The sequence below is a fragment of the Mycena indigotica genome, assembly GCF_014461135.1.
Source record: "Mycena indigotica strain 171206Taipei chromosome Unknown Mind.scaff0013, whole genome shotgun sequence".
Classification (NCBI taxonomy): Eukaryota; Fungi; Basidiomycota; class Agaricomycetes; order Agaricales; family Mycenaceae; genus Mycena; species Mycena indigotica.
The window spans coordinates 1,749,003-1,891,128 of NW_023503012.1; the positions used below are offsets into that span (position 1 = coordinate 1,749,003).

General features: G+C 50.4%; 12 protein-coding genes across 12 annotated transcripts; 7 read left to right on the forward strand and 5 right to left on the reverse strand.

The window, feature by feature from the left end:
- Positions 1-20,736: 20,736 nt before the first annotated feature.
- On the forward strand, positions 20,737-24,124 carry MIND_01280200 (Zn(2)-C6 fungal-type domain-containing protein; the record flags this gene model as incomplete). Its single annotated transcript, XM_037369273.1, has 15 exons — positions 20,737-20,805; positions 20,853-20,875; positions 20,932-20,975; positions 21,028-21,060; positions 21,118-21,473; positions 21,524-22,237; positions 22,286-22,295; positions 22,345-22,397; positions 22,446-22,593; positions 22,644-22,806; positions 22,867-22,943; positions 22,987-23,202; positions 23,249-23,262; positions 23,313-23,486; positions 23,537-24,124. 15 exons carry the CDS (start codon positions 20,737-20,739, stop codon positions 24,122-24,124), a joined length of 2,682 nt encoding a protein of 893 aa, XP_037214479.1.
- Positions 24,125-38,042: 13,918 nt separating this feature from the next.
- Positions 38,043-39,737, reverse strand: MIND_01280300 (uncharacterized protein; the record flags this gene model as incomplete). Its single annotated transcript, XM_037369274.1, has 2 exons — positions 39,398-39,737; positions 38,043-39,352 (listed from the first exon to the last, which is right to left on the reverse strand). Exons 1-2 carry the CDS (start codon positions 39,672-39,674, stop codon positions 38,043-38,045), a joined length of 1,587 nt encoding a protein of 528 aa, XP_037214480.1. The 5' UTR covers positions 39,675-39,737.
- A 4,070-nt stretch (positions 39,738-43,807) lies between these two features.
- Positions 43,808-48,456, forward strand: MIND_01280400 (uncharacterized protein; the record flags this gene model as incomplete). Its single annotated transcript, XM_037369275.1, has 22 exons — positions 43,808-44,043; positions 44,098-44,268; positions 44,390-44,768; positions 44,823-44,979; positions 45,026-45,343; positions 45,393-45,589; positions 45,640-45,687; positions 45,737-45,757; positions 45,803-45,933; positions 45,983-46,277; positions 46,328-46,443; positions 46,497-46,644; positions 46,698-46,737; positions 46,786-46,887; positions 46,946-47,066; positions 47,117-47,168; positions 47,213-47,509; positions 47,564-47,812; positions 47,862-48,023; positions 48,069-48,110; positions 48,166-48,291; positions 48,337-48,456. 22 exons carry the CDS (start codon positions 43,808-43,810, stop codon positions 48,454-48,456), a joined length of 3,528 nt encoding a protein of 1,175 aa, XP_037214481.1.
- Positions 48,457-58,246: 9,790 nt separating this feature from the next.
- MIND_01280500 (putative epoxide hydrolase) lies at positions 58,247-59,600 on the forward strand (the record flags this gene model as incomplete). Its single annotated transcript, XM_037369276.1, has 4 exons — positions 58,247-58,278; positions 58,318-58,365; positions 58,956-59,212; positions 59,260-59,600. The coding sequence occupies 4 exons, from the start codon at positions 58,247-58,249 to the stop codon at positions 59,598-59,600; spliced, it is 678 nt and encodes a 225-aa protein (XP_037214482.1).
- A 1,052-nt stretch (positions 59,601-60,652) lies between these two features.
- Positions 60,653-61,515, reverse strand: MIND_01280600 (uncharacterized protein; the record flags this gene model as incomplete). The annotated part of the gene is made up of 6 exons (XM_037369277.1): positions 60,653-61,141; positions 61,190-61,198; positions 61,245-61,274; positions 61,320-61,340; positions 61,386-61,436; positions 61,486-61,515. The coding sequence occupies 6 exons, from the start codon at positions 61,513-61,515 to the stop codon at positions 60,653-60,655; spliced, it is 630 nt and encodes a 209-aa protein (XP_037214483.1).
- Positions 61,516-72,135: 10,620 nt separating this feature from the next.
- On the forward strand, positions 72,136-74,082 carry MIND_01280700 (Carboxylic ester hydrolase; the record flags this gene model as incomplete). Its single annotated transcript, XM_037369278.1, has 6 exons — positions 72,136-72,446; positions 72,490-72,660; positions 72,708-72,822; positions 72,869-73,075; positions 73,134-73,787; positions 73,840-74,082. The coding sequence occupies 6 exons, from the start codon at positions 72,136-72,138 to the stop codon at positions 74,080-74,082; spliced, it is 1,701 nt and encodes a 566-aa protein (XP_037214484.1).
- A 2,649-nt stretch (positions 74,083-76,731) lies between these two features.
- On the reverse strand, positions 76,732-78,767 carry MIND_01280800 (uncharacterized protein; the record flags this gene model as incomplete). Its single annotated transcript, XM_037369279.1, has 11 exons — positions 76,732-76,770; positions 76,815-76,877; positions 76,929-77,089; positions 77,135-77,319; positions 77,366-77,562; positions 77,607-77,720; positions 77,767-77,901; positions 77,947-78,033; positions 78,085-78,255; positions 78,304-78,658; positions 78,712-78,767. 11 exons carry the CDS (start codon positions 78,765-78,767, stop codon positions 76,732-76,734), a joined length of 1,563 nt encoding a protein of 520 aa, XP_037214485.1.
- Positions 78,768-84,580: 5,813 nt separating this feature from the next.
- On the forward strand, positions 84,581-86,109 carry MIND_01280900 (uncharacterized protein; the record flags this gene model as incomplete). The annotated part of the gene is made up of 5 exons (XM_037369280.1): positions 84,581-84,945; positions 84,994-85,016; positions 85,061-85,185; positions 85,230-85,332; positions 85,388-86,109. 5 exons carry the CDS (start codon positions 84,581-84,583, stop codon positions 86,107-86,109), a joined length of 1,338 nt encoding a protein of 445 aa, XP_037214486.1.
- Positions 86,110-86,440: 331 nt separating this feature from the next.
- Positions 86,441-87,960, reverse strand: MIND_01281000 (uncharacterized protein; the record flags this gene model as incomplete). Its single annotated transcript, XM_037369281.1, has 2 exons — positions 86,441-86,494; positions 86,542-87,960. The coding sequence occupies 2 exons, from the start codon at positions 87,958-87,960 to the stop codon at positions 86,441-86,443; spliced, it is 1,473 nt and encodes a 490-aa protein (XP_037214487.1).
- Positions 87,961-98,340: 10,380 nt separating this feature from the next.
- MIND_01281100 (Serine/threonine-protein phosphatase) lies at positions 98,341-100,897 on the reverse strand (the record flags this gene model as incomplete). The annotated part of the gene is made up of 8 exons (XM_037369282.1): positions 98,341-98,806; positions 98,860-98,979; positions 99,030-99,213; positions 99,260-99,480; positions 99,528-100,018; positions 100,067-100,165; positions 100,211-100,236; positions 100,285-100,897. The coding sequence occupies 8 exons, from the start codon at positions 100,895-100,897 to the stop codon at positions 98,341-98,343; spliced, it is 2,220 nt and encodes a 739-aa protein (XP_037214488.1).
- A 21,082-nt stretch (positions 100,898-121,979) lies between these two features.
- On the forward strand, positions 121,980-123,899 carry MIND_01281200 (uncharacterized protein; the record flags this gene model as incomplete). Its single annotated transcript, XM_037369283.1, has 5 exons — positions 121,980-122,338; positions 122,385-122,435; positions 122,481-122,544; positions 122,595-122,902; positions 122,951-123,899. The coding sequence occupies 5 exons, from the start codon at positions 121,980-121,982 to the stop codon at positions 123,897-123,899; spliced, it is 1,731 nt and encodes a 576-aa protein (XP_037214489.1).
- Positions 123,900-130,582: 6,683 nt separating this feature from the next.
- On the forward strand, positions 130,583-132,473 carry MIND_01281300 (uncharacterized protein; the record flags this gene model as incomplete). The annotated part of the gene is made up of 6 exons (XM_037369284.1): positions 130,583-130,941; positions 130,987-131,037; positions 131,083-131,146; positions 131,197-131,504; positions 131,553-131,709; positions 131,757-132,473. The coding sequence occupies 6 exons, from the start codon at positions 130,583-130,585 to the stop codon at positions 132,471-132,473; spliced, it is 1,656 nt and encodes a 551-aa protein (XP_037214490.1).
- Between the last annotated feature and the right edge of the window lie 9,653 nt (positions 132,474-142,126).

The window sequence follows — 142,126 nt, forward strand, 5'->3', positions numbered from 1 at the left end:
CCGGCGACATCTCACCAGAATGAGCAGGCTTTTCTGGTAGAGTGAATTCGATGGGGGCAATTGTTTTGGAAGGAGGCTTCGATGGGGAGGTTTCAAGAATCGCTGAGGAGACGTCAGATGCGTCGTGGCGCACAAGCCAAGTATTACAGACACAGGTTTGCGAGGAGTTGAGGGCGCTGAGTTATGAACGTCTTTGGCGTCCATGGCAGAGAGGCGGGGGAGAAGGGCAAGAAGCAGGGTGCCGAATAGTAAGAGCTCGACCGCTCCGTGGTTTTAGAGCAGTCATGCTCAATAGCTGAAGGGAATCTTGAGGCCGTGGACCATAGTGCGAAAGCTGAGAAGAAGAAGCGCGTGGAAGAAGCGTGTGACCGTCGTGACCGTCACGCGCTTCTTGAGCTTATTTTCAAGAGTCATGGCTCGGGGACTTTTTTTCTCCTACTCGTTTCTCTTTCCTTCTACTTCCACCTGCCTCTCTTTCCTCCCTCTTTTCTCGTCCGCTCCCATGTCCCTCGAAGTCGCCACTGGTTCCGGCACGTCGTCATCCAACACTTACGACTATGCCTCCGGGACGGGCTCATCGTCCTCGGAGTCGTTGATGGAGCCCAGAATTGCTCGAGTGCGTTTCTGCCAGCGACGCAGGCACTTTATGACTCATCACAACTAACAGCCATATCATTCTGCCCAGCCGTCCCCAATCACGGTGAAGATAGCGGTTTATCCTTGGATGGCGGGCATCTATGGCGTGTACGACTTTGACCTCGACCGTTACTCGCCGACCCTGCACGCATCGGCCTTGGACCTGGACTACTTCGAAATCAATCCGGTTCCTTGCTCCCAATGCCCCAAAATGGTGGACACTCATCCCTCTCTCCCGGACCACTGTTTCACCATCCTTCTGGACTGTCCTCACTCCCCGATGGACCGTATTCGCCCCGAAAATAAAGCAATCCAGCACATCTTCGACCGTATTTGCTGCCCGTTGCCTGTCTGCCGCGGCATGGTGGTTGTCATCAAGCACCCTCGCTCGCAAAACAGCGGCATCTTGAACGCGGACTTGCCAGTGACGAATATGACGAAGGAGGACCTCCCAGCGGTCCAGGATATTCTTGTGCGGTGAGTTCTGGTGTATTTCGTTGAATTCTCTATCTAAATAGTTTCCCAAGACAATTGTCTGCCATGAGTAAGACAACGAAGGGTCGTCCTTACTTCATGTCGACCGAGGAGGCTCAGAAGCTTTGGCACGCGTCGCCCAACCCATCCATGATTGGGTCGCTCTCCTGGTCTCAAAATGCTCCTGCAAGCACGTCGACGGCTGCACCCACACGCCCCGCCCCCGCCCTGGCCAGTGCCCAGGCCACCACCAGTGCCGGCACCCGTGCATAGAGCGAACAAAAGTGTTCCCGTCTGGTTTGCTTGTTTCGTTTGCTTGTTTGTCTACTGCTATTAGTACCGCTTGTTGTGCTTGTCTTGTATCGTCTGTGTGCCCAAGGACTCTCAAAACATCTGTGTAGCGTACCTGTCTTGTATCTGCCTGTAACTACTTGAATCTAACCCGTAAAAAAAAGAATTTTCACTTAACTTCTGAGAATCATTGACGCTGACGTCATCTGATGAAATCTAATGCCGCTCATCCACCATCGACTAAGTATTAGCCTGTTTGGCCTTCCCTTTGCTTCTCCTTAACCCCCTCATCTGCGCACTCATGATGAATGGCCAACGTCCCGTCTATCTACTCTGCCAACCGCCATTCTATCCCGACCCCGGTCGTGCTTATCGAATCGAGGATCCTTTTAGCAATGGCGTGTTGGCTGTGGTGACCAAAGGATGTAAACCTGGCATTTATACAAGCCCGTACGGTCATTTTGAAATCTACTCGTCATGTCAAGAGCTTACCCCCTCTTTAGCGACTCTGCACGCGCTGCGAATGGACATGATGGCTAGACCTGGCACCTTTGCTGGACTTGGGCAGAAGCTTTGCAGCTGTGGGCCTCTGTGTGCGCCTATGAGCACGAAGAGCATGCGATAACAGACCCGGCGGTTATGTTTGCTGTTGGGCAAACTCCTCAGCCTCCTCCTGTCAACAGTCCATGGCCATCCCCCAGTGCTTCTCCCACTTGCGAGAAGTCATCTGTCCTGTTTTCGCCTAACCCATTTCCGGTTTCTGACGGCGAGCTCGTGGAGCAATTGAAGCGAGTTGCTGCTGCCCAGTCTGCCAACGCGTCTACCAGTAGCGCGAGCGCTGACTTGAGCGCTGACAATTCGCTGGAAAACACTGACAGCTCTTTCGACTCGAATATCACGGACAGCTCTTTCGCCTCTTTGGGCTTCGCCAGCTCTGTCGCGTCGTCATCACCAAGAGCCTCACGACCTCTATCTCCCGCTCCAGCCTCCTCGCCAGAACCCTCTGAAACCATTCCCTTGCTCATTCCACGACATCGTCTCGGCCAGGGCGATCACAAACCTCGGTTCTGGACTATCGAGCACAAGGGCTTGATGCTCCCATCGTGGTACGTCTGCTATTTCTTTACCTTGCACAGTGGATCTAAGTTAAGTCAATAGGGACCACTTAGCGACTTATGTTCAAGCACCGCACGAGTGGGGGCGCTATGCGCGTGCGCATGGCTCAGACAACCAGAGGCGCATTGCTGCATGGGCGTATAGTTTGCCTTTCACTCCTGCAGCCCCTGGTGAATTCGGGCATGTGGCCGACGAAGAACTCAAGCCTGATCGGGTTCCGGACCAAATTATCGAGTTTTTTGCGTAGAAGCGGTGTCCAAATGCAGAGAAAAGATTTGGAGTAGATTTCTTGACTAAATGTGATACAGGTTTTGGTCTAGTACTTGGCAGAACGTGAAGCTAAGCTCTCATTGCTATTCGGATGACACGAGGGCGTATCGAAGCAGTGTCGAAGCAGTGGGTGAAGCATAGTTCCGACCAGTCCGGCGCCACATGCTAAAAGCTTTCGCTTGTAAATTCGTCAAGTTTGGATTGGTGAGGGGGGGCGATGGGCAAGGACTTACTTGGGCAACTCTGGACAATCCACCAAGGGAGAAAACGAGGACGAGGTATGAGGAGAGGACGATGCATCGTGGCAGAAGCGAAGTAGCGAAGTAGCGGATAGATAGGCTTGTAGGGAGGTAGAGGGCCGCTTCCTGTTTCTGGTTTGCGGGTCGAAGTCTTGCTCTCTGTCCACCATACATCCCCCCACCCCGACTTGTTTTGCTCCGCTTCAGAACAATGTCTGGCTCGAAATCCAGCAAAGGCAAGAAAGCACAACGTCCCAGCACAGGCGACCCCGTCAAGAGAGGAAATCAAGGCCACTTCCATGGAAAGCGCCGCGAATATCTCGAGGGCTACATTGAAGAATACATGAACCGCAACAAGGGAGGACACAAACATCGCCGTGGCACGGGCAAGTCCATCTGGGACGTCGTCATGCCCGGCTTTTGGAAAATATCGCCTTGGAGGGCGAGTATGGATACCGAGCTGCCCGAGGACCCTGACGAGCTCGCCGCGTTGGCCAGACCACCCGAGAACGACGAAGAGATAGAGCAGAAGCGCAAAATCGTCGAGGATATGGAGAAGGTGCATCGCTTTCATTGACCTTTCGTTGGCACTGACAAACACATCACCTAGCGCATCAAGAGATGGTTTTGCGCGCCAGCCCACTGTGAAGAAAGCCAAGAATCCTTGGCAGTCGATGCTGAAGCAGCTGCGAAACGTGGGCCCAACACCTCGAAGACCAAACGACGCCCAGTTTTATATGGGTCACGAGGACTTCAAAGGCAAGGTGCAAGATGCGTTTGTCGCCGCAGGCCACGATAAGGCTGAGAAGAAGGCCCACCTCCAGCTTTGAGGCAAGGTTGCTGCTCTGTTGTTGGCCGAGGAGAGCAAGGAGGTACAGGAGAAAATCACAAAAGAGGCAGATGAGGCCCACGAGATGGCGTTGGCTCAGCACGACGACGCGAGAGAAGGCTTCGCACCGGATTCCCCAGAGGACATGGCCGAGTAAGTGTCGCTGACGAGTGTAACCGTTTTGCTGACAACGAAGCCAGGGCCAGACGACGGCTGCCGCAGGTGGTGCAGCCTCTTCTCGACTTAATCTCGCAATATACAAATTGCGAAGTTGCTTTTGCTTTTCGGCACGGTGGAAGAGTTGAATGGAGGGATGAACGTGCTGGTAGAAAGGTAAAATCAAGCCTTGCATTGCATTGATTGACGAATTGAAAAGTTTGCAATCTCGGGACGGTGACGAAGACGGCAGAGATTTTGCGCAGCTCCAACCGGCTGGTTATGCAGAGTGCATCCGCTTGTTCTCCCGGTTTGTGGCAAAAAAATGTGAGTACCAATTCACTCTCTTTGATGAGAGTATCTTTGAACGCGTTTGTCAGGGGAAACCCTGATGCCGTCACTTGATCCCATCAAGCGCCGCGTCTCCGCTCGCGTCTCCGCGTCTCCGCTCGTGTCTCCGCGTCTCCGCACCCTGACGCTCTCCCTCCACTGCCCGCACCACATCCCACATCCAGTGATCCCCAGTCTCTCGACTTCCCTGGCCACCCCTTTCCGGGAGTCTCTCCGCCGGCGGAGTCACCATCAGGGATCACTAATGCCATCGGAGACCTCTCCGGATGTGGACGCACCACTTCCCTCCGAGACCTTGAGCCTATGGCCTTCTAGCCTCTCTGGGCTGTCACTTATCAAGGTCTCCCTACGATCTCTACCTGCTGGACCTCTTGGGTGTCCCCAACCCATGTCAGCGTTCGGGCTTATGTTCGGATGGCTGAGCCTTGCCATGGCTCCGCTCTCCACTCCGCCACCACGGCCCCCGTCATCGGGCCTTCCCCTGGGTGAGGCCTACTGCCGTTAAGGCTCGTGCCTACTGCAGCGCCCCAGGCTGCACGCCCTCACACCTCCACCTCTCTGGAGACGTCCGGGGACGTCTCCGAGTGACCCCCTGTCGCTACCCTCCAGTGGTCATGGCTGGCCGCCATTCCCATTGGTCCTCTTCCCCCGGCCCTTGGGCTAGACCAGACTCCTTCCCTTTCCGCTCCACGCCTTCCCTCTCCGTTTCCGGCCGTCACGTCACGGTCACACACCCGGAGTCGATTCCGATTCCGATTCCGATTCCGGTTGTCATGGTCACGGTCACAAGCGGAGACGCCCAGAGGCAGCCTGGACCTCCCGAAGCCCTTCTTAGGCCTTCTAGGGATGCCTGGGCCCCTCCCTTGGCATCACGGTCCCAAACCTGCCTCTCCGGAGCTTCAAGGGCTACTCGACACTCACCTAGGGTCCATTAGCGATGCCTGACTTCTCCCATCCGTCATCCGTCGCTATGCAGTCACTCTATCATTACTCCGGTCACTGGTATATAGTAGTGCACCTGGGCAGAGGGCTCCTTGGCTTGTTCTCTAAGGATTCCCCCTCTGCTCAGGTGAGTCTGTAGCGTCCCTTCCTGTTGTAGTAGTTCACTAAGGATTCCCCCTCTGCTCAGGACTCTGATTTCGAGCCTCGCGAGGTTGCCCTTACAGCGTTGTTGCTAGACATTGGTCCTCTACCTCCAACTACAACCGCAGCAACTCCAACTGCCGTTGTCACTGCCACAACCCTAGCGGGGCCTGTGGTCGAGCAGCCTGTGGTCGAGCAGCCTGTGATCGAGCAGCCCGTGATCGAGCAGCCCATTGCGTCCACTGCTGCTGTTATCCAGCCTGTTGTTGAAGAACCTGCTATCGAGCGACCTGTGGCTGAGGAAGAGCCTGACATGGAGAAGCCCAATGAGCCCGACCCTTTGCATCGCTTCATCAATCCACCCGGGCCACTCTTGCGCGAATATCTGCTATCGCTTCCAGAGGAGGAACGAGAGATACAAATCGGCTTGAAGTGGTTCAACTCGGTGTATGAAAACGAGAGGGAGGACAATATTTTGCGAAACCAAGCTCTGATGAGACAACTGGGGCTGGGTCCGACATGGGCGGGCGCAGATAAAGGACCAGCAATGAGTAAAGGGAAGCGTAAGCGCCAAGACGAGGCAACAGGCCGAGAATCGAAGAAGAAACGGGGCGATGACTCCTCTGCCGAGTCTGACAGTGAGTCCGACGACGACTCTGGGACTGGAACTCCTATTGCTCGTGCGACGCCCCCGAGAACACGTTCCAGCGGAAAGCAGAAGCCGACCGGCGATGGGGAATGGGCCGTTTCCGCAAAGCGAGACCATTTAACCCTCTCATTTGATGACGAAGAATGGGTGTCGTTGGTGGAGAAATGGATTGAGTGGGAAAGGGAATGTGGCTTCGTAATTTCAGTGAGCTATTATCCGCATCAAATATAAGAAGCTGACCTTTTGGTAGACAGACTCACACCGGGCTGCGAAAGTATCGCGGATGTGTCGTGGGTGTTGACTGAGATGACCAGGTCAGTGATACGCGATGAGTTTGGATGTGGTCTCACCGTATATTGGACAGATGGAAGCATACGCAGCGCTCATTGCCTCCCGCCAACGATGAGCCCAATACAGCAGAGCACGCTGCCGCAAACGCTGTGGCAGAGCCAGAGATCAACCAAACTGCTGTGGCGAAGGCGCCGCCAACTGCGAAAGGGCGAAAACGGAGGTAGAGTAGTGTAGTCGTTGTCGGAATATATTGTTGTTGTCGTGAGAGAAGGAAGTGTTTAGATAAGCTTCCAGTCCGGCGCCGTGTTCGAGCCGTGATTGATGTCAGGGACCCTGCCGAGAACCATCATTCTTGATGGTCTTAGGCACCGGAGGCATCAAAATTGATCCCGGAGACCACCTGGCCACCTGCCGGGTAGGGCCCAAATGTTGTGCATAACACTTCTGGGCAACAGCCCAAGTGTTTTGCAGGAGGTGAACCAGCTGTGCGAAGGTACAGCTTGTGCATTCGGAGTCTCCGAAGGACTTCGCGGACGATCTCGCGGTGCTTACGGAGGTCCGAATGTGCGATAAGGATATTGTCGAGGTAGATCATAATGTCTCCTGAAAGAATGAGATCCTGGAAAATGTCATTCATCATCGTCTGGAAAGTCGCGGGGGAGTTTGTCAGGCCAAAATACATCACCAAAGGTTCGAACAACCCTCGGTTAGTCCGAAAGGCCGCCTTCCACTCGTCCCCTTCTTTAATCCGGACGTTATTGAAGCCCCAGCGAACATCGAGTTTAGTGAAATAACGGGCACCCTTGGGCCTGTTGATAAGGTCATTAATCAATGGGAGGGGGTACCGGTTCTTAATTGTCATTGCGTTGAGGGCGCGGTAGTCCTGGACAAACCCGAAGCCCTCCGTCCTTTTTCTTGACGAAGAAGACGGGGGAAGCCATCGGAGATTTCAAAGGGCGGATATGGCCGGTAGCAAGTCCTTCCTCGATGAACTCGTCAAGTTCACGCTGTTCGAGGGGGGAGATCGGATACACCTTGCAATTAGCGGGCTTCACGTCGGGAACAAGTTTGATAGCGTGGTCCCAAGCCCTCCGCTCTGGTAACGTGTCGAAGGACTCCTTGTCAAAGACATCTTGGAACTCCTTGGCCCAGCCCGGAATTTCCGCAGGCGGAGGGGCTGAGTTACGGGCGAAGGCCTCTGCAAGGCGTTGGGACACGGTGCTCCCAGCGCAAATCTCCTCGATTGGGCAAAAGGAGGTGTAGAAGATGCGGTCGCCGTCTTCAAGATGCTCGTCATCGTCTTCAAGATGCTCATCGTCGTCGGAATCTGGTGAGGGACTCGGAGGGTCCGAAGTAGCTCCGAGTTCGTCGTCAGCATCGTCTGGGCCAGCAATATCGATAGCGCAAATGGTGGGGAAGGCACCCGCAATCAAGCGCGATTTAAGGAGTCGGAGGCACCAAATCTCAGCGCGCTCGGTCCGTTCCTCGTCGCGGCAGGTGGAGCAACTTCGGGGGCAGCGGCTCATTTTCACCTCCTTCGTTTCCCAGTTGATCTCGGGATTATGCTTTTTGAGCCAGGAGTACCCGAGTATCAAGTCCTGTTTCCCAAGGTGGGTTACAGCCAGCTGAACGCGTTCGGAGTGTCCGTTGTACCGTAGAACGAGGTCCGCGATTTGGCGAATAGACCCAGCAGCATTGGGGGTGCCGTTGACATTGTAGACCGGTATGGGTACTGAGAGATTTCGGACTGGCACGTTATTTCGGTTGACATATTCTGTGTCGATAAAGTCCGAAGTGGCTCCGCAGTCGACCAGACCTGAAAGGGAGAGCTTGAGCGCGTTCGCAGTGGACTCAAGTTCAAGAGGAAGGTGGAGCGAGTTAACCCCAGGAGCGGCGGAGATGGTATAGCTGCCAGGTAGCTTTTTCTCCCAAGCAAGTCGGCGAATCCAAACGGGGGCTTCGGAGGGGGCAGAGGGTGCGTCTTTCGTTTCAGGCTCGTTGTAGGGCAAGGGAGTTGATTCATCATACAAACAAGTGAAACGATTTATGGACGCGAACGAGGGCACACCAGTCACTTGTCGCAGGGGACAAAATCCTCTGCCAGAGCCTCCAAATGCGCTGTGGTAGTGTCTCGTGGCCACCACATCGCCACCACGGTCACATGTATTTCACGTGTCGCGCTTATTGGGCGATAACAGCCACTCCCACATTTGCTTCGCCACTCTATATCTCTTCCTCCATCTTTCCACTTCCCTCCACCTTTTTCCTTATATCATCATATCCGACTTCAGTCTCGTGGGGTAGCCGTGGGATCGGCCAGACCAAGATGCAACGGACTTGGCCTGGTCAGCCATAGTCCGCGCTGACGGGGACAGCAAGCAGCTTGCAACGTCACGTCTGGAGCATTCTGCTTAAACTCTGCGGGACTGGATGAAGATCATCTTCACATGGACAATCTAGTTACATTTCATATCTGTCTGTACCCCTTCCGATCGCTGGATACATCTCAGCATGGATAGGAGAATGATTATCTTTTCTCACCTCTTCCCCTCATCTCGAAAAACTGAGCGAGCGCGAGCGAAAGCGCAATATCGAGCCTGAGTTGGGTTATATTCACCCCAAGCTAAGTACAAAACCCTACCACCTGAACCACCTCTCTACTCCTCCAGCAGCGCCGCTCATGGTACGACCTCGGCCTCTCCGTAGTCACCGCTTGGACTACACCGCCCTTCTTCAGCGCCTCCGCTAAGGCTGCAGTATCGGACAACCGCGCAAGCAGCTCTCCCAGCATCTCGTCGCCAAGTTGCTGGATTACCTCGTCAAGGGTGTCCGCATGGCGAACATCGGCGGGGAGCGGACAATCCCGAGCCAAGTGATTGGGGTCGCCGCATCTGAAGCAGGCTCGACGAGGGGCGCCCCGAGCCCTAGTACGATCCAACTCTATAGGGACGGGAGCCGGAGGTACCGAGACGGGGGCGTGGGCCGCGGGTAGCGCAGGTGCGGCCACCGGGCGGATAGGGAACGGAGTTGCCGAACGGGCGATAGGGAATGCGGCACGCGGAGCCCCCGAAGGCGTCTGCGGGGTTGTCCCTTTGATGAGCTTTGCCCGCACCAAGGCTTCGTATTGGCGGAAAGCCCGAGTGCGCCAGCCCAGATAGTCGCGGAGGTCTGGGGTGTCATTCGAGGACGTGATGCCGTTGTTGATCAGGGGGGTCAAGTCCATGGCAGTACTTAGTCACCTTAACCAACGCGTCTTCGAATCCGGCAAGGTCCATTAGGTCCTCCAAGTCGTCGGTGTATCCGTAGACGTCCCGCGTTCCCATATGATAACCTGCGCTTTCCACCTTGGCGAGCGTGAGATCTTGCTCGTTCTCCTCAACGAACCGAAGACGAAACTCGGAGAGGAATAGGTTCCACCGAGGGAAAGGGAAAGGGGTTTTGCTTCCATGACGCTCTGCCCACTGCTGGGCAGGTCCCTCCGCCATATAGGACATGGCGTAGCGGACGGCCTTTTCTTTGCTCGGCTCTCCGTTGACCACGAAGGCCTCCGGGGCAAGCCGGGCCTAAGTCTTGACCGCGTACAGGAAGGCGCGGCCGCGTTTGCGATCTCCGTTAAACGCAAACGGGGGGTTTGGCCGTAAGACCAGTTTTGAGGCGACAGTAATGTCACCAAATAACGCATCCGCGTTAGGGGCATTCGGAGATGCCGAAGGCAGTTCAGGAGCTGCCGAAGGTGGTGCGGCAGCGGAAGCCTGGGAAGCAAGGTGGGTGAGGATATTGGTGAGGTTGTCTAGTTTCGCCTCAAGTGCGTCCATGCGCGCGTCAGCGTCCGGAGCAGCTCCGGTAGACATAGCGGGCGTAAGGATGACAAGAGCAGAGGAGGAGGGGTCAAGTGGCAGGGGCGGTGACGGGGGTACGGACTCGTACTCTGAGCCTAAATCAGCGCCAAACCTGGCAATCTTGACTGGTTAATCCCGTAGAGAGTTTCTTCTGCTGTAAGGGCAACCCTGGAGACTCCGATGAAAGCCTAGCAGGGGAGGATTCAAAGCATGAATAAAAGCTACGGAAATACACGGAGGGACCAACCTAGCAGGGGAGGATCCAAAGAGAAGAAACTCTAAGGGTCCGCCTGCTAGGGCGCCAACTATATACTGGTCGTCCGTAACTGCCGACGTAGAGCGCAGAAGGCCTGAGCGGCGTCGCAGGCTCTGTCCCAAGGTGATCATTGGGAGGGTCTTGACGGATCGGTGATTGTGCGGGCAAAGGAGGCCGTGGACAATGGTCGGGGTGGGTCGGAGCGTCCGAGGGGGCGCCGGTCGGATGCACCTCGGATGTGTTCGGAGGGTCCAAAGGAGGCCGAAGCGGGGGTTACCCTGACATTATTCTGCAAATCTTGCATGATGTATCTGTTCTTATTCTTCTTTATTTGTGTCTTTTTGTGATGTAATGCAGCACATGCTAGAAGCTTGAACAGATACAAGTATACAATTTTCTATAATATCATCTCAGTCTATATACACAATTATTTCTATTTTATTTCAAAGACATTTATGAACCAAAAGATATCATATATGTCCCTGGTGGGATTTGAACCATAGATCTGATGGTATCAAGCTATCACTGTTGAGCACAGCAATGCCAAATTGGGACGGCTGGAAAAAACTCGCTTAGCACTACCTTCCAGCACAGCTTACTACTAAATATGGAAGCTTACTAACAACAGCTGATCTTCACATTCCTCTAAGGGAGACTAACCTAAAGGTTCATCAATAATAATAATAATAATAAGACACCATAATGAAATAATAACCAGCATAATATAATATGGTAGGATAAGAAAATAAATTTCAAGCTGCCATATTATTTGATGAGGTATCCATGTTGTTTATTATATAACTGAAAAAACTTCTCAGAAAAGTTTTCTAAAATCAAAGTTACATTTTGCAGCCCTTTCCTACATACCAAAGAGACAGATAGTTGATTGAAATGCCACCACTACACCAGACTTTCTGCCCAACAATGGGTCCTATGGGATTTTGAATTACTCACACCTGTTTCAAAACAGTTTTGAAACAGGTGGCCCGTTTTAGGTAATTCCCTCAGCCTGCACACCGCCGCCGGCCACCATGATCAAGAACCGAGCAATTACAGACAGTAGGTGTCAAAGCCGCATCTAAGGGGCTGGGCCCTACTGAGCCATGTAATTGGCCTGGATCCTTGGTTGCTGGGCCGGCCAAGCCGGGCTGCGGGTTACCGGCGCCCGTGACAGTCATGTGTCGGGCATTTTGGGCCTGTTTCAAAACCACTGTCAACCCCAGCGGAATTCAAAACTCACATGTTTTGAAACCATTTTCGAAACAGCTTCAACTTACAGCACCCTAGCATTGGGCCCCAAAGTGGGATTTATTAGACAGTTTGTGAGGTGCCACCGGGAGCCACCCAGTGGCCGAAATGGATTGTGATCACCGGTGGCTCCAGTGGCTCCACGGTGATGTCATATAGCTCAGAATAAGGCCAAATTGTTTCAAATCATTGTGATTCTGCCATGATGTCATAGAGCCCCACTTCGGACACGGGAATCACACCATATTTAGATACAAATGCATCAAAATTTAAATTTCCCCTGGTTTTGATCCAAAACTGGCATGAATTAGTTGGTAAGGAGCCACCGGAGCCACTGGTGATCACAATGTAATTCGGCCACCGGGTGGCTCCTGGTGGGACGTCGCAAACTCTCTAATGAATGGGCAGTTTACTTTTGATATCTATTTTACATTAAATTTGGCTTATATCATGATGTTTCTCGTTGGTAGATGCATATGGGGCTGCCATGAAGATTGATACAAGACATGGCAAAATTTGAGAACAAACTGCTCAGTTTTGTCTGGTGCAAAGAAGCATTTATAAATAGGTTTAAACATTTATTACTGTAGTCTGTTTGTATTCGTGGTTCTATTCTATTGTCGGGGGAAGCCCCCTTTTGGCCCCTTGGAGATGTGTCCGCTTCCAACTCTGACGCCGGCCCAGCCCTTCATCTTGCCCGCACAATCACCGATCCGTCAACGGCCTCCCGACGGTTGCCCTGGGACCTTGCCTGCGACGCTTTCGACTCGATTCCGTTCCGGTCTATGCGTCGGGACGCCGCATTCAAAGGGGGGGTGATGTCAGGGGAACCCCCCTTTCGGCCCCTCGGAGACGCGTCTGACTCCGGTCCGATTCCGGTTCCGTCTCCGGTCCGGCCCTCCATCTCGCCCGCACAATCACCGATCCGTCAACGGCCTCCCGACGGTTGCCCTGGGACCTTGCCTGCGACGCTGCCCAAGCCTTCTGTGCCCGACAGCGGCAGCTACGGACAAGCAGTATATAGTCAGCTCCCTAGCAGGCGGACCCTTAGAGTTTCGTCTCTTTGGATCCTCCCCTGCTAGGACCTTGATCTCAGGCCTCCGGGGTTGCCCTTACATCTATCTGAACTGAAATAAAATAGTTGGAGCCCCGCCAACAGGTTGGCAACAACTCTTTTGTTGATATGAACATTGTGCTTCAGTAAGGCTCCAACCAAATACAATACAATACTCAATATATTGAGTTATAACCCAATACAATCCATATATATATACAGGGTGGCAAAATTTTTATAGTATAGAGTATATACTGTATAGATACTCTATACTATAGAGTTTTCTCAGAGGCCTATATAGGCAGTATCTGTAGGTTATACAAGGTGTTATCAAGTCAACTTCTTTCAGATAAAGTATTTTCTGAGTCCTTTTGGGGACTATATCTGATATCTGACTAAAAGTTCAGATACTACTTTAACCACAGCTTCCAACTGACCCACAACTGACCCACAAACTGACTCATCTAAACAACCTCATTATTATCTTAAATCTTCAGTTACATTTCTGTCAATAGAAATTTGTAGTACAGCTCAAGTACAATATCTCATATATCAATCATAAGTCTAGGTTAAACTTGAAAATTCCCATATAAGGAAATTTTATCACAATCAAAAGACTGTAAGTATTATGATAAGAAGACAGTTTTATAGTTAACTATCAACACAACATTTATCTTATTACCCAGTTTCCTCTTGATCTGATATCTGTGCTGTTTTACTATTATATTTGACTATTAAACGCCTTGGTTAACCTCAATGTCATCTTTTTGCAGCTCTAAGACTTTCAGGACCTGTAACTAAGATGTTATTACAGTCCCTAGCATATGGCAGAACTATACCAGATAGTTAATAACTATCATGATTATGATATATAAAATAATATTTTAAAATAATATATTATCTACTATATACTCAATATATAGGGTTATAACTCAATACTATCCATATCCTAATACAATACAGCCTTGGAGTGTATATGGATAGTAATTAGTTGGAGCCTTATGCTTCAGCAAGAGCAACATAAACTCTAAGGCTGCACTTCTATCCTGATCCCATCCAGAATTAAACTCATCTCTCATTAAATGATTAAATCCCATACATTCAGTAATAAACGCCCAATCATACGTACGCCGGCGGCGGGACCCCCTCCCGCTCGAGCCGCTCGCCCTCGAGACGCGCAGGCAGCGCATGCATCTCCGCCGCGATGTGCGATATGTCCTCCGCCCCTGCGCCCGTGCGCGTGCTCCAGCCGCGCTGCATCCCCGCTGACGACAACGACGCCGGCGAGAGCGGGCCGGGGCTCGCCACACCTAGGCGCTCCTCGTGCTGGCGCAGCCGGCGCTTCTCCTCCGCGCCCGACAGCGACGCCCACCCCGCGCCGCCTCCGGGCCGCTTGTATTGTGCCTCGATGTGGCGCTGCTCCGCGAGGATGCGCACCACGACTGGGACGGCGTGTAGGCGAGCGTTGCGCCCCCGTTGCCCTGGCATCGATCGAAACTGTAGTAGACTATTAGTATCACCAGTACCAACTTGAATACTACTTAGTACTACTACTGTACTATTTCATTCAATTCTGCGGGCCTGTGACCTGTGACACATGTGGCAGAAATGTGCAATTCAGCCAAGGGCTGAATTTGGTGTGACCTCCTGCTATATATGGAAGTTCTGCGCGCCAATAGGCGCGGAACTTTTTGGAAATTACCATTTTGGGACGGTTTGGGACCAAAGAAATTCACTGTGACCTGTGACAGGCAGAAAATTTTCGGCCAAAAAAGTCAATGTGACCGTGACAGGACTAATTGATTGGAATAGTACAGTCACACCGGATTTGGTAAAATATCCCTTGAAGTAGAAACTGTGCTAGATTCTGGTAGAATCTAGAACCAAATCAACCTATGGAGATTTGCCCAAAATATACATTTTTGAAACTGAGAATGATTTTAGTCAAATATATACTAGTTTTAGGCAGTCTGAGATGAAAACTATCTATGGGACTGAAACTATGCCTGAAATGGTTGATATCTGTGCACATATATTTGGTCATGATATCACCACATCAAATGTGGCGAAACTGACAGTGAAACAAAGGATTTCACTGACAGTTTCAGCACAGATGATACAAAGGAAATCAGCAGTGGAGAAATGCACATAGATTCTCTTTGTTTCTATTTACATTTCTCCACTGCTGAAACTGTAGATTTACAGTACAATGAAATCATTGTTGAAATCTCAAATTTATTCATGCCAGAAATTGTGATTAAAACTGTCAGTATATACATTGGAGAAATTGTAAGAGATATTGTATGTATATCAGTGACTTGAGGGTCAACCCTCAAGTTAACCCTCAAGTCAACCCCAAGGGTCTGATCTCCGGGTAGACCCTACAAGTTCAGTCTCCAGCTACATATTTAAATACATAATTAGCATGAATGGGATAACAACTTTGTAATGACTTTACACAAACTTTCTAATAAATGTTACCAGATTGTAGGGACCCTTAATACATGTTACTATTCAGTTTAGACCTATGCTTCAAGGTCAATGGTTGAGTCAGAAAATGCAAATTACTGACCCAACCCTGAGTTTTCAAAACAGTGGTAGGGTCATATCTTAATGAGTTCTTATCCGTTCCTAACATGTTATATATGAGCAGGAAGGTGTTCAATTGGCCTATAAACTGGTATTCAACATAAAGTTCATTGTATACAAAACCACAGACTTTATTACAAAATACATTTTGACTATTAGATTGTTAACCCAATTACTTGATGGTTTCTAGGCTGTTCATCAAAAGTTGGATATGGTCAGAAAGGTATTTCCAAATTCTACAAACTTGATTTCAACCCTGATATGGTTGATTACAAAACCACAGACTTTCACTACAAGTCAAGGTTTATTGAATTGACTTCAAAATCCAAAGTCAACCAAATGACTCCATATTGCACATAGTAGTAGAGCTTCATTGATTGAGTAAGTGTTCAGTTCAAACCTATTCAAAATTTATGATAGTTGACTCACAAAAGGTGAAATACTCCCAAAATATTGGCTTTGTTAGTTTAGGGCTAGCCTGGCTCAAATAGTATTAACACTATATTGTTGTGAATTTCCCCTTCCTGTTCACTGCTTACCACTTGTATGATAGAGCACAGGTACAGGTCTGGGTCTGTTTAACTTGACTCAGACCCTGACCCTGACCCTGACCCTGACCCTGACCCTGACCCTGACCCTGACTGTCAGGGTTCAGGTTGGGCTGTGCCAGGCTTCTCTTGAGAAACATGTACCCAGAACAGAACAGATGAATTGTCGGGCCATAAGTATGGCGGGCGGGTTCAAGTCGAACCAAAAGGGCCCATTAAAGTCAGTGTTGGGTCTGACACATCTTTCTTGGTCACGTGCTTTCTATGTGTGCATTCCCCCCTATTAGGGTGTCTGTTCCTGTCATTACATACTGTGTGTTGCGGGCCTTTGGTGGCCTGATACCAGTGCTGGAGAGGACAGGCCTTACACTTTGAACTTAAATGCGCATTCGTAGGGTTGAGCACAGGTCCGGGTCTCAGAAGGCTGACCCTGACCCTGACCCTGACTAACCCTGACTCTTCTGGATACGAGTCCAACCGGGTCTGGGTTGACCCACGGGTTGCAGACAGGGAAGCAGAAGATGTATTTGGAACAATAATTTCAACATAATATACAATTTACTATATGATATTGGCTCAGATATAGTATATGTAGCCTATTCCTCAAGAATTTAAGGATATTGAATACAATCTACTCATATGTCACATGTCACTTGAGTGACTTGAGTGACATCTGATTTTTTTTGTCTCTTAAAAAGTCGTAAAACATATTTAGATAGGAAATTATTAAATCACAAAAACTTATTGGACCCTCCAGGTTGATTCAGAAAGGGTCCGGGTTTGGCCGGATTCAAGAATTGGTGTATCTTGATCCTGACAGACCCTATCTTGAAACCCCTGCGAGTTGACCCTGACCTCTGCTCTACCCTACACGGTATTTGGTTCGGTCCAGTTCAGCTTCAAACTGGAAGGCCAAACCGGATACCGCCATCGCTACATCCTGATCCTCTTCATTGTCCACATTTTACTCTCCTGGAAAGCAAGAGTGGAGGGTTGAAGTGATAGAGGGTTTCATGTTAGAATGTACAAACGAACTGAGAGAGAGGTATATACCTCATTCATTATATGCATATCTATATGTGCAAGATGAGGGTAGAGTACAAGTCAGGTAGGGTTTGTCAGGTTCAGGGTCAGGGTACACCAACCCTGACCCTGACCCTGACCCAGAGACCCAGACCTGGTTGGACCTATACACAGAAGGGGCAGGGTTTGTTAAGGTCAGGGTCTGCCTTTCTCTCAAGACCCAGACTCGGCAGCCCTAGTGCCAACAGTAATGTTATTAAAGCTATCATAATCAATATGAAACAGAGGGTAGATGGTGGGAAAGCAAAGGATACATCAGGCTTTAGATCAATCAGGCCATGCAAGTTTTTTCTATGAAACATGGACCTGGAACAGAACAGATGCTGAGTCAAGTTGAGTTGTTAGAGCCTAGTGAGTCATTGATGCCTTCTTGTATAGAGAGAAATCAAGTCAACCTTCCCTAATGGAGTCAGGTTTAAGTAGGATCAGGGTCAGGGTCAGGGCAGTCTTGACTTTCCTTATTTCTGCTGTTACCCAAAAAAGGTAATGTGGAGCTGAGTGGAGCACCACTGGCAAATGACTCAATGAGCATATGCCTGTAACCCTTGTGTAACACCTCTCTACCAAACATCAATGATAGCCACTCTTGCCACCAGCTCAGCCCTAGGGTCCGTCTGGACCTGCGGGTCAAATCTGGGGTTGAACAGCCAGGTTCAGAAGTTGGTGGGGTAGAGCATGGGTCAGGGTCTCAGGGTCAGAGTCAGGGTTAGTATACCCTGACCCTGACTCTGATTATAACAAACCCTACCTGACTTATACTCTACCCTCATCTTGTACATATAGATATGCATATGATGAATGAGGTTAGTATATACCTCTCTCAGTTCCTTTGTGCATTCTAACATGAAACCCTGCCACTTCAACCCCCCACTCATGCTTTCTAGAAAAAAGTAAAATGTGGACAATGAAGAGGACCAGGATGGAACACAAGAAGGCTCATAAATACTAATTGTAGTATATAATAATGATTGTTTGAGCTTTTTGAATTGTATCAAATATGACATGAGGGTTAACCTAGATCAAGTCAACCTTACCCAGTAGGGTCAGGGTTAGGTAGGATCAGTGTCACAGATAAGACCTGGCCTATCCTCTCTGGCACTGGTATCAGGCCACCAAGGGCCCATAACACACAGGATGTGATGACAGGAACAGACACCACAGTAGAGGGAAATGTATATATGGGAAGCACATGACCAGGAAAGATGTGTTGGGCCTGCGCTGAGCCCAACTTGCAGCATGAAGGAACAGGAAGGAGTGCTAGGATGTTAGGAGTAGTGCCTGGCCTGCAAGGGATGTGCAATCATCTTCTCTGCAGCCAGAGACAGGGATATAGGAAGGAGCAGGGGAGGCCAAGGGTGTCTGATCACCCCTCAGCAGGGCATATATAAGGTATAATAGTATACACTGTACTTTATCGCTTAGATCACCTATTATACTACCTCACCCTATGCAAGGAGACATCACTGAGTCAACACCGACTCATTGGGCCTTGTCAACCTGACCTGACCCTTGACACTAACACCCACTTTAACGGGCCCTTTTGGTTCGACTTGAACCCGCCCGCCATACTTATGGCCCGACAATTCATCTGTTCTGTTCTGGGTACATGTTTCTCAAGAGAAGCCTGGCACAGCCCAACCTGAACCCTGACAGTCAGGGTCAGGGTCAGGGTCAGGGTCAGGGTCAGGGTCAGGGTCAGGGTCTGAGTCAAGTTAAACAGACCCAGACCTGTACCTGTGCTCTATCATACAAGTGGTAAGCAGTGAACAGGAAGGGGAAATTCACAACAATATAGTGTTAATACTATTTGAGCCAGGCTAGCCCTAAACTAACAAAGCCAATATTTTGGGAGTATTTCACCTTTTGTGAGTCAACTATCATAAATTTTGAATAGGTTTGAACTGAACACTTACTCAATCAATGAAGCTCTACTACTATGTGCAATATGGAGTCATTTGGTTGACTTTGGATTTTGAAGTCAATTCAATAAACCTTGACTTGTAGTGAAAGTCTGTGGTTTTGTAATCAACCATATCAGGGTTGAAATCAAGTTTGTAGAATTTGGAAATACCTTTCTGACCATATCCAACTTTTGATGAACAGCCTAGAAACCATCAAGTAATTGGGTTAACAATCTAATAGTCAAAATGTATTTTGTAATAAAGTCTGTGGTTTTGTATACAATGAACTTTATGTTGAATACCAGTTTATAGGCCAATTGAACACCTTCCTGCTCATATATAACATGTTAGGAACGGATAAGAACTCATTAAGATATGACCCTACCACTGTTTTGAAAACTCAGGGTTGGGTCAGTAATTTGCATTTTCTGACTCAACCATTGACCTTGAAGCATAGGTCTAAACTGAATAGTAACATGTATTAAGGGTCCCTACAATCTGGTAACATTTATTAGAAAGTTTGTGTAAAGTCATTACAAAGTTGTTATCCCATTCATGCTAATTATGTATTTAAATATGTAGCTGGAGACTGAACTTGTAGGGTCTACCCGGAGATCAGACCCTTGGGGTTGACTTGAGGGTTAACTTGAGGGTTGACCCTCAAGTCACTGATATACATACAATATCTCTTACAATTTCTCCAATGTATATACTGACAGTTTTAATCACAATTTCTGGCATGAATAAATTTGAGATTTCAACAATGATTTCATTGTACTGTAAATCTACAGTTTCAGCAGTGGAGAAATGTAAATAGAAACAAAGAGAATCTATGTGCATTTCTCCACTGCTGATTTCCTTTGTATCATCTGTGCTGAAACTGTCAGTGAAATCCTTTGTTTCACTGTCAGTTTTCGCCACATTTGATGTGCGTGATATCATGACCAAATATATGTGCACAGATATCAACCATTTCAGGCATAGTTTCAGTCCCATAGATAGTTTTCATCTCAGACTGCCTAAAACTAGTATATATTTGACTAAAATCATTCTCAGTTTCAAAAATGTATATTTTGGGCAAATCTCCATAGGTTGATTTGGTTCTAGATTCTACCAGAATCTAGCACAGTTTCTACTTCAAGGGATATTTTACCAAATCCGGTGTGAGTAGTCGTTTCAAGTTACCGGCTTCTTATCTGTGATTCTGTTAGCCGCACAGCCTGGAGTGAGTATCATTGGCGGGGAAGATACTTGAATGTGTCGTAGCTGGCTGGCAGTGGCTGCTACAGCCTGAGTAGCTCTCCGAGTCCGGACCAAAGACGTGGCCCATGGCCCGTGGGCCGTGGCGCAATCGTGCAAGCTGCCTCGGAGAATATGGAGGCTGGGAGAGCGATGGTCTAAGGTCCATCTTCAATGGCCGAACACAGGAAGCCCTTGAAGAGAGTGCAAAGAGAGTGAAAAAGAGAAGCGGTGTCCCGTGTCACGCGTGACGGCCCGCACGTGCGAGATCGGCACCACGTCAGCGCCGGCGCGCTTTCTCTCTCGACACCCACGCCGCTGCCACGCGAAGCCCTCCAGGTTTGGCTATCGGTTCCGCTCCCGCACTTGCATGCTGCTGATGAATCAATGTTGCAATAGGACTGCCGTCCAGACGCCGACCGGGGGCCAAACAAGCTGCGGTAGTGTGGGATAACAATCTTTGCGTCGTGGAGCTCATTGCAGCTGGTGTAGCTGAGAGGCCACGCTCATAACACCTGTGAACAGTGCAAAACACTATCCGCTATCACCAAACTCCAGTTGCTGAGTCAAGCACCCGCATACTAGTAAACAACGATGACGTCGCTTCAAATGCAAATGCTTTCGAGCGCCGAGGTGATAGAGATGAAGCGTGCGAGGGGGCTGGTGAGCTCGCTGCTATTGCTTATCTTCTGCCACTAACGCTTTTTTAGATGTCCTGCGCTGAATGCCAACGGTATTCACTCCGTCTGATTAAGGCAGCCTGAGGGTTAACTTAGTTTTTCTACGTAGGCGAAGACTTCGGTGCGACCGGAAGATCCCTTGTTCCTCCTGCGGTGAGTGTCTTTTACTACTTGTTCAGTCATCTAAACTGACCACTCACTGTAGTGAGGCGAGGGAAAGCGGATATTTGTCCGTCGGGTAATTTCCCCCACTTGCTCCCTTCTTCGGGCATTTTGTATTCTGAAATCTCCGCAGGAGAGTCGCAAACGACACCTCGCGGGCGACGCCAAACACGGGACAAGCCGTCAACACATCTGACCCTTGTTCTGCGCACCATGAGCGACCGCATTTCCCAGCTCGAACGCGCCATTGCAGTCGCGCATAACGATTCCTCAACAGATGGGGAATTACACCCGCTTTTACGGGATCCGGAGCTTTTGAAAATCAAACAGTTTGATGCGGAGGACGACGGGAGCGAGAGCTCGCGTGAACGACCAGACAAAGAAACGGAGAAAGAGGATTTACAGCTGGGAGAGTCATTTGGCGCGCTAGCGATAAGCTCAGGTGGAAAGGGCGAGCCGAGGTACTACGGGCCGACTGGTGGGGTTTCCGTGCGTCTTCTCACCCTCCACTTGCGTTGGGACTCAAATTAAATTAACAGGCCTTCTTATCTTCTCAATCCTCGTCGGATCATCACCCATCCTTCAACCCTTTCGACACGATGACTTTCGGATTCCCCTTCCTCCGTATCCAGAGATATAGCCACACGTATCTCACGCCAGCCTGGGACCGTGTTTATGCGCTGGACGCCCTTATACTTCAGTACCTTCCCGACCGCACGCGGGCCGCTTCCGTGCTGGATGTGTACGAGCGAATTCTCTCCTGGCATTGCGCCGCTATCTCGCCGCAGGATGCCCACACCCTAATGGACACAGTCTACTGTTATCGCGACTATCTTCAAGGGGCAGGCAGGGTCAGCACGTCGAATGGAAAGCTAGCCAGAGTCGACGGTCGATCCTTGGGGATACTTTTCTTCGTCCTTGCGCTGGCTTCCTTAGCGGACATAGATGGACTCCCCGCGTATAGCGCCGAGGCGGATACCCTCTTCGACGCTGGCCGCGCCGCGCTGGTTATCGAATTCTCGCAGTCTTCCGCGTTGGGCGGACGGAAAACTGGGCCTGGAACCCATGCGGATGTGCTGTTTGACCCCGACTTTGCCGAGCTGGCGGGTAACGATCCTGAGAGAGTAGAGCGAGGCATCAAGACGGTGCAAGCCTTCGCTTTGATGGGGATATATCATGCAACTGGTGGGAGACAGTACAGCGACAATGCGAGTTGGGTCATGGTTAGTTTTGCTGTGGCATCCGCGAAGAAGGTAAACCGCTGTTATTATATTCTTGTTGTCGCTTTAACAGTTTCACAGTTGCGATTGCGTAAAAAATCATGATAAGCACTGAATCACTGCTGACCATCTTTGTTTAGACCGCGAAAGTACCTATACCAACCTTGAACACGACGTGGCGCAGACCCGTAAAGTACGTGTCCCTTGCTTATACAGTCTATCAGCAGTTGACCATAAACAGACGATATTCTGGGAGCTTTTCACCTTCGAAACGTACCAATCACTTGCTTCATCGCGCCCTTTGTCCATTTCGCCCGACGAGATTACATGCTCTTATCCTGAAGACCTGCAGATCACCAAAGGCAGCGACGGCCGGACCGTTCCCGGCTGTATGTCCTTCACTTTCCTTGGGCTCATTTTGCTCAGCATCGAACAACAGGGCTGCGCTTGAAATACCGCTTCACACACGAAGTTTCGGCGACGATCGCGCACAGCTACTCATGTGTCCAGAATCGGTCGTACGAAGATGTCATGGGCATGGACAAGAGGCTGCGCAAGTTTATCGAAACCAGCAGAGCGGACTGCGAGCATTATCAGTCAAAGTGGGTATTATGTCATTAATATTTCTTCCGCACCCGCTAAGGCCATGTTTTGTTTTATAGCTTGCGGTTCGACAAGGACCCGACGACGTACCGGGCGTACATCGAGTCGCGTATACTGCCGCGATTCTACGGGAACAGTGCGTCGTTTCAGCGGATCTGCCCATCTAACAATCGCCTTAGTCATGCAATCCATCCACCGTCACGCATTCGTCCAGGCGCTCTCCCGGCCGCCGTCACAGAACTCAAGCACGGGACCACACGACCCGCTGTCGACGCCCTACGCCGCGTCTTACCTGGCGGCCTATCGCGGGGCGTCGCTCGTCATCAAGCACGACGTGCGTTCTTTTGAGCTCTACGGAGAGCAATTCAATCGGTGGTGGGTTGTGTGGAAAAGCTGTACGTTGGATATTCCCTGTGGTGCTCCAGCTGAAAATCTCTACAGTGATCAACGCGGCTGTAAGTCGCTGTAATCCATGCGTTCTATGTTGACTCACAAGGTCTTGCAGTTTACAGTGGGCTCGCTTGTGGCCAAGTGTCCTACCTCGCCCATTGCCCCGCTGGCCTTGCGGGAGTTGTACGCCGCGACGCATATTGTGGAGCGCGGGGCCGCGCATACGAAAGAGCTGAGTATCAGTATGGGTGGAGGGCCAGAGGGGATGGGGGCCGCCGCGGGTAGTTTGGTGCGTTTACACACCAATGGGTGCGATTGCCAATTAACGATGGTTTTCAGGGCATTCTTCGCCGCCTGCGGAATACCGCAACGTTCATATTCTGCTCTGTCCATGCGCCATCGGTGTCCAACCCGCGAAGCCGAGTCAATCTTCACCTGCCGGAAATCCAGATGCAGCTGTCGGGCAACGAGCTGCTCGCGGACGAGGCGGACTTCCTGGCGTTGTCGGGGCTGGGGCCCATCGTGGGGGCCGACGAGCGGGCCAGCGCGGCAACGGAGATCTCGGAGGCGGTGAATACGCCTGGCAAGCAGCGGCAAGCACAGCAACCATTGGCTGCGCCGCAGGAAGTTTACGACTACTATGTTCCCTCGCATGCCCATGCTCAGGAGTCCCCTGACGGGTCGTGGGAGACGACGGAGATCGGGCTGGCGATGGATCACGAGCCATGGAATGCGTTGGACGTGATGATGCAGGAGTACCACCCACGCGCCGTCTATCCGCAAGTGTATGGCGATGAATTGGCGATGTACTCCGGGCCGGGGTACACCTGGGCGCAGGGCAGTCACTGGCCGGAGCCGAAGCAGCTGGAAGACGCAGGGAATTTCGGCCCCGCAGGCCGGTGGGTGCAGTTCGTGGAGGGATTATGAAAAATAGCAAGTTGCTGTGGCGGATGCAGATGATACAGGAATCACAGCTTATAGAAGGCGTAATGCCGCGGCTTGAATACGTATACCTGCTGGATGAGAGTGCACTTTTGGGCGTGCCCGATGGGCGTGGGCCTGCGCCAACAGGCGTGGATGGGCGTGGGCGTGGGTTTTGGCGGGCGATCAAAGCCCACGCCCGTCCATCAGGCGTGCCACGCCCATCGGTCGGCTTGGCACGCCCGTTTGTCCTGCTTGGCACGCCCGACAAACAGGCGTGGGCTTCCATACGACTAACCTTCTGAGCGTTGTCCGAAGGTGGCAGAGTTATATGTCTGCTTTTCCTACGTGCCTCGGTGGCCGCCAATCCGTCCCATGACTCCCATCCGTAGGCCAACCGACGGTAGGCGCACGGTGCCGCCGCGCATCGGCTGGCCGCTCCTTGGTAAGCGCTCACTGGCGGCACCGACTGGGCCCAGCGCTGGCAAGTAGATTGAGGAGCACTTGTAACTCTACCACTCCCGCCGATCCCGACGCGGACGCGAAGGCGAAGACGCCAAGCCAATGTCCGCCTCCGGCCCTCCGAATCGCCTCGGTCGGCCCGGTCCGAAGCCCTTGGCGATAGTCGGTGTCCTCGCCTACAATCCAACACCTTGCGACATAAGCAGCTGCGCACAGTCTGTGCACGGCCCAAGTGGTCGATGGGGGAGTGGTTTGCCAAGTATCTGGGTGCTCTGTACCTGCTTGGCACCGTGGTTGACGGTGATCAACACATGTTGATGCGTTCTGGTGGGGTGTTGCGGATAAGCGACCGCTACATGACGGTCATAGAGCCGTCACTTCACGCAGCGTAGAGCAGGAGGTAGCCTCCGCACAGTGTCCCACGCCCGCCCACGCCATCACGGGCGTGCACGCCCGTTGGCGCAGGCCCACGCCGTTTGGCCACGCCCATATGCGAAGTCTCCTGCTGGATCACCGAGGAGGGAAACGGCCACTTTCTTTTTTATTGAGATCACCAGTTATGATTAGCCGTCTCTCCGCGCTCCCGAGCATCCGTGATCGACAGAGGTCGCATTTGGCGCATCAGGGATGTGATGCGTGTGCGACTTGCGGAAGGCGCGTAGTCACCGGCGGTTTTACAGTCGGCGCGACGTGGCATTTTGAAGACTTGCGGTACCGGTATAGGGTCAAGACACAGCCGCGTTTCAAAAATGTTGAGCGCAGAAACGTTAGTGGGAAGAGACAAAGGTTTTTTAACAAATGTTTTCATCATACAAACTGGACTAAAAAGGTCAAGTTTTCAGCAGAGAAAAATTTATTGGACAATCCAAAATTTACAAATTGGTATTTCAGTGCTACAAATGGTAAGTATTACTATAAATGTTCTTTAGTTATAAAGTCATCTAAAAACATTGGGCTTTTCTACTAGGTTTGAGACCAAGAGAAAATGTATTGTAAAATGTAAACTATTGGAACAAATGTTTTCAAGTGGAAAAAGTTGAGTTTATTAACTGTTTTTTTAGGCCTGAGAGACATAATAAAACACTTTGAATAGTAGAATGAGTTTTCTGATACGGAAAATATTAGACTATTTAATAAATTTTTTGACCTGGAAAATTTCAAATATTCCAATACATTTTTTGACCAACATTAAATAAATTCACTTGTTGCTTAAGTTTTCGCCCGAATTCACCTGGATAAGGCGATTTCTCGTCGACTCTGCTGGCTAACGAGAAACCCCCAACTCCCAACTTCAGTCCCGTGGTCAACGCCAATGCCCGCCTATGTGTGACAAACGCTAGCCAGATTCCGGGTCAGCAGTCACAGCAGGCGGCCCCAAATGGCCAGTGTCCGGCCTGCACCCGGACGGGACGGGCAGCGCGATGACACATGTAACGCACCAGCTGCAGGCGGAGAAGTGGGCTTGTTATTTCCCCACTGTGCCTGCAGGGAAATGATCACCAACCATGAGCGACGGACGATAAATCGTCGGGTAGGGCGAAATCGTTGGGCAGAGCGAAATCGCCGAGTAGGGCAAAATCGCCGGGTGGTCGGGCGAAATCGCCGATTGATCGTCCAGTCATGTGATGATGCCAAATCTCCCCCAGTCAAGCGCTAGCTACCTCCAGTGTGAGCTGCGCGCACAGACTTGCTTTGGCATGGCTTTCGGTGCCTCTGAGACCCCCAACAGCCAATGTGCGGGGGGGGGATGCCTTCGGGAACTGTGAAGTCGGACCCCCACGCTCCTGCACCTAGGCGCAATCTGGACGCCTCGTAATCAGCAGCCAATCGTGGCCGCGCAGAGGGCGCTTCTGACGCTGGCCATGGTCGCGTTGTCGGGGGCGGGGCTGTGCACAGAGCAGGTGACCAAGCCAAGGGGAGACCGCGCATGCACGTGCTTCGGCCCTGGCTGGGTCCGATAGTCACTGCGGGAGTTTGGGAATAAACAGTGCCCGTTTCAATCGATTATACACCTAAAATCAATGTACCAACAAAATACATTTCTTTATACCTCTATTTGCCACCCAAAAAAAATTGTTCCAAATTTGCCTGCTTATATGAAAAAGAGATGCTATAAACAGACTCAGTTTTGTCAACTGGTTTGAGGGCAGATCAAACAGCCTTTTCTAGACCAACTTTTGTATCAAAACAAGGACCAAAAATATTCATGTATATTCACTTATATGATATATATCAGGGCCCTGGACCATATTTTTTGGTCCCCATTTTGATGCAAAAGCTGGTCTAGAAAAGGGTGTTTGATCTGCCCCCAAAGTGGGTGACAAAACTGAGTCCATTTATAGCATCTATTTCTTATATAAGCAGGCAAATTTGAAACGATCTTTTTGGGGTGCAAATAGAGGCATAAAAAATTTCTTTTTTTGGTGCATGGATTTTAAGTGTATAATTGATCGAAAGGGGCGCCATTTATTCCCGAACTCCTGCAGTGAGTAGCGCCGCGAAGTGTGTGCAGACGCCAGGGGCCGCGAAAACCTCAGTGGTGAGTGTTGAGGGCAGTTGGTAAATGTTGCCGTTGGCGGATTGGGTGAAACAGTCGATCCGCTTCAATCAGCCCTTTTGCCGGCATGATTTCGCCCGGCCGGCGATTTTGCTCTCTATTGTCCAGACCACCCGGTGATTTCCCCGTAGTCAGTGCTGGAGACGGGGAGGCTTACGCGCACACGGCGATGGTATTAAAAAAAAAAAAAAAAAAAAAAAAAGGTTGGTAGAACATACTTACACCGCCAATGATTCTCCAGCTCTGACATAGCTGGGAAATCCACGGCAGACACGTGTGACAGCCAGCTGGCTCCAGGATTGACACCATCTGTCATCCATGTTTGGACGCAAATGGGTCCATGCTGGGTCCAGACTGTCTGGAAACCAGCTGGAGACCCAGGTAACTGCCTTGTAGCTTAGCTGCTGCAACCCTCAAGCTCTCAAGGCTGATTTGCTTGCAATTGTCAGTGCACACTACTGCCCATTCAAAATTTGACTCCACGCAAAAATGTGTATTCAATTCAAAAACAACAGTATGCTAGTCAGATACCCCATGTACTGGGTATCCTCCTTCTTGTGCCGCCCCCCGCTGAATACATCACAGCTTCGTCAATGGCATTGTCGGCACTGGTCGGGTGCAGGCCTCCGCATCGCCAATCAGCCGCTCCACCACCTCCCACTCCTCCAGGTCATGGTCCAGAGCATCCGGCGCAGGCACCTGTCCCGCCCGGACGGCCCAACAGTGGCATGGTCGTGCACGCCCCGGCCCGCTAGGAAGACAGCCATGTCCCGACAGCGATGCCAGAAGCCCTGTGTGGCGGGGGCGGGCGTGTCGGGGGAGGAATGGCTGGTCGCTAGTCAGCTCAAGTGAGAAGCAGGAGGGGGGAAGGGGACGCACGGGAATGTGATTGTTAGACAAGAGACACCGGTGACCGTCAGCCATGCCATGACCGCGCTGTTCCCGCGGTGTCACCTGTGGGCGAGTAGTGTGAGGTAGCAGCCGCGGCGGGGGGACTGTATTAGCAGTGGCGAGGTAAAGAGAATTGAAGCACATACAAGGGATGTCTCGTGCCACGGTTAACCTTGTACTTGGCCAACAGTCTGCGGGTACCCTTTGTCTTGCGTGCGAGGCAGACGGCACTTGTGACGACTAGTCAGTGGCTATGGGTACTATGATAGGCGTTGTAATGAAAAATGGCACTTGTAATGAAAAATCCGCGATAAAATTCGCATTTCTCAACGGATAAGAGTCAGAAGTGGAGGATTCTGTTCCAACCACTCTCGCGCATCGTATTCTACAAAAAAAATATTTAATTTTGGTTCAGAACTCGTTGAGCTCTGGTATCTGCTCCATCACACCAGCTGTCCAACGTGGAAACACGACTATCGTGGGCCAGATTCTCCACAGAATCGGCCCGGCTCTAGCATGTGCATATATTGCATGTATTCAAGAGGGTCTGCGAAAATTCTGGGTCAAATATGGGCAGTGTATAATGTACTAGTATCATCTTCATTGCTTGATGACCAGAATACAAGACTAGCTTCAGAGATACTACTAATTTCCATCAGCACTGCTCTTGGAGGGCTGCCAAACAGCTACTAGCGGTTCGTAGCCCTGACATTTCAGGACAGCCATATGACCATGGTTGGGAGGGATGCACGCGAGGAGGGGAGGAGTGTGGATTCGCATGGGAGTGGAACTGGGGCGGCGGGGCCCCGCGGGGGAGAACGGGCGGCTGGGCGGCGATAGCGGGCGGCGGTATCCGCCATATGCCGCGCATGCAGCGTGGATGGGGCAGGGCGCAGTATGGAGGGTAGCGTGTTGTCATACGCGAAGTCTCTTCAGCTATGTGAATCACACGAAATTGACCGTATGTGGCACACCTGGATACCGTGTCCCACAGCCGACATTATACGCCTTCATGATCTCGTGGAACACCGGCGTCGCCTTGTGGTCAGGCATGTCGGCGTGGTGCCACTTGCTCAGCTACATCTCCGCGGATAAGCCACGCGCAAGGCCGACACAGTGGAGAATTATATTATGTTTGATTAATTATTGAATATATTCAGAATATTATGAATATATTATGCCCTTGGTGGATCACTTGAATATGATTATGTTTGAATATATTATAGTATATTATGACTATACTATATTATAGTCACAGAATATTCAACTATAGTAAGATGGATGATCACAGCTATTTTCTCAGTGCATGTAGTCAGTCATAGTACTAGTCTTAGTCTGAGTTAGCCCTACTTCTGATAAATGTCACATATTATCTATTATATATGGTGATTCATACATTACTCCTAATAGGAACAAGGGTCAGGAGTGATCACTTTGGGTTGACCCTATTAAATGTAGTATAGGACTCCTGATCTCAAGTGTCTACTGGTCAACCTAATACTAGTGGCAATGCCCTGATTGTATTTTGAGAGTCCTATGTACTTATCTAAGGCTGGGATTAGAGAGGCCCAAAAGGAAGTTGCCCTGACAATCCAGCATCTTATGTATTAATTTTTTTTCTAGCAGAATATATGTATACTAGATTATAGTTGAATATATTCATAACATATTCATATTTTGCAGCTGAATATTATTATACTATACTACAAATATATTATTGTGTTGGAGCTCTGAATATGATATGATTATAATATATTATGCCCATAAAAAATCCGGCCAACATCATTCCCAGTGCCCCTGTGATTGACGATTCAAAGGTCTACCAACCATAGTTTGCATGTATATTGCCAAAAATTAGAGCCATCAAAAATTTCCTCTTTGGGACTCTAAGCCCTTAAACCCGGCTAAGCCTTCTAAGCCCTAAGCCTTAGCCTAAGCTCTCAGCCCTTAGACCCTGGGGAGGTCGGTTTTTAAGCCCTTAGGGCCAACACTGCCTGTGAATCCCCAGCCTGCCGCGCACCCCCTGAAGCCCAGCCCAGTCTTCCCAGCACCAATCCACGCTGACAGTTAGAGCCCATGCTCCGGGATAACACCCCGTGCCCCTACAACTTTGCCCAGCACCCAGTCCTGACCCCCAGTCGTTGCCCGTGCAGGGGACGCCACCCTTCTGAACGGGCAACCTCTTGGTATGGGGAAAACAGACCAGCTGATAGCCAGGAAACCCAGCTAGACTGAGTAGGCCCACATCAAGCTGGAGCTGACCCGGATCCGTACCCACACGGCTCAACTAATATCTATCCTTATAGTTCTCCTCTGATAAATAGTTAGGTTGTGAGAAGCTTTCCCCTGCCTTTCACAGGGTAATTAATGCTCAGAGTACTGCAAAAAGACTGTGATCTTGCTGGTGGGGAGCTTGGAGAAGCTGGGGAATCCCTGGGAGCCATGATTGGCAGAATCTAGCATGTATTTGGCCTATAATCTGAAGATCCTTCTACTAGAGGTTTCTGTGTTGGTTGTAGGGTAGAGTAATATAGTAATGTTGTTAAAATGCATTGAATTGACAAGTACAATACATCACTTTCCACACTAAATCTTCAGAATACCATAACAGCTCTGGAATCCAAAGCATGAAAGCCATCGGACATAAAGCCCAACATCAATTGATTGATTCTTTTGGCCGAGGCACCTTATGACATATTTTCACGAGACTGACATGAGGCACAGGGCTGGTGCATGGTCAGCACTACAGCGGTGGTAACCCGGTTACCACCACAGACCATGCCCCCATCTTTTTTAGCCTTTCCCCTACTCAGTATTTTCCCCATACTTAAGGAATTTTCCACACGTCAGGTCTGGGGCCTTATAGCTACCACACTGCCCACCCTGACAAGGCTTTTCAACCTTTTAAACCTTTTTTTGATCTCTCATTTCCCTATGTAAAACCTGCCTTTTGGCAGGGGCATAAATTAGAGGCATTTTTTAAAAACATTAACACTGGTAATGAGAAGGCTTTTTTAAAAAAAACCCCGTGTACCGGTGTGCCCCCAGTGTAACCTCCTAGCACTCCTCCCCAGTCCCCTGGTGTCGAGTTGGGCTCAGCAACAGCTCGAGGCGTCGTTCTTGGTCACGTGCTTCCCATGTGTGTGTTCCTCCTACTGGGGCGCCTGTTCCCCGTCGTCACGTGCCGCGTATTGCGGGCCTGGGATGGCCCGACACCAGTGCTGGAGAGGACGGGCCGGGTCTTATCTGTGACACCATGTACGTAGACTGATATTTATAAACGAACATTTTATAATATTTTTGACTGATATTCTCCTGATGTCACCCAGGATTGGGGGTGTAGAAGTTTCATTTGGACAAAATATCCATTCAGGTTTGTGGCATGTGCAATGGAAAGCCCCTTCGAAGCGGATGTTCTGTATGGAAAACTTACAAGGAAACCTTAGGCATCAGAGCTGTGAAACCAGTGATTTCTTTTCTTAAAAAGTCAGTCAGGAAACCAAGAGTCGTGTAACTCTAACTTTCCGCGTGTGGAAACCATTTCTCTTCAGCCAAAAAAGATCCATCCGAGACTGATATTTTTAACCTAAGTAACCTTTGGGAACTGCCAGTGAATTCACAGTCCACTCCGGAGTGACCCACCTCAGTCCTCATTGTCCACATTCCAGAATCAAAATCATCTCTTATTAAATCTAGTACGAGTAACTACTGCTCAATCATACGCCGGCGGCGGGACACCCTCGCGCTCGAGCCGCTCGCCCTCGAGACGCGCGACCTGCGCGCGCAGCGCGTGCATCTCCGCCGCGATGTGCGAGATGTCCTCCGCCCCCGCGCCGCTCCCGCCCGTGCCCCCGCCCGTGCGCGTGCTCCAGCTGCGCTGCATCCCTGCTGACGACGACGCCGGGGACGCCGGGGACAGCGGGCCGGGGTTCGCCACGCCCAGGCGCTCCTCGTGCTCGCGCAGCCGGCGCTTTTCCTCCGCGCCCGACAGTGACGCCCAACCCGCGCCGCCCCCGGGCCGGGCATACTCCGCCTCGATGCGGCGCTGCTCCGCGAGGATGCGCGCGCGCTCGTCGTACGCGGAGCGCGAGGAATGGGACGACTGGGACGGCGTGTACGCGAGCGTCGCGGCCCCGCGCGGGTCGTACGGCGTCGGCGTCGGCGGGGCGTATGCGTATGTGTCGGATGGGGAGACGGTGGAGTACGCGGAGGGCGAGGTGAGCGGCGGGGACACGGGTGTGGGCGCGGGTGGGTATGTCATCGGCTGTGGTTGCGCGGGTGGGGAGAGGTACAGGTTGGGCATCGGGGAGTCGTACGCCTGCGGCTGTAAGTGTGGTGGGTGTTGATACAGGTTATGCTGCTGAAGTGGCAACGGCGGCGGCTCGGTATACCCGTACGCCGCATGTCCATGCGCGGACACGGAGTGCTGCGAGCCCACCAGCGCGGCGTCGCTTGCATACGCCCCATAGCCCAAGCTCTGGCTCATCGCCGGGTACGGCCCGACCCCGCCGGGCACCACCGCCGCAGCCGGCCTGCGCGCGTTCCGGCGCCGCAGACAGATGCACGCCGCGACCCCCGCGCCGAGGAGGCACAGCACGGCCACCGCCGCGCCGGCGATCAGCGGGACGCGGCTGCGCTTCCGCTCTGCGACCGCGCTCGCCAGCGGGGTCTCCCCGGGCCGCGACTTCGCCGCGGCGCTGCCGGACGGGGCGGCAGACGACGGCGAGGGCAGCGCTTTGATCGGGGCGATGCTTGTTTCTGGCGTGGGGTTGTTTGACCTGTAGTTAATTCGGTCAACTTGAGGACTCTATGAACACCGACGAACGCACCGGAAGACGACGTAGTCGAGGTACACCGCCCCGTCCGTCGCCTCGAAGACCAGCGTGTGCGCCTTCAGGGTGAGGTTGCTGTTCGTGTACCCCTCCTGGGCGTACTCCGCGTCCGTGTTCTGGTCGAACGACCCGACCTGGCTCACCTGTGCGCCGTCGAGGTACACGTTGTACGCGATCCCGTACGCGCCGTCGCTCGCGTTCTGCGGTTTGGCCAAAAAGACATAGATCTCCGTGCCTGCCAGAAAATTACCTTCGTAGATCAGCGGCGGCAAGATGGAACAACACACCGGTGAATATGACGCTCATGTTCACGCTGTGCCCCGGCGCGGCGGTCGCGTTGAGCACGGCGACCGTGCCGTTGTACAGCTCGCTGACGTTGAAGCCGGCGAGGGCCCCGCGGACGAGCGCCGGCGGCGTCGCGGGCGTGTAGACCAGCGCCGGGGAGAAGTCGTCGAGCGTGCGGTTCGCCTGGGCGTGGGCGCACGGGAGGGCCCGGGCGGCGAGGAAGAGGGCAAAGGCTTTGCAGCTGCGTCTGCGGCTGCGCTTCGAGTTGGGGGGCGGCATGCGCGCCAGAAGGAGTGCGTGGTAGAGGAGGAGAAGAAGACGAGAGTGAGACAGGGATTGGACGAGAAGCAAGAGCCAGCTGCCAGTGGGCCTGTGCCCGCCCATCTGTCATCGCCCTGTCCGTCTGTTCCCTGTCCGCCACGACGTGCAGAGGTCGGGCGTGTAGACCAGCGCCGGGGTCTCTCTCTTTTCCCCGCTCGCCCGCTGATGTAATATCACATGAATATATTGCTATACCCCCACACGTCGCCCGTCCCAACGCTAAGTCGCGCTCCGCTCGCCAAGTCTCGCGTCCAGGTCATAGTTAAATACTCATTTTTTGTGGCTGTGTCTTAATCAAAAAAAGTTTTTCACTAGCAACCGCGAAGCGGGAAGAAAAAAATATTGACCCGGACGCGTGGGATGCGGGGAAATCTGTCCGTGGTGTACATGTGCCCAGCATGACCGTGTAGATGGCACATGATACAGACTTCTCCCGGACGCGTGGAATTCGGGGAAATCTGCCCGTGCTCTGCGTGACCGCGTAGTGATGCACATGATTCTGTCGCCTGCGGCGTGCTGACAGTTCACCTCACGGATCTGCAGGGCAACACACATGGGCAAGGCTTGTACGCGTCCCACGGCGAAATCTGCCCGTGCCGTGCGTGACCGCGGAGTGATGGTCATGATGACTGGGCCTTGGACGTTGCCCCACCTGCCCTGAGCCTGATATTTGGCCTTAGCTCTCAAGCCCTCAAGGCTTTTAGGCTCACATATGGGATGCTGGCCATCCCTTTTCTCTCTCACTCGCTGGCTCTCTGATATTCATCATATCATCAATCCAGATCACGGATCTGCATGCAGGTATGGCAACACATCACCATATGGGCAAGGCTTGTGCGCGCGTCCCGGAATCATGGGTAGTGTGATGATGATCATTGTTCCGGCCTTGTATGGGCATTCTTACTTGTCGTCAAGTAATTGTGGTACCTGATACTAAGTACAAAGGCTATTGAAACAAAATAGACATTAAGATGATATTCTGGCAAATTACCATATATTTGCATATTGAATTAATGTCAATGACAATGACACATGAAAACCAGATGATGGCAAGAATATATATTAAATAGGTAGCATTTTCTGATCAGTACTTGTCAAACATTTATCCTGTCATGTCCTGGGCCAAACCAAAATGGGTCGAAATAGCTATTGGCTTTAAATTTCTACCAGATAGAGTACACTAAAAATGATATTTTTGCAATATAGGGTATATATTGAGCTCCGTTGCCATGGTGATACTGTCAAACAATTGCCTTATGCCAACATGTTCTAGGCCAAATCTTGCTCAAAAAAGGGGTGGAAATAGCTATTGACTTCAAATTTCTCCCAGAAAGAGTATACTAAAAATGATATTTAGCTACATGGGCATTGCAAAATCTATATCCTGGTATGTCAACTACTAAAGCTGAATAAGAGTAATGGAAATTTGAATTTGGGGCACAGGAGTGTAGGCATGACAACACTGATCATCAGCCCGCTTATGTACAAAGATCGGCAACAGCTATAAAACTATAGAAAATTCTAAGGTTTTGACAATGTTGGTATGACAGCAGAGCAAGGCAAAAATGACGGTACATATTGGTATATTGAAAATATAACCTTGATGTTTCTTCCAGAAAGTCTGTGCTAAAAATGATATTTTTGCCTGTATGGCATATTAAGATGAATCAGTGCCCTATACTAGGCTAGTAGTATAAGAAGTTTCTTCTAGAAAATATAGACTAAAAATCATATTCTACTGAGTTATGGTATATAGGCATATGTTTTAGAATCAATTTATGCCTATCATAGTGATCTGATTGACAGTGATTATGGGCTTGGAGAAAGAAGCCCATCAACAAGCAAAATGAATAAAATTAACAATCCCAATTTAATCACTACTTTGCTTATGTAATCACCAGTGACATCTCAAGGCAAACTCTAGCCAATTCTAAGATTTGTGCTTACTGGGAGAATCATTGATGAAGGTCTTCAATAGGTGTCAAATCTAAACATATGTGATAGCTGGTATTATCTAGTGTCTGCTTACATAATCAAATGTCTGGGTCTGGTTCTTATTAATAAATGTAATCACATCTTCCAGAAAGTGTCTGCTAAAAATGGCTTTTCACACGAATCAGTTAAAAGTGACTCTGGTTATACAACTGATATGATTGAAAATCATCAAGGCACTATCAGGCCGGATAGCAGGTCACGTGACGTGACTATCTGTGTGCGTTGTAATCAACCATCAAACTCATGTCCATTGAAATAGAGTGCAATAAAAATAGTATAAAAATTAATTCTAGGAATTGAATTAACACAACTGGTACAAGATAAGAAGTTGTGCCTGTTGGATATTCGTGAAAATGTAAAACACATCAAAGGTTAGCAATACTCTGATGTGAGACTGCTTATGTAATCATCAGGCTTGCTGCTAAGCAACTCCTTATTGAGCTACAATCTAAGTCTGTATATCGCTGGATTGTACAGTTATATTTCTGTACTTGATATGATAAAATCGTTATGTTGGCTGTCTTCTTACGTAATTGATGCTCATTATACATACCAAGTTTGGCTTGTTAATGATAAGTAGTACCTTCCTGATGAAACAACAATGATGGTCTATGTGTCGCATGCGGATGATTACATAATCAACAGTCAAGACATATTTGTATTCGGGCTTTGGGCCAGACCATGGTCCCGGCCCAGAGTCCCCACATCATTGTTTGATTCAAGTTGCTTTTGATACCAGGATGGCCGGATAGCGGGTCACGTGACCTCGCTGTCTCTGCCTTGATTTCACTCGATGAAGAACAACGGAAGTGCGCATGACCGCGGAGTGCAGTTTAGCATGTGAAAGTTTGGTGTTTGCGCAAATGATGGCGGGACCCGGTGATCGGGTCCATGGATAGGTGTTCTTATAGGCAACATGATACACCAGAAGAATATCTCTCTCTCTACTAGGAGGTTGCATATAGCTCTGGGCAGACTTTACTGGGACTGTGTCCCTTGTGCTGCTAGCTTTACTTGCCTTATTTCTCGGTGGCCTCCCCTTGAGACCTCTTCCTTTTACAGCTGACATTGGTGCAGATGCCGAGTGCGACATGTGCGACAGGTGCAGCATGTGATTGATGATGATGCGCGTAGGCGGTGGCCTGGACGCGCTGATGTGTGCTTCATCGGAATCATCGCTGACGGCGGTTGCATATTACTGAGCCAAGCCAAGTGGTTACCGCATCGGGTAGCAATGGGGCCGGGGTGGCACATGCTGTAGAAGGCAACCGGCGTGATGAGGCCGCGTAACTGTGCGCGGATGGTGAGTTTAGCGGGCCTCGATAGGGAAAATCACCGTCGGCTAGGTGAGGCACATGTTATCCCTCCCGGCAACCTTAGCATCGTCACCTTCCTCCAGCTGTTCTTCCCTCCCTCCCTCTTGCCTCTGCTCCTCTTCCATTCTGGCCCGCCGCTTTCGTTTTAATTCCCCGCATGCTTTTTGTCTCTTTACCCTCGCTCCCTCGGCCGTTTCGTCCACCGCGCGCATCCCACGCGGATGCTCACGCGCAGCCCTCCCGAGCGGAGACCCATCCTCCGCGTGGCGCGTGTCAGGTGCGCCATGTGATCGCGTGGCCGTTGCCATGCATGCCGGCCCAACGTTCCCGGCGCGTGGGAGCGCGACCGGGCTTCGCTTGGCGGGCGGGTACTTAAACCCGCTGCCGGCTCCCACCACCTTCGTCTTCCTCTCCCTCCCTCCTTCCATCTGCCGACGACTCCAACGCGTGTGCGGTCGTCGCTGGCGAGGTGCGCTGCGCAATCGTGCTGCTTGTTCGCTGACTAACATGTTGTTTCTGCAGCTGCGCCAATTTCCCTGTGTTGTGCAGGTGTGTTGTCTGCAGTGTCTGTGTTGTCGAGCTAACGTGTTTCGGCAGCGCCGCCCGTTGGCGGCTCTCGCGGCCATGATAAAGCAGGTGCGTCGTGCTGCCAACGCGCTCGCCGGATTGGCTGACCCGCCAGCAGCCTGTCCGTCCGTCCGCCCTGCCTGGCCCGCGGATATCGGCGCCGACAGCCCGTGGCACGTGCTGCTGCCGAGCCGCATAACGTACGTCACAGCGGCAGGTGCGTCGTGCTTCCTTTGGCCCTCGCGTCCTGCTGCACTTCTGCACCGACACACCCCTTCCCTCCCGGTTCGGCTCGAGACTGCCCCGGGCCTAGGCCGGTGCCGTACTACTCGCGTGTGGCGGAGGGCTGGGCTGGCACAGTGCGGGGGGTCGCCGCTGGGGAGAGAGATGGGCTGGCGCGGGCGCGTTTGCTACCACCCTCGACAGCCTCCAGGTGCGTCCGTCTTGCCTGCGTGCGTGCGTGCTGCCGTGCTGACTGTTGTGTGTGCAGAGCATCGCGTTGGGGGGAGATGGAGACGGAGCAGAAGGGGGCACTGGCTGGGTCAGGCGGTGGGGACGGCAGCGCTTGTCGACAGACACAATGGTGTAAGTAACGTATTTGAATGCGATTTGCTGACCTAGTGCTATGGGAAGCTCATTCGTAAGGCAGTAAAATTTGCAATTAACTAAGTATGTAAGGTATCCATCGCACCGCTCAATCATACGCCGGCGGCGGGACGCCCCTCGCGCTCCAGCCGCTCGCCCTCGAGACGCGCGACCTGCGCGCGCAGCGCGTGCATCTCCGCCGCGATGTGCGAGATGTCCTCCGCTCCCGCGCCGCTCCCGCTCGTGCCCGTGCGAGTGCTCCAGCTGCGCTGCATCCCCGCTGACGACGACGCCGGGGACGCCGGCGAGAGCGGTCCGGGGTTCGCCACGCCCAGGCGCTCCTCGTGCTCGCGCAGCCGGCGCTTCTCCTCCGCGCCCGACAGTGACGCCCACCCGGGCCGCTCGTACTCCGCCTCGATGCGGCGCTGCTCCGCGAGGATGCGCGCGCGCTCGTCGTACGCGGAGCGCGAGGAATGGGACGACTGCGAGGGCGTGTAGGCGAGCGTTGCGGCCCCGCGCGGGTCGTACGCTGTCGGCGTGGGCGGGGCGTATGCGTATGTGTCGGATGGGGAGACGGGGGAGTACGCGGAGGGCGAGGTGAGCGGTGGGGACACGGGTGAGGGCGCGGGTGGGTATGTCATCGGCTGTGGTTGCGCGGGTGGGGAGAGGTACAGGTTGGGCATCGGGGAGTCGTACGCCTGCGGCTGTAAGTGTGGTGGGTGTTGATACAGGTTATGCTGCTGACTTGGCAGCGGCGGCGGCGCATCGGTATACCCGTACGGCGCATGTCCATGCGCGGACACGGAGTGCTGCGAGCCCACGAGCGCGGCGTCGCTCGCATATACCTGCCCGCCGGCATAGCTCAAGCTCTGGCTCATCGCCGGGTACGGCCCGGGCCCGCCGGGCAACACCGCCGCCGCCGGCCTGCGCGCGTTCCGGCGCCGCAGACAGATGCACGCCGCGACACCCGCGCCGAGGAGGCACAGCACGGCCGCCGCCGCGCCGGCGATCAGCGGGACGCGGCTGCGCTTCCGCTCTGCGACCGCGCTCGCCAGCGGGGTCTCCCCGGGCCGCGACTTCGTGCCCGTCGCCGCGGCGCTGCCGGACGGGGCGGCAGACGACGGCGAGGGCAGTGCTTTGATCGGGGCAATACTGGTTTCGGGCGTGGGGTTGTTCGAGCGGAAGACGACGTAGTCGAGGTACACCGCCCCGTCCGTCGCCTCGAAGACCAGCGTGTGCGCCTTCAGCGTGAGGTTCAAGTTGCTGTTCGTGTACCCCTCCTGGGCGTACTCCGCGTCCGTGTCCTGGTCGAACGACCCGACCTGGTCCACCTGCGCGCCGTCGAGGTACACGTTGTACGCGATCCCGTACGCGCCGGCGCTCGCGTTCTGCGGTTTGGCCAAAAAGACATAGATCTCCGTGCCTGGCCCGCATCAGCTCATCGCATCCAAAGGACGAGATAACACACCGGTGAACTTGACGCTCATGTTCACGCTGTGCCCCGGCGCGGCGGTCGCGTTGAGCACGGCGACCGTGCCGTTGTACAGCTCGCTGACGTTGAAGCCGGCGAGGGCCCCGCGGACGAGCGCCGGCGGCGTCGCGGGCGTGTAGACCAGCGCCGGGGAGAAGTCGTCGAGCGTGCGGTTCGCCTGGGCGTGGGCGCACGGGAGGGCCCGGGCGGCGAGGAAGAGGGCAAAGGCTTTGCAGCTGCGTCTGCGGCTGCGCTTCGAGTTGGGGGGCGGCATGCGCGCCAGAAGGAGTGTGTGGTAGAGGAGGAGAAGAAGACGAGAGTGAGACAGGGAGTGGACGAGAAGCAAGCGCCAGCTGGGCCTGTGCCCGCCCATCTGTCATCGCCCTGTCGGTCTGTTCCCTGTCCGCCACGACGTGCTGACTGCTGACCGCTGACTGCTGACGGCAAAAGGAGGCCCGTCGCTGTCGACCTGGCCATGGCAGCGAGTTATTTTGCCAGGCTCTCAGTCCGCTCATGGAAGCCAAACCTGTTGCAGCTCAGCTTCAGAATCAGCAGTCAACCGCACCAAGTCCCACGCCTCACCCACTCTGTATCTGTCCGACGGTCGACATCCTGACTCAGAGCTGTGCGACTGTCGTGGTCGTCGTCAAGGAGGGAAGACCCGTCTGACGTACATACGTGGCTTGAGTGACACCGGTTCGAACCCCACCGGCGGCATTTCTTTATCGTCAATAAACCTTCTTTTTGCTCTTGTCCTACACATCACTCGTGGATTTTTTTTTTGTCATCGGGCCCTCTAAGACCGTCATAATGTATTTTTCTTAAGGTTGTGGCAGCCTCCAACCAGTCACTGCTCCGTCGTAAATCTGCGATATCCTAGAGCAAGTGTCATTTTGATTGAATATACCTGATTTGGTGTAATTTGATGATATGTGACAATGTGACGCCAGAGTTTTTCGATTTACGACTGCGAGCGCCTGGCACCAAATGGTGTTGGTCATGTTTGGCACCACCACTGATGGCCCATCACTCACCACTTGGCGCGTCCTTGCCATGTCTTTGCTCACTGTACGAGCTCCGACCCATCTCCTCATCATGCATCCTGGTCATACACAAGTATGACCCCCAACACAGACTGCCATGTAAGTTTTTTTTCTAGTGAAGAAAAAAAAAATAATGGAATCACAACACAACCCAAAAAAACAGTTACTTTTTTCTCCACTTTCAGCCCCAAAAATCATCTTTCTCATCTCATGAAAGGCCATCTACAGCCTTTCTGCGTACTTTAACATTGTCTATTTCAGAGATAGGGCAGACTGCTCTAGGAGGTTAATCCTGTCTAGACTGAATGGCCAGTGATATTTGACCCTCCAGTTCTGGCCTCATGTACATTGTAAAGACAACCCTTGTCCCAACTCTAAAAGATACCTAGGCTCTGCCTCTAGTGGTCTGGCTCTGCTCCTGCCCTGCCAACTCTATTAGGCACAGGCTGCACAGCATCCCCCTGGGACCTAGTGTGTGGTATGGCACAGGCATACTGCTCAGCGCAACAATTGCTCTTAGCATATAAAGTATATAGTTGGCTAACTGGCCATTGGGGTTTCTTCTCTTTTGATTCTCCCCTGCTTGAACCCTTATTTCAGGCTGTTATAATTCTGCTTATATAGCGAACTCCGGGCGGTTCAACCAGCCCGGTGCTGACTGAGCCAAGTCAGAACATGGTAGAATTCTGTAGAGTTCTGTAGAATTCTGTAGAATTCATGAGACTATTCTTCAGTAGTATAAGTATTATAGTTAGGTCTGCAATACAGCAGTGGGTTTTACATCCTCTCACTTTCATTTCTTCCACCCAGGCTTCTAGGGTTGCCCTTATAAATGATGTTAGAGGAACCTCATCTATTGCCTATTGTCAGACTGCGGGTCGGGCCGTGCAAGAACCTCTCCTAAGAACGTGCGCCCGGAACAGAACAGACGAATCGTCGGGCCCGCAAGTATGGCAAGTGGGGTAGATCGAAACCGAAAGGGGCCCGTTGACTCGGTCCCTTGTCGCTGTCAGTGGTCGAAGGTTCGAATCGGGTTGTGTCAGGCCCGATGAGTTGGTGATTCCTCCTTGCACGGAGAGAAGTAGTTCTTAAGACGATCTAAGCGATAGAGTACATGGTACACCATTGCGTGTTTATATCTGTGGGCCCGCAAAGGGGTGATCAGACACCTGGGCCTCCCCTGCTCCTCCTCGCTCCCGTTCCTGGCCGCAGAGGGGACGATCGTACATCCCTTGCGGGCCAGGCGCTACTCCTAACCTCCTAGCACTCCTCCCCAGTCCCCTGGTGTTGAGTTGGGCTCGGCAATGGCTCGACGCGTCGTTCTCAGTCACATGCTTCCCACGTGTGCGTTCCTCCTACTGGGGCGCATGTTCCCCGTCGTCACGTGCTGCGTGTTACGGGCCCGCGGTGGCCCAACACCAGCGCCAGAGAGGACAGGCCGGGTCTTATCCGTGACACCTATTATGGATCGGACCTGGCTTGTCCTCTCACTGCTTGTGCTGGGCCACAGAGGGCCTAGGACATGCAGCATGTTCTGCCTGAGATGCCTGTCAATTCATGGTGTTGACCTGGCAATGTAACACTGTGTAGCAACAGAAATTTGCAAGGTTCATATAACAAGTGAATAATTCATAGATGAAGGAAGAAATAAGTATAAGTTTTTCAAGTTCCCAAAACAGTTTTTCAACTTTTTTGACCAAGTTGCCTATATTGTAGGCTTCTCATTAGTACATAGGGTATGAATAGGTTTAATAATATGCTTGAAGTCTATATACTAATAAGATAGTGGGTAGAGAATAAATAATCAAAGCCTTGAGGCACTTGGCCCAAGTTTGCATGAGGGTTTCTCATAAAAATACAAAATAGTACAATATTGGCACAAAGTCAACTTTTCAAGAGAGGAAATTACTGTTTGCACACACACTGCTGGAGGTGCGTAACAAATGGTACGCCGCCATCAATGCAAGGCTTGATATTAACCGAGTCATGGCTGCTCGCCCCATTGGGGGCAAACTACAGGCAATCAGCCCTGAGATCATGCTCGAGACCTGGACCGGAGTTGTCGAGGATCATGAGGGAGCGCAGGCTGTCGGGAAGTGGCTACGAGGAACCAGGGTTTTAGTGGGTCCTGCCTGCGAGACGCGCCCATGCAGCCGTAACCATTAACTCCATGGTGGATCCCCACACTGTTGTTTGGACTTCATGTAGTTGTACATTTCCCTGGTTGGTGGATCCCCTTCTCCCAGCCATGGGCCCCCTGTGGGCCCAGCCTTTACTTAAGCTCTGTATGATAACCTATGTTCTCTGTCTTAGCTTTTATGTACTGCCAAAAAAAGAAAAAAAAAGAGAAAAAAAAATTACTGTTTGTAGAGAGTGTGTTTTGACAAATAAAACAATCAATGGTTATTTCAAGTTATTAAATTTCCTCTGACGAAAACAAGTTGTTTTTGTAAGAGAAAAGGTCATAAGAAAACAAGAAATTTTGCGATCAACTTGCATAAAGGAAATTACTAGTTTTTGGCATTAAAAAACAAAGCCAAACATATGATGTTGTGTCAGGTTTTTACACAAAGAAAGTTATCCATTCATTAAAAAATGTTTTTACATTCTAAACAAAGAATTCCTTTGAGCCTAAGCAAAACCCACCAATACCCCTCTGTCCAAAAACTTTAAAGAGAGATATGGATCATTGACTGGCAAAAACAACTGTAAGCTTTCATGAATACAAAAGCCCTTTTTCAACCACCTCTGAGCCCCCCTATCTGTGATAAGGATTATGACACATTTTTTTCGCAAAAAAGCAAAACTAGTTCTTTTCAAAGTAACTTTTGCAGCCTGGATTCATATCAAATTCTAGTGCATACTGCAACTGAAGGTGTGATACAGTACTGTACCTAGTATCTCAGTCACTTCAAATTTCACACTCACAATATATTATATGATTTTTTCTTTGTATATCACAGAGGTTTTTAAGAATTTTAGGTCCTAAAGCACTAATTTTGGCAATTTTCTGGCTACTTCAGCGCCAAGAACTTCCAAATAACGGAGTTATATGAAGTCATATTTTTTGTATGCAATGTTACACCAAGAATATGATTCAGAATCAGTAAGTAAAATAGCCAATTGTGGGCCTCAGCTTCAAACCAGTCCCAAAGAGCCCCAGCCATGAACAACACCAAAGCACCCCAAAACAATGTTAAAGATCCCCACCTGATTATGTATCCTCTCTACCAGCCAGGTTGGATTGTCAATAATGATTATTGATGCGTCACAGTCACATCCCGTCTTGTCGCGTCCGATCACATCGATGTGACTGTGACCGTAACGATGACTCACGTTGCCCTTCTTTTTTTTTCCCCGGCATATGTATGAGCTTCCCACTATCCCAGGCCGGACCGCCGCCGCTCGAAAGGGCGAGAACGCGACTCAATCTTCTTGTGGCATTCGACTGGTATTGATCATCGCCAATGGGCGCTGTTTCTGCCAGCGCGAGCGCTGGGCCACCAAAGAATGTGATGGATACCTGCGCTCATGTGGAATTCTGCACGCGCTGGATGGAATGAGAGAGCTGGAGGGGGAGGGAAATACCGTGTATGCGGCGTATGTCTAGGTGAGACTCGTCTTCCCATGTGCGCTCATGAATGACGTTCCCAGTCTCCCGCCGGGGTATGGTGTATTTCAGGAGTGGCGATTGATTAACCATAACAAATGCGGCATCAGGCTTGGCCCGACAGACGGTATGGATCTTGGGCAGGTCGCATTCGACCCGACCGCGCGAACCGGGCCTTGCATTCGACCGCCTGTCTTCGAGCTTGCCGCTGCTCGGTACGTGCTGGTCGCCCTCTGGCTACCGCATCCTACGGCTCTACGATCCAAGTGCAGCATAACTCTCGGACCGCCGGTACTGGGCGCTGGAAGGATGATCGCATCCTCTCAATTGGATCAGCGTGCTGGGAAGGCGTCAATCTGCTGTCTGTCTGTGCGAAGCTGTAGGCTGTAATCCCGATGCGCCGGCTCCGCGTGCAACAAATGTCGCTCTAACTTCGAGCCGACGTTCTCCACAATTCCCTCTCCTTCCCCCACCACCACGCTCTATGTCGGTCATCTTCCCCGGCGGCAGGCGCGGCCGCACCAGCGGCCCACACGCCACAGATGCAGACACATCTTTTGTTGACCTCGATATGCCCCCGCCGGAGAAAGAGAAGGAAAAGCGACATCACTCACCGTTTTCCTATCTCAGGATACGGAAACGCTCATCGGAGAAAGGCGATCTCAAGAGGCAACCCTCGCGAGAGACTATCGGCTCCCCGCGGAGAGACACATCGGTGCGTAACCCAGTACTCTATGCGAATGAGTTCACCAACTACGACGTTCTTTAGCTTCCTCCTGTTCCACCACTCCCCACTCATACCCGCAACTTGTCTGAACCTCCTTCTCCTTCTGCATCCCGGCCCTTCCCCTTCCCCCAACCATATCGCGCGCCGCCTGTGCGTGCCAACTCAGGTTCCGACTCGTCCTTGTCCTCGTTTCCATATCGTCAGTTTTCCATTCGTTGAACGTCTTAATTTCTTACTCTGTCCAGCACCGACCCCACCTTCCAACATTCATGCTCTCCCCCGCGTCGTGTCACCCGCATCCTCCAGAGAAGACCTAACACATGCGAGGCTGGCAACGGCGAACGCCATTCTGCCTTCCCCGGGACCCGCACTTGCAGCTGCTGCGGTTCTAACCGCTGCTCAACAGTCTGGAAGCGTGTTCCCCTCATTTTCGAGAGAAGCACTGGGATCCGTCGACGGTTTGCCCGCACAGATCGCCGCCCATAGTACAGGCCAAGCGCGTGGACTCCGTGGAATCATGCAGACTGCTGCAATGGACAAGGCCAAGGTCGCTGCTACTGTCGGTATGTTAGCCAGCTCCGTCGTTCCAATACGCGCTAAACTTTGTTCGAGGTCCTATGATAACTAATGGGATGCAAAACCTGACAAAAGCACAAACGATTGTGGACGAGCTGATCGCCAGCGAAGCATGGAGCGTTGTCAAAGAGAGCGCTGCGGCAGTACTGGAACCTGCGAAGGATGTCGTTGTCATCCTTGACTCGGTGGTGAAATACATCCCGGCGATCATGGTCGCGGAATCGATATTTTCGGTGAGCTTTAATGGAGTAGTCAGCCGAGATGGAGCTAACCTGCGAGTTAGGTTGTTATCAAACACGAGCTGGAACGAAATGAAAATGACAAGAACATCGTGAGTTGCCTTTCGTATTAGCTATTATGCATCTGAACGAGTGTTACAGCTGGTTGTTTATCATACAATGGTGGGTACAAGAAAGTCAGTTGTTCCGACCTTGACACCTTCATAGTCGGTCTTTTGGTTCACCATGTGCGACCTTCAAGCGATCTTCCGTGCCGACCACGACCATATCAAGGATGGCCTTGATAACTTCTTCCAGGCCGTGGCGAAAACGATAGAGGATTTTGGGAACTTTCGAGAGTTTGTGTCTTAAATCTTCCAGTTACCATGTTTTTGAAGCGCTCCACAGTGTGTATTATCGACACGGCCACTTTACACACACGCTTAGGTCTTCGGAATATCGCAAAAAGCTGACAGGCTTTACAACCGCGTTCGCTACCCACAAATCCGACCTACATTTCCTCTTGTCGGAGAGCTCTGCGCTGGAAATACACGAGACGCTCGGGAGCGTTGGCGGGATGGCAGCGCAGTTGGATCTGGTGACGAAGCAGCTTGCGACTGTCACCGGCATGCTTAGCAGGCAGACGCCGTTCGAGATGAAGATCGGGGAGGCGGTGCGGGTTGGAGGCGAGAGGGCTCTCGAGGTGAGTATTGCGTCCAGACCGTTTGCATTTTGATTTTAAATACGGACCAGGACTCTTCATTTCTCAACCAATTGGCGCGAGACCACTTTGGTGCCCAGGAAGACCTGGACCCTCAAATCCAAACACATCTAAGGGTGAGCCTTGATGAGGCGTTGTCGTCGAACATGTGGGTTGTGTGCTTTGCTTATATTCGCGGCTGATCAGAGACAAACTGGATAGGCCGGGGTTCTCGCTGAAGGTCGAGGCAGCGCAGAAAGAGATGGCCGATGCCCTCGAGCGCTCCAAGGACGCGATACTGCATCAACTTAACTCGGGGGCATACCAGCTGATCAAGGACGATGATATTCGGAGTGTTTGGCAAGCCATGGTCAGTCATACTTCTTCGGAGTAAATCAAGAGCAATCGGTTGACGGTTAGCAGAACTGGAAGATCAGCTGCAAATCCCGACACTTTGTCGATGGTAAGAGCTAAAACACACCGAATCCATTGACACTGAGATGGGGTTCAGCGGTGCACAGTCATTTCGTCCAGCGATTCAGCGATCATGAACGTAACTCGGGCGACAGGCATGGCGAAGAATGGACGTTATATGTCCTGAGTCAGGTCATTTGTACGTAGTCCATGATACTCGCCGGCAATGTCTTGCTGATTGAACTGCGACCGATTAGACTATCCCAGTATCGCTGATGCCATCGACGACGATGGCAGCGGGTACATCTCCGTCCATGAAGTCAATCATTTTTTCAAGTCTCGGCCAAAAGAATGGTCTGCGCCGCAATGGCTTGCATAGTGCGTCTTGCTGTGAATTCAACAGAGCTTCTACTGACGAACATGCATAGCTGGGCAGCGGGATGGAAACATAATTCCTTGGCTTACAAAGAGCGCTGTCAGGTAAATAGCTATCTGCTCTCTGCCAAGTTCTAATAACAAACAAGAGCATATTTTCGGCAATCGAATCGGCCGCGCGGAAGGTTCATCCCGATAATAGGCCTGGCGTCAAAGCCTATATCAAAACGAGCGGAATATCGGAGCTCTATCTCGTTGTTAACTCCGTTGCTCCGGACATGCTGGCGCGCCGGGCTCATCATAGTCCGGTGCAACTCGATGCACTTCGTGCGGATATGATGAAGAAAGAGTCCGAAGCCATAAGCACGAGGATGGAGAGGATTCAATATCAACTTGAGAGTCCTGAGACGGTTTTGGCCGTTTTGGGGACATACAGGCTTGAAGGGGTGAGCTGTTTGCATTCGGTCGTGGTCCAACTTGAACTGATTCCAATTCTCCAGTTCATACTTTGTGTCCTCGAGCTCATCCTCGAGCGCCATTTGGCAATTCTGGAAGTCGCAAACTCTCTTGTCGTCCACGAACAAGAGCTGAGCAGCATGACCAACAGTATGAAAAACCTCGCCGCCGCGTTCGGCATGCGATACCGCACGCTGACCGAGAGCTGGAGACAGCAGCGGCTCGACACGGATTTTCTCGTCCAGAGCTTTGCTGGTGGGATATTTCGAGAGTGGCACCAAGTCTTTGCTGATGTGAGATTCCCGCTGAAAACCACGCGTCGGCGCGCTGACCTCGATCAAGCAGCAGCACGACGTCCATGAGAGCTCATATTCACCGACATACCAGCGACCGGTATCGCCGAGGATGCCGAGAACTCCACAAGAGATATTGATTTACCCGTTGCCGCCCCAACCGACATCGCCCGGCCTGTTGAGCCCCACAAGCCCACCGTCTGGCATTGCGGTACATTCCTTCGTTCTCTATTTCCGCATATTCGAATAAGTGCAGGCACCATATCCGAATAGTGGTGGCCATCCAACTCGCAGTCTGGTAAGCCGGCCACCGAAGCATAGTGAAGTTTTGCGTGCTGATTTGTGTATCATAGCATCCGGGGAGAAATCCCCATCGCGGGTCGAGCTACTTCTACCACTTCGATTTCGAACGGCGTCCGTCTGAGCGGCCTACGTCGTTAATCGAGCCAGCGAGTATTTCAGAGGTCTATCGTACGAAGGTGAAGTTGAATGTTCCTTGTGTTGTGAGGCTAACTGGTCGGTAGACCTCCAAGAAGCCAAAGTTGGAGGATCGTATTACAACGCTGGAGGGCGAGTTATCGGAGATCAAGGGGATGTTAGCGCAGTTGATCCAAGTTAGTTTGTCAACGGCCAGAGGAGGGTAGGATGAAGAATTTCAAACATTGGTCGGGTCATTAGTATTGTACTTGGTATACTCTATTAAAGCTACAACGGTATTTAATGTTAGCATTTGGGATGTTCTATCTCTGGATACATGGATATTGCAAGCATATTGACAATTTCACATACAAATTTGAAAGATTTTGGCTCAGGCTGTGGTCCGTAGAAGTGATTCCTAGATGGATGGTGCATAATCGCCGACTGATTCCTCGCCACTCCCTCTTGGGCCTTGGCAGATCTCCGGTGCCGACGGTGTAGATCCGCATATATCAAAGTATATTTAGCCTTCCGTTGGGTTTCCGTTACTTTCCAACTCATACGCAAATCAACACCCTTAGGGCTGCTGAAAGCGACCATACATGTACAATGTATGATTTAAGCTTAACTAATCTGTGCAAGGATATTGTTCGATTGACAGCCTCACAAATTGAAACAAACTTCATGCAGCAGTCAAGCAGCGCTGCAGAAACTTGTTTACTTAGGGTTTTGACTCCAGCAGACTGAGGTGGTAATATTAATCATTGGATAAGCTTGCCAGTGGGGTTTTGATTCTTCTCGTACCAATCAAGATTTTGCATTCTCGCTCCACACGCGCCAAAAAAAATCAAGGCACCGGCAACACGTTTAAGCCTTAACTTACCGATCACGTGCCCGTTGCCATTCGCGACCCGCTGATTTGACAGCTCGCCGTTCGGCTTGGACTGCGATCAGTGACACGTCACCGCCCGTCATCCTTGTTCTCGTCAACCATCAGCCACCTTCGATCCAGCCAGTGCGGAGTTGCTCTCTTTGCGCCGCCGGGAGGTGTTAGCAGTGGACGATACTACGAAGGGACACGCAACGCCATCAGTTTTTTCGAGGCTGTCACGGCAGTTACGACTCGGAAGGTCGACGTGGAAGGTGCTTTATTTCGCTGCTCGTTATTAACAGCGCTTAATTGTGTAGGATTGACAAGCCTTGGCATATTCGCTCCCAGAGGAAAGCTTCTCGCGTCCCTGATTACCGCCCACTCCATATTATCAACGCCATTCGCACTCACGCCTTCACGGCCGGTTTAGATTCCACCGACCAGAGCTGCCCCACGCATGCTCCATTGAAACACTAGGCTGTGAGGTGGCGATACCTGATGGTTCTCAAATCGAAGCTCGATATAGAGTAGCTTTCAAGAAGCATCGTATAAAAGGACACAGAGAGGAAGCGGAAGACCTCCAGCGCCGTTCAGTCACCGCTCTTGTCGCTGTCACTCAATACTCCTCAATATGCCGCCGAAACGACAAACGAAACTCGCTCGCGCTCCGATAGCCTGCGTACATTGTCGACGGAGGCATGTAAGGGTGCGTTTGCGTGCAATCGAGTCTTGCTGGCACTGAAATTGTCGCTTAGTGCCATGTTATAGTTCACGACGAATGGGTGTCTTGTCAACGCTGCACCCGCAAGAAGCTTTTCTGTGAATACATCGACGTCGACCAGCAGGAGGCAAGGGATGCTGCGAAGGTAGCCTTAAGTTGGCCAGTCGTCTCAGAATCAGCTGCGAGCGAGCCGGGCAGCCTCTCCCCTTCTCCACTTCGACTTCCTCTTTCCTTACCTGCAAGTCCGACGGGGAGATCTACCTGGGATGAGCCTTTGTCTCACGAGCGAGGCCGCGGCCCACATGCCATTGGCCATGACGTTGCTTTTAACCATCACGACGTACGCGTTATAGCTTTGCTTGATCCATTGCCGATCTAATTAAGCACTAGGTGCCGCGGCCTTTGGTCTCCGCACCTTCATATGACTACAACTATTATGACCTGGGACCGTCGTTTGACGTGATGCAGATCCCGCCAGGAGCTTCGTTTGTTTCGCAGCCTCGGTACTCTCCAGATATAATGCCTATGTTACCCCCCTTACAGTATGTCCTCCTGTCTATTTGGCGTCGTGTCTGACCTGGCTTCAGTTCTAACATACCATTCCATTCCTATACACCCTTCATTAGCGGTCTTTTACGCAGGAACTCGTGGCCCCACCAAGTTTTCCCCGCAGTCGGGCAGGCACATGACGGTTTGCATAATTGGGCAGACGAATATTCATTCCCTCCCTAGCATTTTGGACAACTCTTACGGCTATACTTGATTGTTGCCACTGGTTGTTACTCAACGGACTTGATACACTTGGGATATATGTTGTCCGAGTTGTCTTATAATGAACTATTATCAGTATATTCATTTGTATCAGGGTTGAAGTTAGTCAATTAATCCTGTCCTGCTAATAGACTTCAAATCAAATTTAAGTTGTGTGCACTGGGAAGATTGATTTAATATTTATTCACGGCAGGAGTTGCGCTAAAATTTGGTGTCCGTGTTTGGAGAGTTGTTCCGAATCGAACATGATTTAGAGATCCCCCCCCCTATGAAAGTTAAAGAATAAATGGAAGAATAAATTCCGAATTTATCTGTAGATTTTTGGTATGATAAAACCACTATATGAATGGTACTTTTTGACACATGGAAAATTCAGGGATAAAGCTAGCCTTTTTCCAGCACAAACACCCAGGTAAAACTTATAGATAAATGTTACATTCGTAATTTAACATGGCATTTCTATAAAGAAAAGGACTAGAGATAAATCCTGGATAAATCTGGAAGAAAAATATTGGTTTTTTCTGACAGATAAAGCCATAAATAACTTTGTGTTTGTCAAATACAAACGAAGCTGACCTAGCAGGGGAGGATCCAAAGAGAAGAAACTTAAGGGTCCGCCTGCTAGGTAGCTGACTATATACTGCTTGTCCGTAGCTGCCACTGTCGGGCACAGAAGGCTTGGGCGGCGTCGCAGGCGAGGTCCCAGGGCGACCATCAGGAGGGCGTTGACGGATCAGTGATTGTGCGGACGAGATGGAGGGCCGGACCGGAGTCGGAACCGGAATCGGACCAGAGTCGGACGCGTCTCCGAGGGGCCGAAAAGGGGGTTCCCCTGACACCAAGCACCCAAAGTGGGTCACATAGTTTATCACCTACCTCTCCAACCACCCCGATTTCCGAATCGAACTTCTTGGTGATTCAACCAAGAAGGCAAAGCAAGAGGGCCACGGGAGGATGCAGGCAAAGGAGGGAAAGGATGTCATGTTTGCGAAGTGAACCAAGGATATCTTCACCTCGGAGGATATGGACATGAAGTGGCAGTGGAAGTATGTAGTAGATCCAACTCCGTTAAGTCAGTTGACCATCCAGATGTGGAACCAGTATGTTTCCTCATTTTTGGTGTCCTGTGCTTATATTATGCTGCCAGCATCAAGAAGAGCTACTACAAGCAGCAGTGTTGTTTATAAGACCCAAAATAAGGGTCACTTTTGAATTAAAGGGTCTTAGATACTTATTTACCCTTATTTAGGGTGTGATTCTAAGGGTTTTTTTAAGGGTTATTTCCCCCAAAAAAGAAATTTATTTTCAACCATTTATCCATGAGAATCGTCACAAGAACCCTCAAGTGTACCAGCAGCTGGCCATGCTTGGCCTGCAGAAGCTCCCTTCCTCTGTTAGTGCAGCTGACAACAGTTGATGTCTGCCGCTATCATGCAGGTCACACTGGGTCACATGGGTAGATAAGGGTAGATAAGGCCTTAGATTAGTTCCCAGCCCAATCTAAGGCCTTAACTTAGAATGAAAATAACCCTGAATTTCAAGCTAACCCTTATCATTAGATACAACACTGACAAGCAGAAGAAGAAGACAATTATAGTCACTGGTGGAGGAATTAAGGAAGGCAAGGAGTACAACAATACTATTTAGCAGAAGAAGAAGACAATTACAGTCACTGGTAGAGGCATTAAGGAAGGCAAGGAGTACAACAATGCTATTGGTATAGTCCCCTTACCATCACACAACTTGTTTCTTACCCAAGCTAGAGAAAATCAAGGCGGAATTCCCCTGGTGGGATGAGCTCCACCCTCTTATCAGCGGCATCCCCAATGTTGACCCGATTGGTGTGTCCAACTCAACACACAGTGTCGACCATAGTAGTACGGCAGTAACTCTCCTTGCAGCTGCCAAGAGTAGTGAAGCGGTATCTAAGCCTGAAGACAAGGACAATAATGAGCTTACAACCAGCGACATTGACACTGGTTATGCCCGCAACTCCACCAACCCTATAGATGTTGCTTTGGACAATAAGGTTCCATCTATCAAGGGGTTGGTCTGAACAAGGCCTAAAACGGAGAGCAAAATCAAGGAGGGGAAGAAATTGAGCAAGGAGGATGAGAAGAAGCTGGGGAAGGAGGCAAAGAAGGAGAAGGTCAAGAGCAGGAAGGGCAAGGGGAAGGATGGGAAGGGGAAGTCAGTGAAGGATGAAGATGATGTAGGCACACAAAAACACCATCATGGATTTGACCTTGCTGCAGTCAACAGGAGAAAAACTCAGAAAATGAGAATATGCGGCTGAAGGTGCAGATGGGGCAGAACCACATGCTTTCACAGATGGTTGGCCAATTCACCTCTGGCCCCAGCATATCTGGTAGTGGATTCCAGATCCCACCTCCAGCATCAAATGACGGCACTGTATCGCAGTGGAACTTTGATATGTCAGGCATGTATGGTAGTGATAAGTAGAAACACTTTGAATTAGTGTATTCTAAGTCACTGAGCAGCTCTAACAACACCACTATCAACCAGAGCATCCTTCACCTTCCTCTGCTTGCACTGCCCCACAGACTCCTATGCAGATTTCTGACCATTCACCACTTCCAGCACATCTGAGTCCAAGTCTGAGTCTGAAGAAAGCCCCACCACATGGAGCTCTGCATTGAACTCGTTGTCGTCGTCAGCTTGTTTGATTTCATGGATGAGGGTATGGATGACAATACATGGGGGGACCTATACAAGAGCATGGTGGTGGTCTTGCTTGTTCTTAATTTGTTGTGGGAGCCCACGTAAGGACTGGAAGCAGCCCTTGAGAAATCCAACGGCGTGTTCTGAGCGTATCTGAACCTAACAGCAGTCAGTGCAGTCACCATTGTGAAACAGCACACACACACACCTGTAAGGGCAACCCCGGAGGCCTGAGATCAAGGTCCTAGCAGGGGAGGATCCAAAGGCGTGAACATTGGTAAGCGAATACAAATGAAGCTGACCTAGCAGGGGAGGATCCAAAGAGAAGAAACTCTAAGGGTCCGCCTGCTAGGTAGCTGACTATATACTGCTTGTCCGTAGCTGCCGCTGTCGGGCACAGAAGGCTTGGGCGGCGTCGCAGGCGAGGTCCCAGGGCGACCGTCGGGAGGGCGTTGACGGATCGGTGATTGTGCGGGCGAGATGGAGGGCCGGACCGGAGTCGGAACCGGAGTCGGACCGGAATCGGGCGCGTCTCCGGGCCGAAAGGGAGGTTCCCCTGACAACACCGTTGAGATGTAGTAGTTGTAAATTCGATTGGTGTGGATTGTGTTGGCAGGTTTTGTATATACAGTCTTAGCAACGGATGCGTGACACACCCTAATATCAGCTGACAATTTTGTGGCAATGATTTGCAACAAATAAATGTACCAATACACTTAATGTTTACAAAACACAGTCAGGAATGGAGTAGTCATAATGTAGACAATATTTGACTTGGATACCATGATATGAAACTTGATTTCTTGTAAATTAGATACAACTATCAGTTAAAGGAGCAAAAAAGGCCATTATTTGGAAATATTATTTCCTATATATAGATCCTGCTTAGGCCATCATTTTTTGGCTGAAACCCCAGTGTGCATGCTCTATGAATAATTCTCTGTGCCTCAGCACTACCCCCGCTTACTCAATTGCACATGCAGGTGCCTTTCACTACAGCCAATACCTCCCCAAACCAACACCAAGGCCTAGACCATCAACAACCAGGTCAAACTGGCAACCATGTCGTAGTAGTTAGTGTACTTGTTGCAGTATGTTCACAAATAGAACACAGTTTGTTTGTGTTTAGGGTAGCCCAGAAATAAGACCCATCAGTCCCGTGATATACACTATCAATAGCCCGTTCCAGACTCCAAACCCTCGGCCTGATAATCATTCCAACCATCATGTAAGTACTTTTCTCTGCCGATGCCCCCAATTGCTCCTCGCCGAGGTTCCCCGAGCGACTGCGGCAGCTTACACTTGGTTCGGCTTGAGCCTTGACCCTTAAACCTATGCTATTAAACTGTCCATAGGAGCTCTGAAGTCTGGATTGAATCCCCATTTCAAAACACTGTTTTGAATCTTTCAGGCAAAAACACCTGTTTTAAAACAGCAAGGGTGTGTAAGGGCAACCCTGGAGACTCCGACGAAAGCCTAGCAGGGGAGGATTCAAAGCATGAATAAAAGCTACGGAAATACACGGGGGGGACCGACCTAGCAGGGGAGGATCCAAAGAGAAGAAACTCTAAGGGTCCGCCTGCTAGGGCGCCAACTATATACTGGTCGTCCGTAACTGCCCGACGTAGAGCGCAGAAGGCCTGAGCGGTGTCGCAGGCTCTGTCCCAAGGTGATCGTTGGGAGGGTCTTGACGGATCGGTGATTGTGCGGGCGAAGGAGGCCGTGGAGGATAGTCGGGGTGGGTCGGAGCGTCCGAGGGGGCGCCGGTCGGATGCGCCTCGGATGCGTTCGGAGGGTCCGAAGGAGGCCGAAGCGGGGGTTCCCTGACAGGGTGTGGGAAAACTCAGTGTGCAGACTTTCAAAAGGGGAAAATATGTCAGGATAATATGAGTGAAAACTTACTCAATATGCAAATTTAAATATTTAGAGGTACTAATAAGGGTTATACAATATCAGTAATTGGTGATACCAGGGACTTTGGCATTAAAAACTCATCTGAGAGCTCAAAATTGCCTTTTTAGGCAATTTAATATATCACTGTTTTGAAGCTGGTTTTTTAAATGCCCCAGGTATCGAAAACAGGATGTAAATGTCTCAGTATTTTAATTCTGCACCCTAGTACGACCCACACTAATGCTGAATACAGTTCATGCATGATCTCAGAAAGGGCAAGACAAAATATGATTAAGAGCTGTTTAACATGATGACCCTCATCCTATGTGCAGGTTAACCTCCTCTCCTAGAGAACAGACCAGGTTTTCTCCACCGCGCATCGGCCTGTTTTCATAAATGCAGAAACAAAAAAAAAAGAACCTTCGTCATGTGCACTGATGTGATCACGGGTGACGCTTCCGATGACACGTGTCAGATGCTTCTTCTTTTTTCACTCGCCGGGAAGGTATGTTGAATCAGGCGGGTCAGGCGCTCTTCACCGGTGACGCGACTGACGCCATCATGCACGATGGGCTCCACCGCTCCCGAAAACAAAATAAAGTAGCGAGGTCGAAAGTTGGGTGAGTATATTAAGTAGGCCTCCTCTGTGCTCCACCGCCTCTAACTCATACACAAGGCACACTTACCCATGTCCCAAGAGAAACCTTTCCAAATCGCGGTACCGGACACGCATATCGAAGAGCTCCGACAGAAGCTCGCACTTGCGCGCTTTCCGGACGAGTTGGAGGAGTCTGGGCGAGAGTACGGGACCCCACTGGCCGACGTGCGCCGCCTGGTGGAGCGCTGGCGGGGTGGCTATGACTGGCGGGTGCATAGGACCCGGGAAGCTCCACCCAAGGGTGATTCAAAAATTTGGGTTTTTGAGGCCCAAAAATCGCGATTTCCTTGTCCAAAAAATGGGTTTTTGAGACAAAAATTCTGAAAACCCTCTTCAAAATATGGGTTTTTCAGGCCTTGGGGAGGTTCGCAGGAAAGTTTTAGACTGGCCTGTGCACCACCGAGTACCAGATGCCTTTTGAGAGGAAAATCACCCCAAAGAGTGTTAGTTCAAAGGTAAAAGCGGCGCAAGACACTTTTTGACACCTGCAAAAATTACCATTTTTAGCAAGTGTCACACAGTGACATGTCACGATCCTTCTTCAAAAATGGGTTTTTGGGGCTCAAAAAAATGGGTTTTTGAGGCCAAAATCTGGAAATTTTTTGAATCACCCTTTGGTAGAGCTTCCCGGGTCCTGGGTGCATGAACGCGCCATTAACGAGGCTCTGCCCATGTTCACGCGGGATATCGATGTAGACGAGTTCGGGCCCCTCAATATCCATTATGTGCACCAGAAGAGCACCGTGGTGGATGCCATTCCGTTGTTGTTTGTCCATGGATGTGCGTGGCGACATTTTTGCTTATTTGCCGTTGCTGACGCTTCGTCGTAGGGCCGGGAAACTTTCTCGAGGTTTGGAAAATCTTGCCGCTGATAAGCCGCATTTTGGAACACACATAGAAAACCACCGTTTTTGTTCGTTTCATGGGTACAGCGCACGTCTAGGAACTGGCATGAGTCCCGAATGGCCAGTTAGGGAGATATCTGCGAGGAGGCGTTTCGATTGGACCGTTGTTGATAGCAACTGGCCGTCCAGAACGACTCTTACAACAACCAAAAACAACAGCAGAGCCCAACCATCATAGAGGATCCATCCAATCCTTTATATATATACCAAAAGGGAGTGTAAACCAAAAGGCATATTCGGTCTGGCACGCGCTGGGACTCGAACTCAGAACGCTCCGACGAAGGTTCAACCAGGCTTCGAACGGATCAGTCCCTGACAGTATTGGAACGCGGTTTCGGAACTTACGCAAGGACAAGGACATGTGGAGGTGCGGTTAAACGGGAAGCATGACTCAGTGGAAACGAGGGCTTGGCTGCAAATCGCGGCGACCTTAACCCGCAACCGTCCAACCGAACAACTCGACAATAGATTGTGATTATCTCGTTAAGAGATTTGCCTAACGGTGTCTGGCGGTTAACCTCAAGTCATGGATATCGATGGAAAGCTAGGGAGTGGAGCAACATGACGATAACAACAACGGTTAGCGGACCGTTCACAAAAACGCATAGACGGTCGCAATAAAGGAGGATTTACAACGGTCATTGACACCAAACACGCGCTACCAGTCATCTAGACCTGGATTTTCGACTCTGGGCCTTATGGCGAAACGATACCTTACAAATTATGCACATGGACCATCATTCTGTTGTGGCGATTTACCTGATCTTATCATTTTCTGTTTTAGTATTTATATCTCTGTCCTGTATTTGAGCGATTCACGGATTGCCCCGCGTTACTAGGTGCATCTGGGGATCTAGCTTGTCAATATCATCCTGCTAGCTCTTTCATTCAAGTAAAAAGGCGTTGTGATCAAAGAGTTGAGGGTTCCGGTTGCCGTATAAGAGAGTTTCGGTTGGCGTACACTTGGTTTCGGTTGGCGGTCGAGAGTTTAAGGCAGTTAGTTCCTGACTTGAGACGACTCCTAGGGTTTAAGGCAGTTAATTCCTGATCCAAACGAGTATAAACGGTTCTGGGCATCGTATTGGCGCTTTCCTATTGCTGGATTTCGTCGATAGTACGCTTAAGGACAACCACAAAACAAATCTTTAACAAGATTTCATTCGATCTACCCTACAACCTTGCACACCCGTGTACAGGCTCTGTTCCCAGGGTTCTGCACTCGTATTAGGAGACGGTTATTGGTGGTTGTTGGACGTTTGGAACGGTGTTATACGGTTATCGCTCAGGCAGAACGACTATTTGTTGTTTTGTTGTTGGGTTTTAGTTGTGTAGTGTCGGTCTCATCTCCAGTCTCCCCACCCGTCATCCACCCTCATCACCGCTGTTGATCGAAGGCTCGTCCGACCACCCCGCCTTCCACGTCGTTGCGGTGGGGCTGCCTGGATACGGCTTCTCCGAAGCACCAACGAAGAAGGGCTTCAAGCTCGACCAATATGCCCAGGCCGGCCACCGGCTCATGCTTGCTTTGGGTTACAATGAATATGGTGGGTCTGCCACCGTGCGCAGCCTTAACTGACACATCGACAGTCACCCAGGGCGGAGATTGGGGCTTCTAGATAACGCGGCGCCTAGCCCGTAATTATGGCCCAAAGCATGCAAAGGCATGGCATACAAGGGGGCCCAACATTCAAATTATGTACATAGGGCCGAATGTTTTTTTTTTCTGGGCCTTCAGACCCCCCTCCCCCCCCTCCTGCCTTATATAGTAATGATCTCCCACGAAAACGTGACTGATGCGATCAAAATCGCATCAAAATGATCGATAGAGGTCTTGAAAATGGAAAATGTGATTAAATTAAATTGTAACTAGGCTATTATAATGTTCCTATGCCTTATAAAGTTGTATTGCTTCTTGCATCATGATGATATGTTGATGCTATCAAAGACTGTGACAAGTTTAGTCACTTCACCAAAAAAACTGGGTTTCACTGCATTCAAAGGTATAAAATGGCATTTAACATGGAAGATCTACATATGAAAGGCCTCCTAAGGCCTCCTAAGTACCTCTTGAAGCATCCCTACACCAAACACAAAAGTTTTTTTTCTAGGCTCTGGCCCCCCCTGCCCCATAGCCGTGATAGGCATCTTGCGCCCCCCTTGATGGCATACTAACCTCCCCATGTCTGTGCATGTACTGTTTCTTCTGCTTGCTCACCTGTCCCCAGGGCTCGCCGTCCTAACTTCTTCTCCAACCCACTCTCTTTCGTTCTCTCCTACATCCAACCGTACACTGAGTGGGAAAAGGCGGGACAGGAGCGCACGAAATGGTTCCGCACTCGCGGTCAAGGCTACCATGGCCCGCAGTCGACCAAGCCGCAGACGCTGGGGTACGGGCTTGCCGATTCGCCGGTCGGACTGCTGGCTTGGATATACGAGAAGCTGCTTGATTGGACGGACGATTATCCGTGGGACGACGATGAGGGTAAGCCTCACCGAAATTTATTCACTCGGGATAACCAACTCCTACAGTGCTGACATGGGTCTCGAGCTACTACTTCTCCCGTGCGGGGCCTACCGCGACGCTGCGCATCTACTACGAAGTGCTCTGGGGCGAGGACCAGTACCCGCTCCCCGCCGCCAGCCCGACGATCCCGATGGGCATTTCGTACTTCCCGAAGGAGATCATCGTGCTTCCGCGGGTGTGGACCCGGCTGCTGGGGAACGTCGTTGCCGAAGCGGAGCACGAAAAAGGCGGGCACTTTGCCGCGCACGAGCAGCCAGAGGCGCTGGTAGGCGACCTGCGCGCCATGTTTGGTCGCGGTGGCCCGGCGTTTGGCGTGGTCGGCGGACGGAACGGCTACGATGTGTAGCGTTAGCACTCCAGCTTCGAATGGAGTTCAATGGACACGGAAGGAACTTGAAATATTAAGCAAGAAGTTTTGAATACGAACGATTGTACCATTTATGAAACCCGAAGTCCCAACTTATATCTCTCATTCCGAGTCGACAGAATGACACCCTGATTTTTCCGTGGATTCCTTTGGTAAATTCGTGGGCAAGGATTACTAAGTAAGTAGGATGAATAGATTTGGCCCTTGGGATTGTTCGCTGGCTAGTAGGCTAGTAGTAGCCAGCGAACTTGAACTTGGTCTTGACTCTTCAAGTTGAAGAATATCCAGTATCATCTACTAGTATATGGTCGACGATCAATGTCAGGTCCCGAGTCTACCGTGGCAAGTACAAAGTTCATTTGTTGTGCGTCTGAACGACGATTATAGAATTTGCATCATAATCTGACACAAGCAACACAGATGAGAATCGACTCATCAATGGCATTCAACCCATCTTATTCTTAAAACAGCCAGGAACAGGTTGAGTCACGGAGCATCTGAATGACTCCCATCGTCTTCTCCTTCGACACGGACTGCGTTCCGCCAACGTTCCGCCGTCCCCAAGCCATTGTAGTTGGCAGCAGGTGACGTCTGGGGGACGTCACCCCATCTTCGCTTTGACCCCGTATCCTCCCCACGCCCCTCGACGGGTTGCCATCAACGCCAGCGTCGTGATGGTTACGACGGGGTCGAGCACTGGTCAAGCACCTTTTCCGTCGACGGAACGGAAATAGCCGCCTGCAATCGCCGCAGGCCCACATGCTGCCCGGGCGAATTGCAAAGCGTTATCAGCAGCCAATGGGGGAAGAATACACTTCGTGGATTGGTGCTTGAAGATATATATAGTTACAATAGAGTAGGGACCTGAGATCATGAGATATGAGATGTATGGTACAATGCGGTGGGGAGATCGAATCAGAGCAAGGGGAAAGCAGAAGAAAAACATAGAGAAGACAGCAAGGTTGACAGCGGCGGATGGACGGGAGGAAAGGGAGAAGAGCAACGTGGAAGGAAGGAGGGCGGGCCGGTTGTCATTGTTGCCCCAAATGGCTAGCTGTAGGAAGGGGGGTGTCGACGGTGGCCGTCCAGACGTCACGGGGGTTCGGATGTAACGTCCAAAGAACGGTATTCCCAAGTAAGAGATCCGTTGCCCCGGTTCCAGTCGGGGGGCAAAATCCCAAATAGGCAGCGCCACCAGCGTAGCTCTCGCGGCTGATCTTCGAACGGGCAAGGAAGTTGAGAAAGGTCGCGAACTCTGCTGTTGTCAGTGCCGAAGAGCCTAGCATGACTTCAAACAACGACGACGAGCAGTTGTCTACATTGACGGTGGTATGGGCGGGGATGACATCGGTGAGGAGCTGGTGCTGATATGATGAGAGGAGAAAGGGCGACGGGGGAAGAAGGTTTATGGGAAACAGGGAGTCGATGCTGGATTGGGAAAGCTGTAGCATAAACGGGTCTATAGAAGACCTTGGGGAGCATGGTAGAGAGAGGTAGGGCGGACATGGTGCTGGCGGCAGCTAAGGCGAGCATCAGGAAAAAGAAGAAGCGGGAGAAGGAAGACAGACGACAAAGGTCTGTAGTTGAATCAATGAAAGCGAAAAGTAGAAGTGGATGGCGCACCCTCGACCGAAAAGCCGACTCGGGCAGGCGCTGAGCGTGTATGAGCGGGGGCAAGAGTTACTGGATGACAAGTACCCGTTGAGATATCTGACGGGGCTGAACAAGGTCAGAAGCAATGTATTTGAGACCGAGAAGGCATACGACGGCGTCGATGATAACCAGAGGTGGCCTGGTCGAAGAGGAAACGACATGCTATGGGTTGTAGTCAGCCGCAGCCAATGCTAGAAAGCCATATGCGTACGTAGGACCACGAGTCCCTGTGAGAAGGCATGGCGGCACTAGCAGAAGGATGAGAGGGAGCGAGGAGGAAGAAGGGGGAGGGTGACGCATTCGACCTACCTCTTAAAAGAAGTCCCCAAGCGTTATGGTGGGTAACGCTAGGGGGGTCCGGTGGCTGAGTAGCTTCCCCGCTTCTCCAGATCCCATCGAGATCGGGGATTTACCAAGTATTGGTGAGCCTGCATGAGTGAATGCTCGTGAACTTGAACTGCTGCGGCCTGCGCTCGTCGATAGCACGTACCATAGATGGCCTTGTGGTCAACTGTCTGGGGACATCGTTGTCGAGGCAAGCCAGAGAGTGGCTGGATGCGACGGCTGTTCAGCCGGGGCGGACCGAAGGGGCGGTACTGCAAGGGAAAGAGATGAGGGAGAGAGGTGGGAGGGATGTGACAAGTATCCCCAAATGGCGCTTGCCAAATGAATGATGTGACCGGCGCTGATTGACCATCGGCGGCCAGAAGCCGTGGGCCGGATTCGGGAAGAGAGGACCGAGACAATGGGATTCAATAGCGAAGTAGCGGTGACCGATGAACGATCTGCAAAGCAGCGAATCACCATCGCTGCATCCATTATCCTCAAAATCTCTAATGCACCGCGCGCGCATCGTGGACAATGTGAATGTGTGCGATAAGGACTGTGCGGAGTGCCGGTAAGATTCAAGCGTCGTTCCTGGTCGCCTGGTTCGGTGATACGGTCCGCGATCCGGATCGGCTAGACTCACGCTGTCTCCGCCGACGGCCTTCAGGCTTCAGTTCATGAGCCACTCGTGAGTGGTGGATTGCTGCTTTGAATTTTGCCGCTTGCTCTGGGGACTCGGAGTAAGAGATCGGTGAGAAGTCATCTTCCGGATCGAGCCAGCCAGGGCCACATTGCCAGCGAGACGCGTCGGCCCGGGCCGAGTTCGTGAAAGATGTTTTGAAATGGTTACATACACCGGTATCATCGACTCGTTTCGCTATCGTCCATGAGCCACCAAGTAATTTTCGATCCGAGTAGCTTGCAATGACAACTGAATTGCCTGACACCATCTCAGCGACAATGTCCAGCTGATCATCCCCTGGGCGGCTAACAATAATGACGGTGAGTCCCCATGACGAGAGTTCGCTTCGGCGAGCGTGATCGGCCGATGCACTCAACGGACTCCCACTGTCGAGGAAGAGCCCATTCTTTTTCCCACTCGCAAGCTAATCTGCCTCGATGGACGATCGGGGTCGGTTTATGGGCAACACTTGGAACTAGTTTGTAAAAGTGCCTCCAAGTACCTCGTCCGTCGTCCTGATTGATGTTCGAAGCTTGATGAAACGATGTTAGGAACAGCCTCGTTGTCTGCGACGAAAGTTGTGGGTGGGACGAGTAGCTTCTCTTCGAGCCGCATGGAGTTTAGAGCACTGGAAGAACATGACGGAAGCAATATCTGCCGCGATCGCAGTGGGTTCCTCTCGGAATGACACAGTTTTAAGAGGTGAAGCTCGAAGCTCATTGCGTCGACGACCAGCCTGTAGGTACCAGTAAAGTTGATGTTGACCTTGACAAGTCCGAGTGGGAGCAATCCGAAACCTATTGTTCTATTGTTGCTCTGCAAAGCCTCCTGGGACTTGTATAAGATACCAATTTCGTATTTGCGAGGCAAATAACCGGAAGAACGGACTCGGAGCTTGATGGTCGAGATACGCGCGACGGGGATCATGAGGTGCCATTGGCTTATCGGACTCCCACACGAGCTTTGACAGGACCCGGCATTCATCCATTTCTCCGCCACCACTGACGCATGCCACATGCATTCAACTAAAGAGCAATGTGGATGATAGAAGGAGCCGGAGACCTGCAATTTGTTAGTGCCGTGCAGTCACTTGAGCAAGACATCACTGAGATCTCGCACCTCAACGCTAGAACTTGAATGCAGCCAGAAAGCCTGAGCGAAGTCCTTAGATTTGAGTTGTCGTAATCCTGCAAGCGGACCAACGATTTAAGCGAGAGCTATCGGACTCCCACAGACGTATTTGACAGTTGCTATGTTTCTCAACTCGGTTGTGGCGTCTGCTGTAGAGATGCGTCCTTGGTTTTCGAAGCAATGGAAGTCGGCGGTAGACATGCTTCCCCTCATAGCAACGGACAAGGATACACCCCAAAAGCATTCGGCCGAGTGTGGGCGATATTCGGAGGAGAAGCCATTAGTCTCATGGAGGCTAGTACCATAGAGAGAGAAAGTGGGAGGCCACGTCACCCAATGACATTTACGTGACGATGCTTATGTGGATCACATTTCGCATCACTTAAATTCACTTTCGACATACATGATACTTCCGCTACAATGGCGTGCACCAGGGCTGATCTCCACCTCCGCGATGGTCAACTTGAACACATCCTTTACTGCCAATTGATATTCCTGATGGACCAATCTGGCTTGGGCACATGGTTTATAGAAAAGGGTATATGTATCATGTCGAAGGAGACAAATGTATTATTAAGTATTTTACTCAATCCGAATATCATCTTTGGTGTGATCTTGCATAAGAAATCTATAATTCACACGATGTCATCAAATCACCTAATTAGGCAACTTTGGGTGCTATAGGTGCCAAAAAATTGTGATCAAGTACCCCTATGGGAAGTAATTTTTGAAGGTTAGGTGTGACATATTAACATAGTGTTATATATGACTCACTCACATTTTGTAAGAGATCAGAAGACCAACAAGAGTGAGCCTTCTATTGGCTAATCTACTGCAGGCATTCAGCTTATTAAAGAGTTTGCAATGAGCTACCCTGCGGTTCTGGTGGCCCATTAATTTGACATTTTATCTATAGTTTCCCTACAAAAATTTGGAAAATTTGCACATGGTAATGTAATTCAGTGGAGTATGCACAGAGTAAATAATGGCAAGAAAATACAAATGAAGCCGACCTAGCAGGGGAGGATCCAAAGAGAAGAAACTCAAAGGGTCTGCTGGTTAGGTAGCTGACTATATACTATGGTAGCTTCTGTTGTCAGGCACAGAAGGCCTGCACAGTGTTGCAAGGTCGCAGGGCAACTACTGTAGCATTTTAATCAATTTGGCGGTCACATATCACACAGCCCTTAAAACACCAAAATCTTTTGGCAATCACACACAACAGCAACAAACACTGAATTCACCTCTCAAATTGAGCATTTTTTTAGAAGGAAATATATATTAAAAGGTGATATTTGTGTTCATGTTTCTATAGGAAAAGAAAGATTTGAATTTACCGTGTGTATACTAACAAAATTTCCCTTCTTTGGTATTTTTGTAACACTCACACCGGATTTGGTAAAATATCCCTTGAAGTAGAAACTGTTGTAGATTCTGGTAGAATCTAGAACCAAATCAACCTATGGAGATTTGAGAAAACTACTGTAGTATTTTAATCAATTCGGCGCCCAAAAAGTGTGTGACATCGGCGCCGAATTGAGATTTTCGGCGTCCGAGGCCTCCGAGTGTGACCGCCAAAAAATTTTCGGCACATTACGGCGCGGCCCGCAGGGCCGCGCCAGCCAAAAATGGTCAGTTTACCGGGTGAATTCGGCGTTTGTCGCTGTTGCATATGACCGCCGAAAAAATTTCGGTGTTTTGACGGCGGTGTGACGCGTGACCGCCGAATTGATTAAAATGCTACAGTATCTATGGGACTGAAACTATGCCTGAAATGGTTGATATCTGGGCACATATATTTGGTCATGATATCACGCACATCAAATGTGGTGAAACTAACAGTGAAACAAAGGATTTCACTCACAGTTTCAGCACAGATGATACAAGGGAAATCAGCAGTGGAGAAATGCACATAGATTCTCTTTGTTTCTATTTGCATTTCTCCACTGCTGAAACTGTAGGTTTACAGTACAATGAAATTATTGTTGAAATCTCAAATTTATTCATCCCAGAAATTGTGATTAAAACTGTCAGTATATATATTGGAGAAATTGTAAGAGATATTGTATGTATATCAGTAACTTGAGGGTCAACCCTCAAGTTAACCCTCAAGTCAACCCCAAGGGTCTGACCTCTGGGTAGACCCTACAAGTTCAGTCTAGCTACATATTTAAATATATAATTAGCATGAATGGGATAACAACTTTGTAATGACTTTACACAAACTTTCTAATAAATGTTACCAGATTGTAGGGACCCTTAATACATGTTACTATTCAGTTTAGACCTATGCTTCAAAGTCAATGGTTGAGTCGGAAAATGCAAATTACTGACCTAACCCTGGGTTTTCAAAATAGTGGTAGGGTCATATCTTATTGCCGTTTTCAGAAAAGTTGGCACCACAGGGTTGAGAACAATTTTTAACAAATTTGGACCTTGTGATAATTAATTTGTTTCTCTATCATTTCTAGCCCTATGGACATAATTCAAGCACATAAAACCACCGTTTTGGCGGGGAAATTTTATCGCTTAACTTCCGCCATCAAATTACCATATATAGATATTGCCTGATCTGCCCCCAACCGACCTGATTGAGTCATTTTATTCAGACCAAATAAAATAGTTTAACCACATATTCAACGGTAGGTCGACTTGACATACCTATACCATATGCCCGCTCAAAAATCAGCCCAAACGGACATGATTTGAGCAAGAACAATTCATCACAATGATGGATTACATACATGTGACACTCGTGCTTCGCTCTTCGCTTCCGCCGTCATGACTGGAAAGCGAAAGCATACCAAACCGCCCCTTGATGACACTCCAGCCGCAAAGGAACACGCGGACCGGTCGCGTGGCTGGCCGCGTGGCTGACTCGTACCTACCGCGTACCAGCGGCGTACCTCCCAAGTGGCCACACTATGAAAGGAAAATGATGTCATGCCTCATGGCTGGAGTTCGGCATCCTAACCGCCGACTGGTGAATGCCGTGACATGCGGCTGCGCATCCCTCTTAACTCTTGACGGCAATGACCATTGAAGACACGACGACTGGCAATACGGAAGGAACCAAATTATCATGGGCCGATCTGCCCCTGAATATCCCAAGCTCAACTAAAGCTGGGCCCGCCGTCACGGTCCCCGGGCCTCGCCAACACGCGTCCGCTGTGTGCAGACACAGTCGCTGGCCTCTTTCTCTTGAAAATTCCAGGAGCTCAAGAGACATGCCAGCGCTCTCTCCGGTGAAAATTTCAGGCGAAGCGACCGAGAAAGGCACAGCGCTCACCGTTCTTGCGCAAGGCCGTCAACAGGGAGAGAGGCCCGTGAAGCGCGCGGCAGAGCGCCAAGACGCGCTGAAAGAAGTGTGGTTATATCCCTTGAGGTTAGCTGGACGTGCCCACGCACGCCGGGGCCGGTCGCGGCCGAAATGGCCAAGATTCGGCCAATGTGGCATCTTCGCTGGCTAAGATCCACCGGGCGGATCGCCGCACAAGTCTCCAGGAATTACCAAGGAGTGGCGCGCGTTGCGTGTTACGATTTTCACGCCGATCCGCGGTCGTGATCGCGCGCGGTGGGGTGTTTTCTGCAGAATTTGGGCCATGAATGGAACTCAGAGGCGGGGCGAAACGGGCAACTTGGAGCGTGTGGCAGCATGGAGAGGAAGCAGCGCAAGTGTCAGAACTCGCGCAGGCGGGCGGGAGGGCGTGACTGAGTGCTCTGAGGTTGCAGGCTTTTGAAGTACTACAGAATGGCACGCGGCGCCGAGGCGGATTCGCAGCACTCTTTCTCACAAGCCACCGCCGAGGTTGTCGACGAAGAACCCACGGCAGAGGCACGGATTGTGTTATTATACATCCGGACGGTGTTCGGCGGGATGTCCGGAGCAAGCCATGAGAAGTTTTGGCGCTGACACGTGGCGTCGCGTGATGCGACGCATAATCTCTTTTCCTCCTCCACCACTTGTCCCCCTGCCCCTTCCCGCCTCTGTGACGCCTGCGGCGGCCACAAGGTCTATACAATGATGCTTTCCGCGGTCCGTTGACCGGTCGATATCACTTGGTGGGGTCCATCCAGACGTGTCGCCCATCGCCCACTCCGTCATGCGGCTTATAACTCCTCAAGATCACTCAGTGCGTCGTCCGCGGGGCTTTAAAGCATGTCTGACTACTCTCAAGCTTCACAACGGGTCCATACTGGCAACAACAGGCCTCTCCGTTTGACGACGACGACCACCACCACCATACCTTCGACCATGGATTTTGCGCTGCGTTGATCCGCTCAAGCTGGATGGGGGTCCGAGGCTCTTTCGAGGATGTCTGACCGCTCATGAGCCGCACAGGCACATCGGGCCAGCTCCGGCCACGGCCCAATTACTGTCTCTCGCGGTTTCGTGGCGGGTACAGCTCACAACAACCGTACATCGGTCCGCCGCCTTACCTTACCATCCTCGACTCCGTCCCGTCCGTCGCCGACATCTCCGAGCTCTGGGAAGCGCGGAGTATTCCTCCTTCTGCCGGATCGCCTACCGCATTGTACTACGCCAATCGCACGCTCGCGCTCTGCGGACTCCGGCCTGAGCTTTCGGCCTTCTTGGAGGCCCGGGACTTCGTCGCCGGGGAGCCCAAGGGCGATATTACCCGCGTGTCGGGCGGCAGCGCCAGCCACCGTCAGATGTGTAGTCCCGCGGGCCTACTTCTACTCAGACGTCGATCGCGTCGCACTGTTGCCGCCATCCATATAGCGCGTACTAGTATGCGTGCTGCGGGCGTGCCGATTGTATGGGTCCTGGGAGGAGTTTTTCTGCGGGACATCACATGTTATACATGCGCGGCGCTATCCCCCGAGCGATACTGGCGCTCGTCTTCTTCGTCGCGTTAACTGACACTTGCGCTACTAGTAGGGCTGCCCAATTCGCCACCACTAAGGGTCAGGCGTGGACTGGCTATCTTGCCGCGGGGGAATCGAGCAATGATGATGCGTTCGTGCTGTCTCACTCCCCTACCATCACCTTTTCCCGGTCGACGGTCCGTCATGGTTGTGGTCGCCGTTTTGATTAGTTGAGCTCCGATGAGGTGGGTTGTCCTTTGCCTCTGTGCTCTGCTTAAGCTTTTTAGGACCACCACAAACTTGACTGGAGCTGAGGCGGGCGGTGCCAAAGTTGTGGTGTTCGGCAAGCTCAACCGGGATGGGTGCAGGTATATGGGAGATATCTTGTGGGTACTGCGGTTTTTAGTGTAGAAATTACATGTTTTTTTTTGAAACAAATCAAATGGATTTATAACATGTGCTATGTGACTGCAATGCAATATTCTCTGATTGGAGGGCGTCCGACGAATGTGTGCAAGTCTGCGGCGGAATGACAGCTGCAGTATGGCTGTTTGCGGGCGGGCAACTAAGTACTGGGCACGGGCGGAGCGGTTTCTCGCGCAGCGATGACGGCCCGTGGGAGAGATTCCCGGTATGTGGCGGCTCTAAGTCCATGTCTTTATAGTCCAGGTTGTCTTTGAGCTCCTGGCACTGCGGCAGAGCTGCCAGAGAAGGGTACACTGGCAGTACTATTAGTGCCTAAAATTAAGTAGTATAGCATAGGCGCAGCACACTGGCAGCACTACCTCAAATCTCCATGAGTAACAATGTGCTCTGATATCATAACTATTAGTACAGCGCAGTTCAAGTCTGGTATAAATTTCAGCTGAACTTGGACTCAAGGGATTGCTAGCGTGCCTGAGCGAATTATCTAGAGGCCGGACCATCAGTTTTCTTTCATGACTAATTTCACACATGTAATTCTTTGTGCAACGACACAAAGACTTGGACGCCCGTTGTTCGAGGTGAGCCAGAGGCGAGCCAGAGGCGGTAGGTCCGGGGTCAGCCTAGGGACAGCCACGCGGCCGGAGCGCGTGTTCCGGCACGCCGTAGGCTGTGCCCCCAGTGTTAGTTAGAGAGCTCATTTGCTATCCGCACTCCGCACTCCGCACTCATCAATGGCACTTAACAGTATTTACAAACTCACTTCCTTTTGACCATGTCAAACGTACGCCTCTCTTCTGACAACATTGACCCCGCCAATACTGGTCAACGGCGTTCATCCTGCTTGTACGAACAAATGGTTCCTCTCTCTTTGCCTATGGCGAACTTCACCTACAATGCTGGCGCTCCTGTCACTTCGGTTCCTGTTCCTGTTCCTCAGACATCTACTAGCACAACCAACCCTTTCCGGCCTGGTTTTGTTATGTCTCCGCAGGATCCTAATCCAAGTTCTATTCCTTTGCCAACAACTCCGCTTCCAAACACGGGTCGTTTCGCTACACCCCCAACCCCACAGGATATCAGTCTAAGATCTATCTGCAAAATCACAGTATGGTCAATATAGACATCAAATGATGATCAATTGATTTGCAGAACTGCTTTGATAGTAACATCATCCAGATCTCAGCCTGACCCCCAAAAATAATGTCACAGAACATTTTTCACTGACATATGGAGTACATCACTGTGGGTTGGTGGTGTAGTGTCAGTTCCCCTCCTGTTTCTCCTTCTTTTGGTTACCGACCCCTCACGCCTTCACGATATCGAAGAAGAAAGTGAACCTGTTCCTATGTATCGGCACACTTTCAGCAGACCTATGAGCCCTATTCAAGGCCGCTCCCGGAAACGGAAACGATTCCGGTCAGGGTCAACCAAACCGCAACCCCTCTCCGACTCTTAGTGGCAAGCCAAGTCCGTTCTTGACTTCGCCTACTAGTCGATCTACGACCCCTCCTGGTTTCCCTGGAGGTGGACCTCCTGGCGGTGGTGGACCTGGTGGTGGTGGACCGATTACTTCAACACTCCCCCTCGAACACGAGTCGAGCCGTGCTTTCATAAGCGTGTTGCGCAGTGGAATACCTTGCCTAGTTAAAGGCTTTCTTGATATGTGGTGTTTCTCCTCCCCCTTTCTTCATGCAGTCTCTGATGCTGACTATCAATTCCGGTGTCCGTTGCCCATGTGCCGTTTGCCGTTTGACTGTTCCTGTGGTCCTTTGTGGCCGCCCTCGGCGCCAGCGTCAACCCGGAGTCCATGCCATGCCAATACCAAATCCATTGCCGCAGCCGATAAGCCCTCGGTGTCCATGTCGGTGTCTGCAAGTGCATTCCCATGTCGTGTCAGTAGCTTCCGGCCCGGTTCTATCCATCCAATTCCAAGTCCGACTGTGATCCAGCCCATCGTGGCGATCCGTTTCGTGACTCTGTTCCATTCCATTCCAAGTCCCAACCAACTGATCCAGCCCATACTGGCGATCCCATGGTGGTAACCCATCCCAAGCCAAGTCCATGCCACTCCGGCGCACCGGCCGTGAGCCCGAAGCTGTGTCGATGACCGATCTATGCTGACCATGCCCATCTGTCCGTGTGCTGGCGATGCTGAGCCATCTGCCATCCGTCCAGTACATGTCGTTCCCTTCGCCGCTCTTTCCCGCGCTGCTCTGCCAGCCCATTGCCATAGAGGGATCACATCCCAAAAGGCTGCTCCACGGAGCTGTCTCATCGCGTGGTCGCTATGTGTCAGAGGAGGGTGGTGCAGGGGGATAATGAGTGATTCCGCTACTGGGGGGGTGCTTAGCCAATGTGAGGTGCCGGGGCCCATAACCTGTTGAAGAAACCAGACCAAATGTTCGATGCCTATTAGAGAGAACTACTACAGTATTTATACTATACAGCAAATTCTAGTAGGTTCTACAAATGTGAGTCAATGGAACCTTGGAGAAGAAGCCAGACGCTGCGCGTCGGTGATGGCGCCAGAGCATGGCCCGGCGCTGACGTCATCACTCGGTGATGACTTGGGTTCGCCACCCCGATTACTTCAACAGATAGACCCTCTCCTTGTCCTACAGTGTGAAGTTTTAGACAAAGTCAGGACAATTAGTTCTGATCTGGCCAGAAACATTCTGTTCTTTGATCCTACCTTCCTTTGGATGCTTAGTAATACAAACATTAAAAACAGGGTAAGTATTCTGGGAGAAGGTGTTTAGAAACAAATAAAACAGGGGTGGTTTAGAACTGGTTTTAAAACACCCCAATAAAAACCAGGCCCTAGCCTTAGGCTTGAACCATGTTACCCCAAGTCTGAAGTCTGGAAGGTATGAGGGCCTTAAACTTGGCTAAGAAGTCTCTATATACTGTATATCTCCTCAGTCCAGCCCTAAACCCTCCCAGAAATGGGCAAAATAGATTATTTTTGTGCCAGGAGCGCAAATGATGGCACTGATGGTACATTTCATATTCTAGTGTTCCTGCCCAAAAGCCACAAGCTTTGGCCCTGCCAATTTTCTTCACCACAATCAGCAAATTTCTTTTTACAAACAGCCCGAGCAACCCGAAATCGCTGCGTCCCACGCCTGTCGATTTGCAGATCATGCGACACGTGTCACACATTGACCTGTTATGGGCAGCCTTGTCCTCCGCGTCCACCTTCTCCCCTGCGGGAAGGAAGGAAGCGCACACCACGCGAGCGTCACGCGAGCGCTGCCTCACGCTGCCAGGCGACCTTGTCCCAATGCGCTCCAAGCGCGATGGGATCACGGCGCGCGCCAAATCTGGCTCAGACCCCCCGCTGGAATAGGCACCCTTGGGACGCTGCGCTGATGGACCTTGGGCCGTGCGGGGCAGGCGCGGGCCCGCTGCAGGGGAAACGAAGATGGGCCAGGAACGAGCGTTGTTCCTGGGTCTGCCGCGTAGATGGAAGATGGGTGTCGTAAGCGACGACAAGGTCGCTGGGAATATAAGAACTTTTGCGCGGGTACTTTCCCTATCGACTTCCTGTCGACGTCCCCTTCCCTTCCCTCCCTGGCCATGCTCGCTGTCGCCGCCGTCCTGCTCCTCCCTGCTCTGGCCCTCGGTCGGGTGTTCCCACGCACCGTCTCGACTGTAACGCCCTTTGGTGCCGCCCAGGGTGTCGCTAGCGCAAACGGGGCAACGCGGTATGCTGTGCGCTATGCGACCGCGCAGCGCTGGCAGCAATCGGTCATGTCGTCCAGCTGGCAGCTTCCGTATGTCGGCCTCATTCCCGTTACCCTTCTTGACGAGTTGCAGGAATGGCTTTACGGATCCGGCCGCCCTCCCACTGCAATGCCCGCAGCTGGGAGTTGACGACTCGACATTTGCGGAAGACTGTTTGTCCATTCTGCTCTATGTTCCGCCTGGCCTGGCCCCCGCACCCGGTCCTCTGCATAAGGCGGGAACCGGAGCAAATACACTCGTTTGGTGAGCCAGATGATCACTTCGTGGAATTGGCGCTGAGTTTGATTTAGGATTCACGGCGGCTCGTTTGACTCTGAATCGTCGACGGAACCCGGACTGGATGGGTCAAAACTGGCTGTTGCGACCAACGCTATTGTCGCGGTGATCCAGTATCGCCTTGGCGCGGTGAGCGGAGATCCCTTCGAATTCGGTATGGCTGATTATATCCAAGCTCGCACTTCTCGCTCCCAATGGACCTCCAAATCTTTCCGTGTTGGATACGATGAACGCCCTCAAGTTTCTCGGCAAGGTGCTGCCTTCGTTTGGTGGTGACGCCTCCAAGATCACGTTGGCCGGACAAAGTAGCGGGGCGGGCATGATCCGCACCTCTTTTTGCCACTCCATCTGCTGCGTCATTATTCAAGAGCGCGATAATGCAGTCCGATCCCATCGTGCGTGGAAACCTGAGTTGTTCGCGCTTGCTGACCTTACTCCAGGACTACGGTTTCCTCTCTACGACCACCCAGTCGACACTACAGACGTTCTTCAACGGCCTTCTCCCCTGTTCTACAACAGACTCCGCCTGTCTCGCTGGACTTTCCACCGACACCATCCTCTCCGCCTATGCCCAGCTCAAGGCGAACGCCTTGGCGCTTGACCCGTCCACCGGGCTCGGCGAGCCAGTGCGACCTGTTCTTGACGGCACCCTCGTCACCACCCCGCTCGACAGCACTGCGCCGTTTCCAGCTGTTACCAAACCACTGCTGCTGACGAGCACACGCAACGACGCCGGGCCTACTATCTATGATGCGCTGTTCCCCGGGCCAGACCCCATTCCCGCGTCGATGTTCGCGCCCGTGACAGCGTTTTCACTCGGCCCCGACCGCACGCAGACCGTGATCGAGTCGCCGTTCTACCCGATCGATCCCGATGGCGATGAGGATGCGCGCGTACCACTTCAGGTTCTCGGCACAGACTACATCTGGCGTTGCTCAGCGTGGACGCTGGCCCGGACTTGGGCAGCCAACGGAGGCGCAGGCAAGACGTTCGTGGGCATCTGGACGCTCGGCGCGACGTACCCGTTCAACGACAATATCCCATACTGCCTCCAGCCCGGCGTCGTGTGCCATCGGGATGACATCCAGATCGTTGTGAGTATTCTTTTCTTACCGCGTAACCGCTCTTGTTTAAGTTTTCCCCTAGTTTGGCACGACCCCCAACCCGACGCCTGCCCAGGCAGCACTGACGGCTGAGATTCAGATGCGCTACCGTGCCTTCCTTAACACCGGCGCGCCGAACGTGCCCGGCCTCCCGCAATGGGCACCTGCGACAACGACAGACGTCCATGCGTATGTACTGGGCAACGGCACTGTCCCCGTCGCCGCCTGCGACCCCTCTTTCTGGGGCGCGGCTGTGCAATACGACTACCAGTTCTACGGAATCTAGGAGCTCTGGTTGCCTGCTTTCTCCTTCATCACATTCTCCTTCGATATTATGGTACCACCACGTTAATATGCTGTCTCCTTCATTCTCCTTCATCCAGTTTGCCACCAATGTATCCTTAGTGCGTAGCTGCCTGCTTTATACCACTGTAGCCATTCAATTCAGATTGAGTTCTGTTCTTCATGTTGTTGAGAAAAGCCTTTGACCGAAGGGCTGAATATTGAATCTGAGACTGACGGGCAAATGAACCAAATCAAGAGGAATGATTTGAACTTTATCTTCAGCTTGACTCTTGAGCCATAACTGGCATGAGACGGAGGATGTGGCTCATGATGCTTTCTATGTGGAATTGCACCCAAATACCAGCTCACTTAATCCCTCTCACAGTCTATATTCATTTATTGTCCCCCATCCACCAATAGGGAGTGGCATGGATATACCCTTGGGTATGTGGGACTCTATCCGTATCTGTATCCATGCCACGTGGTGGCTATGTACCCATATCCATGGATACGGATACGGATACTGACCTATTTCATTCAATTAGGCGGGTCACGGTCACATCGGATTTTTTGGCAGTATGATAATATGGTCTCCAACAGTATAATACATATCCATAATATAATATAATGATAGTATTGTAGAATATTATATTATATCCACTTTCAAGGGACCTTCAAGATTTTTAATGTATCATTATGTAATATTCTGGATAGTATGCTCTCCAAACCCCTACCTAACATTATGTTTACAGAAGTACTTTAGTTACATTGCCTTATGCGGAAATTGTAACTATATTACAAGAGTACTAGTATATGAGGATTGTGTTGCCTATTAAGCTAAACAGCTTCTTATCCTAGTCTTACATATATACTTCAGGGGAACCATGGAGGCCTAAGATCAAGGTCCTACCAGGGGAGGATAGTGCTGGACTATTATGATATTATGCCAAATGCATAATAATAATAATGTGGAATATTATATTATAATTTCATTATAATATATTCTCATATTTAACCCCACTTCAACAAACTTTTGGCATTTTCAACCTTAGTTTCCAGTATATAGTTCAGTGTCAATACTCTTGAATAGTAGCTTGTCCAAATCCCTCTGTTAGATATTATTTGGAGAAGGCTTTTCAGTCACTGGTCTATATTAAATTGCCTTTTTTTTTATAGAAATTGTGACCACATGACAATATTGATAGTATCTTATAAGTGAAAGACAAAGACAAGTTTATCTATTTCTTTATCTGCCAGAGAAACCCTAAATTCTTTCTGCAGATTAATTCTCTGATATATCTAAGAGTTATCTCTGGTTTTCTCCTCGGTGAGAATCAGAACTTAAATTAGTGAATAAATGTGGCATTTATCAGACAGTTTTACTTTTTCTGCTGGAGAAAGAACAGATTTATCCACAGGCTTTCTTTGTGTTAAAGGCTATCATTTTATGTAATAGTTTTTACATATAAAAGAGAAATAGATAAATTAGGATTTACCTGTACCTTTATACTATAACTTTCCCACTGGGGAAATTTCTAAATCAGCCCAGTGATGCAGATACTCCTATATGTGGCATGATGATAAATCATAATATATGTGGCATGATAATAAATCATAATATAATTATGGCCACCACTAAGGTTTCCAAAGGAGAGGCACAATTCACTTGAAACCCACCTAATCGGAGAAGAGATAATGTAGTATTTTAATAAGGTTGTATGTCATATGTCACACTTTTTACTAAAATTTTTTCATATGTCACAGAGGGCCAAAGTAGTATATGAAAGTTTTCAGGCCGTCAGAAACATATAATTTTGAGGTCCTGATGTCCTATGGGGCCTTTAACACTTTGAGAAATGTACTATGGGGTGATCTTTTGCACAAAAAGACCACATATAAGCCAATTATTCACATCTGAGCCTTCTTTATCAAAGTGCAAATGGAAAAACTTAGTGGCATACCATATGTCCATACACTGAGTTCTCTTCCCTTATTCATCTCCAACCAAGCTTTGTATCACTGTCTTGCTGTTCAGCATCAATCAGCTCGGAAACCATATTTGCAGACGATCCTCCGCCTGATTTCCGCTTTATTCCAGCTTTTACTTGACCCTTTGACATCTGAGGTCACCTTGTCAAAGATGAAGCAGGAAGCTCTCACTGCTGCTATAGAGGCTGGGACTATACTTACAGTTTGTGCCATTGGAAGCTTTCTGGCAGCTGGAAATTGATATATTGCTTAGTCATAGAATTTGATTAGGTCAGACTTGACCAGTGTCACTCTCCAACATATTTTACTCCCTCCTTGATTTCATTTACAAACACACTTCCCCTACACAGTTGCGCAGGAGTCTTAGTATTATATGAGAATTTATCACCTTAGTACTTTGCTGGATCTGGCATAGAACAGTCTTGAGATATTAGGCAAGTAAATTTTTTCTTACAACTGCCCAAGCGTCGCCTATTTGAACGCCGTCTCCGGCGGACATCATTACGAGCACTCCGAATTGGGTGACCGTCCGGCGCCGGCTGCCGGCGCCGAACTCATAATCACATCCGTATAAACACGCAGAGAACCATTAAATCCACTCGTAAGCTAAGCAACAGACCCTATGAACTAAGAATGAACCCGAGATTTGCCACTATGATGTCTAGTCATCCCCGATATGAGCCTCCCTGATTACCATGTGCTAAAAACATGTCAGTGAGTGCACAGACGCTATGCGACACACACCACCTTGGAATGCCGGAGCAGTTCCATATCCCAACTAGCTGATGCTAGGCAAAGTGGTATCCGCTGTATACCCCAAGCTTTAGTAACGGACCCATGGTTTAATGGGCGGCTTACCATGCATATGACTGCCGCGCAGAGGGGGGAGCTGGCTGGAACTGAAGTGGGATGCTGTGTTGGCACCGAAACCTTGGAGCTCTTCAGCCTGAAGACACATCCGAGTGAAAACCACATGCCTTGGTTATTGCCCTGTAGTGCCGAAGTCGACGGCGTGGGAACTAGACTAAGTCAGCGCGAGAATGAACCCCAGATTGAAGCCGCACCAGACATGCCGTCGAGACGTCGTGGGAGTGGTCGAATGTGGCGAGCTTCAGGCTGTGCGCCGACTTGTGGACCAGCCGAGGGACTGGCTTGAGTGAGAGGCGTGCGTGCCTTGTATTCTCGCAGGCCATCGATGGGGTCTTCGGGATGAAGCTCTTCTTCTTTCTTGACACGCACCATGAAATACCTGTCGAGTCATCAGTTTTAAGACAGATACTGGGCCGACGACACACTTTTTCCACTCATCGCTGCTTGTTTCCGTCCCAAAATCTTTCACCAGATTGCCGACATGGCCGCTGAAAAGACCCCAGAACGACTGGTCCGTCTTCTGAGGCTTGGCGGTGTTGCTTATGTTAGTGGAGGAGTCGGTAGACTGAAACTTGTTGCTGTCTTCATGTAGGAGTTTAGGATTGAGTCGCGCAAAGTCCCGCTGCCTGTGATGAGCAAATTAGATGAATACAATGGAATACGCACATAGAGAATCATCCGGAGTAGGTGTTTGTTGGCGATCTTGGTGGACTCAAGTCCCATCTTCTTGGCGGCGCCACGCGTTGCTGTGGTCAAGCTTTGGTTGATGCTCTCCCCGATCTATGAATAACAGGTCAGCCCACACAGACCAGAACAGAGGACATACATGTTTCAACAGAGAGTTCTTCGCATAGGAAGCAGGTGTTCGTATGTCCTTTTGAAGTATACGAGCACGCGGAGCGCTGTAGTCGTTGAAAATGTCGTAGAAGCCGTTAGTGGCTTTGTTCTTTTTGAGGCTGGCCTGTTGCGAGTCAGACATGAGATAAGAGTTAATTGGAGAACGCACGATAGTGGAGGTAATAAGGCTGTCATTGTCGAATAGTTGCCGTTTTGGATCAAAAACGACGAGCTTCACTGCTGCAATGACTTCGTCCTTATAAAACGGTCAGTGAAGAACACGAGGATGATTAATCGGGCAACATACCTTCTGGTCCTGTGTCAAGGCCACCTGGTGGAGTGTTTTCCGCAATTGAAGAATCTCCGCCTTGAGCTCTGCAATCGCAGCAGCATTGGCCAATGCCATTTGCACGTTGAAGAGGTTGTGTGCTGCCGAGAAGAGGATGAGGATGAGCTCACTATGAGGAAGGTCCAACGACTGAAGGCATGGATAAGTACAAAAGGGTGTAAATAAATTATCACGCACTGCTCGTAAACGATGCAATTCAGCCTTGTTCTCAAGGCTAAGCTCCAGTGTGGCCGAAATGGATTCCACAAAGTCAATCGGGTTGACTACATGGATGAGAGTCGATGCCAAAGAGGGAGCCGCAGGCTGGCTGGAGTCGAAGGAGTCGGATGAGTTTTGTCGGGGAATTTGAGTGAACGGTGCCGAGTTGTAGTCCTGGGACGATATATCCATTTCGAAGGTGTTCTCGTAGTCGCTCGTCGTCATCATTGAGTAACGCTGGCCGTTTTGGGACTGCTGGTAGGCGTAGGACATGGAAGAAGGAACGAAGGGGATGAAAATATTGAGGCACAAAATACGCTGCCTTTTATACCATCTGGAGGGGGCCAACAGATGAGTTCAAGACCCGGACAGGTAGAGAATACTTGCTGCAAACGAAGAGCGGGGACCTGACCATGTTCACCATGAAACGAGTGCCAGCGCATCAACGACGCCGGTAAGCCTGGTTTAGCGTGTAATATGTGAGCGCCGGGCGGAGCATGCCAGGGTCGGGTCAGACGACATACTTTGGGGTTAGCAGATGTGCCGTTGGCCATGGATTTTCCCCACACCCGATGCCTGGGTGTGGTGCAGACTTGAGAGAAAAAGAGGTTGATGAAGGTCATGTGCTGATAGTCACGGTCACATGATTTCACATCATTTCCCGTTCTGTCACCACAACTTACATTCAGAGCTTTATTACATAGTATTGAAGGTTTATAAAATATGGCATACAAGCTATAGACTCTCAGAATACTAATCAACATCCATATTTAAAATATTCCTAAGGTTACTTGACCCTGTATGTTGTGATACCAGAGAAGAATGACTGGAACTAGCTATATTTGCCTGTGTTACTGGTGTATTCACTAGCCTTGAAGGGTTTATATGCTCCACTGTAGTGTATGCATTTGATCCTGCCATATCATTGTCTTGAGCCTTGGTCTTTGCTTTTGATTTAAGTGAAGCAAATTGTAAGGTAGCAGCCTGGTGGATGATATGCTCCCTCTGAAGATATACTGGACTTGATTTGAATGGTCTGAGCACCTCTGCATCTCTCATTTGTGCAGTATTAACTATCCAATTATTTGCTATTTGAGATTGGTGCTGGATAGCAAGCTCTTTAGTCACTGCTTGTTCTCGCTCCTGCCACACAACTCGAGTACGTGAGGTTTGACACTTATTATCTGCACAGTTGTGTTGTATATTCACTGTACAGAGTATATCCTATTCAAAACTTCTTTTAAAAAAATAGTGAAAAATAGTTAAACAACTTACATCAATTTCAACACAAGTGTAATTCTCAAGTTTTTGTATTTCTCTCATACAATAAATGGAGTGTGGTGGTCCAAGAGATGTTTCCTCTATCAAGACAAAATTAGCCCTTCCACTATGCTGTGCAGATGATCCTAAGATTTGTACAATCTCAGAAATGGTGCCAATTTGTCTTGTATCATTGTATGTCCTATAAACAACACCATGCCCTATCTCACATATATCTCCATTTTTCAATAGAACCTGTTGTGGTGTATGAACATATGTTGTTTCAGGATGATATCCTGAGAGTGCAGCAATAGAATTCTGTATTTTGGCAGATCTTGTTGTGCTCCAAAGTTTTTTTGGCCCAGTGTGGTAACATGTGCCAGGAGAAGGAGAAGTAGAAATTTCAGATATACCTAGGAATTTGCAGCAAAGGGCTTGTGTTTGAAGAAATTTTTGTGGTCCTGGTCCAATAGTATACCAAGCACCTTGTAAAAATTCTGTAAGTAAGAGCCTCATCCATGGTGACTCAGACTGTGTTGTTGTTGGTCTGGAGCTAGACTGTGATACAAAGAAATGGCCCCCACTTAGGAGATGACGAAGTCTATTCCCTCTTGCCATTTGTATAGCAATATCCTTTGAGGGGAGCATGCCTATTACTATGCACACTGCATGATCTAATAACAGAGTTGAATGATTCAAATCCCTCTGTTGCAAATAGCATTGCTGGACCAAATCGGCGGATATGATCCGGTAGATGGAGGATAATATGAAATTTGGGTTTGTTGAACCAGTTGAGACTTAAACGACAGGTACAATCCAAGAAATGATCAATAGCAGTTTTCAGATCTATCTATATTTCTGTCAGTGATATATCACTGTAATAAGTGTAGATCAGCCAATCATTGGTTAATACCAGCACAATTATTCAGCTGCAACTATAGGTCACTTAATGAAAGTTGTTTGTATAGTCAAAATACACAACTTTGTTTTGTGACGATATGTGACATTCCCTGATGATTGTACAGTCAAACGGCGAAATTTTCCTTTTTGGGACATCTGTCACCCTATGTGACACATGTAACAGCGTGACTCGGGCGCTGAGTCCAACCCAAGTCTCTAGAGGCTTGAATTATTCATTATTATTCATAACATTGTACACTTGGATGATAGCCTCTTTGTGACATCACATACCAGTGTCACATCTTATTATCCGAGTCTTACCATGTCAAAATTATTCATAATTCTTCATACCTCTATGGACTTAGAGTGAAAAAACCTTGGAAGTTGAAATTATTCATTTCGCTTTTCAATAATTATTCATTACTATGGTGGAGAAAAAAACGGCCGTGAATTGTCTGCTCCAACCCGCCAGGGTGGACCCGACAATTCACGGTGGGTACTGGGCTGCACAGGTGGGATGGCTGTCCAGACACCCGCGGAGGTACCCGTGTCAATCCCTAGTCAGGTCCAACCCGCTGGGATAGACCTGATAGTCTATAGTAGTATATGGGCGACACAGGTGGGCCCTGCCAAGGGATGATCACAGACGGTGGGTACTGGGCTGCACAGGTGAAGACCTGCAGCTGTAAACAGAAATGAATTGTGTTTGTTCCATTTTTTGGACAAGTTTCCTGATGTATCATCACAGTAAAGCCAAATTGGAAAGGCTAGTACTTGATAACCTCTAGATTTTTTTACGCCATGGATTACCCTTACTAGGATTTGTTTTAGACCATGGTATAAATGTATTGTCTTTCCTAGAGTGTTCTCCTATAAAAGAAATCAGGGATAATTATATAATTAATATTATAACATACCTAGTATATTCCTAGGATCTAGAAGACCTCGGGCTTCATAGGTTTGGATAAAGCTAGGAAGTGAGAAAGAAAATTCTGTATCTAAAATATCAATCTGATGATCTGTCTCAACAATCCATCCATTTGGGCTTCTTGTCATTTGGCATGCCTTTGCATATATATGTCCTGAACGCTGAAACCACTGCATTGGCATACAAACTGCACCATTTGCTAATAGAGCAGGTTCATGAATATAAAAATCTTGATGCTTTCGCCGTATCATAGGTGTGGTCAAGTCAGGGTCTAGTTCCTTTAACCATCTGTGAGCCTGCCAAGCCTGAGAAAGTGATGGACCAGCATCTTCTGGGAAAAAATGAAGCTTTGACTGAACAATTGGATTTGACATTTCCTAAAATGACAGTAAGTATTAATTATGTATTATAGAACAAGTTTGTTACTTGTGCAATAATAGCTGCCATATCATTTACATAATATATATGACCAAAGGCACCTTGATACTTGATACTTTGTACCCCACATAATGACTGAAGTGTTTTGTCAATATCATCCATTATACGATCAGATGGGAGGCTATGCAGTCCAAGGGTTTCCATAGCCCAATGAATAGCTGCATTTTGCTTTCTTGAGAATGAACAACGTGGAAGATGTCGCAGAATATCTAATACACAGGTCTGTCTATTGTCAGCAAGTAACCAAAGTTAGACTATTAGATAACCTCTTTGTCTGGCCATGGGTACCATTCAGACTTGAAATCTTCAAGATTTATTTTACGCTTTTTGCGGGCATGTGGAAGTTCTATTTTCACTTATCAGATAGGTGAGATCTAAAATAATTGTCAACTATACTAACCAAAGTTCTCTGAATCTTGATCTGATAGGGCTGAATTGGAATCTAATTCACTACATTCACACTCTTCATCTTCAGAGTCCATGCCTGCTTCTAAAAACCGCTGTAGCTGTACTAGCAATTTATCCTGAGCATTGGGATCTTCAAATTGCATATCAACATCTGCCAAGTTTCTCCAATCTGCTGTTCCAGTGGACTCATTAATCCAATTATTTGACCTTGAATTACGAGTTGCATCTAGGAGTGTCTGAGTTAGCAGTCCTCCAACAAGATCTCTTGTCTGAGGAGTAGTATGAGATGGTTGAGACCTATTCAGGTTATCAGCCCTATGCAGATTTTCAATATGTCTATGAGAGTCTTCATGTTGAGCAATATGTTTCCACAATACTGGATTGTTGTTTGGGCACACAGTGCATGCAAATTTCTGAGAAGCTGCAGGTATCCAAACTATAAAAATTATTTGATATTAATTCTAGGCAATATGTGTGAATCTGAGTATACCTACTATCTGGGCGTTTAGATGGAAAATTTCCTGTCTTCTGGCTAAAAGACAGAATATCTGATCCTAAATAATATTTGTTAAAACTTTAGTGACTATATGCAGGATTTAATATCTAACCATGTGATCTTCCAGACCCTCCCAAGACTGATATGCGAAGATAAAGTACAGACAAGTTTTTAATGCCAATATCTTGGAGAATATCATCTGGATCAAGGGCTATATGTCTGCTTTGGGGAAACAAGAGACTGCATCTAATCCGTCTAAGATCAGGTATACACCGCCGTTTTCGCAAGAGTTGCAATATATCATCTACAGTTTGCCTTGGCTCTATATCTGATTTGGACTTAGACAGAACCTAAATACATATTTTTAAAAAAAAACATACATAAAAACTGAGGCCTAGTTGTAGCACCAATGACAGTTATTTGATATTTCAGTCTTCCTTTTGTATGTCTGTCAGATATTGTGGCTGTGTGGAGTAATTCCCAAGAAACTTGGAATTTCCGACAAACTAGAAAATAGAGATGATCAATAAATAATCAATGAATAATTCAGAAAACACACTGAAGATAGGATATGAGACAAGTAGAAAATATAAGAGCATGTAGACATAACATAGACTTGTTTGGTGGAGTTGCATATATGCATGTACAGCCAAACTTGCCCAAATAACAGTTGCGACCAGACCAAGAATTGTTTTGCCAAATAGGGTTTTGCGGTGACAGGCATGCCGTTTCCCCGCAGATCGGTGCTGATGCCAGTGATGGAAGCGGTGCTTTCGGATTGCTATTCGGCGGGCAAATGGAGTACTGAGAGATGGTCTCTGTGGTGGGCACTGTCCTTCGGCCATGGATGTGAGCGACAAGGAGCATAAAGCGCCCCATGAGGATCATGCACGCAGAACGCGTGTGTTCTGAATCGTTTGACGTGTGAGTCCCCGGGGCCGGCGACAATTCCATCATTTCTCCCTATTTGACCGATTCCGGCCACTTGTGTCCCGATTTGATCAAATCCGCCACAAGCGGCCGGACAACCTGTCCAAGCCCTGGGGATCAGTGCTGTAAACTGTCGCCCACTGTCAATCAGTCTTAAGAAAATTGCAGAGCTTAAAAATGTGCTATGGAACTGTTATCGTCGTCCTACTGCTAATCATCACAACATGCGGATATCATGATTTTAGGATTACCATAGAAAGCGGCATAATAGTATCCTATGCTGTTCAGTCATGAAATTTGCATAAAAAGACCGTGCAGCAGTGTAGGAAATACTGTAGCATTTTATTCAATTCGGCGGTCACGCGTCACACCGGCCTTAAAATGCCGAAATTTTTTCGGCGGTCACACTCGACAGCCTAGACGCCGAATTCCCTCGGCTGATGTACCATTTTTGGCTGGCACGGCCCTGCGGGCCACGCCGAAATCTGCCCAAAATTTTCGGCGGTCACACTTGGAGCTGCCGGACGCCGAAAATTTCATTTCGGCGCCGATGTCACACCGATTTCGGGCGCCGAATTGAATAAAATGCTACAGTAGTGTTTTTAGAACCATATCAAGTTATCAACTCACAGCACTATATACAATTCTTGGAAGCAAATTAAGAAAATTTTGAGACCTGTTTTCTTAAGCTCTATTTTTTCCCCATCTGAACCGTTCAACTGTTTGAACTTAAGCTTCTTTGCATCATGACTGTCAAGTCACGACGTCACGTACGTACGTACGCGTACGTGAGATGCCGTGACGTCGTGACACAGTTTCCTGTGCTAGCCCGCTGAGGGCGACAATCGTGCAGCTCACTGTCATGACGCAGCCGAGACGCAGCCGTGGACCAGAACATGGCCAAGGCAAAGCCAAGGCCAAGGTGTCGGCCTCGCCTTTCCCGACCCCCCTCCGCGACCGTTCCCGAAGGCTCCGCCCACAGCCGTGTGGCGCCGTATTCCGATCGCGCAGACGATATGTCGCGCGGCGCCGGGTCGGACGTTTCGACTAAAAACAGAGGCGAACGGCGGAATCGACTCGGTGGGCCTCTGTTTCCTTCCCGCCGCCACCTACCACTGGCTATGGCTCCGCCCGCGAGCACGAGGGATGCAGCCACTGAGCGCGCGCTGGACGAGGAGTTTACACGTATCACGTCGTGCTGCTACTACCGCGCGCCAACTGGGAGGGCGAGGAGAGAGGTGGGAAGGGAGGCGGCACCGGAGTATGTGCTCAAAATTTTCCTGATGACTACGTTTGACCTTGACTGTAGCTTGGTCATGATTCTCGGATGGGGTGCGTTGTCCGCTGCCATCGTCGGCGCAACTAAGGCTTAGCAGCGTATGCTACCCTCAGGCCTGTCTCGCACTACTCGCGGAAGTACGCGGAAATGTACCCCGGCGCTGCACAGCTGGTCCTCACGTGCGACACGACCGCGTTTGGGCTGGGCACGTTTGCGATGAATGTGAGCCTTGTCTTTCTGCGAAATTCTGTTAACATTGGCGGTAGATTGCGCGAATGCGGCCTGTGGTCAACTTCCTGCACGACCTTTTCCGTCTCGAATACGAGGGGGAGGCGCCGAAACGATGGATGGTGCAGTGTATGTCGAGCGGTGCGTGGTCACGCTTCTGCTTTCGCAAGGAAAGCTTCATTTGTCGCGCATATAGGCGGCCTGATGCAACTCCATTGGCTAACGCTCACGCTCAATCACCTACACAACACTGGCGCGCTCCATCCGGCCAGTATAAACTCGCCACATCGCACGCTCCTTCTCCCCGCCCTCCCCCCGCTGCCGACCCTTACCATCCTCGACTCCGCCCCGTCCGTGGCCGACATCTCTGAATTCTGGGAAGGCGCGGGTTACTACTCCGTCCGCCGACTCGGAGAGGCTACCGCATTGTACTACGCGAATCGCACGCTCGCTGTCTGCGGTCTCCGGCCCGAGCTGTCGGCCTTCATCGGGGACTTCGTCGCCGGGGAGCCCGAGGGCGATATTACCCTCATGGCGGGGGCAGGCGGAGCAACGGCCCGATACGCGTATGCATGGCACCCGCTCAGCCGCACGGTCCCCCGGGTGTACTTCTACTCTGACGTCGACCGTGTCGCGCTGTTGCCGCGCGTCAAGGCACATATAGCGCAGATGCGCGCTACGGGTGTCCCGGTTGTGCGGGAGGAGTTCTTTCGCGGGACGGCGCATGTTAGTCATGCGCGGCGCTATCCCGAGCGGTACTGGCGCGCGGTGGCAGGGGCGTGGAGGGCTGCGTGTACGGCGGGGAAGAATGTGGTGGAGGAGGCAGAGATGGCGTGGGATGAATCAGAAGTGTCGAGTGGCAAAAAAGACTGGCGGGGCTCTGGGGCTGAAGACTTGCAAGCAAGAGCAAAGTTGTAACCAGAGCTCCATCTAATACGGTACAATACCGACATAATTAAAATAATGCATCTCTTTAAGTTGTGTATTGTAACAGGTTCACTGTGAATGGAAGCAAAGTAAGGTAAAGATTGTTGAAAGATTGATTCAGTTCTGAAACTCTGCTTTAACTCCACTACTTTGATAGAGAGAAGAACCACCAGACTGTACAGTATTGGAATTGACGCTATTGTTGAGTACATATGAGTTAGCATTATCAGAAGATCATTTATATTACTTAGTCGGAGAAACATAAGCACAGTATGTTAGAATTGACAAGAAATTTAGTCTATGCGGTATGCACGAACAGCCCTCACACAGTATATATCCATTCATCGTCCACATCAACGAAATTTCCAATCGGAGACTGCATACAGTTAGCCTATCCAGTTCAAGTCTGCCGGCAAGACCTACCATATGAGAAGAGAGATAAAATCCTGGTATTGCAAAGGAGAACTGCGCATGAGTCTCTGCATTACCCGCGGCGTTGCGCAGGTCCAGGATGGCCTGCACGCGCCGGGCCTCCTCCGCCGGTTCAGAGGGGTGCCATGGCAACACGATGGTAATATCGCGGAGCGACTCCGACGCCGACTCTGCCCGGGCCGCCACGCGGCAGCGATTGTACCAGTTTGCGACATGAACCAGCGGAAGCTCGTCAAGCTCAGGTGTGATGTGAAGGGAGCACAGGCGAGGCAAGGAGGATCCGCGGCGTACGGGGTCGATGATGCTCTCCAGGAGACCTTTTGCGATTTCGAAACTGGTGTTGTGAACAGTCAGGTGGGTCAATGCTGGGGTCCATTCCAGCAGGCCAGGGTGGGTGACAAGCGAGTCAACTACTAGAGAGAGCAACGTGCATTTAGATCGTTTGAGGAGGTCGTCAAGGTAGGTCTCCGAGTCTCCGTTGCTGTCCCAGCGTCCTAGATGGAGATGGGCGAGCGCCGGTACCGTAAGCTCCTGCGTCCAAGAATAGTCATAGACGAAATATTGCTCGTTGATTCGAAGGGTATGCAGGAGGGCGAGTGATAACGGGGCGGGCCGGACAGTCTGGTCTGAAAGTGTTGGTCGTTGCATGTGAACGTCGAGGGTTTGAAGCTGCGGCATATTCCGGAGAAAGTCATACAGCGCGAGGAGACGGATGTAGGAAACCGTAAAACTTGTGATTTGCGCCCATGGCAGCACGATTTGCGCCAGCGAAACAGAGGCAAGATGGACATGCCGAAGCGCTGGAGTGTCAGCGAACGTGTCCAAGGGTTCCTGGGTGGGAAGTGGGCTGATACCTTGAAGCGTGAGGCTCTGGAGACAGCTGAGCTTCTCTGTTCCGAGCTGCAGAGTATCTGCCAAAGCTCCGGTGTAAGCTTCCAATCTTCCTATTGCTCCATACGTCTGCAGGGGCACCTCTGCCGTCAGACTGTATGAAGACACCTCCAAAGAATGGCCCCGCGATCGTGCGAGACAGAGCTCCAGCAGCCTTGCCTGCTTGTCGCTCAACTTCGCCTGGCGGAGACCGATTCGCGACCAGATGCGGGGAAGGCCGACCGCGATGCGACGCCATTCGCTACAAACCGCCGCAAGCACGAGGGGGGAGGTGCCTGTGTCACTGGGAGACCGACCGCCAATGGTGAACTCCTCCACGCAGTGCCCGAAGAACTCTGCCGTGAGCTCCATTGGGACCGACAGAATTCCCGCGTACGTGACCTGCCGCAGACACGCAATAATGCAGCGACGTGCCGCATACGCTGCGGTCAAGGAAGCGCGCATGTTGTCGATGTTTGCATCGATTTCGGCCAGCTTCCGGCGCAGCTGGGCAGGTGCGTCATTCGTGCCTGTGGACATGACAGTCAGGGTGAAGTTTGTTGACGTGTGAATTTGTTGCGTAATGCAGGGTGACGTCACACGGTCGTGACCCGATTTTCTTTTTTTGAATTCACTCTGCTGGGAGGCTGACCGCTGGATAATCGTCTTGCGGGGTACCTGTGCCCAGGAGATATCACATATATATCATATATGGTAATTGGTCACTTAGTTCTGACAAATATTACTCAATTCTTTTGACATAGATACTCCTACTAGTTTCATTACATCGATTTCCTGTAGATCTTGGAATAAAATGGTCACTTGATGTTGGCCTGGATACATGTTCAATTTAAGGGAGTGATAGACAAACTAATTTGGTACAGATTGAGTCCATTTTCATTGCATCAAGGGGGCAGGGAGAAAAGAAATTAAGGAACATATGTGCTCCAGAAATTAAGGGCTTACAGGTGGACCGACCAACCATGATATGCATGATAATTTCCCGTTCAGGCAGGTGTCTCACAGGGTCACCTGATTAACTCATCAGACAAACTGCTGTACTATTTCTAGAATGTGTAAAATTTATGGGGGACATACTGTAAAAAAGTATTTGACACATGTTTTAAAATGGAGACAACTTTTTGGAGGTACAACTTGGCTTTTTTAGAGTTTCTATATACAACTCTGCAAATTAGATACAACTTTCCACCCATTTTACATGTGCAAGTCAACCTCAAAAGACAACTTTTGTCAGTGTTGTTGATAAGGGGGTTATTGCCGTTTTCAAAATAGTTGGCACCGCGGGTTTGAACACAACTTTTGCCATTTTTTGGACCCCACAGTAATTATTTTATTTCTCCATGAATTCTCAACATAAAAAGAAAATTTAAAGACCTAAAATCATCGTTTTAACGGGGCAATTTTATCGATCAACTTCGGCCATCAAACTACCATATATGGACATTTGCTCATCAACCTGCACATAGCTTGATTGTGTCAATTTCTATGGGCAAAATAAAATACCTTGACCATATATTCGACTATGCAAGGACTTGGCACATATACATCATGTGCCCGCCTGAATATCGGCCCCAACGGACCCGATTTGAGCGAGAACAAGCAGTGACATTGATGTATTACATACATGTGACACTCACACTCCGCTCTTTGCTTCTACCTCCATGACGGGAAAGCGAAAACGCGCCAAACTACCGCCCACGGAGTCTGACGATGGTCCAATAGCAAAGCGGCCTCGTGGGACGTCCACCGAAGCTCCCTGCCACGGCTACTACACGGTCTCGTTCCCCACTCGCCTCTCTGGCCCCCAAGGCAACATCTCCGCGTCTTTGGACGCACTCTCTTTCTGCGGTACAAGTTTTTTTAAATACCACTTCTGTAGGCCAATATGCAACATTTTTCAGGCAAGGTACAACTTCAGTTACTCTATCACTTGCCATCAGCGGCCATCAAAGGTGATTGTAAAGGCAGTGGTGGAGCAAAGCATATTTGATGTGTTTATCTGATCCGCTATGATATCAGTGATGGCTGACCAGAAAAGTCCAAGTTACATTCAAATAAGCTGCATGCAGCAATAAAGTTGTACTAGGAAAAGGTGTCCAACTCGCTAGTTGTATGCCTAAAAAGTTGTACTCCAGAAAAGTTGCATTTTGGAAAGTTGTATGCAATGACAGGATGTCTTTGCTCAAGTTGGACTTGTCATAGCCAGACTCAAGTTGCCTTACCCATGAAAAAGTTACACCTAAATTAGAGCGAAAGATGTCTGATTAGAAGTTGTAGTTGTCTTTGGCCAAATGAAGTTCTAGGGGGAGGTGGAGCGAGTTAGCCCCAGGTGTGGCGGAGATGGTATAGCTGCTGGGTAGCTTTTTCTCCCAGGCAAGTCGGTGAATCCGAACAGGGGCTTTGGAGGGGGTAGGGGGTGTGTCTTTCGTTTCAGGCTCGTTGTAGGCCAGAGGAGTTGATTCATCATACAAATAAGTGAAACGATTTATGGACGCAAATGAGGGCACACCAGTCACGTCACAGGGGAGAAAATCCTTTACCGGAACCTCCGAATGCGCCTCCGCTAGGGCGGCCATATCAGAGTAACGGGCGACCAACTCTGCTAGCATCTTGTCGCCGAGTTGTTAGAGTACTACCTCGTCAAGGATGTCCATATGGTGAACGTCGGCAGGGAGCGGACAATCCCGGGTAGTGCTGTCCAATTATGATTATGAATACGAAATTTTCATAATTTATTCATATTCATAATATATTCTCTCTGCTGGAGCATATTATAATTGTATTCATATTCATAATCATAATTGGGCTCAGAATATGAATATATTATGAATATATTCAATTATATTCAAGCTTCACAAGTCTGCACATAGTGCATATAATCCACCTTATCTCATGGTTTATTGAACCACTCCTTGGTTATGGTTGTTTCTGTGGCCAATTTTGCAGTCATTGAGGCATACATATCTGTCATCCTATGCTTGATGCTGGAGTCTGGAGACCAGGTGCCCTACAGAGATGCTCTTTGCAGCCATAACCAGGATTGGTAACATAGCCTGGATATTCTACAACAAGATATTAAGCTGAACAAAACTCTAGCCTAGGTCAAGTATGATACCTTCACCAGCGAAGAGTATCATCAAAGTCCAGGGTAGCAATATAAAGGTCAACTTCAGCCTTCTGTCAGGGCTGGATATGGATATTGTCCGGCCTGATTTACTGCCAAAAGCCATTGATATGGTAAAGACTGAGTTTGAAGATGTTGCTACTGCTGCTAGTAGCCTGCTACAGAGCTAGTACCTCTGGCTGAAGGGCTTGCTGGTGTATTTGAATATAATTAATTATGGCCAAGGTATAATATATTATATTCATAATATATTCATATTCATAATCACTCATATTCAATGGGTCTGAATATGCAAAGGGCATAATATAATCATATTTATTCGAATATATTCAAAATATATTCTAGCATAATTTAATTGTGGACAGCACTAATCCCGAGCCAGGTGGTTGGGGTTGCCACATCTGAAGCAGGCTCATGGGGGGCGCCCCGAGTCTTAGTATGAACGAGTGCGCCAGCCCAGATAGTCACAGAGGTCTGGGGGGTCGTTCGAGGACGTAATACCATTGGTGATCAGGGGGTCAAGTCCATGGCGGTACTTAGTCACCTTAACCAACGCGTCTTCGAACCCAGCAAGGTCCATTAAGTCCTCGAAGTCGTTGGTATATCTGTAGACATCCCGCGTTCCCATGTGATAACCCGCACTCTCCAGCTTAGCGTGCGCAAGGTCTTGCTCATTCTCTTCAACGAACCGAAGGCGGAACTCAGAGAGGAATAGGTTCCACTGAGGGAAGGGGGTTTTGCTCCCATGATGCTCCACCCACTGCTGGGCAGGTCCCTCCGCCATACAGGACATGGTGTAGCGGACAGCCTTTTCTTCACTCGGCTCTCCGTTGATCACGAAGGCCTCAGAGGCAAGCCGGGGGTAAGTCTTGACCGCGTATAGGAAGGCGCGGCCGCGTTTGCGATCTCTGTTAAACCTAAACGGGGGGTTTGGTCGTAAGACCAGTTTTGAGGCAATAGTAATGTCACCAAATAACACATCCGCATCGGGGGCATTCGGGGATGCTGAAGTAGGTTCAGGAACTGCCGAAGGTGGTGCGGCAGCAGAAGCCTGGGAAGCAAGATGGGTGAGAATATTAGTGAGGTTGTCTAGTTTTGCCTCAAGTGCATCCATGCGCGCGTTAGTGTACGAAGCAGCTCCAGTAGACATAGCAGGCGTAAAGACGACAAGAGCTGACAGGGGTCCTGACCTGTGAATAAATTTAAGTGCTTTTTGACATTTATTGGAGACCCAAATAGGGATTTCAGTCCAATAGGGTCCTGATGGGACTGCTGGCTTCTCGGCAAAGGTGTAAGGGCAACCCCGGAGGCCTGAGATCAAGGTCCTAGCAGGGGAGGATCCGAAGAGTGAACATTGGTAAGCGAATACAAATGAAGCTGACCTAGCAGGGGAGGATCCAAAGAGAAGAAACTCTAAGGGTCCGCCTGCTAGGTAGCTGAACTATATACTGCGCTCTTGACGCGCCAAGGTTGATCGTTGCTCCGTGCAGTATGCCTGCGCCATGTCGCAGGCCAGGTCCCAGGGGGATCGCCAGGCGGGGGCGGTGATGCGATTGATGGCGGTGATGCGATCACCGGAGTCGGAATCGGGTCGATTCCGGGCCGAAAGGGAGGTTCCCCTGACATCACCCCCCCCTTTGAATGCGGCGTCCCGACGCATAGACCGGAACGGAATCGAGTCTAAGGTCGCGGAGGCGATGTGTCGGAGTCCGATTCCGATTCGCTGCTACTTTCATCATCAGAGCCGTATCTCGTACGCTTGCCCATTTTTCTGCGTTTAGGCAGCTGGGTGCGAATAAGACTCTCTACGTCGTTGAGGAAGGCGGTAAACTGTTTGGAGCGATGGGAAATCTCAGCGATGCCGATCCCAGTGCCGTCAAAGTCAAGTAAGCCCAATGCCGCCTCCTGCAAAACACTCTCAGTTTCAGATTCAGATTCTAATGCTAATAGCGCCCACTGGCCCCTGCTATGCAAGCTTGCCGGGGTACTTACGATAGAACTCCGCAATTTTCTCCGGGGCAAAGACGCGGTCGAAGCGGACCCATTGGTCGTGCGATGCGTCGTAGCCTTTCCATCTGACGAAGTAGTTCAGCCGTTTATACCTCACCCTTGCGTCCAGGATTTCCTCTACTTCCCACTCCGGGACTCCGTCCTCGAGGTCCGGAGGGGGCTGGTCGTAGCCGGGGCGTCCGTCGAAGGGGTCGTCCTGGGCGAGCTCGAGCTTGACGACGGGAAGACCGGGTGGAGCTTCGAGTAGGCGGAGGGAGGTCGAGCTTGTAGGCACCTTTGCTGATCTCCGCGACTATCTTGAACGGTCCAAGGCGGCGATGGGAGAACTTTTCCGAGGGGCGAGTCGTCCTGATGTCAGAGGCATCCAGCCAAACACGGTCGCCAACCTTAAACTCCGGAGACGGAGTCCGTCTCCGGTCGTAGTAGCGCTTGTACTCCTCTTTGGCCTTAGTGGCGCGGCCTTGGCTTCAGCAACACCAGTGGCGATCCGGTCGCGGAACTCGTTCACTGACTCCATGGCGGAACGGACTCCGGGTTGAAGCCCATGCGGGAGCCGTCCCGTGTCCGTCATGAAGGGGACCTGCTGCGTGGAGGAGTGAACATGGTTGTTGTAGGCGAACTCCGCGGCCGGAATCAGCTCATCCCAGTCGTCCTGCTGGTAGTTGGTGAAGATCCGCAAGTACTGCTCCAGCTCCTGGTTGACGCGCTCTGTCTGACCGTCTGTCTGCGGGTGGTATGCCGTGGACGTGGCGGGCTTGATGCCGATTAGACGCCAAAGTTCTCGGGTGAAGTCCGCGATGAACTGCGAGCCGCGGTCGGAGACGTACTTCTCCGGAGTCCCATGGTGCCGCCAGACGTTCCGGTAGTAGAGGCGGGCTGCCCCTACTGCATCGACCGTCGTATGACACTCTGAGAAGTGGGGCGCTTTCCGAGGGTGTCAACGACGACCATGATCGCGTCGTACCCATGGGCTTCGGGAAGCTCTACGATGAAGTCGACGGAGACGGTATGCCAGCGTTCGGGGGCGTTTCCGTGGGGTGCAGTTCTCCGTGGGGCAGTCTCCGGAGTGCCTTGGTGCGACAGCACAAGTCACAGGTCGCAACATACCGGCCGATATGGCGAGACATCTGAGGCCACCAGTAGTTCCGGGAGACCAACTCCAGGGTCTTGAAACGACCTGCGTGTCCGGCGACTCGGGTGTCATGGCAGAGCTCGATGATGCGTCTCCGGAGGTCCTTGTCCTTTGGTACGACAATTTTTCCTCGGAAATGGAGAAGACCGCCGGAGACGGCCCACTCGTCAGAACGTGAGGAGCGGGGGCCTCGAGCTTGACCTTGAACCTTAAGAAGTTGCCGGGCCGCTAGTGCGACGGGCTCCTCCAGGTCAGGCTCACCGGAGAGGGCATCACGGATGTCGCGGAGGAGTTCAGAGCCGGGACCGGAAACGGAACGCCCTCGAGTGCGCGGACATGGAAGAGTTCAGGCCGCAGAAGGACGACATCGGAGTTGTCGGAATCGACTCCGTGGTCGGGTCTCCGGGAGAGGGCGTCAGGCCGACCCATATCGCGGCCAGGCTTGTGGTGCAGCGTGAAGTCGAACCGGGAGAGGTACAGAGACCACCGGGCCTGTCTCCGGTTGAGGTGCTGCGTCTTCCTGAAGTACTCCAAATTCTTATGGTCAGTCCAAATCTCGACAGGGTGCGCGGCGCCCTCGAGGAAGTGTCTATACTCCTCGAGTGCGCGGATGATCGCAAGCATCTCCTTGTCGTGGATTTCGTAGTTGCGCTGGACATCATTTAAGCTTTTGGAATAGAATGCTACAGGGTGCCACTTCCCGTCCGGGGCGGATTGTGAAAGAACCGCCCCGTCGCATAATCAGAGCTGTCCGCCTCGAGTCGGAAAGGCCGTGCGTCGTCCGGAATCGCCAGGACCGGTTCCGAGGTGACCGCGTCCTTGATCGCTTGGAACGCGGAGGGCCTCCGCGCCGCCCCAAGTCCATTGCTGGTCCTTCTTGGTGAGCACGAAAAGAGGGCGCGCAAGGGTCGAGAAGTCCCGAATGAACCTGCGGTAGAAGTTAGCGAACCCAAGGAACTGCTGAATGTCCTTCTTGTTTTCCGGAGTCGGCCAAGCGGAGACGCCTGCGACTTTGACGGGGTCCATTTCGACGTGGTTGTGGGAGATGATGACTCCGAGGTACTCGATTGACGATTTTTCAAAGTCGCACTTCTCCGCTCGAAGGTACAACTTGTGCTCCTGGAGTCGCCGTAAGACCTCCTGGACAATCTGCCGGTGTTTCCGGAGGTCGGAATGGGCGATCAAGATGTCGTCAAGGTAGATCATGACGTCTCCGGAGAGGATGAGGTCCTGGAAAATGTCATTCATCATCGTTTGGAGCGTCGCGGGAGAGTTTGTCAGGCCGAAATACATCACCAAGGGCTCGAACAGGCCTCGGTTAGTCCGGAAAGCCGCTTTCCACTCGTCACCTTCCTTGATCCGGACGTTGTTGAAGCCCCAACGGACGTCGAGTTTGGTGAAGTAACAAGCGCCTTTGAGCCGGTTGATGAGGTCGTTGATCAGCGGAAGGGGGTACCGGTTTTTGACAGTCATCGCGTTGAGAGCACGGTAGTCCTGGACGAAGCGGAGTCCGCCGTCCTTCTTCTTGACGAAGAAGACCGGAGACGCCATCGGAGACTTGGAGGGCGAATCCGGCCCGTCGAAAGCCCTTCCTCGATGAACGCGTCGAGCTCGCGTTGCTCGAGGGGCGAGATGGGGTACACCTTGCAGTTGGTGGGCTTAGCGTCGGGGACAAGCTCAATGGCGTGGTCCCAGGCTCTCCGCCCGGTAGCGTGTCGAAGGACTCCTTGTTGAAGACGTCCTGGAACTCCTTAGCCCAGTCCGGGATCTCGGAGGGCGGTGGGGCGGGGTTCTTGGCGAAGGCTTCGGCCAGACGCTGTGAGACGGTGCTACCTGCGCGTATCTCCTCTGAGGGACGGAACGAGGTGTAGAAGATGCGGTCACCATCTTCGAGCTGGTCATCTTCGTCATCCGAGTCCGAGTCCGGCGTCAGATCAGGCAGGTCGGAATCGAGACCGGAATCGGAATCGTCTCCGTCCTCAGGGCCAGAGAGGTCCATAGTGCAAACCGAGGGGAACGGGCCGGAGCGGAGACGCTTCTGGAGCTTCAGCGCGCTGGTGGTGGACTCAAGCTCCAACGGGAGGTGGAGGGAGTTCGCCCCGGGGGCAGCGGCAACGGTGTACTGCTTGGGCAGTTTCTTTTCCCAGGCAGTGAGGCGGCGAAGGACGATGACCGGAGTTGCGGGCGGAGTCGGAGACGGAGTCGAGGCGGGGGCAGGAGAGGGTGTGTCTTTCGTTTCGGGCTCATTGTAGGGCAAGGAACTGCATTCATCATACAAAGAGGCAAAACGATTTATAGACGCGAACGAGGGCACACCAGTCACTCGTCGCGGGGACAAAATCCTCTCCGGCCATCGACTCCGCTGCCGTCTCCGGCAGGGCAGCTGTGTCCGTGTAGCGGGCGATCAACTCCGCTAACATCTCGTCACCGAGTTGTTGGATCACCTCGTCGAGGATGTCCATCGAGCGGACATCGGCGGGGGGGGGGCAATCCCGGGCGAGATGGTTTGGGTCGCCGCACCTGAAGCAGGCGCGGCGAGGGGCACCCCGAGCCCTGGTGCGATCCAACTCCATTGGGACGGGAGCTGGAGGCGCCGGAGCGGGGCGCGGGCCGCGGGTGGCACGACCGGAGCCACCGGGCGGGAAGGGGCCGGAGCCGGGATGCGGTTGACCGGAAACGGAGTCCGAATCAAACCGCCAGGCGTCTTGGGGGCGGCTGACTTGATCAGCTTGGCCCGGACCAGGGCCTCGTATTGACGGAAGGCCCGGGTGCGCCAGCTAAGGTAATCCCGGAGGTCCGGGGGTCGTTCGAGGACGTGATTCCGTTGTTGATCAAGGGGTCAAGTCCGTGGCGGAACTTGGTCACCTTGACCAGCGCGTCTTCGAATCCGGCGAGGTCCATCAGGTCCTCGAAGTCGTCGGTGTACTGGTAGACATCCTTTGTGCCCATGTGATAGGCGGAAGTCTCCAGCTTGGAGAGAGCGTGATCTTGCTCGTTCTCCTCAACGAACCGGAGTCGAAACTCGGAAACGCACGAGCCCCAGGACGGAAACGGAAACGGGGCTTTGCTTCCGTGGCGCTCTGCCCATTGCTGAGCGGGTCCTTCTGCCATAAACGACATGGCATAGCGGACGGCCTTTTCCTCGCTCGCCTCTCCGTTGACCACGAAGGCCTCAGGGGCAAGGCGGGCGAGGTGCGGGACGAGAGGAACGCGCGGCCGCGTTTCCGGTCGCCGTTGAAGGTGAACGGGGGGTTTGGTCGCAAGACCAATTTTGAGGCGAGGTTGATGTCGCCAAAAAGGGCTTCGGAGTCGCCCTGGACCGGAGTCGGAGTCGAAATCGACGTCTCCGGCGAAGGTGTTTGGGGTCCGCCCGCATTATTAGCGGCGGCAGCGGCAGCGGAAGCCTGGTTGGTGAGTAAAGCAAGGGCCTCAGTTAGGCTATCAATTTTCGCCTCGAGTGAGTCCAGCCGGGCGTCTGCGGTAGGAGTGACTCCGGACGGCATGACGGGTGCGGGGACCACAGGAGTAGAGGAGGAGGGGACAAGTGGCAGGGGCGGTGACGAGGGCGGAACGGACTCGTACTCCGAGCCTGAGTCAGCGCCGAACCTGGCAATCTTGTCCGGTTGATCCCGTAGAGAGTTTCTTCTGCTGTAAGGGCAACCCCGGAGGCCTGAGATCAAGGTCCTAGCAGGGGAGGATCCGAAGAGTGAACATTGGTAAGCGAATACAAATGAAGCTGACCTAGCAGGGGAGGATCCGAAGAGAAGAAACTCTAAGGGTCCGCCTGCTAGGTAGCTGACTATATACTGCTTGTCCGTAGCTGCCGCTGTCGGGCACAGAAGGCTTGGGCGGCGTCGCAGGCGAGGTCCCAGGGCGACCGTCGGGAGGGCGTTGACGGATCGGTGATTGTGCGGGCGAGATGGAGGGCCGGACCGGAGACGGAACCGGAGTCGGACCGGAATCGGAGGCGTCTCCGAGGGGCCGAAAGGGAGGTTCCCCTGACAAAAGGGATTTATGCACACTAAATTCATTAAATTTCCCTTACAGGAAGTTCAAACAAAAAATGCATTTGGTTTCTGCCAGAGTAGTAGTCTTCAATAAGGAAATTCTTTATTCAGAAACATAAAAGCAAATCATAGGTCCTTGAACTGCAACAAGCTATTCCAAATGCAGTAACTTCTTTGCAAAGGTTTATTCATTAGAAAATCTATTGTTTTCTCCTGGACTTTTGTCTTTTTTGTTGATGACAGAAGAAAATTTAACAACTAGTACTTTTTAATGAATAAGATAAATCAAAGAAGTTCTCTACGGTTCTCTTATCGTAGATGAGGGTAGCCTGAGCCTATCAACAACCCAGTCAAGTTAGGTTCGTTAGAGTTATAAGCAGCCAGTTGAGTTTCCACCGGGACCATATTTGCTGAGCAACCATTCCAGTAATAGATATGTTACCATTTTACGAGAAAAGTGATACCCCGACCGCAAGACTCGGATATATATACCTAGGTTGTCTTCACCAAGGCCTGCAATAGCAGCTTGAAAACGGGTACTTGAATTCTGTAAAGTGTCGTACTATATCCATCCCATTCAAATGTTCGTCAACCCAGTATCAAGATCCCTGTACCATCCATGCTGTCTATTTTTCCTCGTCCGTTGCCTCCTTTTTTCCCACGACTGCCTCCTTGTCTTTCCCAGCCGGCGTGGCCGCATCCCAGATTCCCTGGATCATTCCAATCGTGTCCTCCAGCCCGCGCTTTCGTGTGCTTGGGCTTGTCATGGTCGTCCCGAGACTCGCCTGTCGAGCGTGTCCGCGACGGAACGGCGTTGGAAGCGGGCCGGTGGGGGCAGGGGACGACGGCGCGGAGGATGACTGCGGTGTTGCTGCTGCGGGCGTCACGACCACAGAAGCGTCTTTGTCCTCGACGGCGGGTATAGGAGCGCTGTCTCCCGGAGTTGCAGGCAGGAGCGGCGACGATGGGGCGCTGGACACCGGCGAGCCAGATGCGGCGCTTCCGCCACCAGCCATCATCGCCCTTCCAGCTTCTGACTCGGCGTCGACGAGTTCTGGTGGGAGGCGCTCATTCTCAATGTCGGATTTGCGTCTAGCGCCCTATTAGGACGACGAGAAAGTTTGATAAAGAAGAAATCCACGCACGCATCCTCAAATCCACTAATTGCTAGCTTGATGCCTTCCGAGCCCGATGCAAGCGCGCCATACGGCAGTTTCCCGGACCCCGAGATGTTCTTTAGCTCTGAGACATTCTCTGACTCCTCTCTAGAAGAAACTTGAGCATGTTGCTTGACCGAAGGGGGAAGGACACGCACCGCAGCAGCGCAAACACACGCGCCATACGCCCGACGGCCATAATCTTGCTCTTGATCACCGTCTTCCGCTCCTCGGGGCTGCTCGGAGAAACTGGTGACGTGGGCGACGTTGGAAGGTCCTCGGAATCGTCCTCGAGTTCCTCCTTCGTGCATGTGTTTAGCACCGCAACAAGCATGTCGGTAACTATGTTCCTATGAGCCCCCAGAAGATATGTACATGACGAACGCACTTTTTTCGCCGACGAAGGGCAGGCTCCAGGTAAAAACATCCATGAAATTCGGCAACCAGTACGGATGCGGCGAGAAGTTGAACTGACGGATATTCATCACGTTGTTCTCGTACTTGATCACTGCCGCCTTGTTGTTATACATATCGAGGTAGTTCGGTGCCGAGAAAATCGTCATAAGGGCCGGGAAGCCTGTCGTGCGAGTCTTGCGATACATGCGGTACCTGTATGTCCATTAGAATATGAAAGCGCAAGAACGCAGGTTACTCACCCGCTGTCCTGCGCCTCGTGGGCCCGAATAACGCTAAGCAGTCCGTTGCGCTCCAGAAAGGCGCAAGTGGCGGCGTACGTGAAGAAATAACTACACCCGCGGACATGATTGTGGACAAAGTGCGCTTCGCCCCCAGGGCCTGTGGTGTTCTCATTCCCGAAGTCCTCGATCGGGTCTGCCCATAAGATATCACACATCAACCCGGCCGTCGGAGGCTCGCGGAAGCGGTCAATGCCGCGTAGGTCGGCCAGCGTACCCAGTTCTGGGGAGAGCCCGCCATGCAAACAGAGGAATTGCTTGTTCAGAAGCGCAGCGAGGGGGAGCGAGCAGAAAGACAGTGTGGCGGCGTCGTATAGTCGCTCGGAGTACTTGTGTTTACATTCGAGCTTGAAGGTGAAGTAATCCGTGAGATGGCGGCACTCGTGGTTTCCACGAAGCAGGAAAACGGATGTCGGATATACAATCTTGAGCGCCCAGAGGTAGAGCACACACTAGGCTCCGTCAGCGAGGCAGGACAGGAATGTAGCAGGGTAGCACACCTCGACGCTGAAATAGCCTCGATCCACGTAATCGCCCAGGAAAAGGTAAGGGGTCTCCGCCGGGTTGCCACCGAACTCGAAGAGTTTCATGAGGTCGTACTGCGGTAGTGAGGAACAGGCTTATGACGCAAAGAAGCTACGCACATATTGCCCGTGTATGTCCCCACATACTTCAAGGTTTCAGACCATCTTTCCTGATAGCAAAACGAAGCACGCACTTGTCACCGTCCCGCTCAACTCCAGCATATTGGGCTCCTCTCTCAGAATCTCTGTGCCACGCTCGATTATCCACAGCGCATCCTCTTCCCTCAGGCGGCCCTCGCGGTAGAAGTGGTTCTTGAGGAAGGCCAAGTTGGGTATACGCCCGCCGGGGCTATCCGGTGAGGGCAAGAAGAGCTCGTCGTGTGTGGGGATGTGGGTCGCGGGGGCTTGGACCTGGGCAAAGTTAGATCCGGATACCGGGGGTGGAGATAGAGGTGGACGGGGACGTATCGAGGTGAGTGCCAGACATGTGCGGAACGTCGTAGATTGGAATAGACGTACGTCCTTGATAACTCTTTCCTGCGTGCTTATCGTCGTCCCATCCTCCAGCACATGCTGCGTGAAATCGATCGTCGGTGGCGGCGGCGGTAGGGCCGGAGCAGCATCCGCACTCATACTTCTTCTCCGTAAGGCTTGCAGTGGTTCGCGCCACTTGCGTTCGGTCAGTGTCGGAGAGGAGTTAAGCAGGCAGGGGGGCGGGTGACAACGGTGGAAGAGAGGGACGATGACCACGCGATGTGATAGGTGTGATATGCGACGCTGATGGTCACCGGTCGCGATCAACATCATTGGTCAGGGACTCGGCGTTCACGCGCTGTCAGAGGTGTTACTTATGGTTGCGCTGAGTTGTTTGTGCTGGTGCAGGTTCTGAAAAAAGAAGAAAAAGTACAACACTCTACAGAATCTGATTAAATGAGAAGTCTTTCTGTGAATCCATAGTCAATGCAACTATAAGCTCGCAGACACTGGGGGCAATGTCAGCAGCAGTTGGGCAATGAGGGTCAAATGGGAGTTGGATAGAAGACAAAGAATCCTTTGTTGTTAACAAAGGGGGGAGAATCCCCTATGGACCTCCCTGCAAAATACCATTTGCCACAAGGGGGTGCCATTCTTTGAAAAACGGATATACCATCAAAAAAAGTTTTTAAGGGCTGTTTGGGACTCCTTCCCCTCCTTCTATATCAGGAAGGTGTTTCCCACGATAAGATAAGATTTTCCCGATAAGGAAATTTCAGATTTTGGCCAAGATATCAAGTATTTACATTCATTTCCCACGTTTTAGCATGTGTCCGTGATCAAGACATGATTGAGGTAAGTTTGCATCGACATCAGATGTGTTCGAGCTTCTACAAAGAGGTAGAAAATAATATAGCCTGCAGCACTGAGACAAGTGAGCTGGACATCAAGCACGACATCTTGCTTATCAGATGGATTGAGCTAGGAGTTAACTCTGGGCCTGCTTTAAACAGAGAGGGAATTTAAAAGTGGTTTATCTTAAGATCTTTTGTTAGGGTGCTTGCACTTAGGCTGACCACCTTTTAAATAATAGCCAAACTTTTATAAAGGAGCTATAGAACCTACATTGCCTTTTACAACCTAGTAGGCATAGGGATACATTAGTTTATAATATCTAGTGGAAAGGGCAGAGGGAACAGAGGGAGAACACACATTTTGCAGGGTATAATATCTGAGGTAAGTCTCTCTATCTTATTTTTATAACACGCAAGGTTTATAAAAAGGGGAAGTTTATCAAACTAGAGTAAGTAATTATAATAAAACTCCTTTTTTAAGGATCAGCTCCTTAGGTATAAGAAAAGATTATAAGTAGGATAAGTGTGGGTTACTGTTCTTAAATAGTGACAGTAATTCAAAGTGAATGCTTTTGTTGAAGGCGAGAAAGGGTAACAGAGAATGACTAAGATTTTTAGAGTGAACACACTTTTTAAAGGTACACAAAATTATTTAATATACTGTAACAATAAGATAGGGGCTGTAGGACCTACTAAATGGTAATTTTGTCTTGCAAATTTTTGTTCTGTTCTCTCTAATGTTTAATAGCCAGGACAGATTTTCTAGTAGTCTATCCATCTAGAACTTGTTTTAACAGAAGGCAGAGCAGGGATTCTTTAGGTGCCTAAAAGGGGAGGTCCAGATTTATAGGGAAATAAAGGAAAGTCACTAAAGTTAGTAAATAGGATCAGATCTTGCTTATAAATTAGAATTGCTAAGTTTAGTGTAACTTTATCAACTCCAAAGGTTTTTAAATACCCTATCCAGCTGCTAACTCTTCAGCTGTATTCTATGTATTTACTATTGTGCAGGTAAAACAAGAGGGCCTAATTTATATTTTCCAAGACAAGCTAAAATAATCAAGAATATATTAATTTAGAGACCTGGTCCTTAGAGGACAATAAGTTAAATATAGAAAAAGATTTAGCTACAATAGGAGAGATAATAAAAGAGGAGGGGGCACAATCATTCACCTGTGATCATAGGTTACTTAATGAAAGTTAGTTAAGATACACAACTTTAATTTTGTGATGATGCTCATGCACAGATCAATCCATAGGTTACCTGCGTAATCTGTAGATGAACCGTGGGTTAAGCAACACTACTTGCATATTTATATATACCTAATATATATATATAAGTAATATTATATTAATGATTACACTAAAATAGGTAACTTACCTTTTTAGATCCTCTGGAATCTAAGCCTTATGCTTAAGTATATTATAAAATTGTTAGTTATTGATGACAGACAGTATACTTAGCTTGTTAGCAGAAATTGCTAGAGAAGGGATATAGATATCAAAGTGTAAACAGAAACCTGCTTGTTGATTTAGTAAATATATTTCCATCTAGAAGGGGAATCTGTTAGCCGTGATACAAGTCATCTAGGTATGCTTATAGAACACTCTTCTAGTAGTAGTACTTAAAGTTGAAGTTAGAATATCTTGTCAGCCCTGGCACAAAGAGCATATTTAGCTTCTATCTTGCCTTGCGTTAATAAGCAAACTCCTGGATGCTAGTAAGAAAATATAAGTATTAAGCCTTAGACAGATAAGATTGTTAACACATGATGTCCTTATAAGTAAGACCCTATTGTAGCCTTACTTCTAATTAGAAGAGATATATAGGATTAACAGGTAGAGCACTAGTGAGTTTTTCTCTTGTTTTTCTTTCAACTTATCTGTAGCAGGTAGTTTCAAGCACCTAGTGGGTGGCACTGGTGCCCTGTAATATATAGATATCTATTGCAAACACATAGACTTTGCCTTTAGGGTATATCCAATCACTTTTATAAGTTATTATTTACATTATTATCTAGCCCTAGCATATATCACTATACTATTCCCTGACCTTAGCATAATCAACATCACTCATGCTGGCAGAGTCTGTGCTAAGTGTGTTTTGCAGCCTGACGGACTTGCAATAGGGCGCCTCTGAGAGTCTAGTATTTGGGCATAAGACTGGTAATAGAGTTGGCAAGTTTGAGATTAGTTTTGACAAGCTCAGTCGCAACTCTTGCTCTTGACCTTTATATATTTGCTGTTTAATCTAATGAACTTGAAAATAATCCCTGTTAATATTTAAGTACGTAGCTTAGTTGTTAAATCTCTCTGATGCCTTTTAACATCTTTTTGCAGCAGCTTACTTAATAAACTCTCAACAGCTTATTTAAGGTGGTTAAAGCCCTCTGACTTCACAGTGTAAAAAAGAAGTCTCTCAAGACCTACTTTAGCCTTCTAATATACATCATATATTGCACTTTAAACCCCGCTAAGCCATAGCCACAGCTAGCCATTTAAAAGCAGGTTAATGCTGCCAATCGTGCCAATAAAATAATTCTACTACTAACTTATATATTAGACTAAACAAGCTTTTCTTCTCTGTTGTTATTAAAAGCATTTCTGGAGCTCTGCAACTGCATCTGGGTATGGCTCTGCTACTATAAAGATCTCTACTCTAGATATGAAGGTCTAGATCACTTTAATTTTTACTCTAACTTTGTTTCAGCGTGGAAGACAGTCTTTTAGTGTTCTGCTTCTTGATTACTATATAAAGTTCTTAAAACAATAATAATATTTTTTATTTATAAAATAAACCTATTATGCAAACAGAACACTATCACGCAAGGTATAAAGGAGCTTATTAACTTTTTTCACCTTTTAACGGGCATAGCCTAAATTGACAAACTTTTAAAAAAGGCTTCTTGTAAAAGGTGTTATCTCTGCTTTGCAACTATATATACAATAATTCAGCAGGCGGGCTCTAATATTGTGAAATGCAAGCAGACAATGCAAAGCCTTATAATAAATAAATGTTTTAAGACCCTTACTAGGCTATTATCTATAGTGAGACCCAGTCTCATTCCTGTCTGGGCAGATACAATAAAGTTAGTATAGAAATAGCTATGTATTTTAGATTCTTCTCTACAAGTTGCTTGATATCTATGTAAAAGCAGCTCTAAAAGCATGTTTTAGGTGTTCTGCAGTGCTTTGCTGCTATAAGGATGGCTAGTAATTTGATTATTAAAATAGTGGATATCAAGAGAATTATAGATTTCTTAAAGATTATTGGATTGGTTGGTAAATATGTGGGCTTTAAGTCAGATCCTTATTTATAAATATTATAGAGCTACATTACATTAGCGCTTTTTCCTTAGAGGTGATTACACTTTTTTTAGAGCACTGATAATATATTACCTCAAGGAGCACCACACAAAGATTTTACTTAATTTATTAGCATCTCTGCACAAGCATTTGAATCATAGTCATAAAAATCTATTCAAATCTAAAGAGCTAGTGACAACTGTCTCTGACTGCTTCTTGCAATTCTACAAAACAATAATATATAGCTTAGATGCTGTATTATAAAGTATTAAGACCTCAATCAGTGTAGATATCTGTATTGCCATGGCACAGTACAAACAGGCTGTTAGCAGAATTAAATTACACATTTTAAGGATTCCTGGTAATAAACTGTAGATGCTACACTAGCAAGAGGCAACATTTTGGCGTGGCCGAATAGCGTGCGCGAGCGCCAAGTGGCATGGAAATGGTGTTTGGCTGGCGATCAAAGCCAACGCCAGCCCATCAGGCATTAATGCCATTCTATCGGCTTGGCACGCCAGACATTTTGGTGTTGGCTAGTATGGCCTTTTGGGTTGCTTTTGGATATAACTCAACGTATAAGCCTCCAGGAAGCCTGTCCAGGAAGCCACAAACACTGTAAACAAGTGTCAACCAACATCTCATCATTTCAGGTCACTACTGGCAACGACCAGGCATGTGGTTTCGGCCTGGGGTTTCGGCCGTCGATCCGTCAAAGACAGCGGCGCGGGCGCACTGGTGAATAACACAAGCGGAAGTTCTTCTAGTAGTAAGACTCTGCGGCATGCACCTTGACCGGTAGTCGGAATCAGTCAATGCCCGGACTAAGACTCAACCGGAGTCTGGGCTCCAATTAAGCTCCAACTCGGCCGGCCGGCGTCAGAGGTGGAGGGTTCCCAGTCATGGTTATCATGGGTTCGATGACCTGCCCCCACAATGCGCGCTGGAGCGACAGAGCATTACTAAATGAACTCCGGAGGAGCTCCGCGGGCCCGGCTGGCAGTACTAGTGCGCCGCGCCAAGTCCAACTGAGCCGGCCACCCTTGATATCACAGAATACGGGGCATAACCCGCACGCGATTCACCTCAGCAGGTCAAGGCCCTGTTATTAGGAACCGCCACTCACACCGTGGCCGGCGCTTCGGAGGTGCCGCGCCGCCCGTCTGGACGCCGAGTGCAAGTACCTTGCCAGCCTCGTGCGTGCCGTGGCACTACCTCGACAACTATGTGGTCTCAGAATGGCTCCTCAGATGCTATATGCCATCAGAGTGTACACGAGGAAGCATACAGTGGCCTTGCCGGTAGATGCCAGGAAGGCCGGAGCACACCGGTTAGTGACACCGAAATCGTAGTAAGCACCTCAATGGGAGATGCTTACAGCCTGTGCGGCACATGGAGGGTTTGAGTGCACGGCTGCGACAAACGACAGAGAAAACCTTTTAGGAGTGTTCCACACTATTACATGCTACGCTACGGCCATCAGTGGCGTGCATGCCAGCGTTTGGCAGGCACACGCTATTCAGCCACACCACTATGCAAGCTCTGCCCACTAGCTTCTCATGTCATTGCACACATTGTTGTTAGCTATGCTCATGTCTAACAAGCTATACAATTAGATTCTTATATTTGCAGGCCAACTTGCGTAACAGATTTAAACCACCTACCAGTTCCACTCATCCTTTCATATTAGAATAAACAGCCCAGTAGGCTGCACATTCTAATATGAAGGGATTATGTTTTAAATTTAATCAGGCATAACAATTACTTTATATCTTATGGGAAAACTCATAAATGAACATAATCGAAGTTGCATTCTGGTCTACTAGATGATGTAGGTGCCCCTATAATGGTAGGTATTATATCTACTTTGATATATGACATCTATTCTATTATACTAATCTTTTAATAACTTGCTTAGAAGTGAGGGTTACCTAATAGAATAAAGGTAGAAAGTCTACAAAAAAGTCCCTCTTTGAGATTAAAGCTCTGACACCACATTATATACATAAAAAATCTTGTTATTCCCTATTATTATAATAAAGAGTACTACACATCATATTGGTAATAGAGCTATGATCTGCTAGTTAATTATAGATTAAATATATAAAACTTAGTAAATAAGATATATACATCTCTGTGCGGGGAACCCCCCTTTCGGCCCCTCGGAGACGCATCTGACTCCGGTCCGATTCCGGTTCTGACTCCGGTCTGGCCCTCCATCTCGCCAGCACAATCACCGATCTGTCAATGCCCTCCCGACGGTCGCCCTGGGACCTCACCTGCGACGCCGCCCAAGCCTTCTGTGCCCGACAGCGGCAGCTCAGTACATATAGCTGTATCTATGCAAAAGATATAGGCACGGTCCCAAGGCTCTAATGCAAAAGATGTTAAGACAGATGTATTTCATGAATTTCTCAGTGGAATCAAAAGATATGACTAATACAAAAATATATATAGTAAGAGAAATCACTATTTCTTCAGGCCGATGAGTCGCAATATAATATTGGGGACTTATAAGCCCAGGGACTAAAAAATTAATAATCGATTAAGTAAGGTTGATGTAGCAAGATATAGTCATCAAAAGCTCTGATGGCAATCAAAAATCGTTCCACATTGATCAACATATCTATATGCCATTGATCCCATCACTGATACCTTGATATAGCAGGCAAAAACAGTCAAAGAATATTATTTCATTTTATTCTTGGGCAGTTGCCCTCATCTTTTGCATTACCCCCCTGGGACACTGGCCATATCTTTTGCATAGATACAGCTATATGAGCTGGGCAGCTACGGACAAGCAGTATATAGTTGGCTACCTAGCAGGCGGACCTTCAGAGTTTCTTCTCTTTGGATCCTCCCCTGCTAGGACCTTGATCTCAGGCCTCCGGGGTTGCCCTTACAGCAGAAGAAACTCTCTACGGGATCAACCGGACAAGATTGCCAGGTTCGGCGCTGACTCAGGCTCGGAGTACGAGTCCGTTCCGCCCTCGTCACCGCCCCTGCCACTTGTCCCCTCCTCCTCTACTCCTGTGGTCCCCGCACCCGTCATGCCGTCCGGAGTCACTCCTACCGCAGACGCCCGGCTGGACTCACTTGAGGCGAAAATTGATAGCCTAACTGAGGCCCTTGCTTTACTCACCAACCAGGCTTCCGCTGCTGCTGCCGCCGCTAATACTGCTGGTGGACCCCCAAACACCATCACCGGAGACGTCGATTGCGACTCCGACTCTGGTTCAGGGCGACTCCGAAGCCCTTTTTGGCAACATCAACCTCGCCTCAAAATTGGTCTTGTGACCAAACTCCCCATTCACCTTCAACGGTGATCGGAAATGCAGCTGCACGTTCCTCTATGTGGTCCACACCTATGCACGCCTTGCCCCTGAGGCCTTTGTGGTCAATGGAGAGGCGAGCGAGGAAAAGGCCGTCCGCTATGCCATGTCGTTGATGGCAGAAGGACCCGCTCAGCAATGGGCGGAGTGCCACGGAAGCAAAGCCCCATTCCCGTTTCCGTCCTAGGGCTCGTTCGTTTCTGAGTTTCGACTCCGGTTCGTCAAGGAAAACGAGCAAGATCAGGCTCTCTCCAAGCTGGAGACTTCCGCCTATCACATGGGTACAAAGGATGTCTACCAGTACACCGACGACTTCGAGGACCTGATGGACCTCGCCGGATTCGAAGACGCATTGGTCAAGGTGACCAAGTTCCGCCACGGACTTGACCCCTTGATCAACAACGGAATCACGTCCTCGAATGACCCCCCGGACCTCTGGGATTACCTTAGCTGGTGCACCCGGGCCTTCCGTCAATATGAGGCCCTGGTCCAGGCCAAGCTGATCAAGTCAACCACCCCCAAGATGCCTGGCGGTTTGATTCGGACTCCGTTTCCGGTCAACCGCATCCCGGCTCCGGCCCCTTTCCGCCCGGTGGCTCCGGTCATGCCACCCGCGGCCCGCGCCCCCGCTCCGGCGCCTCCAGCTCCCGTCCCTATAGAGTTGGATCGCACCAGGGCTCGGGGTGCCCCTCGTCGCGCCTGCTTCAGGTGCGGCGACCCAAACCATCTCGCCCGGGATTGCCCCCTCCCCGCCGATGTCCGCTCGATGGACATCCTCGACGAGGTGATCCAACAACTCGGTGACGAGATGTTAGCGGAGTTGATCGCCCGCTACACGGACACAGCTACCCTGCCGGAGACGGCAGCGGAGTCGATGGCCGGAGAGGATTTTGTCCCCCGCGACGAGTGACTGGTGTGCCCTCATTCGCGTCTATAAATCGTTTTGCCTCTTTGTATGATGAATGCAGTTCCTTGCCCTACAATGAACCCGAAACGAAAGACACACCCTCTTCTGCCCCCGCCCCGACTCCGTCTCCGACTCCGGTCATCGTCCTTCGCCGCCTCACTGCCCAGGAGAAGAAACTACCCAAGCAGTATACCGTTGCCGCCTCCCCTGGGGTGAACTCCCTCCACCTCCCGTTGGAGCTAGAGTCCACCACCAGCGCGCTGAAGCTCTCGCTCTCTGGGATTGTCGACTGTGGTGCCACCTCCGAATTCATTGACACGAACTATGTTGCTTGGAACGGCATTCCGGTCCACACCCTCGATCAGCCAATTCTGGTTTTCAATGTCGATGGCACCCCCAATGATGCTGGCTCTATCAAACAGATCACGGACTTGGTCCTGCGCTACAAAGGCCATGCCGAACGAGTTCAACTAACGAGTTCAACTGGCCATCACTCATCTTGGCAAGCAAGACCTCATCCTGGGGGACTCCTGGTGGCAGAAACACAACCCAGAGATCAATTGGGAAACCAAGGAGGTCAAGATGACACGGCGCCCCCGCAATTGCTCGACCTGCCGCGAGGAAGAGCACATCGAATGGACCGAGTTGCGGCGACTCCAGTCGCTCCAGAAACGCCTCTGCTCCGGCCCGTTCCCCTCGGTTTGCACTATGGACCTCTCTGGCCCTGAAGACGGAGACGATTCCGATTCCGGTCTCGATTCCGACCTGCCTGATCTGACACCAGACTCGGACTCGGATGACGAAGACGACCAGCTCGAAGATGGTGACCGCATCTTCTACACCTTGTTCCGTCCCTCGGAAGAAATACACGCAGGCAGCACCGTCTCACAGCACCTGGCCAAAGCCTTCGCCAGGAACTCCGCCCCCCCCTGCCCTGACTGGGCTAAGGAGTTCCAGGATGTCTTTAACAAGGAGTCCTTCGATACGCTACCGGAACGGAGAGCCTGAGACCACGCCATTGAGCTCGTCCCCGACGCTAAGCCAAAAATTGCAAGGTGTACCCCATCTCGCCCCTCCAGCAACGCGAGCTCGACGCGTTCATCGAGGAAGGGCTGTCGACGGGCCGGATTTGCCCCTCCAAGTCTCCGATGGCATCTCTGGTCTTCTTCGTCATAAAGAAGGATGGCGGACTCTGCTTCGTCCAGGACTACCGTGCTCTCAACGCAATGACCGTCAAAAACCGGTACCCCCTCCCGCTGATCAACGACCTCATCAACCGGCTCAAAGGCACTCGTTACTTCACCAAACTCGATGTCCGTTGGGGCTTCAACAATGTCTGGATCAAGGAAGGTGACGAGTGGAAAGCAGCTTTCCGGACTAACTGAGGCCTGTTCGAGCCCTTGGTGATGTATTTCGGCCTGACAAACTCTCCCGCGACGTTCCAAACGATGATGAATGACATTTTTCAGGACCTCATCCTCTCCGGAGACGTCATGATCTACCTTGACGACATCCTGATCGCCCATTCCCACCTTCGGAAACACCGGCAGATTGTTCAGGAGGTCTTACGGCGACTCCAAGCACACAAGTAAGAAGCACTTGTGAACAAGTGAAATCAAGTGCGCTGTCTTGGGTGGAGTGGTGTGACGCGGTGTGACAGGTGATTAAGCCGGTCCTCGACACGTGCTCACCACCACACTCTCTTTTAGACTCCTTCCCCTCAGCCTTTGCTGTACACACTCTATGCCAAACATCCCCACATTCACCAAGACAGTAAAATCTCTCGACAAGCACGACCTTTTGCGCTTCATCCAACACTTTGAACTCAATGCCCCTCCAAATGCTTCACGAGAAAACCTACGGGATGCGGTTACCGAATTCATAAACGACAATATGGACCTGATCCTGACCCAACCAGCCTGGGTCCGACTTGTTCCTCTCCACGAACAGCAGGCTTTCATGGCAGAGCTCATCGCAGAATCAGCAGAAGAGGCAGCGGAGCTTGCGGACCAGAACACTCCGGGTCCGAATGATGAAGGAACCTAAGCAGGCAGGGGAGATGACGAAGGAGAAGCCACAAGGGCCTTGCTGGCCAGCTTAGGCACGGAGAGGCTAAATGAGCTGCTTCGCCAGTTATACCAACAAGGTGTGTAAATCTAATTCTTGACATCTTCTCAATTCACTCCCTTCCAATGCGGTCATCCCGCGACATCCCCCCATACGCTCGTATGATTTCCTAGCTCCTTTCATCGATACCCCGCTGCATTTGCATGGGTTCTTCCTTTTCCCTCATTCCTACATACATCCTTCTTTCTCGAATGCCTCCAAAACTCTACCTTCAGGTTCTGACATAGTCATTCAGAAGCGCATCCTCCTCCTCCCCCAGAGAAACACCCTGACACATCCACACTTCCTCTTGACTTTGAAATCGGCTCCCAAATTGACAGCATCGCCTACCCAGCGCCACCAGCTCTAGTCAAACGCATCAAGCGCGGAGAACTACCGCTGTTATCCTTTCTTACAGATGAATATTGTTCTCGCAGCTCAGCCTCATCAACGGATCTTGATCAGAAGCTGGTGTTAGAAGGCGATAGTTTGGTCTCGGTTAACAAGGACTTGTCATACGAAGCTGACAAACACTTGGCGCTCAGCCCGTGGCACCAGGCTTATCGTCGCTTGCTCGAGTTGATGGCCACCCATCGAATCTGGGACAAAGTACTCCCGCGCCTACGGCTACACTACGAGCGAATCCTCAATTACCCAAACCACAATGACAACTGGCCAGTACTCATCGCTTACGACGCCGAACTCCGCCGTCGTTTCGTGACAAAGAAATTCGACTTTGGCGAGTGGCAAACAAGCGTCTGGAACGAGGAACACGCGAAACACGCTGCAAAGCGTGCCACAGACCTGGCAAAAGTCAAGCTGCACAAGATATCTGGGAGCTCTGGGACGAGACAAGCTCCGTCACCTTATTCCACACCCGAAGCGCGTTCAAGCCCATCCCGGGTTCGTCCATTTCGAGGAGCTGAAGCCCAATCATTCCTGGCACTGCCGAGCGGCCTTCGATCACGACGCTGCTTCAAATGCAGCTCTCGCGAACCCAACCACCAAACAGCAGAGTGTACCGAGACTAAGACCCCTCGAGGCACCCAAACCTTTCTTGGCCTTGACCAAAGCACTGGAGCGCGCGCCTCGACAAAGCAGGACAACGCTACTGCTTCAATTTCAATGGTCTCAAAGGATGCCCCAGCAGCGCCACATGCTCCCTCGGACGTCATTCCTGTTCCCCCTGCGGTTCTGAAGACCACTCGGCCCAACAATGCCGGGCCGTCTGACTTCCTTCCAGTCGTTACCCCGCTCTGGCCGGAGCAGTGGGAAGCGGCACTCTGCGCGAGCAATATATACGAACAATTTCAAGATATTCCAACTGTTTCCAGTCCCGGCTCTGAACTTCTTCGCGACATCTGTGATGCCCTCTCTGGTGAGCCTGACCTGGAGGAGCCCGTCGCACTAGTTAAGGTTCAAGGTCAAGCTCAAAGCCCCGCTCCTCACGTTCTGACGAGTGGGCCGTCTCTGGTGGTCTTCTCTATTTCCGAGGGAAGATCGTCGTACCAAAGGACAAGGACCTTCGGAGACGCATCATCGAGCTCTGCCATGACACCCGAGTCGCTGGACACACAGGTCGCTTCAAGACCTTGGAGTTGGTCTCCCGGAACTACTGGTGGCCCCAAATGTCTCACCATATTGGCCCGGTACGTTGCAACCTGCGACTTGTGCTATCGCACAAAGACGCTCCGGAGACTGCCCCACGGGGAGCTGCACCCCACGGAAACGCCCCCGGAATGCTGGCATACCATTTCCATTGACTTCATCGTAGAGCTCCCTGAAGCCCATGGCTACGACGCGATCATGGTCGTTGTTGACACCCTCGGAAAGCGCGCCCACTTCTTGGAGTGTCATACGATAGTCGACGCAGTAGGGGCAGCCCGCCTCTAAATTTCTATATTTATAGTGTGATAATCAGCTAATAGCTGCTCACTGTCTTAAGAAACTTTAAAGCACCCCATCATTAGTCCTCCTTTCTAATCTGGATAGTTAATAATAACTACAAGTTTAATGTGGAGGTCTAATACAATTTTGTATCTGCTCACCCATCCAATATTTCTTAATTCCTTTAGGCACCTTCTAGAGGTGTCATAGTCAGGGCTACTAAACACATCCGTACAGAGGAGCTTGTACTTACACATTATAGCAACAACTTTTTTATGAATACCTTATGTGACTGTGTGTCTTATTTGGTGTATAGAAAGTAGACTCCCTAAGCAACTCTCTTTCTAAAAGGCTATTCTTAGAAAATAAATCAACCGTACTAAGCATACAATCATCTAGCAAACTCATAATAGTTCTAAACTTCAAAGCAGAAGCTAGAGGAATTTAATAGCAGATTTCCGGTTATGTAGATGTATGTATAGTACCATCTTAAACAATCTGAAAGGTGGAGCAGAAATGCTTGAAGGAAATTTTTAAACAACAATTATAAATGACTTTAGTTAAGGGTGATGACAAAATCATGCTGATAAAGTTGCTAGATCTGCTAGCTGGTCACACTCAGCTAGTGTTACTGACGTATGCATAGCATAGAGGATGTACTGTTAGACTCACACCCAGCCGCTACTTTCTGCTCAATTCTCTAAAAGTTAGAGGGTAAATTAATCCTAGTGGAGACTAGGAAATTTTAGGCAATGGTTGGCAGGGTGTGGAAGCAATAAATATATAATAATATTTTAAGGAAGTATAGTTTAACAAGCTTTCTCACTAGTATGAGAAAGAATAAGAAAAGCAAAAGCCTTTCAAACTACTCTAACTGCAACTAAAGGCTACAGCACAACTATAGAGGGAGAAGAAGAGGAAAGACTTTAAACTCTGGGAGAAACTCTGCTAGGGTGGACTATATAATATATAACTAAACCAGAGATAGGTTTATATAGACTACTGACTAGGAGCTAGGAGAAGGAACAGGAAGTCTGCTGCCCAACCTAGATGTAACACCCACTGCCAGTCTGCAGTCAATCTGCAGCTCAAGCCATACACCTGCGACTTTAACACTCTGTTAATGTTGAGACTGTTGTTGACCCTAGAGGCAAGAGGAGGCTGAGTTTTATTGATGGTAGCTGGTGTCAACCTATTCACATGTCATTTGTATTTGGTTGGTGGGCTCATTTGCATGTTGTTGGCACTTAATATAGATGACCATGCCGTCTGGAGCAACCACACAGTGATACTTCAAATAGTAGAATCGTTTCCAGCCGTTGAAGACAAGTCGCTGGTTCTTGACTAGACACAAGGTTTTACATAAGGTTGTCAGGGGAAACCCTGATGCCGTCACTTGATCCCATCAAGCGCCACGTCTCCGCTCGCGTCTCCGCGTCTCCGCACCCTGACGCTCTCCCTCCACTGCCTGCACCACATCCCACATCCAGTGATCCCCAGTCTTTGACTTCCCTGGCCACTCCCCTCCGGAAGTCCCTCCGGAATCACCATCAGGGATCACTAATGCCATCGGAGACCTCTCTGGATGTGGACGCACCACTTCCCTCTGAGACCTCTATGGCCTTCTAGCCTCTCTGGGCTGTCACTTATCAAGGTCTCCCTACGATCTCTATCCGCTGGACCTCTTAGGTGTCCCCAACCTATAGCAGCGTTCGGGCTTACGTTCGGATGGCTGAGCTTTGCCATGGCTCCGCTCTCCACTCCGCCACCACGGCCCCCGTCGTCGGGTCTTCCCCTGGGTGAGGCCTACTGCCGTTAAGGCTCGTGCCCACTGCAGCGCCCCAGGCTGCACGCCCTCACACCTCCACCTCTCTGGAGACGTCCGGAGACGTCTCCGAGTGACCCCCTGTCGCTACCCTCCAGTGGTCATGGCTGGCTGCCATTCCCATTGGTCCTCTTCGATACTCCCCGGCCCTTGGGCTAGACCAGACTCCTTCCCTTTCCGCTCCACACCTTCCCTCTCCGTTTCCGGCCGTCATGTCACGGTCACACACCCGGAGTCGGTTCCGATTCCGATTCCGATTCCGATTCTGGTTGTCACGTCACGGTCACAAGCAGAGACGCCCAGAGGCAGCCTGGACCTCCCGAAGCCCTTCTTAGGCCTTCTAGGGATGCCTGGGCCCCTCCCTTGGCATCACGGTCCCAAACCTGCCTCTCCGGAGCTTTGAGGGCTACTCGACACTCACCTAGGGTCCATTAGCGACACCTGACTTCTCCAACCCGTCATCCGTCGCTACGCAGTCACTCTATCATTACTCTGGTCACTAGTATATAGTAGTGCACCTGGGCAGAGGGCTCCTTGGCTTGTTCTCTAAGGATTCCCCCTCTGCTCAGGTGAGTCTGTAGCGTGCGTCCCTTCCTGTTGTAGTAGTTCACTAAGGATTCCCCCTCTGCTCAGGACTCTGATTTCGAGCCTCGCGAGGTTGCCCTTACAAAGGTATCATCAATAAATGTCACCACACAGTTTAATGGAGCCCTGTGCAGTGCCAAAGTACACTAGTTTTTCGCATGTGAGCCGGTAGGGATTAAAGCAGAGCAGGTGTTTCTAGTAATATCATAGAAACGAGGCTGTGAGCTGTGTAATCTGGGAGAACTGGGACTCTTTCTATCTGAATTGCATTTTGATGTTGACTAGTCTTGATACATGAGCCAGACAAGCCAAAAGCATACAGAGTGCAGTTCATGTGTCCTTGCGATTACTGTAGATGATAGCATCCAGAAGATCAAGTGCAATTATGTCAGGCTTGGATCAGGCCGTGCAAGGCTTCTCTTATGAACACGCACCTGGAACAGAACAGATGAATCCTCAGCCCGCAAGCAGAGTGAGCGGGGTAGATTTGAACCGAAAGGGCCCGTTAACTTGGTCCCTAGTTGTTGTCAGTGGTTGAAGGTTTAAATTGGGTCATTTCGGGCCCAATGAGTTGGCAATTCCTCCTTTCACAAACAGAAGCGGTACTTTAGACAATCTAAGTGATAGAGTACATAGTACATGATTGCGCGTTATATATGTGGGCCTGTGAAAGGGGTGATCGGACACCCTGGCCTCTCCTGGGGACAATCATACATCCCTTGGCCAGACACTACTCCTAACCTCCTAGCACTCTTCCCTAATCCCCTTGTGTCAAGTTGGGCTCGGCGATAGCGTGATGCGTAGTTCTCGGTCACATGCTTCCCACATGTGCGTTCCTCCTACTGGGGCGCCTGTTGTTATAACTACTAACTAACCCTTTGTGACGTCACATACCAGTGTTAACTTCGAAGCTCGGGTCTTATACCCCTCAATTTATTTATTATTACTCATACTGGACTGGACTTAGGCAGAAAACAAGTGCTGGAACTCAACATTATTCATCCTTATATCTAGGGTGCTGTAAGTAATGCAAAATGCATTACTCACACCGGTTTCGAAACAGTTTCAAAACCGGCCGGCCCAGGGGGTCCGCTGACACTCGGCAGCCGGGGACAGGCCCGGGTATCATAACCCCGAGAAGCGTACCATGGGCCAAGGCCAGCTGGTGGCAGAGATGGCTCCACTGAAGCAGGTGAGTGCATGTGAAATTCTTGGGGCATCAAGCAGGCCCGGGCTTGCCGGAGAATCACGTGTCGGTTTCGAAACCGGGTCGGCCGGCCCCGGCATTCAAAACTAACATGTGTTTCAAAACCGGTTTCAAAACCGTTTCAAAACCACAGTTACTCACAGCACCCTACTTATATCCAGGAATTATTCATTATTATGGTAAACAATCAAAACCCTGTGAGTTTATCAGGTCCCATGTGGTGCAATAGACCCGATAACTTACAGTGGGGACTGGGACACACAGGTGCCCAGATGTCCATGAGATGTATGTTGTCAACTCAATGTCAGGAAATCAGAGCATCTACAGCTGATTGCAAAATCGTAGGCCACCCAAAATTATCTACTCGTTGGAGCGATGGCGTATATGATGCAATGCCGTCCAATAGTGCTGGCCAAATATAATTATATTATTTTATGGGCATAATATATTATAATCATATCATATTCAGAGCTCCAACCCAATAATATATTTGTAGTATAATATAATCATATTCAGCTGTGAAATATGAATATGTTATGAATATATTCAACTATAATCTAGTATGCATATCTCTTGATATGTTTCACATATTTGCTGCTAGAAAAAGGAATCAAAAACATAAAATACATGCTGGATTGTCAGTGCAACTTCCTTTTGGGCCTCCCTGGGTTACATAGGACTCTCAAAATACAATCAGGGGCATTGTCACTAGTCTTAGGTTAGCCAGTAGATACTTGATCAGAGGTAGGTATTAACATTTCAGCAACGTCACATGCCTTCCCAAACGGGTAATGGCATCACATGGCCGCCCCGCCCATCACGCAATGAGTGACTGCTGAGTCACACTTGACGTTCTTCCTTTTACCCTCATCCACACCGCCAATTGCCACCCTTCCGCATCACTAGGCCCATCCAACCGGCTTCTCCCCCAAATCCCCCGTGGCATCGCGCCGCCACCCAACCTCTCCAACACACGGCGGCGGAGTCGGCGCTTGATCTCCAGACCGCCAGTGACTCCTCAGGCTGGGGTGGGGTGGCATGGCCCATCGCTCCGTATGCAAAGCACCCTCGGAACCGCGCGGGCCTGGTGGCATCGCTGGCAGGGATGCAGCGCGCCTGTCACCGCTTCGGACAGTCTGCTGTTTTGGCGGGGCCGGGTCGCGGAGGACTCGGAGTCCGCAAATCAGAGGCCGGCCAAAGGAAGGGAGTCCGAGTTAGAAAGGTGTAACGTGTGTCAGTGGGCGCTGGGGAGAGGATCGTGAACCAGGAGTGGATGACTGATGGTGGGATGGCGAGCGGAGAATGCCCGGCGCTCGCGGGTGTGGCCGGGCGAGTGGTTGTCGGCCGTTGAGCTGCACTGAGTTAAGCTCGCCTGTCAACCACTGTAGTCGGCATGTAATAAATATTTACAATGAATTCTAATTTCTCAGTCAACTTGCTAAGTATAATATTAATGATATGCCACCCTGTGAAGCGCATCAATCCCGACCTAAGGCGGCATCACGTGCATGAATTTCCTTTTTGGATGCTGTGCATCCGCGTGACGTTGCTGAAATTTTCGCAACTATCAGAGGTCCTACACTATGTTTAATAGGTCAACCCAAAGTGATCACTCCTGACATTTGTTCCTACTAAGGGTAATGTATGAATCACCATATATAATAGATAATATGTGACATTTATCAGAAGTAGGGCTAACTCAGACTAAGATTAGTACTATGACTGAGTACATAGACTGAGAAAATAGCTGTAATCATCTACCTTACTATAGTTGAATATTCTGCGACTATAATATAGTATAGTCATAATATAATATAATATATTCAAACATAATCATATTCAAGTGATCCACAAAGTGCATAATATATTCATAATATTCTGAATATATTCAATATTTAATCAAGCATAATATAATTCTGGCCAGCACTACCGTCCAAGCCCGGGCCTATGATGTCACCCAAACAGCTACTTATGCGCTCCACAACGCGCTCATGTGTGCTTACCACCTCTTGTTTTCTTACCACAATGCAACCATTTTACCCGCATGAAGATCCACGACAACGACCACGCCAGCTACACCAGCAACTGCCCTTCGCAGCTGGCCATCATCAAAACCAACGACAGCCATTTGCGACCGCTCAGTACCTGCTTGGAATGACGAACGAGATGCCGCTGTTGACCCAGCAAGACATTGCGATGGCACACATGAACCAGGCCCTCAACAATGGGACTTTTGAGCATCCTTCCCAAGCTAGTGGGGTGGGCAGAGCTCCAAATGTGACCCCAACAGCAGGTGGCGGACAAGGTGCGTTCCCCGCCAACATGTATCTTTCATTTGCTGAGGATATACAATAATAGCTGCTCGATCTAAAACCTTCAAGACTATCATTCCGACACCTGGAGTCAATGGGAGTGCCGGAATGGACGTGCCCCACACCTTCAATCGCACCATCGAGCCTGCCGATTTCCTTTCTCGTGTTCGTGCCCTTATGGGTATCCCAGATGATGGAAATATGTGCTGGAAGACAACCAGAGATGGTAAAACGGTTGCGGGGCAACGTTTCTCGACAGTGGAGGATGCCAAGATGGCGATGGGAACTCTCATGGAGATGATTGACTCGTCCCGACGTGTCAATCCTGTCTTTTTGAAGATTGTTGACAACAGACCTCCTCCTCCAAAGGTTCATTTTCTTGCAGATTCCTTTTCACAACTCATTTAGCTCAGGAGGATAAAGAGAAGAAGGAGCCAAAGGAGACGGAACTTGCTTATCGTGAAGAGATGTCAATAGTGAAGGAGAATCTGATTTGTAGCGACAAGGACTGTCCCCACGACTATTGCTACCGCCGCCGTGGGCCGAATGGCGACAAGATTGGACCACATGTGGCTGCAAATTGGGAGATGATCACGCTCTGGGCGCGGCTCATGGTGCGTAGTCTCCACCATCACAGAGAGTCAACTCATGTTGTCCACAGAAGAACAACCCTTCAGTCCCTCGTGACTGTAGCGTCCCACCAAACAGCATTAAGTTTGATGCGCTCCTCGATCAGAAGGACCGCCGCCAGCAACGAAGCTCACGCCCGGGTGCTACCACAAACGCCGAGGTCAAACCTGATATCCACATCCATCTTGCTGATGGTCCCCTCGGCCCGTCGTTTACCAATCACACCAAATCTGCTGTAAAGCGTGCTCGCCCGGAAGAAGACGACGACGAAGATGACAGTGCCATCGTTTCCATCTCCGACCTTCTCCGAGACCTTCAAGCCCAGATGCCGGAGAACAACTTTATGCAATACCAAGCAAAGCTTCAAACGGAGAAGGTCTACTACTGTCACCAGTTACTCGACTTCACGCGGACGGAGCTGATGGACATGGGCATCGACCGCGGTGTTGTCAAGGATTTGATTCGCGGTGCAGAGCGAGCACTCCGGAAGGCCAAGAAGAGCCGAATCGAAGGGAAGGAGAACCAGGTCTAAGTCACTCCATTTGAAGTTTGAAAGTATCATACAATAACAACCACATAACTACTGTAAATGACTGTATTTTTACCGTACATATCCCTACTGTACAACAACATTGACTCGTATTTCTTCATTCAAACAACGTAGCCACAATCAATATACCAACCATAGATGTTTTCGGGAGTCATCGCCTCGAAAACAGCCTCCCAAAGAACCCCAAATGGATCGACATCGCCATCACCGGTCAACTCGAAGAGAGCATAGTCTCTGTTTCGTCGTAGCCATGCCTTCATCGCAGAGAAGCCTTCTTCGATAGGATTGAGGTCGGGAGAGTAGGGTGGGAGGTAGACAAGTCGCATTCCACTGGGAAGAGACATAAGGATACACTGTAGGCCTCTGCAGTCTGGAGAAGACTCACCGAGCTTCAACGATATCACGGAGGTTGTCAGCATGGTGGCTGCTGGCGTTGTCCATGACCAGGACCGAGTTCGGCTGTGGGTAAGGGTTCATTTGGTCCAATAGGCCGCGGATGTATTGCTCGATTCGATGGCCGTCGCACGAAGAGTGATGATATCGAGGTGAAGGACACCGTCGAGCGAGATTGCAGGCAAAACCGAGTATCTATATCATGTAAGAGCTATGAACGTTCAGGAAACGAAAGATGAACTCACTTGCTGCCCCGAATGAAAAAATCTCGACGTCGAGCCCTCTGTCCCGTTGGTGCCCAACCTCCCTTCCTCTGTGTGGTTCGGCGATCACAATGAGATTCGTCAAGAAACACCAGTGTATTTGCTGGGTAGAGGTCGCCGATGAGGGCCTGATACTCGGTACGCTTGTCCTCGTTCCGTTCCCTTGCAGTTCGTGAGATCTAGCTAAGTTTGAGAGTGTAAAATAATGAAAAAAATATGCTCGTACCGATTTGAAAGTGAAGCCCCGTCGGTGAAGCATTCGACTGATTGTGGACTCATCCAGATCAATGCCCATACCCTCCCACAAGCCATCGCGCAGCTCTGAGAGCATCGAGTCGGCTTTATGTTCAATAAGACATTCCAAATACTGTGCAAAGGTCAGTGTATTGCGAGAACTGTCTAGAACAGACTCACAAACTCATCCAAGCTCGTGGCCGCTCGTGGCCGCCCCTACTTGGCCTCTCGGAGGTGCTACAACGTCTCCATACAGATGCTCGTTTCGCACAGCCCGGCGAATCGTCATGAGTACCCATTGCACGAGGCCGGCAACCCGGGTGTTGCTAGGGACAGTTTGCTTGATGGTTGGTATAACGCGTTTGCGCTCGGGGTGGATGTAGTGGTAGTTAGACATAGGGAAGGAGGGAGTCGAGGGTTATGGTAGCCATGGGGTGGAGCTAAAAGTCGTCATGCCGTGACTAGCCGAGATGTGACAAAAAATTGACATGGCCTACGATTTTGCAATCAGCTGTAATTTGATCCTGATATCAAGCACATCCTGTACCAGTGTGACTATGTGATGTCTGGTGATGTTTTGGTATGATATTGGGAAATTGTCAGGCCGGGTTGGTGGTGTATCATCCATCTTATCTACAACACTGGCAAAAACAGCTGACAATGTAGGCACTGAGTAAATTTTATAAAATTCATACCATATTGGACCAAATCTGTGACTGTCTGGTCCCAGTTGTAACACGTAACAGAGCTCAAATGAGTCCTGTCCGGGCTGCCATGTAATGTGTAACCCAAGCAGTTGATTAAAATAATATAGTAAGTATAGAAGCTGCTGTTTGTAAATTTAAGCCAGGATTCACCGGGTCCCATTTAATAAATTTCTAGATCATCTACCAGTCGCGGCTTCCCCCCCTCGAATTCCTCATTGGACAGCACTGAGTGGGAACTCCGGCTCATTCGCACGTGATCAGAACGAAAAAGGCCGCGATCAGCGTGACGTCACACCTTTCGCTCTTGACTGAAGACCATGACGACGGTGGTCCCCAGTCCCGTGCCAGACGCAGACCCTGCCGCAAAATGGCGTTTCCCGCCGTTCCCGCCGCCACCGCCCGGCGTCAGTATCGTGCCATTCGCGGATTTCGTCGAGTGCGGTATTCAGGTGTTTGGGGAGTGGGTGGACGGTGCGCCGCGCGACGGGCGCGGGATCGTCACGGTAGTACTTCCCGCTCGCACGAAAGACACCACCGCTGTTGAGGGAGGAGTTGCGGTCAGCAAGAAGAAGAAAAAGAAAAAGAAGACGCAGGCGGTCGTCGCTGCTGCGGGCGACTGGTGGACGGTGTGGGCGGGGTATGCCGCACACGAGCGGTTCCGCGTGCCATACGACAGGTGTGCTTTCCCTGTTGGATGGGGGAGGGGGCTAACGCAGTTGTAGCGCGATCGATCCGATTAGCCGGCTGCATATGGCGTACGACGATTTCGAGCAGTGAGTCTTAATTCGTTGTGGGGTCATTTTCTGAACTCAAGACAGGTACTATGGTATTCCGCAATTGACCGCCAGCTCACACAAGTACGTCTGGGACATCGTCAATGCGGTGAGTGGCGTGTGTATTGATATATATTTGGTCTCATCGATTATCCGCAGCTCAAGTACTTCGTTGGCGCCGACAAAGGCCTGTCGAACATGAAGCTGGGGCATGGCTCGGAGGGCGGCGATGGCGCGATGGATGACGATGACGACGGTTTTGGCGACGACGGGGACTTTGACCTTGGTGCTCCGGTTGGGACGACTGCGGAGGAGAGCCAACTTGAGATCAGCGCAGAAACCAGGTCGGAGCAGGGAGATGGCGAGCCCGCACCGCGTTTCCGCAAGGCCCAGGCATTCCTCGACGACCCCGCATATGCAACGCAGGTCTTCCTGTCGTCGCACCTGATCGACAAGGGCCTTTGTTGGTGCGTGTTTGCAGTTCTCACGGCGATCTAAGACCTAATAGGTCGCAGGGAGCAGCGCAAGCTCATCGCCGCGCCGCACGTAATGCGCTTCTTCCTTACTTTCCTCCACCGCACGGGCGTGATCGCCAAATCGGACTTCGACAACGCTATGCTCATTGTTCAGACCGCGAGCGTTGACCTCCCGGGCACGCTTGCGGTTTCTAACGTGCTTCCGGACGCGTGGCGTGTTGCGTGCGAGGGGGCGTGGGGAAAGGCATATGAAATCAAGTTCGAAATGGACGAACGGCCAGCGAAACGGGCCAAAATCGACGGTGAAACGGAGAATATCGAGCTCGAAAATGGCACGACGTTGGTTGGGCAGACTGTGGACAGCGATGAGCTCATGGGTGGCGACAGCGGTGGCGAACAAAATAACGAGGACGCGAACGGGTGGGGCGGCAGTGGTGGGTGGGGTGACCCTGAGACGACAGAGAATACCGCTGGCTGGGGCGAACCTGCAAGTACTACCGCCGAAGAGCCCAAGCCGATCCCGACTCTGGCTTCGATCCTGGGCAACGACACGCGTGCTGCCGCCGTCAAGGAGCGGTACACCCCGGGCCTCGTCGAGCGGGCCATGCGGCGCATCGCCAGCGTCGGCACGGACGGGCCGCTTGCGAAGGTCGTGCTCGCGCCGTGGCCCGACTGGAAGCCGAGCGTTCCGGGAGAGCAGGACAACGGCCCGACCGTCCTGCGGCCGTCTGGCCCACATGACAGCTACACGGACGACATTACCCTGCGCGTGCTGCCCGCGTGTGCGGCCGTCCTCGCGCAGCATGTCGGGCTCGGGGTGTGGGGGACGTGGGTGCGTGTGGACGCGGCTGGGCCGGCGGGGGATGACGACGTTGATGTGGAGGGGTGGTATGTCCAGGACGTGACCCTGGTGATCCCGAGCTATTGGGCGGCGGCGACGGGGGCGTGTGGGATGTTTAACACGAAGGGGAAAGAGATTTCCACTTGAATTGCTTACTGACGAACGACCAAAATGTAACAAACTGTGCACTACGTCATAACAGCTAGTACCGAGAATAGCTATTCAAAATATAGCCGCGTTTCAGACCTAGTCGTGATTCTTGGGCACCACTCACTCAATCTTTTGCTTGCCGCCTGGCCTGTTCCGGATAACTTGAATAATATTTACCACATAGCTAGATTTGACAGGGCATTTTCCTTGACTTGTGATTTAAATTTCAGATGTTTGAACAGAATGACAGCCGTGACTATCAGGACGACTGCCCCATGCTTGGAGATAAATCCTCTAATAAGATTATCGCAGTATACAGTGCCGTCCAGATGTCTGGTTGTCAGGCTTTAGGTTGAGGTTGTTATTCGTCCTTCACTCCTATTCAGTCATGTTGTCCTGTTTAACTGCCCTCAGGCTTCCACACGTCCTGATCATTGTGTGGACCCAAGACAATATTTCACAAATTATATATCAGGAGTTGATTTATGTGAATCAGGTGGAATTCAGGATCTCACCTATTTACTCATTAGTTTACTAGATGGTGAGCAGGATACAGTAGAGTTTGTTACTGTACTATTTAAACTGTAGCTTTGGCCAGTCTTACATGTCATGTGCTAAACTTACAGGGTTAGAAGTTCAGAGGGAGGCTCTAACAAGAGTCCCAGCAGGGGAGAATCTAAATGCCAGGGAACCTCCCTTTCGGCCCCTGGCCACTCCCCTCCGGAAGTCCCTCCGGAATCACCATCAGGGATCACTAATGCCATCGGAGACCTCTCTGGATGTGGACGCACCACTTCCCTCTGAGACCTCTATGGCCTTCTAGCCTCTCTGGGCTGTCACTTATCAAGGTCTCCCTACGATCTCTATCCGCTGGACCTCTTGGGTGTCCCCAACCTATAGCAGCGTTCGGGCTTACGTTCGGATGGCTGAGCTTTGCCATGGCTCCGCTCTCCACTCCGCCACCACGGCCCCCGTCGTCGGGTCTTCCCCTGGGTGAGGCCTACTGCCGTTAAGGCTCGTGCCCACTGCAGCGCCCCAGGCTGCACGCCCTCACACCTCCACCTCTCTGGAGACGTCCGGAGACGTCTCCGAGTGACCCCCTGTCGCTACCCTCCAGTGGTCATGGCTGGCTGCCATTCCCATTGGTCCTCTTCGATACTCCCCGGCCCTTGGGCTAGACCAGACTCCTTCCCTTTCCGCTCCACACCTTCCCTCTCCGTTTCCGGCCGTCATGTCACGGTCACACACCCGGAGTCGGTTCCGATTCCGATTCCGATTCCGATTCTGGTTGTCACGTCACGGTCACAAGCAGAGACGCCCAGAGGCAGCCTGGACCTCCCGAAGCCCTTCTTAGGCCTTCTAGGGATGCCTGGGCCCCTCCCTTGGCATCACGGTCCCAAACCTGCCTCTCCGGAGCTTTGAGGGCTACTCGACACTCACCTAGGGTCCATTAGCGACACCTGACTTCTCCAACCCGTCATCCGTCGCTACGCAGTCACTCTATCATTACTCTGGTCACTAGTATATAGTAGTGCACCTGGGCAGAGGGCTCCTTGGCTTGTTCTCTAAGGATTCCCCCTCTGCTCAGGTGAGTCTGTAGCGTGCGTCCCTTCCTGTTGTAGTAGTTCACTAAGGATTCCCCCTCTGCTCAGGACTCTGATTTCGAGCCTCGCGAGGTTGCCCTTACAAAGGTATCATCAATAAATGTCACCACACAGTTTAATGGAGCCCTGTGCAGTGCCAAAGTACACTAGTTTTTCGCATGTGAGCCGGTAGGGATTAAAGCAGAGCAGGTGTTTCTAGTAATATCATAGAAACGAGGCTGTGAGCTGTGTAATCTGGGAGAACTGGGACTCTTTCTATCTGAATTGCATTTTGATGTTGACTAGTCTTGATACATGAGCCAGACAAGCCAAAAGCATACAGAGTGCAGTTCATGTGTCCTTGCGATTACTGTAGATGATAGCATCCAGAAGATCAAGTGCAATTATGTCAGGCTTCGGATCAGGCCGTGCAAGGCTTCTCTTATGAACACGCACCTGGAACAGAACAGATGAATCCTCAGCCCGCAAGCAGAGTGAGCGGGGTAGATTTGAACCGAAAGGGCCCGTTAACTTGGTCCCTAGTTGTTGTCAGTGGTTGAAGGTTTAAATTGGGTCATTTCGGGCCCAATGAGTTGGCAATTCCTCCTTTCACAAACAGAAGCGGTACTTTAGACAATCTAAGTGATAGAGTACATAGTACATGATTGCGCGTTATATATGTGGGCCTGTGAAAGGGGTGATCGGACACCCTGGCCTCTCCTGGGGACAATCATACATCCCTTGGCCAGACACTACTCCTAACCTCCTAGCACTCTTCCCTAATCCCCTTGTGTCAAGTTGGGCTCGGCGATAGCGTGATGCGTAGTTCTCGGTCACATGCTTCCCACATGTGCGTTCCTCCTACTGGGGCGCCTGTTGTTATAACTACTAACTAACCCTTTGTGACGTCACATACCAGTGTTAACTTCGAAGCTCGGGTCTTATACCCCTCAATTTATTTATTATTACTCATACTGGACTGGACTTAGGCAGAAAACAAGTGCTGGAACTCAACATTATTCATCCTTATATCTAGGGTGCTGTAAGTAATGCAAAATGCATTACTCACACCGGTTTCGAAACAGTTTCAAAACCGGCCAGCCCAGGGGGTCCGCTGACACTCGGCAGCCGGGGACAGGCCCGGGTATCATAACCCCGAGAAGCGTACCATGGGCCAAGGCCAGCTGGTGGCAGAGATGGCTCCACTGAAGCAGGTGAGTGCATGTGATATTCTTGGGGCATCAAGCAGGCCCGGGCTTGCCGGAGAATCACGTGTCGGTTTCGAAACCGGGTCGGCCGGCCCCGGCATTCAAAACTAACATGTGTTTCAAAACCGGTTTCAAAACCGTTTCAAAACCACAGTTACTCACAGCACCCTACTTATATCCAGGAATTATTCATTATTATGGTAAACAATCAAAACCCTGTGAGTTTATCAGGTCCCATGTGGTGCAATAGACCCGATAACTTACAGTGGGGACTGGGACACACAGGTGCCCAGATGTCCATGAGATGTATGTTGTCAACTCAATGTCAGGAAATCAGAGCATCTACAGCTGATTGCAAAATCGTAGGCCACCCAAAATTATCTACTCGTTGGAGCGATGGCGTATATGATGCAATGCCGTCCAAGCCCGGGCCTATGATGTCACCCAAACAGCTACTTATGCTCCACAACGCGCTCATGTGTGCTTACCACCTCTTGTTTTCTTACCACAATGCAACCATTTTACCCGCATGAAGATCCACGACAACAACCACGCCAGCTACACCAGCAACTGCCCTTCGCAGCTGGCCATCATCAAAACCAACGACAGCCATTTGCGACCGCTCAGTACCTGCTTGGAATGACGAACGAGATGCCGCTGTTGACCCAGCAAGACATTGCGATGGCACACATGAACCAGGCCCTCAACAATGGGACTTTTGAGCATCCTTCCCAAGCTAGTGGGGTGGGCAGAGCTCCAAATGTGACCCCAACAGCAGGTGGCGGACAAGGTGCGTTCCCCGCCAACATGTATCTTTCATTTGCTGAGGATATACAATAATAGCTGCTCGATCTAAAACCTTCAAGACTATCATTCCGACACCTGGAGTCAATGGGAGTGCCGGAATGGACGTGCCCCACACCTTCAATCGCACCATCGAGCCTGCCGATTTCCTTTCTCGTGTTCGTGCCCTTATGGGTATCCCAGATGATGGAAATATGTGCTGGAAGACAACCAGAGATGGTAAAACGGTTCGGGGCAACGTTTCTCGACAGTGGAGGATGCCAAGATGGCGATGGGAACTCTCATGGAGATGATTGACTCGTCCCGACGTGTCAATCCTGTCTTTTTGAAGATTGTTGACAACCGACCTCCTCCTCCAAAGGTTCATTTTCTTGCAGATTCCTTTTCACAACTCATTTAGCTCAGGAGGATAAAGAGAAGAAGGAGCCAAAGGAGACGGAACTTGCTTATCGTGAAGAGATGTCAATAGTGAAGGAGAATCTGATTTGTAGCGACAAGGACTGTCCCCACGACTATTGCTACCGCCGCCGTGGGCCGAATGGCGACAAGATTGGACCACATGTGGCTGCAAATTGGGAGATGATCACGCTCTGGGCGCGGCTCATGGTGCGTAGTCTCCACCATCACAGAGAGTCAACTCATGTTGTCCACAGAAGAACAACCCTTCAGTCCCTCGTGACTGTAGCGTCCCACCAAACAGCATTAAGTTTGATGCGCTCCTCGATCAGAAGGACCGCCGCCAGCAACGAAGCTCACGCCCGGGTGCTACCACAAACGTCGAGGTCAAACCTGATATCCACATCCATCTTGCTGATGGTCCCCTCGGCCCGTCGTTTACCAATCACACCAAATCTGCTGTAAAGCGTGCTCGCCCGGAAGAAGACGACGACGAAGATGACAGTGCCATCGTTTCCATCTCCGACCTTCTCCGAGACCTTCAAGCCCAGATGCCGGAGAACAACTTTATGCAATACCAAGCAAAGCTTCAAACGGAGAAGGTCTACTACTGTCACCAGTTACTCGACTTCACGCGGACGGAGCTGATGGACATGGGCATCGACCGCGGTGTTGTCAAGGATTTGATTCGCGGTGCAGAGCGAGCACTCCGGAAGGCCAAGAAGAGCCGAATCGAAGGGAAGGAGAACCAGGTCTAAGTCACTCCATTTGAAGTTTGAAAGTATCATACAATAACAACCACATAACTACTGTAAATGACTGTATTTTTACCGTACATATCCCTACTGTACAACAACATTGACTCGTATTTCTTCATTCAAACAACGTAGCCACAATCAATATACCAACCATAGATGTTTTCGGGAGTCATCGCCTCGAAAACAGCCTCCCAAAGAACCCCAAATGGATCGACATCGCCATCACCGGTCAACTCAAGAGAGCATAGTCTCTGTTTTCGTCGTAGCCATGCCTTCATCGCAGAGAAGCCTTCTTCGATAGGATTGAGGTCGGGAGAGTAGGGTGGGAGGTAGACAAGTCGCATTCCACTGGGAAGAGACATAAGGATACACTGTAGGCCTCTGCAGTCTGGAGAAGACTCACCGAGCTTCAACGATATCACGGAGGTTGTCAGCATGGTGGCTGCTGGCGTTGTCCATGACCAGGACCGAGTTCGGCTGTGGGTAAGGGTTCATTTGGTCCAATAGGCCGCGGATGTATTGCTCGAATTCGATGGCCGTCCACGAACGAGTGATGATATCGAGGTGAAGGACACCGTCGAGCGAGATTGCAGGCAAAACCGAGTATCTATATCATGTAAGAGCTATGAACGTTCAGGAAACGAAAGATGAACTCACTTGCTGCCCCGAATGAAAAAATCTCGACGTCGAGCCCTCTGTCCCGTTGGTGCCCAACCTCCCTTCCTCTGTGTGGTTCGGCGATCACAATGAGATTCGTCAAGAAACACCAGTGTATTTGCTGGGTAGAGGTCGCCGATGAGGGCCTGATACTCGGTACGCTTGTCCTCGTTCCGTTCCCTTGCAGTTCGTGAGATCTAGCTAAGTTTGAGAGTGTAAAATAATGAAAAAAATATGCTCGTACCGATTTGAAAGTGAAGCCCCGTCGGTGAAGCATTCGACTGATTGTGGACTCATCCAGATCAATGCCCATACCCTCCCACAAGCCATCGCGCAGCTCTGAGAGCATCGAGTCGGCTTTATGTTCAATAAGACATTCCAAATACTGTGCAAAGGTCAGTGTATTGCGAGAACTGTCTAGAACAGACTCACAAACTCATCCAAGCTCGTGGCCGCTCGTGGCCGCCCTACTTGGCCTCTCGGAGGTGCTACAACGTCTCCATACAGATGCTCGTTTCGCACAGCCCGGCGAATCGTACGAGTACCCATTGCAACGAGGCCGGCAACCCGGGTGTTGCTAGGGACAGTTTGCTTGATGGTTGGTATAACGCGTTTGCGCTCGGGGTGGATGTAGTGGTAGTTAGACATAGGGAAGGAGGGAGTCGAGGGTTATGGTAGCCATGGGGTGGAGCTAAAAGTCGTCATGCCGTGACTAGCCGAGATGTGACAAAAAATTGACATGGCCTACGATTTTGCAATCAGCTGTAATTTGATCCTGATATCAAGCACATCCTGTACCAGTGTGACTATGTGATGTCTGGTGATGTTTTGGTATGATATTGGGAAATTGTCAGGCCGGGTTGGTGGTGTATCATCCATCTTATCTACAACACTGGCAAAAACAGCTGACAATGTAGGCACTGAGTAAATTTTATAAAATTCATACCATATTGGACCAAATCTGTGACTGTCTGGTCCCAGTTGTAACACGTAACAGAGCTCAAATGAGTCCTGTCCGGGCTGCCATGTAATGTGTAACCCAAGCAGTTGATTAAAATAATATAGTAAGTATAGAAGCTGCTGTTTGTAAATTTAAGCCAGGATTCACCGGGTCCCATTTAATAAATTTCTAGATCATCTACCAGTCGCGGCTTCCCCCCTCGAATTCCTCATTGGACAGCACTGAGTGGGAACTCCGGCTCATTCGCACGTGATCAGAACGAAAAAGGCCGCGATCAGCGTGACGTCACACCTTTCGCTCTTGACTGAAGACCATGACGACGGTGGTCCCCAGTCCCGTGCCAGACGCAGACCCTGCCGCAAAATGGCGTTTCCCGCCGTTCCCGCCGCCACCGCCCGGCGTCAGTATCGTGCCATTCGCGGATTTCGTCGAGTGCGGTATTCAGGTGTTTGGGGAGTGGGTGGACGGTGCGCCGCGCGACGGGCGCGGGATCGTCACGGTAGTACTTCCCGCTCGCACGAAAGACACCACCGCTGTTGAGGGAGGAGTTGCGGTCAGCAAGAAGAAGAAAAAGAAAAAGAAGACGCAGGCGGTCGTCGCTGCTGCGGGCGACTGGTGGACGGTGTGGGCGGGGTATGCCGCACACGAGCGGTTCCGCGTGCCATACGACAGGTGTGCTTTCCCTGTTGGATGGGGGGGGGGCTAACGCAGTTGTAGCGCGATCGATCCGATTAGCCGGCTGCATATGGCGTACGACGATTTCGAGCAGTGAGTCTTAATTCGTTGTGGGGTCATTTTCTGAACTCAAGACAGGTACTATGGTATTCCGCAATTGACCGCCAGCTCACACAAGTACGTCTGGGACATCGTCAATGCGGTGAGTGGCGTGTGTATTGATATATATTTGGTCTCATCGATTATCCGCAGCTCAAGTACTTCGTTGGCGCCGACAAAGGCCTGTCGAACATGAAGCTGGGGCATGGCTCGGAGGGCGGCGATGGCGCGATGGATGACGATGACGACGGTTTTGGCGACGACGGGGACTTTGACCTTGGTGCTCCGGTTGGGACGACTGCGGAGGAGAGCCAACTTGAGATCAGCGCAGAAACCAGGTCGGAGCAGGGAGATGGCGAGCCCGCACCGCGTTTCCGCAAGGCCCAGGCATTCCTCGACGACCCCGCATATGCAACGCAGGTCTTCCTGTCGTCGCACCTGATCGACAAGGGCCTTTGTTGGTGCGTGTTTGCAGTTCTCACGGCGATCTAAGACCTAATAGGTCGCAGGGAGCAGCGCAAGCTCATCGCCGCGCCGCACGTAATGCGCTTCTTCCTTACTTTCCTCCACCGCACGGGCGTGATCGCCAAATCGGACTTCGACAACGCTATGCTCATTGTTCAGACCGCGAGCGTTGACCTCCCGGGCACGCTTGCGGTTTCTAACGTGCTTCCGGACGCGTGGCGTGTTGCGTGCGAGGGGGCGGGGGAAAGGCATATGAAATCAAGTTCGAAATGGACGAACGGCCAGCGAAACGGGCCAAAATCGACGGTGAAACGGAGAATATCGAGCTCGAAAATGGCACGACGTTGGTTGGGCAGACTGTGGACAGCGATGAGCTCATGGGTGGCGACAGCGGTGGCGAACAAAATAACGAGGACGCGAACGGGTGGGGCGGCAGTGGTGGGTGGGGTGACCCTGAGACGACAGAGAATACCGCTGGCTGGGGCGAACCTGCAAGTACTACCGCCGAAGAGCCCAAGCCGATCCCGACTCTGGCTTCGATCCTGGGCAACGACACGCGTGCTGCCGCCGTCAAGGAGCGGTACACCCCGGGCCTCGTCGAGCGGGCCATGCGGCGCATCGCCAGCGTCGGCACGGACGGGCCGCTTGCGAAGGTCGTGCTCGCGCCGTGGCCCGACTGGAAGCCGAGCGTTCCGGGAGAGCAGGACAACGGCCCGACCGTCCTGCGGCCGTCTGGCCCACATGACAGCTACACGGACGACATTACCCTGCGCGTGCTGCCCGCGTGTGCGGCCGTCCTCGCGCAGCATGTCGGGCTCGGGGTGTGGGGGACGTGGGTGCGTGTGGACGCGGCTGGGCCGGCGGGGGATGACGACGTTGATGTGGAGGGGTGGTATGTCCAGGACGTGACCCTGGTGATCCCGAGCTATTGGGCGGCGGCGACGGGGGGCGTGTGGGATGTTTAACACGAAGGGGAAAGAGATTTCCACTTGAATTGCTTACTGACGAACGACCAAAATGTAACAAACTGTGCACTACGTCATAACAGCTAGTACCGAGAATAGCTATTCAAAATATAGCCGCGTTTCAGACCTAGTCGTGATTCTTGGGCACCACTCACTCAATCTTTTGCTTGCCGCCTGGCCTGTTCCGGATAACTTGAATAATATTTACCACATAGCTAGATTTGACAGGGCATTTTCCTTGACTTGTGATTTAAATTTCAGATGTTTGAACAGAATGACAGCCGTGACTATCAGGACGACTGCCCCATGCTTGGAGATAAATCCTCTAATAAGATTATCGCAGTATACAGTGCCGTCCAGATGTCTGGTTGTCAGGCTTTAGGTTGAGGTTGTTATTCGTCCTTCACTCCTATTCAGTCATGTTGTCCTGTTTAACTGCCCTCAGGCTTCCACACGTCCTGATCATTGTGTGGACCCAAGACAATATTTCACAAATTATATATCAGGAGTTGATTTATGTGAATCAGGTGGAATTCAGGATCTCACCTATTTACTCATTAGTTTACTAGATGGTGAGCAGGATACAGTAGAGTTTGTTACTGTACTATTTAAACTGTAGCTTTGGCCAGTCTTACATGTCATGTGCTAAACTTACAGGGTTAGAAGTTCAGAGGGAGGCTCTAACAAGAGTCCCAGCAGGGGAGAATCTAAATGCCAGGGAACCTCCCTTTCGGCCCCTCAGAGACAATTCCACTTCTGGTCCGATTCCGGTCTCAATTCCGGTCCGGCCCTCCATCTTGCTCGCACAATCACTGATCTATCAACACCTTCCCGACAGTCGCCCGGGGACCTCGCCTGCGACGCAGCCCAAGCCTTCCGTGCCCAACAGTGGCAGCTACGGACAAGCAGTATATAGTCAGCTACCTACCCTTAGAGTTTCTTCTCTTTGGATCCTCCCCTGCTAGGTCAGCTTCATTTGTATTCGCTTACCAATGTTCATGCTTTAGGTCCTCCCCTGCTAGGACCTTGAGGCCTCCAGGGTTGCCCTTACACTAAAGAGGGAAAAAACTTTAAGGGTCCACCTGCTAGGGTGCCAACTGTATACTGGTCATAAGGGTTGTCCGTAACTGCTGTTGTTGGGTGGAGAAGGCGTCACAGGCCTTGTCCCAGAACAACTGTAGGCAGGGTCTTAATGGATTGGTAATAGTGCAGGAGTTGCGGGCCGTGGATAATGGTTGGGGGGGTGGGGTCGGAGTGTCCAGCTCATTCACTCAGGAATACTAATAAAAACGTGGCTACTGGTGAAGGGCTGTACTCATAAAACCTGGGGAAGGGCTCAAGGGTCACAAATGTCACACTTTTTAAAAAACCATTTTATTCATTTTTGGGTGTTAGATCATGGCATTGATGATGGGATTGATGGCATCAAAATAAAGTGATCAATGTGGAACGATTTTTGATGGACATCAGTACCATTGATGGCTATGTCAGGATACATCAATTTTAGCCTAATTAGGATGTATACCTTTGCCCTAGATCACAGGCCTACCTAGATGTTTATCCGGGTCTTCAGCCTGAAAGAATAGTGATTTGCCTTTCCATATCTGGTAATAGCTTAGTCATAGCTGTCAAACTCATTGAGATATTCACAATTGATTGAATGTCACATTTTTTGTCACAATACTCCGGCCATGGCTGGCATGAGCTCCCCCAGGTTTTATGAGTACAGCCCTTCACCAGTAGCCACAGTTTTATTAGTAAAACTGAGTGCACATCCTGGAGTGTCCAAGGGGGCTCAGCCGGATGCACTGGATATGCTTGGACGATTCGAGAGGCCTGGCCCATGTTGTATATCTGTGGAGGCCCGCAGAAAAAGGGAAGACAAACGAGCAGGAAAAAGGGGAAATTACCGGAAACACTAAGAGCGTCGAGAGGTACGCCGAGAGACAACAGAACCCTTCTGTGGGTGATTCGGGATATGTACCGGTACAAGCGAAGTAGTGTCCAGAAGCAAGAAAAAAGGTGATCTCATCAATCCCATCATCTCTCATGTAAGCCAGGCTTACACCCTCCCCCCTCTTAAAACAAGCCCTCCTCTTCACCAACTGCGGGCACTTCACATACGATCGTCGTAAGATCGGTTATGCGGCAGACGTGGTGGTCCTTCCATCAGTCCCTCGAGGTCGCAACGGCAGGTCTCTTGGCGGCATAATCTTCTTTGCCCGTGGTTTCCGCAACGGAACAATAATCGGTGATTCCGCTGTTTCCGTGTTACTGATAGTCAACGTCGGTTGGTTGTCTTCATTGCTTGCTAGGAATCTTGAGGTGATTTCGTCCTGCTCTTCGCCCCTCTCAAAGGCCGCCACATGGTCAGAGTCCTCAAGCTCCAGCGCATCCACCCAGGAGTCATGTTCCCGACCATAGCCATGCCATCTTACCTTATACTGTACCTTTCGGTAACGTGTGCGTTTATCCAAAATTTTGCCCACATAGTATTCCTCTACACCGTCATCATAAGTGATTGGGCCCGGCTCGCTCATTTCTCGGCCAGGGAAAAGAGCTGCATCGTTCTCCACGAAAGGTCGGAGCTGCGACGAGTGGACCACAGGATGTAGCTTTGAATCTGAAGGTAAATCCACAGTAACTGTCGAGGCCTCCCTGTGTACGTTCGTGATATTGAATGGCCCATCGGATCGCACCATGAACTTCGCAACGCGCCCATTGCTGCTTCCTAGGAAGTGTTTTGCGTCGCTTAGCTGTGTCAATCAATACACGTTGGCCAACCTGGTAGTCAGGGTCAGGGAGGCGCAATTTATTAGCCTGTTCGACCTGTTGAGACTTTGCAAGTATCAAATTGTCCTTTGCCTGTAGCTCATTCAGTGTCATATTCTCCATAAACGTCTTAGCGTCAAAAGCCTCCTTAGAGTCAGAGATCATCTGGTGTGTGCCCAAGGGAGGAATAATCCGTGCTGGCCTTCCAAATCTCAGCTCGAAAGGCGTGAAACCCATTGAGGCATTCAGTGAGTTCATGATGTGGAACCGAACCTGTGGTAAGGCCTTAGCCCACCCCCGTTGGTTTGTGTCCACATAGTACCTGAGGCATTGAATTACAGTTTTGTTAGTGCGTTCACTAGAGCCATCCGTTTCAGGATGATAGGCCGTGGACATCTTTAACTTCACGCCTGTCAGGTGGCATAGGGTTTCCCAGAATTTCGAAACAAATAATCGATCTCGGTCGCATACAATGTTCAAGGGTAGGCCATTCTCACAATACCAGTTGTTGAAGAACACAGTGGCAAACTCCTCTGCATCTATGTTTGTGCGCGTTGGGCATATACGTATGTCTGAACCCAGTCTATCCGTCATTGTGACAATAGCATTGAAGCCTCCGTCTTCTGGTAGGGGGGCCTACAAAGTCAATTGCTACTGAATCACAACGGCTGTCAGGGACAGGCAGGGGATGTAAAGGGCCAGCCTTGCATTTGGTTGAAGATTTATTGCGCTGGCAATCTGCACACCCTGGTATATAGGCAGCCTCCAGGTCTTCTCTCATGCGAGGCCAGTAATATGAGTTGCGCAACGAAGCATAACACTTGTCAAATCCAAAGTGACCCATAGCATCATGTGCCAAATGATAGAGTGTCTCTTGTAGGTTGTTCGCACGGGGGATGACCAATCGATCACCAATGAAAAGAAGACCATTATCTTCCCTTAATCCAGGAAGAGAGCCAATTTTTCCACGCAACTTTCTTGTCCAGTCATCCTGGTCATATCCAGTTCGAATAGAATCCAGGAGGGAGTCATCTGATGTTATCTCCAGAATAGCTCCCACCTCGGGTGTATGATCCAGGCCCCGGATTCTAGTTGCAGATATGGACTGGCAAGCATGTAAAACTGGGAATACTGCTGCGACCACATGGTCACGCTCTTTAAGAGGCAGACGTTCGAAGTCCTCCGGAAGTCGATCCGAGAAATCAGTCAGTGACAGGGCATCCGCTCCTGTATTCTTTTCACCCGGGACATATGTAATCTTGATATCAAACTGGGACATGAACTCCATCCAACGTGCTTGCCTCCGCGAAAGGTCACGCTGAGTTGCAAAGTTTTCTAAAGTTCTGTGGTCTGTATAAACCTCCACAGGAACGCCTATAAGGTCCGTCCGCCACCTCTTGAATGCACGAATGATTGCAAGAAGTTCCTTCTCATGTACAGGATAGTTCAATTCGGCACCTTTCAGGGTCATAGAATCGAAGGCAACAGATCTTGCTGTTTCCCAAGAAGGACCATAGGACAGGATGCCACCCGTCCGCGTGTCACTTGCATCAGTTGTAACGAATATTTTGTTGTCACCCATATTCTGGTGGTCGATTGTCGTTAAACAATCGGCCCCCAGAACAAGTCTTTTTATAGCATCAAAGGCAGCTTGGTGATGTTCCTGCCACCCAGGCCAATCCAAGTCGGCCGATTTATGCGTCAATTTCGTAAGGACTTCAGTGTGTTTCGCCAGATTTGGCAGAAACTGTGCCACAAATCGCACTACCCCTAAGAATGCTCGGACATTTGTAGAGGACTTAGGAATTGGCCAGTTTGCTATACGTGCAACCTTCGATTTGTCAGGTTGTATCCCTTTTTGTGAAATATGATGGCCCAGGAAGTCTATTTCATAACAGAATAGCTGTGTCTTTTTCTCATTGCAATAAAGAGAGGCCTTCTGTAATGCGTCAAAAACCAGACGTATGTGTTTTTCATGTTCGTCCTCAGTCTGAGACCAGATGATCACATCATCAATATACACATGGCAGAAGATCCCAATATAGTCCCGTAATGCCGCAGTTACACGGCGTTGCTGGACTGATGGGGCATTGCGTAAGCCCTGGGGCATGACCAGCCATTCATATAAACCCAAAGGTGTCGACACCGCAGTGTACTTCACTGAGTCTGGGTGCATACGTGTCTGGAAAAAGGAATCTGTGAAATCAATTTTTGACCATATTTTTCCTTTTGCACAATCATTCAAAATGTCATCAACCCGAGGCAGCGGGAAGGAATCGGTAACTGTATTTGAATTTATGATTCGGAAGTCATTCACCCAGCGAGGCAGTGCTGTTGTGTCAGACTTCGGAATCAGCATCGCAGGGGAAGCAAATGAGGAATTTGAAGGTCTGATTCTGCCCGTGTCCAAATGTTTCTTTATCAATATACCCCAAGCCTCTTTGTACTTCCTTGGGCTTGGGTAAGTCCGCTTTGTTAACATCTGGGTTGCATCCTTAGTTGTAATATCACAATAGACATTCTGGGGTAAATCTTCAACATGCGGTATAGGTTCGAAAATTTTTCGGAAGTCGTCTTTGATTGCCTCGCCCCGCAGTTTCAGTCTTTCCCATTCTGCCAGTATTGTGATACGGTCCTGCACTGCTGCCACAAAATTGACAGGTTTAACCTCCTCAAAGAGGCCTTTGGTTTCCATATCTAATTTGCGTGCAGCGCAAACGCCGTGGAGTTCGGCCGCAAGCTGTTTACGATTGTGTTTAACTTCATTAAAAAGTTCTCTAAGTTTCTTCTTTGGTCTCTTAATTGGTTCAGGTGCAGCAGGGTTAAGCAAGTCCAGTCCACAGGATTTGTCTATTGCGGTACGATTTTCGTGGTCTATTACAATATGGTTGCGTGCGAGGAAGGGGAGTCCGAGTATAATATCTTTACAGAGGTTTGGAACAATGAGGGAGACGCGTCGATCGGGAAGAGTAAGAAGAGTCAAGAGAGTGTAAACGAATTTTAACATAATGCGAGGCGAGGTGTTCATCGTGATTCATGGCTAAGCCAAAGGAAACTGGCGTCGATAATTTATACGTAGGGAGAGCGAGTCGTGCTGCAAATTCTGTGTCGATCATATCTAGACCTGAACCGTTGTCAAGCAGTGTGTCAACGATAACAGGGAATTCGTACTTTGGCGCGTCGATTACGCCGCTCCAGATGAGCGGATCCCGACCCACGCGGCTGGAGTTTCGGGTACTGACAGCCGGCGTGGAGGAGCGCGAGGCGTCGGACGCTAATACGCCGTCATCAGCCTCGGTAATCGTAGCAGCGGCCAAGGGGACAGGATGTGCGGGGAGCTGACTCACCGAGCGTGTGGCAAGATCATCCTCCGAGTCCGAAGAATCATTTGGGTCTTCCATGGAGCGGGTAGGGATGTGAGCCGCGCGTGGTTTCGGCTTTGTGTTCGCCTGCCAAGTGCCGCTTGGGGCGCGATTGACGTTGTTAGATGTGGAGAGCGGGGCCGTATCGCGCTGGCGCATGAAGGCCTCTGCACGAGCGAGTTCCGTCTGCGACAGTTTCGCACGTTCGGCGTCCACCAGGGCCGGCGTGATGATACGGTATGTGTTGGCGTCAGGCCATTTGTCGCAGTTGTCGCCATCGTGGCAGGCGAAGAGTTTGCGACATTTGAGACAGCCCGCATTGTCACGTAAGAGGCGTCCTTGAACGGGATCGAGCTTCCCCACATATTTACGACCATAGTAGGGGAATTCAGAAGTGTTCGCGCGCTTACGCGAGCCATCGTCGGCATCGTCACTGCGGGCACGTTTGCCGTTTACATTGCGGTTCGCGTTGGAGAAGGAGTCGTGTTGTGGAGGGTAGGGGTCGCGGTTGTGTGAAGAGCGGGAAGGGGGAGCGGGGTAACGGCTACGGATAATGGCGTCGATGCGCTTGTTATCGTGAATGCGCTGGACGTCGAGCTTCTTGATGGCTTTAAGCCAGAGACGGAAGTCGGCAATGGCAGAAAGCTCTTGCTGGTGTTCGTCAAAGATGAGCTGTAGTTCGTCGATTACATTTGCGAAAATGTGAGCACGGAGACTGTCGTAGTCCATGTGAAGAGTGTTGCCGCGTAGGAGATCGTTCTCGTCGCAGAGACGTGTGATGAAGCGCTCACACGTCTCGTGGTCGCTCATGCGCGTGTTGCGAACCACACGCATCTGCTCCGCCGCCCAGTTGTCGCCCAGAGCCTGTTCCTTCACCAGCTCGGTGAACGCGTCCAGCTCCAACGCTTTGAGCTCTTCTGATTCGGTGCGAACCCAGGCTGCGAGCAAAACATCCTGCAACCCTCCCATGACCTTGCCGACCAGGTCCTTCTCTTTGACCTTGTTGTGGTCAGCGTAGTCGCGGCAGTGCTTCGTCCATTCGCGTAGAACTTTGAGGGTGTAGCGGCCACCAAGCAAGACTGGTGCCATTTTTGGCGCGCGGCCATCCTCGAGCCGGGCCAAGTGTACTTCTTCGTAAGCCGATGATCGATAGTTCGAGATATTCATGGTTTCGCGTCGTGGAAAAGGTGGATTTGTGTGAAGGCGTATATCGCGTGGGGGAGGTATGAGAGTCAAGAAAGTGTGGGTGTGTGACGTGTGGAGCGCGAGCGTTATGTGCTGGCAGTATGATGTCACCAATGACGTGTAAGCGGCGAGGCGTCAGCGGACCGTGCGTGTGGTCGCTGGAGGTTATGCCCGCCGAGTGTGTGTGTGTATGAGCTTCCGGCTGAGCGCCAGAGAGCTCGCTGCAGGTGTATGGGTGTGTATGACCGAGAATCGGCCGAGTATGTGGTTGATGTGTGAAGACGTGATCAAGCGAGAAGCGTGATGTGTGTGATATGTCGAGCGACGAATCCGCGGCTTCGGCGAGGCTTCCGGATGAAGGTCGTAGTCCGCGGAGAGGTCGGCGAGATGTTCAGAGAGGTGTGGGGAAGTTGTTTTCGTTTTCTTGTGCAAGTTGTTGTCCAGAAAGTGGTTGATGTTGTCAAAAAAGTGGAAACCGGTGCTCAGGAGAGACCGGAAACACTAAGAGCGTCGAGAGGTACGCCGAGAGACAACAGAACCCTTCTGTGGGTGATTCGGGATATGTACCGGTACAAGCGAAGTAGTGTCCAGAAGCAAGAAAAAAGGTGATCTCATCAATACCATCATCTCTCATGTAAGCCAGGCTTACACAAACCATACTTATATAATATGATAATACCTGTGCAGGTGTCTGTACTTGTGTTGACAGGTACCTGTTTCCTACACATGCTTGAAGTACAGGTGTCTGTTTTAGACATTCTAATACCTGCAGATAGAGTACAGGTACCCCACCTGTGTAAGAGCAACCTGGAGGCTCCAATTAAAGCCTAGCTGGGGAGGATCCAAAGCATGAATAAGAGGCTATGGAAATACATGGAGGGACTGACCTAGCAGGGGAGGACCCAAGGAGAAGAAACTCTAAGGGCCCACCTGTTAGGGCGCCAACTATATACTGGTCGTCCGGAACTGCCAATGTAGAGCACAGAAGCCCTGAGCGGTGTCGCAGGCTGTAAAGGCAACCCTGGAGGCCTGAGATCAAGGTCCTAGCAGGGAAGGATCCAAGGAAAAGAAACTCTAAGGGTCTTTCTGCAAGGTAGCTGAACTAATTTGTCTCATTAGTAGATCAGTCTCCTTTAAATATTTTGTATACTGACCTATTTCATTCAATTAGGCCGGTCACGGTCACATCGGATTTTTTGGCCGAAATATCTCAGTGGGTCACAGGTCACAGCCAAATTTTGTGGTCCCAAAGTGTGCCAATCAGGAAGATTTTCAAATTTTCCACACCTCTGGCGTGCTGAGTTTCCTAATCGGGTAAGAGGTCAAAATGGGTCAGTAACTGAGTGCTGATAATAATCTCTAATCCCAGTCTACTGTTGTAATTACACCAGAAGTTTATCAATTTTGAATTTTTTCATGCCCAAGAGGGCTGAAAAAATTTCTTTTTGATTTTAGGCAAATTTTAACACAATGTTTTTGGCCTGATTACGCATTATGTGAACTTGTAGTCTAATTACTACAGTATATTCAAAATGATTTTATTCCATTTTATCAACCAACAAATGTGTCACCCAGTGGGATTTGAACCATAGACCTGATGAGATCAAGCCATCAGTGTTGAGCACAGCAATGTCAAATCGGGATGGCTGAACAAAATAGTGTAGCAAATGGGTGACTTTGTCAGACTGCGGGTCGGGTTGTGCAAGGTCTTCTCCTAAGAACACGTGCCCGGAACAGAACAGATGAATCATTGGGCCCGCAAGTAGGGGGAGCGGGGTAGATCAAAACCGAAAGGGCTGTTAACTCGGTCCCTTGGTCGTGTCGGTGGTCGAAGGTTTGAATCGGGACAAACCATGGTCGTTCTCCTGTACGAGCTCATATCCCGCACTGGAAGAAGCGTAACTGTGCTGAAGTTTGCTGATGGTGGTGAGCAAGCAACATGGATTGAATCGGACGGCATCGATTATGACTATTGTCATCAGTCACCTCCAGGTTATCCCTCTCGTGTCCGAAAGCACTCCCCCATCGTGGACACCCCGGAGTTTATTTGCCATCACCGCCACCATCCATCCATCTTCTCATCTGTAAATCTTCATCGGACAAGGAAAACCTTCCAATGCAAGGCTCTATTGCACATGTTGTCAGTAGTTCAGTGGAGTTGACAATGACTCCCGGTCATGGCCACCCTGTTTCTGTAGTCATTAGTCCAACTGTTCAGTAGTTGTCGTCTGTCTTAGATACTGCATGAACTGAAATGAAGTCTATGTTATACTACTATTTGAGGACAAAGTTATAAGAACGTGCAACCCGATCATTGCAATACTGTTGCAAAGT